The sequence below is a fragment of the Marmota flaviventris genome, chromosome 3, assembly GCF_047511675.1.
Source record: "Marmota flaviventris isolate mMarFla1 chromosome 3, mMarFla1.hap1, whole genome shotgun sequence".
NCBI classification, from domain to species: Eukaryota; Metazoa; Chordata; class Mammalia; order Rodentia; family Sciuridae; genus Marmota; species Marmota flaviventris.
In genome coordinates, this window is record NC_092500.1 from 94,646,115 (window position 1) to 94,790,293 (window position 144,179).

Here is a 144,179-nt window from a genome sequence, read left to right on the forward strand (position 1 = left end):
TGCAAGAAGAGAATTGGATTTATTTTTCCACTTAAAAACTTTGTTTAAAAAATAAAACATAGTTTTCATACTAAGTTTTTATTTTCTTTCTCTAGCAGTGCTAGAAAGTATGCTGTCACTAGAAACATTGTTAGAATTTACTTTATGGTACACATATGTATGCCTACAATAATGTGTCAGTGTATCCCAAGTTAATGTGTTCACTTACATATGTTATAGAGATCATCACATCTTGATCCATAGAACATGGGAGGATGCTTTTAGTCTATTTCAAAGATCTATGTATTTACATACTATTTCTGTAGGTTATTTTCAGAAATAAGATTTGATTCAATGGTAAGAGTGAGCACTTGGCTTGTAAATGAGTTAGAAAAGTTAGAAATAATTGTTAATTTTTAATATATACTTAGTGATGAGATTTCTTACCTGACATACGCACAAGTAAAAACAAAATTCAGGCCAGTATTATTAGCTAGTCTCAAAATTTCTGTTTATATTTTTATGCTCTAACATATCATTTACTTAAGGCCCAGTTAATATAAGAAGAATCTTCACAGTTTACATTTAAGGGATACCCAGGGATTGCTGCTATTCTATTTATTTCATTTAAAAGCTAGACAGATTTTACTTTGGAACTTCCTGGAAACTCTTAGGTGGTCCTTAGGCTAATAAAATCTTATCTTTTATAACTAAATTAATATTATTATTATGTTACATTAAGAATAATCATTTAAATACTTGGCATAATAAATGCCTAAAAGACATTTTATGTTATGAATCTATTTTTTGCTGTAACAGGGATGTTGTAATTCATACATTTGTATTAATGATATTTCTTAAAACAAGGGAACATATGTAACTGTAAACCAATCTAAAAATATTATAAAAATCTGTAAGTTCCATTATAGGTACTGTGAACTTTGTTGGAGTCTTAATCAGCAGATTGTTATAAGTGTATTTGTACTTTGTTAAAATATGTTTTGTTTTGTTGAGTCTTTGTGGAGTGGTAGCTTAGGAGGTGAACAATTTTATATTTATATAAACTCTATTGTTCACAAAGCAAAAAAAAAAAGGAATTATAAACCTATAGAAAGTTTTTCTCCGCTTCAATATCATAGAAAGGGATCCTCTTCGAAATCATGAACCATTGGGGGGTTTATTGGAGACTGCATATTTATAAAGAGGGGACTTTAAAAGCAGAATATGACATTTACATTCTGTCCACACCACTATTGGTTTTGTGAGTCTCACCATCAGAAAAACATTTTTAAATTTAAAAAGACTTGAAGTTAAAATCAAATTAAAAGAAGCCCTATAAGTCTGTGATTAAAGTTATTAGAGCTGTAAATGCAAAATTTATAGAAACACACAGCTAAAGGATAAAGAATATGATGAGAATCTTTATCCATCACAGTCCACTAGAGAAAACTAGAAAGCATGCTAATTATTTTAACACAGGGATTTATTCTACATTAATTATAATCAATATTAAAGTCTTGGCTAAATATGTGTTAGAGGGCTGAAAATACAAAAGGGGAACATTGAGGTAATAAAGAGATAACGTCCAGAAGCAGTTTCTACCCCTAGGGAAAGTAGAATAAAGGGAGGGAATTTGGGGAAGCCAGATCCAGATCCGACTAGACCATGAGCAGAGGTCTCTGCCTGGCTGCCACTGAAGCCTCTGCAGACAGTGGTAGGGGGAAGGCAGAAAGAAGCAGGATGATCCTGTGGAAACCAGAACCCACTAACTGCCACTGCCAGGAGGGGGAAATTGTTGCTGGGGCTGCTGCTGCCAAGGACAGGAATATCCCCGACTGTCTTAGGTGCTCAGGCAGCTTCCAGTGCCCGCTCTTCAAAAGAATCCAAGGGGAACCCAAACCATACTTATGGGTGTCCCTGCGGCAGAGTCCCATAAGGAGGTGTGCAAAGGAGACTTGGAGTAGAGGACCAAAGTTATATAACTCAGCACAGTATCTTCTTAGCAGGTCCTTCTGTCAACTAAAGTAGACAAAAAATCACAGCAGGTGATTCAACTGGCAACTGCAGTTTATAAACAAATAACAGCATTTCTGTAACCAGGGAGACCTCAGCTTGCACCATATTTATCTTGGCAACTATTCATGCAAGCAAATAATGGTCTCATTTATTTGTTCATGTATTTATTACCCAAGAAATATTCATCCGGTTCCCATTTCCAGGTATCTTTCTAGGTGCTGGGATGGTTATGACAATGAACAAAGGCAAATTCCCTGTCCTCTTGGAGCTTATGTTCTAACAGGGTGGACAGACAACATGCGAGTAATGCATGGCAGTACTGCGAAGTTTAGGACAGGTCTGTGGCAACAAAGGAGTATCCAATTTACTTCCTGTTCCTAATGTGACAAGCACATATAAATTGTTAGTAAAAAACTACTAATTATTCCAGTTCATCTGGGATAACATTCTACATTAACATTCTGTCATTCATAAGCCATCATTTCAACTGTCACCTTTCATATTAAACTGTCCTACTAACATCATGTCTTCTAAAATGATGAGACCCTTACACTCACTACTTTTGGGAAGAGCCAAAGTACACCCTTGTCTGTGAAAACCTCATGCACTGAGGTGGGTGGGTGTTTGGACACTCTTCCAGAATGTTCTTTTGTTCCATTGGTATCTGAAATGACCCCTCCCAAAGAGTTTTAGAGATGAACTATACATCAACAGATTTTCGCAAGAAATTAAAAACCAGAGGAGATGTTTCAGAGACTAGTTCTTTTGAAAACTCAGTGACAAATCACTTACTTGTAGCTTCAGGTACAGTTAGTTGCCTAGAAAAAATAATATTGCACAAGGGCTATTCTAACTCTGATGTACTTTTACTTGAGACAAAATGAATATTGCAGATGCCTTGACTCCAACTTGTTTTGCTTCTTCTCAGTGCCATGACTACTGAAATTGGGAAGATATTAATCTCATCCCTGTGTGTATTTCTTGTGGCCTATAGTAGATAAATTGAGAATCCAATGTGCATTTATTGATCATGAACTAATTTAAATGCATCTGAAGATTACATATACTCATCTTTTGTAATGCTATGGATACATTTTTTTTAAATTAAAAACTCTTCTCACCATATTCCTTCTCATAATTAATATTAAAATTCATGTTTTATTCCTCTTCTGATAATCTAACAATATGGGGTTTAAATTCCCAGTTGCCACTGCACAGAGATGCCCTGAAAAGTGAAGCCTGTGCTCTTCAGCACAGTGCCACATCTAGTCCCACTCAGCCAGCCACACCTAGTTCCGCCACCTAATGGCCTCTAGAAGCAGTTAAGATTTGCAGACCCTGCATTTACCGAACAGCTTGGGGTCTGAAGCACAATATGCTTCCTCTTTCTCCCTCTCAACTGCAGGCTGATTTAGGCATTATCCCTTTGTGCCAGTCTTTCTACCTCCACCAGAAGGTCCCAGAGGGAGTGGAGATGTCTTAGGTACTTAACATAGTGCATGATGCCTGGCTTAGAGCAAGGATTTATATATATAGAATGGATATGTGTATAAATGTTAATTAATAAATTATCTTGGGAAATGGGGAAATCTGGAAGATTAGGAATTTATTGGCTCTAAATATGCTGTTGATTTATGGGATAATGGGACAGAAATTCATGATTGGCTACCTGAAAGATATTCCAACCCTCTCTTTTTGGTTTCTTTGTATAGCAAATAGTGCATGTTATATTCCAGAACACCTAGAGGTCCTCAGTTCTCAGCTAACCCACAATTTATTGATTGCAAAGAGCAAGAAACTATCTCCAAGTTCCCTTATAAACCCCTACTCTAAAGTGTAGGTGTGTAATAATTAGCATGTCATGAAGTCAATATCATTTTTGGAAGATGAAGAAAAGAGTACTTTAGTGAGAATCAGAAAACCACACAAGCACCAATGAAACAGAACATTTTAACATCAAAGAAAATCTACCAAATTGTTCAAGATGCTGGATTTGGTACACACATTTATATCCTGTTCCTCTCAGAACACACTGAAACACTTCAAAAGTCACCAAAGGGGAAAAAAATCAGGAAATCAGAGATAACCAATAGACAACAGATTTCAATAAATCTCCAGAAAGCAGAACACAGATGGGAGTATAGTGATAAACTATGGAAGAGGAAGTTATTCCCTGGGATATTCCATCATGAGGTTGAGTGGGGGCTGGGGATGCCATAATGTGCCAACTAGAATCCTAGTATGCTTCTGGGCTCAGATGGAGGGATTGGTCTGGAGCCTGAAAACAGGAGAATTTATTGAATATATAAACCGACAAGAGGTGTGCCAATTACATTCCCCTCTCCACTTCCCTCATTGCTGACGTTTGCAAGCCATCTCTAATGAATGTTAACACACCCCAGAGTAAAGTCACTCATTCTGACTTTTGGGGGCCCCACCCAACAGCCAATTCCACATCTTCACATTTAAAAGTTTTGTATGCTTGCTGTTCCACAAGCTTAAGTGCATAAACAGAACTCCCGATCAGAATTTCCATTCAGTGGAACAACCAATTGGAAACCAATACTGGATCCAATATAGCTGGGCCAGGACTCTACTACATCCCCACCCTTCATTCTTAAATTTGAGAAGAAAAACCCTAAAATGACCAAATATATGAGATAAACTACCATCCTAAATAAAAAGAAAGGAAAAAAGAAAAAAAATACTGCAGTGGGAGGAAAAAGTAAGAATTCAAGTATCCAAGAGAATTATGTGTCCACGACCAGGATCTTAAGAAAAAAAAGCATGCCGGAAAAAGTAAAGAGATTAAGAGTAGAACAGGAAAAACTCAATAGAATGATAGGCAAATAGTCACAGAAACACCCCAAAATATAAGCAAAATGATAAAGAGGAATCTGAGAGAAAATATAAGAGAACTAGAAAAGATTTAGAAACTCAGAGACAATAGAATGGAAGAGAGAGGATATCTCAAAGAAACAGCAGAGGTGGGTGATCCCTAACAAGTACAAGTTTTCAGCAGAAAAAGCTTCACTGACTGCTGAGTAGGATAAATTTTTTAAAACTTTGTAAATTTTAAGGCACACAGGATAAAAAGATAATTAATTGTAAACATTTCAAGAAAAAAACCACACATATGTAATCCAAGAAAACATTGTGTCTAGGAAGACACAGCTCTGCCAAACACCTGGACAACAATCAGTCACTAGGACAGAGATTCTGGTGATGTCTCCCCAGTATTGGTGCAAGATCAGGTAATTGCAATGCTAGATGAACTTGAGACCATGACAAAGTCATGTTATTATATTGCAAAAGAAAAAAAAAAGAAAAAATGAAAAATCAAGTGAGAAATAAACAAACAAAACACAAACTTTGCAAAACCAAGTAACTGATGAAGTGCAACGAGAGGGAGTGAAAGAGAGAGTCCATTTGAACACGAAGCTAGAAAGAAGTTCCACTGAGCACACCAGAAATGTAGATAGATGTTGAATGGAGAAGAAAATATTTTCTAAACATACTACTTGACTTTGCTTGGAAAACAAAAATGTATATAAATGTAATACTTTAACTGCTGGTTGTTAGTTTTTCTTTTAGAATCTACATATGGGAAATCCATAGGTTTATATATGGCAGGTGAATAGAATGTTAATGTAGACAAACCAGAGAACACAGAAGAAAAATTGTGGCTGACTGACTGAGAGAGGAAGGAAAAGTAGTGAGCAGGATAAGGACACTCATCCTAAATAAGCAGAGATTCAAAAAAAAAAAAAAAAAAAAAACAACTAAAGATGATAGAACTATGTTATTGAAATTACAAAGATGATCAATGAGAGATCTAAAAATAAAATAGATAATTCAAGGAATGAAAATATATAGGGAAAGTAGCCTAATGTGTAATTTACAGCCTCATCTTTTGTAATAAGAAGGTAATAAATAGTGTTTAAATAAAAGCATAAGCCTATTATTTAAATTTATAGTAGTAACAATGAGAGAGTTAGAAACAGATAAAGAGTTGCCTCTTGGAAGCAGAGAGAACAGAAAGGGAACACCAACTTTAAAATGCTAATTTTGTAATAAATACAAAGAACCATTTTTTTAGCCTCATCCCAGTTCTGAGTCTCATCCTATCTTTACTTTCACTCCAAGTCTCAGGGTCTGTCCAATCTGTGTCTTATTCCTTTACTGGGCTTTGAAGGAGCACAGTGATGTATCAAAATGGTGCATCAGATTGGCCAAATGAAAATACCGTGGTGACCAGTCATTTTTCCCCTCTCAACTTCAAGTGTTTTCTTTTGTAAAATTAGGTCATGTGGTGAATAATCTAAAGTCTCTTCCAGTTTCAATATTTTTAAGAATGCATGTGTAGCTGCTGGTGGGAATAGAAATTATTATAGAAATAATTAAATATTATAAATATTTAAATAATTTTAAAAATAATTTTTAATAATTATTTAAATATTATAAATATTTAAATAATTAAATATATAAATATTATATAAATAATTAAATAGAAATTGTATAGCCATTATGGAAGGCAGTGGAGGGTCCTCAGAAAATTAAAAATATAACGGTCATAATGACCCAACAGTCTCACTACTGGGTATATATCCAAAAGAAATGAATTCAGTATGTCAAGGGGACATCTCACTTCAGTGTTTATTGTAAGATTATTTACTATAATCAAGATATGGAATTAATTTAATTGTTCATCAACAAATAAAGAAAATGTGAAAAATACATATGATGGAGTATTATTCAGTCTGAAAAGAAGGAAATTTTGTCGTTTGTGACTGTGGATGTACCTGAAGAACATAGTGTTAAGTGAAATAAGTCAGGCAAAAAATGGTAAATATCACATATTCTCACTTATATGTGGGGTATAAATCGTATCAAACTCACAGAAACAGAAAGTAGAACAGTGGTTACCAGAAGCCAGTGTCGGGGGTTAGAGAGATGGTGGTCAAAGAACACAAAATTTGTTGTTTTACAGGAGGAATAAATTCAATAAATCTATTGTAAATTATACTGCAAAAGTTAAAAACAGTATACTATGTATTTGAAAATTGCGAGTAGATTTTAAGTGTTTTTCCTACAAAAATAAATGATAAGCATGTGGGGTAATACGTATATTAAGTAGCTTGATTTATCTGTTGCAAAAGGCTTATATATCAAAGCATTATATTGTACACCATAAATATGTAAAATTTCATTGTCAATTTGCAAAAAGATATTTATGTGTACTTTTATGTACAGTGTTTTTGCTGGCACTAGATGATGAGGCTAAATATCCACAAGATGGCAGTCTAAGTCCAATTCAATAAAGATTCTGAGTTTTGCTTTTCAATTTTCCTTGTCTAGATGATAGAAGTCACCAGCAGAAAGAACTAAGAGAAATATTTCTAGAAAAAGTGTAGTACAGCCATAAGTAGCAACTAGAGCCTAGGCTCACCTCTACCCTTCCCACCGCCAAGCATCTGCTAAACCCATGAAGCATGCATTCAGCCACAGGGGTAGCACCCTGAATGCTAACACACTTTCAAAATAACAGCCACAAACTTGTATTTCTCTGATTTGAATCTGCATCCACTGTGGGAAATTCAGTGTTCTGCTTACCTCTTGACCCCCAGCTATTCCAGAGACCACTGGCAGGTGCTTCATCAACCTGACTCTTGCCTTCATTTCTGTGTCTCTTTTGCATTATAATTCTTAATACACATATATACCACAATTTTTCACATCTCTGTTTGTATATAAGGTATGTTGACACGCAATTCAAGTCTTCATACATGTACTTTGTATAATGATGACCATCATATTCTACCATCCTTGCTAATCCCCTGCCCCCTCCCTTTCCCTTCTACCCTCTTCCCTATCTAGAATTAATCTAATCCTCCCATGCTCTCCCTCCCTACCCCATTATGAGTCACCCCCTTTATATCAGAAAAAACATTCTGCATTTTTTTTGATTGGCTAACTTCACTTAGCATTATCTTCTCCAATGCCATCCATTTACCTGCAAATGCCATGATTTTGTTCTTTTTTAATGCTGAGTAAAATTCCATTGTGTATATATACCACATTTTTTTTTTTGTATCCATTCATCCACTGAAAGATATCTAGTTTGGCTCCACAGTTTAGCTATTGTGAATGTGCTGCTATAAACATTGATGTGGCTGTGTCCCTGGAGTATGCTGTTTTTAAGTCCTTTGGGTATAGACTGAGGAGAGGAATAGCTGGGTCAAATGGTGGTTCCAATCCCAGATTTCCAAGGATTCTCCATATTGCTTTCCAAAAGGGCTGCACCAATTTGCAGTCCCACCAGCAATGTATGAGTGTACCTTTTCCCCCACATCCTTGTCAAAACTTGTTGTTGTTTGACTTCATAATGGCTGCCATTCTGACTAAAGTGAGATGATATCTTAGAGTAGTTTTGATTTGCATTTCTCTGGTTGCTAGAGATGCGGAGCATTTTTTCCATATATTTGTTGATTGATTGTGTATCCTCTTCTGAGAAGTGTCTGTTCAGGTCTTTGGCCCATTTGTCAAGTGGATTATTTGTTTTTGTTTGTTTGTTTTTGGTGTTTAGCTTTTTGAGTTCTTTATATACCCTAGAGATTAGAACTCTGATGTGTGAGGGGTAAAAATTTGCTCCCAGGATGTGGGCTCTCTGTTCACCTCACAGATTGTTTCTTTTGCTGAGAAAAAACTTTTAGTTTGAATCCATCCCATTTATTGATTCTTGGTTTTAATTCTTGTGCTATAGGAGTCGTATTAAGGAAGTTGGGTTCTATTCCCACATGATGGAGATTAGGGCCTACTTTTTCTTCTATTAGATGCAGAGTCTCTGGTTTAATTCCTAGGTCCTTGATCCATTTTGAGTTAAGTTTTGTGCATGGTGAGAGATAGGGGTTTAATTTCATTTTGTTGCATATGGATTAAGAGGTAGAATTCTTCAGGGAAGCCTCAGCTCTGCTCTTAAGGCCTTTCACCTGATTGGATCAGGCCCACCTAGATTATCAACAATTATCTTTTTTATTTGAAGTCAAATGATTATGGATGTTACTCCTGTCTACAAAATTCTGTCTAGTCAACTTAACGCATCAAACAAACCATCACAATTTCCTTTGCCATTTTCAAGCTTTTGGGGCAATGGGTGTTGCTTAGTTGCAGTGCTTCTACTGCATATTACTAAAGCTGCAGTCACCCAGGTTTTCAGTGTGGTCATGCTTCCAGATTTCAGCAACAAAGACTAACTGTAGCGTCTCTTCCCCAGGTGTCAGGATCCAGAATGATCTGGACATATCAGGACATACTCATGCAGAAAAACCCACCATTAGCCACCATCTGTTCCCTTGGAACAAAGCTCGTATCCCTTGCTTTTCTCGTCCGTTCTCTTAGAATGGACAAATAAAGGTCAAATTCTTGGCGTGGCCTATGCAGCACACTTGGCCCCTCTGTCTCCCTGTGTCATCCTGCACTGTGTTCCCTCTGCCTCCCACACTTGGGTTTTTGTTCCTCCAACATACCAGATTCATTCCTACCTCGGGCCTTTGTATGTGCTCTTTTTCTGCCTCGGGTATTCCCTCTCACACCACACCTTCCCTACCCCTCATTTAGATAAGTACATTTTTCCTTCAGAGCTCACTTCAATTGCTGTTTCTTCAGGGATGTCTGTCTGGGCCTTCTTCCTTGATTGTTTTCCCATTATATACACTTAAAGCCTCACACACCAAAATAATGGCAAACCCTACATAGAAGTCAGTTCATACTTTTATGACATTCTCGTTTAATATTTCTCCCCATCTAGAAGGGAAGTGCATGGAGGCAGAGACCATATCTGGTTTTGTTTCTTACCTCTCTAACACTTAGCAAGAGTATCTGGAATAAACTGGTACTCAAAAAAATTTTGCAAATGAATAATTATACTTTGTATCCCTTCTGGGGCTTAACATAGTATATTTGTTTCCTAAAGTTGCCATACAATATACCATAAGGTGGATGGTGTAAATCCACAGGAAAAGCCGGGTGCTGAGGCACACACTATAATCCCAGCTCCTCAGGAGGCTGAGGCAGGAGGATTGCCACTTCAAAGCCAGCCTCAGCAACAATGAAGTGCTAAGCAATTCAGTGAGACTCTGTCTCTAAATAAAATACAAAATAGGGCTGGGGATGAGCTCAGTGGTTGAGTGCTCCTGAGTTCAATCCCTGGTACAAAAAAACAACAACAACAACAAAAAAAAAAAAAAAAAACAGGAATTTCTTTTTTCACAGTCTTGCAGGTTAGAGCCTGAAATCAAAGTGTGGGCCAGCCCAAGCCCCCTCCAACCCTCCAAGGTAGGATGATTCCTTGTTCTTCCAGCTTCTGGCAGAACTAGGTACTCCTGGGTTGTGACATCATAGTTCCCATCTCATGTGGGATCGCAGGCATCTGCCACCATGCATGCCCAGCTAACAGGACTAAGCATTAAGCCAGGAGTTAGTTGTCCCCCAGGTTCTCATTCATGGCCTAACAGCTTGTTCTGTGATTCCAGAGGATTCTCTCTCTCTCTCTCTCTCTCTCTCTCTCTCTCTCTCTCTTTCTCTCTCTCTCTCAGCAATATCTGTGCAATGACATTGCCCTATGTTGTAATACCACATGATTACAAGTGAAAATGATTACAACATCAAGGTGACAGGCCATACCAGATTCCTTGGTATGAGACAAAATGTGCTTACCTAAGTATGTTCAAGGGTATGGATAGAAATATTGAATAATAGAAGAGGGGAAGATGGCGGCGAGGGGAGTGCATTGCCCCCGTGTGCCGCATCACAGTGTGGGAGAATGACGAGTCAGGACGGCTAAAGGCTATCGTGTTAGGAATTTCCAGCAATAGTGGGGTGTTCCGGAACCTGGAGGAAGGATTTCCATCGCACGAGGATCAGCTACGGGGGCTCAAACACGAGAGATTTGTCCGCACGGAGGGTCACACTGCTTATTCAGCAAATCGCCCCATGGCTAGAGTCTGCGGCGCGTGCTGGGAAACGAGGAGATAGCGACGCAGGGATACAGCACTGCAGTTTCTGCGGGCTTCTGCCAGCTGTGCAATTACCGTACTAAGTGTTGAATTCTGGGTTTGAGACGGGGAAGGAAGCGGTCCAATTCAGTTCTCCACACCGGTCAGACCACAGAGGAGGCCAGCGGCCACCATCTTGGAGACCTGCCGTCACCATCCCTGTTTTCGTCTGATCGTAGCTCATTCAGCCATAGAACAGGTAATTTCAGGCTGCCATTCGCCTGCGGCTTGCAGAAAAATTACTCAGGCTCAGTGCTAAATAACCCGCGGAAACTGCTTCTTGGAGCCTGCTCTTATCAGAGCATACACCGAGCACGGAGCGGCTGAGTTCTGGCTCCCGGTACTGCTCTGGCCCAGGGCTAAGGAGCCCGCAGAAACTGCTTCTCGGTCTGGGTCCTGCTGAGTACTGTGGAGGTAAATACCAACCGAGCCTTCGTGGGCAGTGGCAACAGGGCTGAGATGGGGCCTGTGAGGGCCGGTCAGGATTCACCCGTTGCTTTGGTCACCCGGCAAAGGGAACGAAATGCTGCCATTCGCATAGGATACCAACATGGCAGAGATCTGATGTCATCAGAAAGCGGTGGAGGAGAGAACTTCATCAATACCAGCGGCGACAGAAACAGTTGGTCTCCTGGTAGGGAGGGTGAGTCACAGACACCCGAGTCTCTCTCGCTTTGTCGTCGAGCCAGAGGGGAGGAGCCGGGCCGCTGCCCGCGCCCGGAGCAGGCCCAGCGGCTCGCCAGCGTGGTGGTCGCGTGACCCCAAATGGAGAGGGGGCGGAGCGGAGCCGCCACCCGCGCCCGCAAGGTGGGCAGACCTGCGACCAACCTGCAGATCAGGCCCAGCAGTCCACGGGGGTGGTAGGAGGGGCAGGGCAGAGCCGCCGCCCGCGCCTGTAAGGTAGGCAGACCTGCGACAGACTGGCGGATCAGGCCCAGCGGCCTGCCAGCGTGGTACACACGTCACCCCAACTGGAGTAGGGGCAGAGCAGAGCCTTCGCCCGCGCCTGGATCAGGCCCAGCGGCCCGCCTGTGTGGTGGTCACATGACCCCAATTGGAGTGGGGGCGGAGCGGAACTGCCACCCGTGCCCGCAGGGTGGGCAGACCTGCGACCAACCTGCAGATCAGGCCCAGTGTTCCGCGGGCGTGGTAGGAGGGGCAGCACAGAGCCGCCACCCGCGCCTGAAAGGTAGGCAGACCTGTGACAGACCGGCGGATCAGGCCCAGCGGCCTGCCGGCGTGGTACACACGTCACCCCAATTGGAGTAGGGGCAGAGCAGAGCCGCCGCCCGCGCCAAAAACAGGCCCAGCGACCTGCCGGCGTGGTAGTCACGACACCCCAATTGGAGTAGGGGCAGAGGAGAGCCACCACCCGTGCCCGAAAGGTGGGCAGACCTGCGACCGACCAGCGGGACAGGCCCAGTGGCCTGCCGGTGCGACAGACACGTCACCCCATTTGGAGTAGGAGCAAGGCAGAGCCTTCGCCCGCGCCCGGAACAGGCCCAGCAGTCTGCGGGTGTGGTAGACAAGTCACACCAATTGGAGGGGGGGCAGAGCAGAGCCGCCGCCCGCACCTGCAGGGTAGGCAGACCTGCGAACGACCGGCGGATCAGGCCAGGTGGCCTGCCAGCGAGATACACACGTCACCCCAATTGGAGTAGGGGCAGAGCAGAGCCGCTGCCCGCGCCCGGAACAGGCCCAGTGACCTGCCGGCGTGGTAGTCAGGACACCACAATTGGAGTAAGAGCAGAGCAGAGCTGCCGCCCACGCCTGCAAGGTAGGCAGACCTGCAACCGACCGGCAGAACAGGCCCAGGGGTCCGCGGGCGTGGTAGACACCTCACACCAATTGGAGGAGGGGCAGAGCAGAGCCGCCGCCCGCGCCTGCAAGGTAGGCAGACCGCCGCCCTACCCTGCAAGGGAGACTTTTCAACTATACAAGAGCAATACAAATATATAGGGGGAAAAAATTTCAAAAACACAACAGTTTCACCAAGCAGAAAGAAACGCAAGCAGGATGAAAAGACAAGGAAAGAAAGGACCACAAGCAATGCAGGTCAACTCAACTTTAGAAGAGGTAACAGCTGCAGCAGATGGAATGTCAGATAAAGAATTCAGGATATACATGCTTCAGATGATCTGGAGTATCAAGGAAGACATTAGACAGCAAAATCAGACAATGAAAGATTACTTCGACAACGAATTACACAAACAAATCCAGGAAGCAAAGGATCAACTATACAGGGAGATAGAGGTTATAAAAAACAAACAAACAGAAATCCTAGAAATGCAGGAAGCAATAAACCAACTTAAAAACTCAATTGAGAATACTACCAGCAGAGTAGAACACTTAGAAGATAGAACATCAGACAATGAAGACAAAGTATTTCAACTTGAAAAGAACATAGACAGCTCAGCAAGACTGTTAAGAAACCATGAGCAGAACATCCAAGAAATATGGGATAACATTAAGAGACCAAACTTAAGAGTCATTGGGATACAGGAAGGTATAGAACTCCAAACCAAAGGAATGAGCAATCTATTCAATGAAATAATATGAGAAAACTTCCCAGACTTGAAGAATGAGACAGAATCCCAAATCCTAGAAGCCTACAGGACGCCAAATGTGCAAAATCATAAGAGATCCACACCTAGACACATTATAATGAAGATGCCCAACATACAGAATAAGGAGAGAATTTTAAAAGCTACAAGAGAAAGGAAGCAGATTACATTTAGGGGTAAGCCAATCAGGATAACAGCTGATCTTTCAACACAGACTCTGAAAGCTAGAAGATCCTGGAATAACATATTTCAAACACTGAAAGAAAATGGGTTCCAACCAAGAATTGTGTATCCAGCGAAATTAAGCTTCAGGTTGGAGGATGAAATTAAAACCTTCCACGATAAACAAAAGTTTAAAGAATTCGCAGCTAGAAAACCATCTCTTCAAAACATCCTCGGCAAAACATTACAGGAAGAGGAAATGGAAAATAACAATGAAAACCAACAGTGGGAGGTAGGACAGTAAAGGGGGGGAAAATAATCAAAGAGGAAAACAAACCATGTTTAGTAACAGAAATAAACAAATATGGCTGCAACAACAACCCATATCTCAATAATAACCCTAAATGTTAATGGCTTAAACTCACCAATTAAGAGACACAGGCTAGTAGAATGGATCACAAAACAAGACCCAACAATATGCTGCCTACAAGAGACGCATTTGATAGGAAAAGACATACATAGGCTGAAGGTGAAAGGTTGGGAAAAATCATATCACTCATATGGACTTTGGAAACAAGCAGGAGTGTCCACACTCATATCAAATAAAATAGATTTCAAGCCAAAGTTAATCAAAAGGGATAAAGAGGGACACTACATACTGCTTAAGGGAACCATACACCAACAAGACATAACAATCATAAATATATATGCCCCAAACAATGGTGCAGCTATGTTCATCAAACAAACTCTTCACAAGTTCAAGAGTCTAATAGACCACCACACAATAATCATGGGAGACTTCAACACACCTCTCTCGCCACTGGACAGATCTTCCAAACAAAAGTTGAATAAGGAAACTATAGAACTCAATAACATAATTAATAACCTAGACTTAATTGACATATATAGAATATACCACCCAACATCAAGCAGTTACACTTTTTTCTCAGCAGCACATGGATCCTTCTCAAAAATAGATCATATATTATGTCACAGGGCAACTCTTAGACAATATAAAGGAGTAGAGATAATACCATGCATCTTATCTGATCATAATGGAATGAAACTGAAAATTAATGATAAAAGAAGGAAGGAAAAAGCATACATCACTTGGAGAATGAACAATAGGTTACTGAATGATCAATGGGTTATAGAAGACATCAAGAAGGAAATTAAAAAATTCTTAGAGATAAATGAAAACACAGACACAACATATCGGAATCTATGGGACACATTGAAAGCAGTTCTAAGAGGAAAATTCATTGCTTGGAGTCCATTCCTTAAAAAAAGAAAAAACCAACAAATAAATGATCTCATACTTCATCTCAAAATCCTACAAAAAGAAGAGCAAAACAACAGCAAAAGAAGTAGAAGGCAAGAAATAATTAAAATCAGAGCTGAAATTAATGAAATCGAAACAAAAGAAACAATTGAAAAAATTGACAAAACTAAAAGTTGGTTCTTTGAAAAAATAAACAAAATCGACAGACCCTTAGCCATGCTGGCGAAGAGAAGAAGAGAGAGAACTCAAATTACTAGCATACGGGATGAAAAAGGCAATATCACAACAGACACTTCAGAAATACAGAAGATAATCAAAAATCATTTTGAATCCTTATACTCCAATAAATTAGAAGATAGTGAAGGCATAGATAAATTTCTTAAGTCATATGATCTGCCCAGATTGAGTCAGGAGGATATAGACAACCTAAACAGACCAATATCAATTGAGGAAATAGAAGAAACCATCAAAAGACTATCAACTAAGAAAAGCCCAGTACCGGATGGGTATACAGTAGAGTTTTACAAAACCTTTAAAGAGGAAGTAATACCAATACTTTTCAAGCTACTTCAGGAAATAGAAAAAGAGGGAGAATTTCCAAATTCATTCTACGAGGCCAACATCACCCTGATACCTAAACCAGACAAAGACACTTCAAAGAAAGAAAACTACAGACCAATATCTCTAATGAACCTAGATGCAAAAATCCTCAATAAAATTCTGGCGAATCGGATACAAAAACATATCAAAAAAATTGTGCACCATGATCAAGTAGGATTCATCCCTGGGATGCAAGGCTGGTTCAATATATCAATAAATGTTATTCACCACATCAATAGACTTAAAAATAAGAACCATATGATCATCTCGATAGATGCGGAAAAAGCATTCGACAAAGTACAGCATCCCTTTATGTTCAAAACTCTAGAAAAACTAGGGATAACAGGAACATACCTCAATATTGTAAAAGCAATCTATGCTAAGCCTCAGGCTAGCATCATTCTGAATGGAGAAAAATGGAAGGCATTCCCTCTAAAATCTGGAACAAGACAGGGATGCCCTCTCTCACCACTTCTGTTCAACATAGTTCTCGAAACACTGGCCAGAGCAATTAGACAGATGAAAGAAATTAAAGGCATAAAAATAGGAAAAGAAGAACTTAAATTATCACTATTTGCAGGTGACATGATTCTATACCTAGCAGACCCAAAAGGATCTACAAAGAAACTATTAGAGCTAATAAATGAATTCAGCAAAGTGGCAGGATATAAAATCAACACGCATAAATCAAAGGCATTCCTGTATATCAGCGACAAATCCTCTGAAATGGAAATGAGGACAACCACTCCATTCACAATATCTTCAAAAAAAATAAAATACTTGGGAATCAACCTAACCAAAGAGGTGAAAGACTTGTACATTGAAAACTACAGAACCCTAAAGAGAGAAATAGAAGAAGATCTTAGAAGATGGAAAAATATACCCTGTTCATGGATAGGCAGAACTAACATCATCAAAATGGCGATATTACCAAAAGTTCTCTATAGGTTTAATGCAATGCCAATCAAAATCCCAATGGCATTTCTTGTAGAAATAGAGAAAGCAATCATGAAATTCATATGGAAAAATAAAAGACCCAGAATAGCAAAAACAATGCTAAGCAGGAAGTGTGAATCAGGCGGTATAGCGATACCAGACCTGAAATTATACTACAGAGCAATAGTAACAAAAACAGCATGGTACTGGTACCAAAACAGGCGGGTGGACCAATGGTACAGAATAGAGGACACAGAAACCAATCCACAAAACTACAACTATCTTATATTTGATAAAGGGGCTAAAAGCATGCAATGGAGGAAGGATAGCATCTTCAATAAATGGTGCTGGGAAAACTGGAAATCCATATGCAACAAAATGAAACTGAATCCTTTTCTCTCGCCATGCACAAAAGTTAATTCAAAGTGGATCAAGGAGCTTGATATCAAGTCAGAGACACGCCGTCTGATAGAAGAAAAAGTTGGCTACGATCTACATACTGTGGGGTCGGGCTCCAAATTCCTCAATAGGACACCCATAGCACAAAAGTTAATAACTAGAATCAACAAATGGGACTTACTCAAACTAAAAAGTTTTTTCTCAGCAAAAGAAACAATAAGAGAGGTAAATAGGTAGCCTACATCCTGGGAACAAATCTTTACTCCTCACACTTCAGATAGAGCCCTAATATCCAGAGTATACAAAGAACTCAAAAAATTAGACAATAAGATAACAAACAACCCAATCAACAAATGGGCCAAGGACCTGAACAGACACTTCTCAGAGGAGGACATATAATCAATCAACAAGTACATGAAAAAATGCTCACCATCTCTAGCAGTCAGAGAAATGCAAATCAAAACCACCCTAAGATACCATCTCACTCCAGTAAGATTGGCAGCCATTATGAAGTCAAACAACAACAAGTGCTGGCGAGGATGTGGGGAAAAGTGTACACTTATACATTGCTGGTGGGACTGCAAAATGGTGCAGCCAATTTGGAAAGCAGTATGGAGATTTCTTGGAAAGCTGGGAATGGAGCCACCATTTGACCCAGCTATTCCCCTTCTTGGTCTATTCCCTAAAGACCTAAAAAGAGCATGCTGTATACAGGGACACTGCTACATCGATGTTCATAGCAGCACAATTCACAGTAGCAAGACTGTGGAACCAACCTAGATGCCCTTCAATAGACGAATGGATAAAAAAAATGTGGCATTTATACACAATGAAGTATTACTCTGCATTAAAAAATGACAAAATCATAGAATTTGCAGGGAAATGGATGGCATTAGAGCAGATTATGCTAAGTGAAGCTAGCCAATCCCTAAAAAACAAATGCCAAATGTCTTCTTTGATATAAGGAGAGTAACTAAGAACAGAGTAGGGACAAAGAGCAGGAGAAGAAGATGAACATTAAACAGGGATGAGAGGTGGGAGGGAAAGGGAGAGAGAAGGGAAATTGCATGGAAATGGAAGGAGACCCTCAGGGTTATACAAAAGTACATACAAGAGGAAGTGAGGGGAAAGGGAAAAATAATACAAGGGGGAGAAATGAATGACAGTAGAGGGGGTAGAGAGAGAAGAGGGGAGGGGAGGGGAGGGGGGGGATAGTAGAGGATAGGAAAGGCAGCAGAACACAACAGACACTAGTATGGCAATATGTAAATCAATGGATGTGTAATTGATGTGATTCTGCAATCTGTATATGGGCTAAAAATGGGAGTTCATAACCCACTTGAATCAAAGTGTGAAATATGATATATCAAGAACTATGTAATGTTTTGAACAACCAACAATAAAAAATTTAAAAAAAAAGAAATATTGAATAATAATAACAAAAAGGACAAAACCAGAAACTTTATGAATTAATCCCACAATTAATTATTCCTAATGCCCTTCTCTCTTTCCCTAGACAATAAGCTAAAAACAGGAGCGAATATGCTCTAATTCCTTATAGTCTTGATTAGAAAATGATTCATTGGACTTATGGGAATTCTTAAAAACATGGAGTAATAGAATTCTGCTAACCCAGTTTTCAAAAATACAAGCAAAGTACTCGTAGATGTGTCTTTAATTGACATTTCTTATGAAATTTTATGATGTTCCGGTAGAGAATGTATTTGCAGAAATTTCAGCTAAACTTTGAAAGGCCACATTTGCCAATGTGTAGATCAGTGTAGTATTTCACCAATTTTATCAAGTGAGAGCTCAGGAAAATAGGAAAAATATGCAGGAGGGTGCTTTTGGCTAAGACAGGTATGGTAGGGCAAAGTCTTTAAATTAACCATTTATTCAATCACTGAACAAATACCTATTGAGTGTTCAGTATCTGCTGGACTCCATGCCAGATATTAGGTACACAGCCAAAACTGATACAACAACGAGGTCACTGTTTTCACAGTTTATGTTGTTATTGCTGGGAAGATGGACACAATGGCTAACCTGAAGAGTGAGTTAAAGGGTTAGGAGTGAGAACAGGGAGATTATGTGGAGGTATTGTGATAATTCACTCCTGAGATAATGAAATGTAGAGCAGTGGACAGATGTACCTACGTTATTACTCCTCCTGACTTTGTTGTTCACACCTGACTTTATTGCTCACATACACATACAACACCTACCATTACAGCTGTCCAGTTAGATGTCTCCCTTATGTGGAACTTCATAACAAATTGTACCCCTGTGCTAGACTGTCAGCATGGTGAAATCAAGAAATTCATAATGGCCACAATAAAAAAGAATAGCAATTATAATGTGATCATTGGGCATTTACAACTATCCAGGAAAGACACTCTTATTTTATATTTAAAAAAAAAAATACTTGCACTAAATAGATGCAAGTTTCTTGATTTTACAGTCAGAAAATGCACTTGGAGAGCTTCAACTTATGCATCTCTGTAGTTTCACTTGTTTATTTTTGTTTTTGTTGCCTGTGCTTTTGATATCATGTCCAGAAAGCCATTCATTGCCAGGCCACTGCCAAAGAGCTTTCCCCCTGTTTTCTTCTAGGAGTTTTATCAGTTCAGACCTTACTGAAGTCTTCAACTCACTTTGTTGTTTTTTGTATGTGGTATAAGATAATGTTCCAATTCCATTCATTATTTTGCATGTGCATAGCCAGTTTTCCTAACACCATTTATGGAAGAGTATTCTTTCCACATGGCAAATTCTTGCCTCCTTTGTTGAAGATTAGTTGACCAAAGATGTATAGTCATGAATCTCAAGGTGGTTATTTCACCCTTCTGCCCTCTCTATTCTGTTTCATTGTTCTTGTGTCTGTTTGTATACTAGTGCCATAGTGTTTTGATTATTGTAGATTTATATTTTTAACCCAGTGAATGTTCTGCCTTCAGCTTTGTTCTTTTTTCTCCAAGACTACTATAGATATTCAAGGTCCTCTGTGATTTCATGCAAATTTTAGAATGATTTTTTTCCACTTCTGCAAAAAATAACTTTGGAATTCTGATAGGGATTTTGTTGAATCTGGAGATCACTTTGGGTATGGATATTTTAAAAATATCTTAGTTAATAAAACTTAGTTTTATTAGTTGCTCTCATAGCAGCACAATGTCATCTACAAACAGACAGTTTTATCGCCTTTCCAATTTGAATGCCTTTTATTTTATTGATTTTATTTTTTTCTTGCTTAATTGCTCTAGCTAGAACTTACAGTAGCATTTTGGAAAGAAGTGATTATAGTGTCCATCACTTGTCTTGTTCCTGAACTTAGAGGAAAAGTTTTTAACTATTCACCATTAAGTGTGATGTTAACTATTGGCTTTTCATATACAGCCTTTATTATGTTGGCAAACATTCTTCTACAGCAAATTCATTGAGAATTCTTATCAGGAGGAGATGTTCAATTATTTCAAATGCTTCTTCTATATGAATTGACATAAGCAGGTGATTTTTATATACTCTGTTAATAGTGTATTACCTCTGTTGGTTTATACCAATCTTGCAATCATATAATTTATTCATCCATTTAACAAATATCTATCAAGTGCTTCCATATTTTATAGTTATGGTTTTTACCCATAATATGCCTCAGAAATATTACCTGAAAGGTTTATTGAATTAATGTGATAAAAGTGTACTATTTGCTTCTTTTGCCTATTCTTTTACCTCCCATGTCTGAATATCACACTTTCCATTATAATATCATTCAGGGCAAGGAAATGATCTCAATTTAGAGTATCAGAAAATAAAAAATACATAATTTTTTTCTTTTGGAAAATTACTGCTTATTTTGAAAGTGATGTATAAGAGTGTATCTGGAAACCCCCCATTAACAAATAAAAAATTATTTAAAATAATCTAAGAACTCATTAAATCAGCTGAGAGTGCAGCTAACCTATAAATTTTTATAACTTCAATATATGCAAATAGCAATCTATTACAAAATATACTGTTACATTTAATAGAAATTTACTAACTATATCAAAGAAGACATTTGGCATTTGTATTTTAGGGATTGGCTAGCTTCGCTTAGCAAAATCTGCTCTAGTGCCATCCATTTCCCTGCAAATGCCATGATTTTGTCATTTTTTAGTGCTGAGTAATACTCCATTGTGTATAAATGCCACATTTTTTTTTATCCATTCATCTATTGAAGGGCATCTAGGTTGGTTCCACAGTCTAGCTATTGTGAATTGTGCTGCTATGAGAGCAACTAAGAACAGAGAAGGGAGGAAAAGCATGAGAAAAAGATTAGCATTAAACAGGGACGAGAGGTGGGAGGAAAAGGGAGACAGAAGGGAAATTGCATGGAAATGGAAGGAGACCCTCATTGTTATACAAAATTACATATAAGAGGATGTGAGGGGAACAGAAAAAAAACAAGGGAGAGAAGTGAATTATAGTAGATGGGGTAGAGAGAGAAGATGGGAGGGGAAGGGAGGGGGATAGTAGAGGATAGGAAAGGTAGCAGAATACAACAGTCACTAGGATGGCACTATGTAAAAACGTGGATGTGTAACCGATGTGATTCTGCAATCTGTATACGGGGTAAAAATGGGAGTTCATAACCCACTTGAATCAAATGTATGAAATATGATATGTCAAGAGCTTTGTAATGTTTTGAACAACCAATAATAAAACAAGAAATTTACTAACTAGAAATATATAAATTCTGTATGATCATAACTTCAAAACACTACACGGTTCATTGGGTGGAAGTGAGACTTACTTTGTAGTACGTTCAATTTCATAGCCTCTTAATGTTTATCCTGTGTATAGAAGACCTTTCCATAGCCAATCAGTAGTACAACAGACTTAATTGGCTAATAAATGGGGACAAATTCAGAATTAGCTCTGAGGATTTAAAAGTTTTCTGATTGAAATGGTTAGCTTTCTAAGTGTTGAAGTACTCCTTCGTTACAGCAGGTGGCAGTACTGTACACAATTTTATTTTACCCTGGGTCTTGAAGAGATGTGAAAAAAACAATTAAACACTCATTCTGGAAGGATCTGGAAATTGAGGCTCTGTGTTTTAGGACTTCTGTCCATAAAGAGAACAGTGTGGTTGTATTTGAAATATATTTAGACTTATTACTTGTGTTTTAAAGTTTATGCTGAAAGGAACATTGGAGATCATTTAGTCCAAGATCTATTTTTATTCTCAAAATATTTCAGCCCAAAGAAGGGAAATTAATTATCTGATTATTTGCTAAGTACTTTGTAGTAGAGCCAGGCAGAATCCTGATCTCCTGATGGTTTTTGCCAAAAGAAAATGTGTACTGATGTTAACAATCAGCTTATGAATCTTGCTTTTAAATTTCTGTTTTCATCTAATCCAGCTATGCCCTCATAAGGTAAATGGTAGGGCAACAACTTATTTAGATCTGCAGGAAACACTTTGTTAGTTTATACACATACCCAGGTTTTATGTTCCATTTAAGCCTTTTAGCCTTTAATAAAACATAAAACCTTTTCTGTTTCTCCATTTAAGACAATTTCATGTCATATTTTCTTAGCTCTCATCGTGTTGGTTTTTCTTTTGTTTGGTCAAGTGCAATTGCCATTTTCTCTGGTATTAAATACTGTTTTTACTGATTATTCCTCTGGGCATGTGTATGTGGTGTGTGTGTGTGTGTGTGTGTGTGTGTGTGTGTGTGTGTTCCATTCACTCCTTTAGTTGTTAAGAAAATATCTCTCCCTTCTCTTGTCAGTTGATGGGAGTCTTCCTTCCCTCACAATAGAAGTCAACACACAGTGACCGTTATTTGAACCACTGTGTATATTTGCCTAGGGTGGAGTACTGAGAGGAACATTTCCTCCTTGCATAATTTTTTCTGTCTGACTTTAGCGCTGCTGGGTTCTAGAATGGGCAGAAGTGCCTAAATCATAAGCACCTTCATTCTCAACTTTTACCCAACTACAGCAACAAACAAGAAAGGTTTGGAGGATAAGGCAGGCCCCTGGCTCCGCCTGCCCAGACCAAAGCTCTCTCCCTCCCTGGTCTCTCCTACTCCAGTCAAAGAAAGCAGTTTAGAACAGGGCTTTGGAGGGAGGGTATCTGAGTGAGACAGCAGCAGGTAATTGGCAATAGTGGTGCACATTTGGCCCCATAGTTCTTGAAACTATCAATTCAATACTTATAGTCTAAACTCTCTGACAGTCTCTGCAAGAGGCATTTAACTGAGTTACCATGGAGTCGTGAGGTATTTCCATGTTATCAGTCAACAAAACAGTCTACGAGTTGGAATGCATGAAATGTTAGCCACTTTTCTCACATATTTTATTGGGAAGCAAATTGATTGACTAATAGAGGCAGCAACATAAGAATTATCTAATTTCTAATGTGCAAAATTGTAGGCTAGGACTTCCTTGTGTTTTCAAAATATAAGAATCACCTGGGACCCTTATTAATAATAGTTGATTTTAAGATCCCTCCCTTGGAGATTTTTATACGGAAAATCTTGAGTTGGACCCAAATTTTGTATGCTTTTCACAAGCAATCCTCAATGATTTGTATTATCAGGAAGGTGTCTGAAGATTTTTTAAAATTCTCCAAACTCTAAAATTTTGTGATGAATTAACTTCTGATATACTTACAAAATTGAAATGAACTCATACTGTTGGTATCAAAGCATCCACATCAGACAAAAGCATGGATATGTTCCTTTGGGTGCATGCTGTTTTGTCAACATTATTGTTTCACATTTAGAAAAACATTTTCAAAGTAATCAAAATGCAGATCAGACTCTCATCCAGCCACAGAAGAACCTAGACCTTCTAGACTAAGAGACAGCCTGGGTTGAACAAGTGGTGACTGAAGTCATTGGCTAAGAAACGCGGCTGACTTGAAGGGGTAGGGTCAGCTTTTGCAGGAGGGACAGAAAATAGGTGCCTGGGTGGAGGCAGGAGTTCCTGCTGAAGGAGGAAGCACACTTGCCACTATGCCTCTGCGCATGTCATTGTTCCACTTTTTAATTTATATCTTCCTTTTTATTTTGTACTTCTAATTTTCTGCTCAAAAAGTCCTTTGGTCAATTGTGTAAAATAAATAATATAAAATCAATAGCAAAAGTAATTCTCTGGACTACTGAGTCCCTCTAATTCTCTTGCTTAGATCCTGAGGCCCTAAAAAATCACAGAATTTATTGTTACCGTGAACCTCAGTTTATCAAATTCAAGCAAACTGGAGAGTCCAAAGGGTGGAGTCTTTGCCCAAAATTACAGTGCAACTTACTGGTAGATTCAGGACTAGAATCTCTCTATCTTCTCTTTCACCCTTCTTTTTTCAGTTAATTTACTCTTTTTTTTTAAACCACAGATTATGAAACTGAAATGAAGAAATCCATACTGTTAGTACCAAGGCATCCAAGTCAGACAGAGGCAGTATTCAAATTGCACAAGCGCCTTGAAAGTATTGGGAAAAGATAACTATGTGCACATTCCATTTGACACAACCTTAGAGGTGAAGCAAATCTTCATTTTATTTGGAGGGTTCAACTATCTGTACTTTGCGTCTATAGCACATAAAGCTTTTAAACGAATGGTTTAAAAGTGATTTATTATAAATGTACAGAAATCCAGCCGATGAATATACAAATAAGCTGTGACTCTCACCTTAAGCCATTGGACAGAATAATTCCACCAAAGGGAGGCTACAAATAGGAACTTTCCCGAAACAGAGCACTAAAAAGTAGACTCATGTTGTCAGAGTTGTGAGTTTAAGTGTCCAGTCTTCAACTATCGTAGAATTATACAATTCACAGCTACATGGGACCTCAGGATAGCCTAATTCAATAAAATATAGACCAAGAAAGTGAAATTGACAAAGCAGAACTATGACTTGAATCTTAATCTTGTGCTCTTTCACAAGCACCATGTACCTATTTCCACATGACTGTGCCTTCTTTGTTTAATTGGTTCTCAGAACAGGTCATCAAGTATTTGTATGCAGTATTTAGTACAATTTCACCATAAGATTCAAGGTAAATGTCTCCTTTCTTAAATAAGAAGGGGCGAAGAATGACATGCTATCTTAAAATTCTACTACTAATTACAATGAATGCCAAGCAAATTAGATTTGAGAAACTTACACATAAAACAAAATGTACAGAAGTATTGATGACTTCTAATCAGTTGATAGAAAGGGTGGTAAGTTTAAAATGACCCAACAAAAGTAGGTTTTCAATCACACTCCTAGCTGAGCTATGGGCTGCAAGAGAGATTCTGACACCAAGAGAACTCTTGGTAACTGATGGAAAATGACCACAGAAGCCCAAGAAACTCCTTCTAAATACTGAATTTTAAGCCTCTGTCAGAACAATAGAGCAAAAGCAGTCAATTTTACAGCAGATATTGTTGAGCGTTGGCAGAACCTCTGGTGCTTTAGATAATCCCGAACTGGGCAAGCTCATGCAGTTCTAGGTGGCTGAACGCCTCCCAAGGACAAATCACCGTGATATCTGCGAGAGATGAAAGAAGAATATGTAAGCCAACCTCATCCACTGTGTGTGTGTGTGTGTGTGTGTGTGTAAGAGAGCCTCTTCCTCGCAAGGAAGGAGAGCCTCTTCCACGCAAAGGATACCCTTCAGGCAGAGACACCTCTCTCCTCCCTCCGCCCCCTGGCAACTGGGAAGCTATCCAGACTGGCCCTATAGCCCAGGAAGAATCCCATCAATTGCACAATTATTGTCCCCACCTCTGCTGTCCCCACTGCCCTGGTATCTCTGTTGGTTTCATTCTGTATCCTCTTTGGGAAGGTGACAATGGCTTGACTGGAGTACACTGTGGGGTATGGCTCACTGAGTCTCCCTAAACTTCAACTACCATGGAGAAAGCAGAAGTGGAATTATAGTCAGGTCAAAGATTAAAAAGGGAATTGGGAGCACTGTAAATCCCCGGGGTCTGAGAATCAGTGGTCTTACTCCTACCCAAATGGGTTCCTTGTGTTTCTCTGACTCACTCTTCAGTTCCTCTACATTTTGAAACGTCTATATCAAATCACATACTGACAGGCAATCTCAAGGCATCATCTAATTCAGCTGCTTGTTTCAGATATTACTATCCCCCATTACAAAGAAGCTGGCTTATACCCAGAGTAAACAATTAGAAATCAATCAATCAATGAATAAAACCAGTTATATATATGGGACTAGAACCAGGTCAAAGACCTCAGATCTTCCTTCAGAATAAATCTGTTTACATTGTTCCAAATGTGTCAGAAGTTTAAGCCTGTCTTCTAGAGCTCAAAGCAAATATGCTGATCTGGCCAAAATACAGAAGCAACTGACCTAGAACAACAAATGACCATTATAAAGTGACTAGAAAATCTATTTGTGATCCCAGGAGTGCCACTGAATATAGAATGCAAACACACTGAGTATCTCCTGGTAAGAACACTGATTTCTATGAGTGTCACCAGTTATCAACCATGTTGAATGAGTTCAAAACATATATTCACACAAAAACCTGCACACAAATATAAATATATGTGTGTGTGTGTGTACGCGCGCACGCGCACATAGACAATGGCTTGACTTGTGTACACTTGGAAAAAATCAAGTCCGTCAATAGGCTAAATAAACTGTGGTATGTTCATACAATGGAATATTATTCAACAATAAAAAGAAATGAGCTGTCAAGCCACATAAAGCCATGGATGAACCTTAAGCGAATATTGATAAGTGAAAGAAGCCAGTGTGTAAAAACTTTATACTGTAAGATTCTAACTATATGACATCCTGGAAAAGGCAAAAGTAAGATAAAAATATTTGTGGTTGTCAGGAGTTTGGGAGGAAGGAGAGAGAGATGAGCAGTTGGAACACAGGGGTTGTTTAGGGCAGTGAAACTATGGTACAATAATGGTGGGTACACAACTATTATGTATTAATTAAAACACTTAAAATCATACAAGGAATTAGCCCAAAGCTATGTAAGCCCCAGACTCTGATTAATATGATAATAATGTATCAGTATTGGCTCATCAACTATAACACTCGTGTCACACTGCAAGATGCTAACAATAGGGGAACTATGCATGAGGGGAAAGAGGAAAGTGGAATAGAAGAAGTCTCTGGACTTTCAACTTGATTTTTCTCTAAATCTAAAATTTCTATAAGAAATAAAATCTATTAATTTTTTAAAATAGGATGGCATACACTTCCTGGGGTACATTAGTTACGATCATTATCCAGAGAGTGAAAATATTCTAGCCAATTTAAAAAGTTGTATTGGATGCCTCCTGCATGCAGGGTCCTGTTCTTGGTGCTAGAGGATGTGCAAGAAGAGGAAGTTGCTAAGGAGTGGTTTGCCTGGTTGAGTGGAAAGTTTGTCTTATTTCCAATACCTCACTCTGTGGCCCCACATTGTCACTCAATTCCTCTGTCTCAGATTTCTCTCCTGAAAAGTAAAGTTGGGCTAGACAAACTCTGAGAATCTTTCTACCATGAAAATCTACAATTGCCCATTATATACCTTCAAAGGTTCTTTAATAAAACAAGGGGATTCATTAAACTTTGGGTCTCCTTGATTTCTTTTAGGATTTTTGTGTCTGGTCACATATGTATTTACTTAGGGGGGTAAATGAAATTCCCACATTTCTATGTCCTCGAAGGTTCTGCTGCCTTAGGTATTCCTTGTAACTCTCAACTGCCCCTTGAGGCCTGAAGTGTGTAAAGAGGAGAAACTCTAAGTGCAAGGTTCTCACTTAGACATGTGAGTGGCTCACCTGTTCCTAGTCCCTCCATGCCTGGAATGTCATCTCCAAACCTAAGTGGAAAGAATAAAAGAAACATTTAGCTGAGTTCAATTAAAAGGATCCTGGAGTCATGCACATGGACAATTTCTTGACTCAAGGGAGAAGAAGAAGCAGCTTAAGGGTTGTATTTGAGAAATTTCTTTCATTCGCATTGAACTGGAGCAAAGTGAATGTCACTCCAGTAGGACTTAGTGCATCTCTGGAGGGAGATTTTTTATCTTCTCTAGAAACTAAGAGGACAACTTACTTAAGCTTCACTTTGTAAAATAGAAACTGAAATTAGAGAGCACTACTTACAAAAGACCCTTAGATTCAATTCATCTGCCTGTTCACATTCACAAGCATTAACTTAGCATCTGCTATGTGCCCAACATCATGTTAGTCACAGAAAGTTAAGGAAAACAATAAACAAATTTCCTCTGAGGGATTTTAGCCTTGGGGAACAGATGTAAATTAATAAATGCTATACCAAAAAAAAATAAGAAAGAAAAGTCAAATTATGATAGCTAAATACTAATCATAGAGCAAACATGAAAGTAAGGATAAAGTTTCAGAGTTCAAAAGCAATATGAATAGAGTATTGAATTGAGCTGTGTGTTGACAGGATTTTTTCAAGGAGAGGGAGAGAAAAGAAAGAACTGAAGACATCAAAGTGTAAAACATAAAAATAAATCGTGTTTTTTGGAAACGACCAGTGGTTCAGTATTCCAGTATTAAAGCACAAGGAATGTCAACAAAGGGTGGTCAAGAAAATCCTGGAAGGTCGAATCCAAGGTTATTTTGAGAGGCTCCATTTCACATGATAAGTTTGGCCATGGACCTGCGAACTGGGAGGGGAAGAGTTACAAAACTAAAGACATGACTCAGCAAAGCCTGAGTTAGACAGGAAAACAGAGGGTGGGGTGGAAATTTGTGTAAGTCTGTTCAATATTAGGAGCATTAGTTTCTCAAAACCAGAGTAGTCTTGTGGGAGCAGTAGGCTTTCTTTTTCCTTTTGGTCTTACCCTTTCACACCCTTTTTAGGAGGTTTGCTCTTGAATTGGCGAGTCTGTCTCTGCTTGAACTTGGGAGGCCCTTTGCGTGGGGTGGCAGGAGCTTGGCTTGCCGCTGGAGGAGCCAAAGTAGTATTGTCACTCATTTTGACTGCCCCTGGTCGACTGATGTTTCCCCTGTGGGGCTCTCTGGACAATGAGAGAGAAAAAAAGAAGACTGTTTAAGTAACAAGAATGGTTGTTATTAGATATTCAGTCTAAACCAGGAAAGACAAGCACTTTGAAAAAGAAGTTCAGTATTCTAAATTAACACAAAGGGGGAGAAATGATTATAGTTTAAAGAGATTTTAAAGAAAATATGGTACAACTCAGTGGAGGCATTCAATGTGTAAACTGACAACCAAGAGACTTACAATCACGAAAATGTAGGTATATGCTGTTCCGAGAGATGAACTGCCCAAGTTCTATGTGAATTCATCGTAATGGTGAACTTGCCCTCCACTACCACCAGTCCCTTCATTTGTCGAGGGAGGGAAATGGACTATGTACCATATTGCAGCCTATTACAGCTTTCACGGGCTCCAAACTTTATGAATTCTTCCTGCCAGCTATAAAATAACCTGATTCTAAATGTCTATATTTAATGAGCTCTCTTCCTTTAAATAATTTTTAAAATTTTTTTAGTTATAGTTGGACACAATACCTTTATTTTATTTAATTTTATATGGTGCTGCGGATCTAACTCAGTGCCTCGCACCTGCTAGGTGAGTGCTCTACTACTGAGCCACAACCCCAGCCCCTGTTCCTGTATATCTTTATTTTATCTAATCCTCATGTGACCCAGAAACTTTTCTCTTAGTTCTGGGAGGTGACAGTGTAGCCATCTGGATAGGAGAAACTAATAGACATGGGCATAAATAGTGAACTTAATGCAGGCGATTAAGTAATAAGCTTGCATTTTAACTCCATACCCAGACATTAGGTACTTCAGCCATGATTCTCAGATATCTTCAACATTTTCTCCTATCCATATCATAGACCTGTCCAGTATGGTGTTCCCAGGTTAATTTGGTTACAGACATGGACACTGTCCTTTAAATATAAATCACAGAAAAGTATCCATAAAGACAAATTTTTTAAAAAAAGGTGCTAAGCTTTAGAATGACATTTTTTTTTTCTTTCTCTATTTCTTTCACAATAATCAACAAAACTTATCCTGAGAAGAAAGATTCTGGAAAGCTCTAAAGAACTTCCAAATAGCCTTAACTTCTTACCCTGAGCCAACCCCTTCCCTAATCTAGTGCTTGGGGACTTTGTTTGCATGGGATCCCTTACTGTGCCTGCCACAGATTTATGCTAACATTCTTAGCTCAGCTCTCCCTTACAGTCTTCGGCTCCAGCCAATCATCGCTATTTACCCTACTTACGACTTTGAAAATCAGGTTTAAATTATTATCCTTGCCTCCAAGACATTTTGTCCTTGTTTTCTTTTTTCAATTTCTGTTGTCATTTTCTCAATTTGTTGTCACCCTCAATTTGTTTAATAGAAATGCATTGACTAATCTGTGAGCTGGTGCCAGGATGGTGAATTCGGTCAAGGACCTAAATCACTTGCTCATGCTATGAATCTCGTCTTTATCTCCTGCTGAAGTAGGCCTCATAAGGCTGCTTTTCAATTTGAGAACATTTTTGTCATCTCAGAACCTATGACAGAGCCAGATGCACCGCAGTGTGCCATATACATTGTATTGGTCAAGTGAGTGAATCAATTAATAAAGAAGTAGACCTTGGGTGTTCGCATCCTGACCTGAGACTTTTCCATTGGACCACAGGGAAGGCACTAGATGGACTTCACCTCACAAAGCCCTCAGTGGCTTTAGGACATGCACTGCCAGCTCCTCTGATCACCAAGTCTCACTCTTGTGCTGTGGGTCCTCTCTAGCCCTGTCAACAGGCAAGGTTTGTGCCTCTCCCAAGTGTGGTTGGGACCATGGGATTCGGTGGTGGGTGGCCAAGGACAGCATTATGTTCAGAGTACCACCAGCAATTGACACATCCTGACTCTGCCAAAGCCACAGGGAAAACTAGAAAACTTCTCCTGACTCAAGATTTTTAGACTCTTCAGTTCTTTCAAAGTAGTAAGAAACCATATGTTTTCCTTCTTTCATCTGGAGAACCTATTAGGATTAGGATGCCCAGGTTTTACAGATAAAAATATAAGGCACCCAAGTTAAATCTGAATTTCAGGCAAATAACAAATTAGTTTTTAATGAAAGTGTATCCCATGTATTTCAATGTTCATAATTATACTAAGAAAATAATTTGTTATTTATCTGGAATTCAGATTTAACTGGGAATTACATTGTTTTCTGGTGACCCTAATTAGAATCCTCTTACTTGAGAGCCAGAGTTTGATAATAGGAAGACTTAAGGTGACCTTGATCTGTCAAATTACCCTTTGGGATAATACAGTGTGAAGACTGTGCCCTTTAAAATCAAACAGATTCAGTTTTAATTCCTTCTTTAAAAAAAAAAAAAAACTGGTTATGTGACCTTGACAAGTTGCATATCCCTCTCTGGACCTCATTCCATTTATAAAATGAATCAAATAACACCTTCCCTTTCAGGTCATGGGGAACATTAAGGGAGATAATGTAAGTAGGTATTAAATACTGATATTAGATTTGGGATTACTAATACTTAGATCTTCCCTTGAAATGTCTAAGGGAATCCTGGAGCTGAATAATCTCAAAACTAACAACAGTCTCGACTCTTGCTAAACGAGGAGGTTTCATGTTTTTGACCTCCAAAAGTGTCAAGCACATCATTCCTTTGTGAGGCAGAATACTTCCCTGTTTTTACTTCAATATTAGCTCTTCTCCTTTTGAACATTATAAACACGTTCTACAGAAAGAAGTGGATACAAGAGCTCGCTTAGAAGAGAGCTGGGGTTGGGGTCCTTTAGACCCAACACAGCAAAGCTCAGCTGTTTAAAGGTATAGATGATGATCCTCCACAAATTCCAGTGAAAGAAAAGCAATTTCAGAAGGTTCTTGAGACAGACCCTCTGATGCTGCTTTATCATCCCAATTCCCAGTTCCCTTTTCTCAGCAGAGATGTAGGCAGAGAGACAACTCCATTGTTAATAGACTACAGAAGAGTGTAGAGGGAGGCACAAGGGACAATACTATTTACTCCACTGCAGGGTTTGGGCTTTTGATATCACCCAGGATCCTGCTGAGGCAGGAAAAAAAGCAAATAATTTGGAGGACCAAATAAGACCCAAACAAAAGATATTAAAAAAAAATCTAGCAAGTACTTTGCTTCAGAATGGAGCAAACAAGCACTTTAGCCTTAAAGGAAGAAGGCTAAGCCACTGCTGCAACCACGGTCAACCTTGGTGCCCACTCTGCTCACTATTTCCTTATCCTCACACTCTCACAGGGGCCTCTTGGTGCCTGGGCCGAGTTGGCCAGCACACCCTGGGAGTAAAGCACTGTTTGCTCTGTGGTCTTTTAATGGCCTAGATCCCTCCTTTCCCAGAAAACTGTTTGCTGTGAAGCCTCAAAAAGAGGAGGGTCCATTTTGGTTTCCTTCCAAATGAATTCAGTAATCAAGGTTTGCAGTGACCTGTAAGTTTCACCCATTAGCTTGTCACATAGCAGTACAAGGAGGTTTCAGTGTATTTCCTTCATGTTCTCTCCCATTTTCAGCCCCAGCCCAGGTAGAGATTCACAGGTCCAGAATGTTCTCTTCTTCCATTTTTTGTTTGTTTGTTTTAGATTCAGATCAACCCTCCATTGCCCTTCAGTTAAATCCTCCTCAAACTCCCCAGAAGTTGAGAAATACTCACAGAGCTGCACGTTGCTCCTATAGTCCAGTTGTCTTCCTCACGATAGACAAAAGAATCTTTGCATCCTGATTTCTCTCTCCGTAATACCCTCGTGCTACCTAATCCCACCGTCATAAGCTCAGAACACCAACCCAAGGGCAAAGAAGTTGCAAGATGATGGGGTGAGACTGGGACAGGCTTAGGAGTTTTCAGATAATGAGATGGTCTTTAAACAACTGACAGTGCTCTCCCTCCTATTGGTAGGTAGATATTGAATGCACAAACACACACAAAGTATTGATAACCAGGGTAGATATTAAGTTTTTAATTCTATTATCTTTTGTTCTTTTCCATACCCACATTTAGTCCTACCCTATTACTCCTCTCTCTACCCCTCCCTCCCTCCCTCTCTTTCTCCCTCCCTCCCTCTCTCTCTCTCTTTCTCTCTCTCACACACACACACACAAACACACACAGACAGACACACACACAGACACACACGCCTAATTCTTATGGAATGCTAGATAACTGCAGAGAAGAGAGTGAACCTCAGTAACTTCCTGCAGCAAAAGGGTTTTGATCATGTAAATAGTGCCATTGAAAAACATGTGATATCTGTTCCTTAGTGGAATTACATGTACTTCCCCTGGGAGGTGGAAACTTCAAGTTGGGAGTGATATCAAATTCAGTGACATTTAACAGAGAAGAGGCTCAAGAAATAGCTAGGAGTTGTGAGCCAATGAAATTTGTTTGAAAATTGATTGCTTGGTTGTCCATAACCAGAGATTTCAGGGTGCAGGGCCCAGGCTATGATCTATTTCACTGGGACACTTGGCTTCATCCTCCAATTGCATTTAGTCACTAGTATTAATTTATATGTTACTTCACATGATTTTAAACAGAACTTAGCTTATATGCTAGTAATCTTACTTGATAAATTCATCATAGAAACACCAGATGATTTATTCAAGACTGCTTATAAAGTTAACAGTGGATCTAAGAGCAAGGACCAAGCTTGGGAACACCTTGCATTCTTCTACTCTACCAACAACAAAACAGACACAACCAAGATGTACATGGGCTGGTCACTTGTAGGCTTTGCTTGTGAATTTTAGTGTGCCTTTCCTAAATTGCTACACATTAGAGAATTGAACTTCATAAGATTTTAAAGAACATCAATTTATCCTTCCTAGGCAGGGAAATATTAATTGGTAGCCTCAAACAGATGACATGAGTAGATAAATAGCTTACGAATTTCTTATATGTGGTCTTTACCAAAATTAGAGCAGTTGTGAAAGCAGCAAACAGCCTGCCAAGCTGCAAAGTGTTTGTAGTCTGTGTGGGTCCCTCCCTCTCTCCTCTGCGTCTCCATTACCATTCACATCTTCCTCTGCTCCTACGTACCAGGCACATAGATATTTTGATGCTTGTTTAACAAACTGTCAAATTGTGTTCTCCATTTCCTTCATGAAGAACAGCAATTAATTCTTAAGGGCATTGGGAAGAGCTGTAGGCTGAGTTGTCCAGAATGTTGTCACTTAAAGTGGAACAACATCAGTATCTCCTGCCAGGATTTCTAAAATCCTAGAAAATGCAGGATTTTAGGCCCTACTCCAGATTTATTGAATCTGCATTTCTTGATGCATTTTTACATTCATGAAAGTACCAGGCTAGATCTACATTCAGGTTTGGATTTACCATTTCTCTGCTGTGTGAGAAGATTGCCACTTCTTTGAATCTCAGTTTCCTTATCTGTAAAATGAATGATTTAGAGTGCCAGGATCTTCGTTGTCTCCTATGCCAATACTCTTGAAAGAGATAACCCACAATCATCAGTAATAGCATTTTTAATCCTATTATTATTAATGGAGCAGGTTTGGGGTAGTGGGGGAGTGTCACAATCCTTCTCCCAGAGACCTGTCAAACTAAAAGACCAAACATTTATGTCATAAGCAGAAGGAAACATAGTTCAAGACAATGTGGAGTTCTAAGGAACTGGTCTCTATTTTCTGTCTCCATGGAACATAGCCATTCATTGTTCCCTGTTCTAAGTGGCTGCTTTCTGGTTCTGTCTCTACTACTCCTGGCTGGTACGGAGTCGCAAGGGATTTGAGTAGACTTGCCTATCACTGCCTCTGTTGGGCAGAGGTCTTCTACCAGGTAACTTCACTGGTCACTGACTAGTTTAGTAATGGTTAACTCTTAATCATTTTATCTCTGATCTTAGCAGCCTGATAATGGGACCACATGACTTTAAGCAAGGTAACCAATCACTATGGAATTCCTCTAAAAGTACTTTGGTGGACTAGACATGAAATAAATAAAGCTAATAGGAACTTCACTGAGCAAGGAAAAAGAAGGAGGAGGAGGAGGAGGAGGAGGAGGAGAAAGTGGGGGAGGAAGAAGAAGAAAAAGAAAAGGGAACTAGGTACAATGGAAGATGAATCATAAAAACATTTCACTAAGTAAAAAATATCCACCACCAAAAGGATCTATATTATTTGATTTTATTTATGACACTCTGGAAAGGCAAACTGTAGAGCACTAGAGAACAGATTGGGGTTGCCAAAGGTTGTAGTTGAAGGAGTAATTGACTTCAAAGGCAGAACACAGGAATTTTTTGAGGGATGATGGACTACTGGGTATCTTGATCACAGTGGTAGATGAACAAATCCATGCATTTGTTGGAGCTCATGAGTACACACCACAGAGTAAGTTTTATTACGTGAAAATTTCAAAACTAAATGTAATAAAATATTTTTTAAAAAGCCTAAGCTCGATATCTTTATAATCATTGGTTCTTGATCCCTCTGACAGATGGGAAACTACTACTCATTATATATAGGAAAGTAATTACCGGCAGGTACTAAGTAATTAAAAAGTTAGCTGTCCTGTAAGCTGTGTACACAAGTGCTAATCTCTAAGCTTTCTTAGTGCTTCTTAAAATACCAGTGAGTAGGAAAACACATATTAAAGTCACATTTCCTCCACATTTGGAATCTCCTAGCCTGAGCTACCCATTCCAACTTATGCACAGTGAAGACCAGAGAGGAATATTCTAAATGTGGAAGAGGAATGTGCAAGTTAGGTCCTTCTTTCCTTTAATATCCTATATCTTGATCCTCCAGAACAGCATTATTACTCTTGAAAAAATAATATATTTGATTAAAAATATAATACTCTCTTCCAGAAAATAGAGCAAAAGTTACACTTTCCAACTCATTTTATAAGGCCCATTTTACCTTGATACTAAACCCAAAGTATGAGAGAGAGAGAGAGAGAGAGAGAGAGAGAGAGAGAGAGAGAATGCAATGTATCTCTGAACTTAGATGTAAAAATTCTGAACAAAATATTAACAAATCAAATATATCAATGTGTAAAAAGAATGATCCACCACAACCATGTGATATTTATTCCAGCTTTACAAGGCTTAGTAGCTATTCAAAAATCAAGCAACATAACTGACCAGGCTAAAGAAGAAAAATCTGTCAATTAATGAAGAAAAACCATTTGGCAAAACCCCAAACCTATTCATGATAAAAACTCTTAGCAAACTAGGAATGGGAGACCTTATAAGGAGCAAATATAAAAATCTACAGAAGCACAGTAGAGAACTCAGATATAGATTCACACAAATAGATAGGCCCAGTTAATCCTTGACAAAAGCAATTCAATGCAGGAAGACAGCCTGTTCAACAAATGAGCATGGACATTATGGCCATAGATAGCCACAGACCAGAACTAATAAGAAGAAGAACCTTAACCTAAGCTTCACACTTTCTGCACCCAAAACTTCACACCCACACCTCCTACTTTGTACAAAATTTAGTTCCAAATGGGCTACAGGTTTAAATGTAAAACTACAAAACCTTTATAAACATTTAGGAACTTGGATTTGGTGAAGAGGATTTAGACTTGTCAGTGAAAGCATAATCAGCAACAGGGAAAAAATAATCAATTTTGACCTCATAAAAATTAAAAATGTTTGCTGTGTAAAAATCCTGATAGGAGGACTAAAGGACAATTATACTGAGAGACAGTATATGCAATTCATATACCCAACAAGGGACATGTATCTAGAAAATAGAAAGTACTCCTAAAACTCCATATGAAAGAGGGGAACAATCCAATTAGAAAATGAACAAAAACATGAATAGACAAAACACAGAAGAGGATGTGTGGATATAGATGACAAATAAGCACTTAAAATGTTTACCATAATTATTCACTGGGGAAATGCAAAAATGTGATGGATATTATTATCCCAAGTACATGTATAAAAACATGAATTGGTGTCAATATACTTTGTATACAACCAGAGATATGAAAATTGTGCTCTATATGTGTAATAAGAATTGTAATGCATTCTGCTGTCATATATAAATTTTTAAAAACTTAAAAAAAAAACACAATGAGATGTGACCATGTACTTGTAAAAATTAATATAAAAAGAGTCTACTTATTACACTAAATGATGGCAAAGATACAGGGAACTGGGTCATTTATGCATTACAAGTGGAAATATAAAATGGTACAGCCACTGTGGAAAACAGTTTGGCAGGTTTTTCTAAAGCTAAACATGCATTTGCTATACAACCTAGTAAGGCACTCTTAGGTATTTATCCAGGGAAGTGAAAAATTAGTTTTACTCAGAAACTGGTACATAAATGCTCGTAACAGCTTTATTCATTCTCCCAAACTAGAGAGTTTCCAAATCTCCTACAATATGTGAATAAACAAACCATGGTACTTTTGTACTATGGAATACTGCCCAGCCATAAAAAGAAACCAAGTACCAATACATGTAACAATTTGGATGCAACTCAGGGGAATTATTCTAAATGGAAAAAAAAAGCCAATTTCAAAAGTATGTATGATTCCATTTATATAAGAAAAAATTATAGAGATGGAGAACTGGTTAGGGCTGGGTGTGGTGGGCGGTGTACATGACTACAAAAAGTAAAAGAAGAGAGTCTTGTGGTTATGGTAGAATTATGTATCTTGATCATGGACACACACACACACACACACACACACAAACACACACACATACGAAATCTGAATAAACCCTGAGAATTGGGCCGATGTCAGTTTTCGAAGTTAATACTGTACACCATTAAGCAAGACTTAGTAAAAGAGAAGTCTCCCTGTATATCTCTTGACAACTTCCTGTGAACCTATCATTATTTCATAATATAGGGTTTAAAAGTTTATTATTCTAGTGCTTAGCTTTTTTTGAGTTCTTTATATACCCTAGAGATTAGTGCTCTATCTGATGTGTGAGGGGTAAAAATTTGCTCCCAGGCTATAGGCTCTCTGTTCACCTCACAGGTTGTTTTCTTTGCTGAGAAGAAACTTTTTAGTTTGATTCCATCCCATTTATTGATTCTTGGTTATAATTCTTGTGCTATAGGAGTCTTATTAAGGAAGTTGGGGCCTAATCCAACATGATGAAGATTAGAGCCTACTTTTTCTTCTATTAGACAAGAGTCTCTGGTTTAATTCCTACATCCTTGATCCACTTTGAGTTGAGTTTTGTGCATGGTGAGAGATAGGGGTTTAATTTTATTTTGTTGCATATGGATTTCCAGTTTTCCAAGCACCATTTGAAGAGGCTATCTTTTCTCAAAAAAACAAATAACCCAATCAATAAATGGGCCAAGGACCTGAACAGATACTTCTCAGAAGAGGATATACAATCAATCAACAAAAAATGTTCATCATCTCTAGTAATTAGAGAAATGCAAATCAAAACTACTCTAAGATATCATCCAGTCAGAATGGCAGCTATTATGAAGACAAATAACAGTAAGTGTTGGCAAGGATGTAGGGGAAAAGGTACACTCATACATTGCTGGTGGGACTGAAAATTGGTGCCACCAATATGGAAAGCAGTATGGAGATTCCTTGGAAATCTGGAAATGGAACCACCATTTGACCCAGCTATCCCTTTCCTCCGTCTATACCCAAAGGACTTAAAATCAGCATACTTCAGGGACACAGCCACATCAGTGTTTATAGCAGCACAATTCACAATATCTAAACTATGGAACCAACCTAGATGCCTTCAGTAGATGAATGGATTAAAAAATGTGGCATACATACACAATGGAATTTTACTCAGCAATAAAAGAGAATAAAATCATGACATTTGGTAAATGGATGGCATTGGAGAAAATAATGCTAAGTGAAATTAGCCAATCCCCAAAAAAAACAAATGCTGAATGTTTTCTCTGATATAAGGAGGTTGATTCATAGTGGGGTAGGGAAGGGGAGCATGGGAGGAATAGACAAACTCTAGATAGGGCAGAGGGATGGGAGGGAAAGGAAGGGGGCAGGGGGTTAGCAAGGATAGTGGAATGTGATAGACATCATTATCCAAAGTACATGTATGAAGATACAAATTGGTGTCAACATACTTTATATACAACCAGAGATATGAAAAATTGTGCTGTATGTGTGTAATATGAATTGTAATGCACTCCACTGTCATTTATTTTTTAAAAAATTAATTTTAAAAAAGTTTGTTATTCTTAAATCTATAAGAAGAAGCCTGTTACAGTTTAGACATGAGGTGTCTCCCAAAAGCTCATGTGTGAGAAAATGCAAGAGATTTCAGAGGTGCACTGATTGTGCTATGAGAACCTTAAGTTAATCAGTGCATTAACTCACTTGAATGGATTAACTGGGTGGAACTGGTAAAGAGTGGCTGGAGGAGATGGGTTCCTGGGGGCAAGACTTTGAGGTATATATTTTGTCTTTGCTGAGCAGAGCTTCCTCTCTCCCCCCACCCCGCTTCCTGGTGCCATGTCCTGAGCTTATTTCTTCCCCGACATTCTACTACAATCATGTTCTGCCTCACCTTGAGCCTAGAGCATATATATAATTGGCTATCTATGGGAAGGAGACCTCTGAAATCATGTGCCACAAATAAATTTTTCCTCCTTTACAATGTTCTTTTGGGCCTTTTGGTCACAGCAACACATGGCTAACTAAAATAGAAGCACAGCAACTTAAACATAGTAGCAATCAAGTCAATATCTGTGGGAAGCTCTCATTCTCCATCTACTTCCCTAAAGCCATTCTTCCACCTCAAGCCACTCCTCTGCTTCCTCTGTGGGCATCTCTCGCTTTTTTCCTAAATGCTGAGGTTTCCTAGCACATTTTCCTTTTCCGTTCATTTTTACAGAGACTTGTTGACAGTCTACTATGTAAGAAGCCAATGTTCCAGTCCCTGGGACAACAGGGAACATAACAAGGTCTCTGCCCTCACAGAGATCACATTCCTGTGGAGAAATGGATAATAAACAGAAAAAAAATACATAAAATATATAGAAATGTTATATACTGTAAATAAAAATAAGTCTGATGATCAGATCAAGGCACTATTTTAGGTAGAATGGCTAGAGAAGATCTCTCAGAGGGACTGGCACTTGATCACTATGATTATCTGTGGTGAAAGAATTCCTGTAGAGAGTAACTCCTAAAGTAGGAGCCTGTTTCTCATGAAAGGATTGGCAAGGGAGCAGGATACTAGAATGAAGAGGACAATGGCTAAGTATAGGAAATGAGTTTACAGTTTTGCCACGGGCCAGATCATAAGTATATCAGTTATCAGATGCTGCACAGAGTACCCCAAAATTTATCAGTTTCTAACACACTTGTTATTTCACAGGTTTTTGTTATCATTTTTTTCCTGATACTTGAGATTGAACCCAGGGGTGCTGTACCACTGTGCTACATCCCCAGTACAGTATTTTTATTTTGGGACAGGGTCTTGCTAAGTTGCTGAGCTTGGCCTGGAACTTACCATCCTCCTGCTTCAATCTCTTGAGTCACTGGAATTAGATGTGCATCACAATATCTAAGGCTCAATCCAGGAGCAGCTTAGTTGTCTGGTTCCTGCTCAGGATCTCTCATGAAATTGCTGCCAAGCTATCAGCTGGGGCTGTCATCATGTGGAGCTAGAAGATTCACTTCTGGGATGGCTCACTCTTGTGGCTTTGGCAGAAAACCTAGGTTCCTCACCATGCAGACCACTCCATACAGGGTTTGAGTGTCACTGCGAGATGGTTCCCAGCTTCCCACAGTACAAGTGAGCTAAAGGAGCTCAAGAGAGGAGATACAATGCCTTTTTGTAACAGCCTCAGAAGCCACACACAATCTCTTCTTCCATATTCTATTGGTCACACAGACCCACCCTGATACCATGTGATCAGGGCTGAATAACAGGATCAGTGGGGCTGTCTTGGGGGGCAGTTACCACAGTGTGGCAACCATGGGACTTCCAATTATTACAAATGGATGGAAGGTCCCTAGATGTTTGAAAGCCATGTGATGGTGAGTGTGCTTCTTACTCTGACTGCTATGAGAACAGTCTGTTAGAGAGGGCTATTGTGGAAATGGAAATAAGGAGGTTGTTGTAAAGATCCAGCAGAGGCACGATGAAGGGAGGACCAGGGTACTAGCAAAAGAGGAAATGAGTCATCAGCAGGTAACACATTGAAAGTAGAGCTAACAGGATTTCCTCAAGCTGTCTAACTGCTCCTTCCAGACTCTCTGAGTGAACAAGCCCATTTATATGGCTTAAACTAGTGTTTCAGCTTACCTGCAGAGCTTTCCAAAGCATAGATTCTTGGCCCAACTCCAGAGGTTCTGATACAGTACGTTGGAGTTGGACCTGGGACTTTGCATTTCTGACAAGTTCCTTAGGGATGCTGATCTGCTAGTACATAGACCATACTGGTTTATATGTCGTATGAGGTCTAAATCATTAGCCTAGTGTTGAAATCCTGCCTTACATATCTTACTGTGTGTCAGAAATCACTTCCTAGACATGTCATCTTTCAAACTGAACATGTCCAAGCTCAAGACATTATTTTCCTCATTGTATCTGTTCCTTCTTTTGTAAGTTCTATCTCAGTAGGTGGTACCACCAAGGACCCTAACAAGAGAGCCAGAAGTCATCTGCAACTCCTGATTCTTTCTCACCTTCATCTGTCATACCACATCACTCACCAAATCTTGGCAACTTCACTTACATATTTCTCAAATCTGACCACCTCTGTAAATCTCTATTCTGATTGTAATAGTTCAAGCTTAAAAGTCTCCTAAAGGGTTTTATACACATCAACTTCTTCTATAGTATTTTACCAGAGTGAATTACATAAAACATAAAACTAATCATGTCCTTCCTTTATTTTCAGTGGTTCTCCATCACTGATGGAAATCAAGGCAAAGTTCCTTATTAATACAGCATAAGAAGCCTGCTGTGCTCTGAACCCTGACCCTGCCCCACTCCAGGAACATTTCTCATCCTTTCGTTACATGCACTTTGTACTCCAGCAATCTTTGCTCCTCCCTTATAATTTCCTGCAGGTGTCACACTTGTTAGTCAACTTTGCATTTCTGTGACCAATAAACCATACAAGAACAGCTTAGAGAAGGAAAGGTTTATTTGGGCTCATGGTTTCAGGGGTCAGTCCCTAGATGGCTGACTCCATTGCTCTGGGTCTGAGAGAAGGGAGAACATCATGGCAGATGAATGTGGCAGAGGAAAGGTACTCAGCTCATGACAGCCAGGAAGCAAAGAGAGCTTGAGTGCAAGGAGCCAAGGGTAATATAACACCCAAGAGCATGTTACCAGTGACCTACTTTCTCCAGCCACACCCCACCTGCCTACGGTTATGGCTCATTAATTAAATTATTAATCCACCAAATGGATTGTTCTGCTGATTAGGTTATACTCTCACAATCTAACTGTTTTGCCTCTGAATGGCCCTGCATTGTCTCATTTACAAGCTTTTGGGGCACACCTCATCCCCACCATAACACACCATACTAGGATGTGATACCATTGCCTCTGCTGCTTCTTTATGAAAGATAACTTCTCTCCCACTTGCAAACTTCCCCACATCAAACGCCCAACACCTACTATCCTTCAGGACTGAGCACCGTGGCCACTTCCTTACTTATGCCCTCACAATACTCATGTACGTTTTCTTTCCCTGTGCTCACAACAAATTTGTCTCTGTCTTCCCTTATTAAGTTGTTAGTAACTGGAGGTCTAGGATTATGTTTTGTTTATCTTTTTTGTCTTTACCTTTAGGCAGGTTCTGACATCTAATTGGGAATTATTGTTTGTTAAATTTGAAATGAGTCCTTATAGCTGGGCCCGGTGTCTCATGCCTGTAATCCCAGCACTCTGGGGCTGAAGCAGGAGGATGGCAACTTCTAGACCAGCATCGCAGCTCAGTAAAACCGTGTCTCAAAAAATATAAAGGGCTGAGGATGTAGATCAGTGGTATAGTGCTGCTGTGTTCAAGCCCCAGTACAAAAAAAAAAAAGAAGAAGAAGAGTCTTTATGCCAAAATTATGAAATACAGCCATTGTAGTTCAGGTATGTCATATGTAATCATGTGCCTCATAACAACATTTTTGTCAATGATGAACCACATAGATGGTCCCATAATATTATAGTGGAGCTAAAATATTCAATCACTTAGTGACACTGTAGCCATAGTAATATAGCAGCACAACAGTTACATATTTGTGGTGATGCTGGAATAAACAACATACTGCACTGCAGTTTGTGTAAAAGCATAACATACTGTTTTTTATGTGTGGTACCTAATACTTGATAATATAGTTGAGTTATGTATTGACTATAGTATACTTTTAATTACATTATTTTGTTATTCATAATTATTTAAAAAAAAGATAATGATAAAACAGCTTTGGGAAGATCCTTCAGGAAAGTTCCAGAAGAAGCTGTTACCTTAGGAAATGATGGCTCCAGGCATGTTTCTACCCCTGGAGACCTGCCAGTGACATAAGACATGGAAGAAAGTGACAGTGATCATCCTGACCCTGCATAGACCTAGGCCTATGTGTGTGTTTGTGTCTTAGTTTTTAACAAAGAAGTTTAAAAAGTTAAAAAAATAGAAATAGAAAAAAGCTTATTCAATAAGGATATAAAGAAAAATATTATGTACATTTGCATAATGCATTTTCATTTGAAGCTATTACAAAAGAGTTAGTTTAAATTTTTTTTTAAGTTTATAAGGTAAAAATTTATAGTAAGCTAAGGTTAATTATTATTGAATAAAAGTACTTTTATAAATGCAGTGTAGCCTCGGTGTGCAGTGTTTGTAAAGTCTACGGTTGTGGACAGCAGTGTCCTAGGCCTTCACGTTCACTCCCCAGTCACTCACTGACTCATCCAGAATAATTCCTCGTCTTCTACACTCAATTCATGGTAGGTACCCTACACACAATTTTTTAATTTTTAAAAAATCTGTTATGCCATATTTTTACTCCACCTTTTCTATGTTTTGATATGTTTAGATATATAGATACCATTGCCATTGTTTTGCAATTGCCTACAGTTTTAGTGCAGTAACCTGCTGCACAGGTTTATACCCTAAGGGTAATGGGCTATCCCATGTAGCCTATGTGCATAGTAAGACTAGGCCATCTAGGTTTGTGTAAAGTGCACTCTGTGATATTTGTGCAACAAAATTACTTCATGACATTTCTCAGAATACATCTGTCATTAAGTGACACATGACAGCATACACAGAAAAGAAGAAAGTAAAAGTCTCAGTTACCCTCTTGGCACATGACCATATTCACATTCATCCCTCCCCAAGGCCATAGTCTCCTGGAAGAACAAGGGGTGGAGTAGGGGAAGAATGCAGGCATAGCTGTTCTATTTAGACACATATTTCTACTGAATAATTTTACACAAATTATTACACAATTCAGTTAAGTATTATTCTGGGCATTCCAAGGAATATGAGGTATGTAAGATGTAATCCTTTCTTCAACCATTTTATTTATTTATTTATTTATTTTTTTGTTTGTTTGTTTATTATATATGACAGCAGAATGTATTACAATTCTTATTACATAATAGAGCACAATTTTTCATATCTCTGGTTGTATACACAGTATATGCACATCAATTTGCATCTTCATACATGCACTTTGGATAATAATCATCATCAAATTCCACCATCATTAATTACCCCATGCCCCCTCCCTTCCCCTCCAATCCCTCTCCCCTATCTAGAGTTCATCTATTCCTCCCATGCTTCCCCTCTCTACCCCACTATGAGTCAGCCTCCTTATATCAAAGAAAACATTCGGCATTTGGTTTTTTGGGATTGGCTAACTTCATTTAGCATTATCTTCTCTAACTCCATCCATTTACCTGCAAATGCCATGATTTTATTCTCTTTTATTGCTGAGTAATATTCCATTGTGTATATATGCCACATTTTTTAATCCATTCATCTATTGAAATTTTTACCCCTCACACATCAGATAGAGCATTAATCACTATGGTATATAAAGAACTCAAAAGCTAATCACCAAAAAAATCAAATAACCCAATCAATAAATGGCAAGGACCTGAAGAGACACTCCTTCAAGCATTTTATATTTAGCTGGAAATATAAGTTCAATATTCACAAAATAATTGCTTAACAATACAAAACAGTGCTTACTAGAGTTCTAAAGTATACTGCATAATTACACACTTTAGAATTTCAGAAAAACACACAACGTACAGTGTAGTTCAATATGCCATATATATTACATATTATAAAATTGTACATTCTAGAAATTTTGGGAAAAAAATAATTCATTTGCTCTGTATCGTGGATGCAAAGCTTCAAAGAAGGAGGAGGTAATATTTGAGATTTACGTGGAGTGGTCATGAGCAGTTAGATTCAGTTATTCTAATATTTGCTAAACAGCCAAAAGGATAAAAATGATAATGATGGAAATGATGCTTTTTTAGCCCAGGTCTTTTATTAAGCATGTACTGTGAAGTAAAAACTGCTAGATATCACACATCATTTCCAACCCTTCAAGCAATTTTGAAGATCAGTATCATCCCTCTTTGATAGATGAAAAAATTAAGGCTCAGAGAAATAAAACCATTTAGCCCAAGGCCATGTTGACAGGAGGAGTTGGCACTGGGATGCCTGCCTGAAACTCAGCTCTTCCCTCAGCAGGGCTCCTGTGGATGCCACATGGACTCTTTTCAGAATGAACAGCCTTAGGGCAGAATGCCTTCTGAGTGTTTTGTAGCCTCTAAGAAATATCTGTGCCCAAAAAAGGTCAGGTTCATGGCAAAGGCCTTGCCCCATGGAAGAGTTGCCAAGAATTTACCTCTCAGCTGTATCCTTGCAATGGCTGGAAAATACTTTAAAAGTTTTAATGATTTCTCTAAAAACTCTAAAGCAGGTTTCCAAGATCTGTTGATTTCATTAGGCATTGCAGTGTTTACGGGCTGTTACCATGACAGGCCCCTTCTTGTACCAGTATATTAGATGTGGAAGAGGGAGTCTCGGTATATAACCCACCTTCATCAGCATGGACTGGAAGTGGAGTGTCTGCCATTTTAACTCTCTTAAAGGAACCTCTTCAGTTTTCCCATCTGATAACACATGTGAACAATGACCTGCAACAGAACACAAGAAGAGGTCATTTGAGGTAGACCACTGCCCTGATCATGATGCTAAAATATATTTTAGGAGACCCTAATAGTTTCCCTTGAACTTACTGAAAGTTCATAGTTTAAAATTATTATTTAAAATTTAAAATGATGTCTAAATTAATAATTTCTAATTTTTTTAAAGAGAGAGAAGAGAGAGAGAATTTTTTAATATTTATTTTTCAGTTTTTGGTGGACACAACATCTTTATTTTATTTTTATGTGGTGCTGAGGATCGAACCCAGCACCCCGCACATGCCAGGTGAGCGCGTTACTGCTTGAGCCACATCCCCAGCCCCAATAATTTCTAATTTTCTTGAGGTCAGGGCCTACTTTGAAAATTTGATGAAATTATGAATGCTCTCCCCCTCCCCCAACAGTAGCACATAGGTTACACATACACACACTGCTTCTATAATATTTGGGAGCTTGAATACCTCCAACATCTTTGCTTATAGCCCTGCATTAAGAAAAATTGTGAGGGCATGCCAGGTTCAGCTCAGCAGGAACAAAATGTCATGCCAGGCTAATAATATCTTCCCTGAGATTGTGAGAAATGGGAAGCAGCAGGTAGACCAGGAATTTATAATTTTTAAATCATTGTTTCAATTAATGTATTCTGCATATGTTATTTTTTAATTGTTCCTTTATTAGAACATAAACTCCATAGCACCGCAGAGAGTTTGTCTGTCTACTGTGTATACCAGTGCCTGGAACAGTACCTGGAAGAAAAGAAGTCATCACAGATATATCAAATGAATAAATGTGCCCCCTCCAGAAGGCCAGAAGCTAGGAAAATCTACTACCTTCTATGTATATTAGTATATGTTTCTGTTTATAATAAAATTATGTACTTCATTTCAAGGGCCATATTCTATCTATATATTGTTGAAATTAATGATCATTTCTTAAACAGATTTGCTTGAATAGTTAGTTCTAAACATGTTGATATAAATACAAATACTGAAATATTAGTACAAATAAGCATTTATTATTGACAATATCATAGAATGAGTATGACTTAGGCACTTAAAAACTTTTTTCCTCACGTGATTTAAATATGGTCTTGGCAACTTGTTCCCATTTAATTGTCTCATAAATCATTTCCTCAGATATGGTATAAAACCAAATTTAGCACTTGTGAAATTGTCCCAGATTCTGAGTTATAACACTATGAATTAATGAAGTCACATTTTATTTTGTAATCTGCATCCCTAGTTTTGATCAAAGGGAGTGCTTCAGCTTTTGTTTAATTTGAAGGAAAAATTAGGAAAAAAAAAAACCCTAAAATAAACAACACTTTATTGTTTGTGGTGCAATATGAAGCTACATCTTGAAATTATAACCTATAAAACTCCAATAATTTGTTTGAGGACAAATTTTTAAATTTAGCACCAAGTATATGCACTTAACATTCATAATTTCCACTCTGCGTTCACTGCCAGCACACTTTCAACATGGCTGGCTGATGAAGAAGCTGGCAGGCACCTAGGAGGAACAGAAGTTGGTGAAACAAAGTAAAGCTATTTGAATTCATTACTGCTGGCTTTAGACTGCTTGCCTCACTAAGCTTAAGCACTGGAGTGACTTGATTTTTAGACATATCTGCACAATTATTCATAATTCTCGTTGCTATAGGCTCCATCCCCTTGCATGTACATTCATGCATATCAGGTCACATGGGCTCCCACATGTGCCATTAATTGGCAAGAATGCTGCTCAGAGTTGGCTGATCAAGAGATAGGCAGTGCAAAGGAACAGGATTTGAGACAGCCCAGGGTTTCCTCTTCAAGTAGGTTTAAAACACTTTTTTTTTTTCTCACTAACTTCCTTCCTGTTTTAACTGCCAGTACTCAGAAGTCAGAGTTGAGAGACAGAGGCACCCCGGACAGAGACGTGAAGCACTGAATGTGAGTTGAAATGCCTTGGGGTGGGGAGGCTACAGGTGGGTGCAGAGCAATATAGGAAGTCACTGAGTTAAGCCACTGCCCTCCACAGTTAGATTTTGGGAGGGCTTGGGGGTGGCGTTCTTTTTTAACACAAACTTTATGATAAGAAAGCGCTAAAGAAGCTGCTGGAACAGTTCTGCAGAGAAGAGGAAGTCAGAGCAGGAGTGGTAAGGATGACTCAGGGGAGACAGTTGTAGAGGGAGGGGAGATGCAATCCTGAATGTTCTGGAGAAGGGCCATGAAGATACCTGCAGGGGAGTGCCTGCAGGAGTCTCCTGCAAGGCAGGAGCAGGCATTTGGCCAAGCTCAGAAACCGAAAGCCTGTAGATACAAACTGATATGGACTATTGGTGGAAGGTGGGTTGCGCTGGGGTGGAGATGTGTGGTTTCCTGTTTTTAAGCAGACAGTGTAAAGAAACTGGTTGAAAAGAGAAAGAAAAAAAAAATGATTCAGAGCTGTCAAACACTAAACTGTTTTCCATTAAAAATCTGACTGGTGGTATGAGAGAAATGCACAATGAAGTCCTCCCTTAGAGTACAAGGGGAAGTGCCGTAGAACACACTTACTTACTCATCTGTCACACAGTGATAGAATTTCTACCAGTAACAAAAACTGTGGGTTAAATTCCTGTAGAGGGATGGGCAGAAAGATGTTTACTGTTATTGCCAAAAATAAAATAGCCCCTTACTTTGGAGAGAACTCAAAGCAAACATGGAAGATGCCAAGCAATTTATTAAAGAAACAGGTTCTAAAAGAATTCAAGTGGGCCTGGCTACGACAGTGGACCTTGGGTCTTCAAACTGTGAAGGTCTCAAGTTTGGCTGCCATTAGAACTGCTAGACATGACCTCAAGTACTTTCTTCCCAACTTTTCAGGTGGCATATTCTATAAATACAGTCCATGATGGAACTCTAGACTCAGGGTAATTTGTTGCAGGTATCAGATAAACCCTGAGCAGTTCTTCATTCAGGGTGAGGGAAGTAGACCCTTACTTGGTGGTCTTCACATGGACACCAAGAGCCATTGCAAGGAGGTCTTTCATCCTGAGTCTTCATTGCAGGGATGATCAAGCAAGGGAAATCAAGGGTTTTATGGTGACCTGTTGGGTGGAGGTCCTGTCACCAAAGATGTCATTAACCTTGCCTTTTCTTTTTGTTCAATTTATAAGAAAATGTCCTTCCTAATACCAAATATAGCACAGATTTAGTAACAAGATCAATTTATTATTTTGTGAGATGTGTGTACTTCAGAGAACAGAACAATTCATTGTCCTTCTATGCTGGGCAGATCAAACCCATGAGGAATAACCGTGTATTAGCCAACAAATCTCTGGCCGACATCTTTCAGGAACTGGAATTTAGTCCTTCCTTGTTTTGGAGAACATGAGTGTTTGTCCCTAGGGAAATTTGCACTGAGCAACATTAAGATTCTGTCTTCCCTGGGAGCTCAGAACAGCAAAGTTATTCTGAGAGAAGTTTATGGGAACACAATATATTAGAAACTTTAACAGGAAGAGAGAAGCCCTGGGAATAAAAATGAAGCAGATAGAAAAGAGAACCAATGCTTGTTCAGTACCTTTTATGTGCCAGGCCTAGTATTAGGTATATTCAAATTATTATCCTGAGAGGACAGGGGAAGAATATTAAGGCTCAGACATGCTCAGACATGGCTTCACTAAAGTCACATAATGGTACCAAAAAGAAAAGAAAACAAAAATCAATAGCTACAATACCTCAGAACAGCATTTAGAAATATCCAGTGGAATAGTTTTCTCTAATTCCATGTTCTGAGTGTCCCTGTTCCTAGATAATGTTACCGTTGCCTAGGATGTTGGAGACCTACAGAGGCAGGCCCTGGGTTTTATTGCTTCTGAAACATCTTCAACATCCATCTTTCCATAAGCACTTACTAAGTCTGGTTCCCACAGCCAGACCTGGTAAAATTCATTTGGGTTTCCTCCAAGGGTCTGGTACTCTCAGTACACAAGGTCATAAAAAATTGTTTTTGAATAGTAACATTTCATGCTTAATTTAAAACTTCCATGAATATATTGAGTCATTGAAGTAGACAAACTTTTGCCTAGTAGTGGCTTCCTTAATGCATCATTTTTTAAAGGATTATTTAAAATAAAACTCATGAAAGAGTGACTTCACATGGTGGGAATTCAGAAATGCTTAATGGTTCTATTAGTTCTCACACCTTCTGCAAAAAAAGAAAAGAAAGGCCAGGTTAAAAGAAGAGCATATTATGAACACTCAGAAAGAAATAATCTACTGTTTCTCTCACGAAGAAGAATGTTAATTCTACTTCTATAAACTTGTAGCCTCATCTGGATTAATTATAAAGTTTATTGCATCTAACAAGGTGTGCTCCTCTCAGGTGCTGCTGTGCTTCTTCTTATCCGGTTTTGAAGGTTTGGCTGTTCATGGGGCTGAGCTAATGAGAGCACAGAGAACAGAGGGAGTCCCCCCATATCGCTGGAAACCCTGAGAGGCCAGGGCGGACTCCAGAACCCAGCACCTTCTGGTGTCCTTAGTAATAACAGATTTGAAACTCCCAAATGCACCAAATTGCCAGGCAGGCAGCAGAGCAGTCAAATCCTGGACCAGCTCTGAAATGGTGACACTCTTTCCGAGATGGTCCAGCTCTCCATGACCTGCTTGCTCTAGACCTGTAGTCCCAGATTTGGGGGAAGACATAACCTAGCCAACACAGAGTGGAGACACCATGTTAACGAGCATGCTGAGACTTATGTAGAAACTTCTCTGATGGAAATCCCCTACTTTTGGTACTTCCACATCTCTCTCCTCTCTGGCCACTTCACTTCTCTCTCTCTCTTTCCCTCTCCTTCCTACCCTTCCTCTCCCTTCCTCATCTCTCTCTCACTCTGCCTCTTCCCTCTCTATGTCTCTTATCTTTTCCTTTTCCACCTCATATTTTAAAACTCTGGTCTAGCTGGGCAGGGTGGCACATGCCTGTAATTCCAGCAGCTCAGGAGGCTGAGGCAGGAGGATTCCATGTCCAAACCCAGCCTCAGCAACAACTAGGTGCTAAGCAAATCAGTGAGACCCTGTCTCTAAATAAAATACAAAATAGGTCTGAGGATGTGACTCAGTGGCAAAGTGCCCGAGTTCAATCCCTTGTACAAAAAAAAAAAAAAAAACACCACCTCTGATATATGTGTCTAGATGCATAATCTAGCATAGCACACTCCAACAGATCCAGCTTTGGGAGGACTTGAGCTAAGTGTTGCTCCAGTGCCATAAGGAATTGTTTCCATTGGCTTGTGCTGAAGTCCACTGACGTTTCTCATCATTCAGAGTGACTTCTGGCTTCAATTAGGCAAGGGAACAATAAATTAAATCTAAAATTAAATTATGTGGAAGTTTTCAAAAGAAAAAAGAGTAGTTATAGTCCAATTTTAAGTTTGCTTCTGTTTATAAACAGTCCTTGCAATGCCCATAACTTCTTGCCTCTTCCCTACTGCTCAAAGAAGCAGAATCTGGTTTTGAGGAGGAAGGTATGGACCTGGTCAGCTTCTGTCTGGGGTAAAAGCCTTTGGTACCCAGGCCATCAGTTCCCAGCATCACTGAAGCTATGCCACAAAACAGCATCGGGGCAGGGGAAGAGAGAAGAAAGGGGAATTAATGTTTGTTGAGCATCTACCATTGACCAGTACAGTCCTAAAATTTTCTTGTTTTCTCCAACCCTTCAAATGACAAGGAAGGATTATTATTCCTACTTTGCTGGTGAGGGTAAAACTGAAGCTTACTGTGGTTAATAACTTGCTTAAGTCCTGTAATAAGTCAGAGCCAGGATTTGGATCCATGGCCACCTGACTCTAAGTCTGTGTTCCATCGCATATGAAGGTCATGCTTCTCTAAGTTACCCAGGTGATTTGTTTCATGTGAACCCAGGAGTTTACCTCAACTCACCTGGAGCTGTGTTAATAGACCAGACAAGCATGCTTCATCCTAAGATCAGGTATATGCTCAAGTGTGCTTCGCTTCCACTGTCTTCACATTTTCACTGTATCTGCAAGCAAAAACATCAGTTTTTATTATGTTATATGCATGCCATGAGCATCCTGATTCAATTTAGCATTTTAATGGAGCCTGAAAAGATTAAATCCCCAACTCAGCACATCTAAAACTTGATATTGCTTTGCTGAATGGCAGGCATGAGGGGGGCAGGGAGAGGATGCCACTGTGAAAATCCACCTGTGTCAGCCTGTGTGGAATAGAGATGTCTGGTGACAGAGAGCCATGTGTGCTTTGGGGCCTGACAGAGTCCACATCAGCCTCATTAAACATATATTTGACTAATTCTCCATTTCACTTTTTGTGGGTAAAGAACCAAAGTACAAAAACAAACACACTAAAACCAACCCCACTTTGTGGAGTAGTGGGTGAGGAAAGTAAGAAAAGCCCAACCAGAATCAGAATATTCTATACCGATGGGCTGGGTTCTCCACAACCTCTTCACTTCCGCTTTTCTTTTCTAATTTCACATTGTTCTTTAAACTAGGGAGCTTGAGGGCCATTGAATTAAGAAGGGGTCTCCGGATCTTCTAATGCAACAATTTAATTTTGCAGAGCACAAAACTGGGGACCCAGGGAGGTTAAGAAACTTGCAGTAGGCAATGCAGGAATATAGTTGCACTGAAACCATCCCAATATTGACACTTCCCTGCTTTGTTAAAGCTGTCCCTGCAAAGTTTGCAAAGAAATATTTACCACTGCTTGTGCACCCCCAGGTAGATTCCCAAGAAGACTAACAAGCTCTAATTTTACCATGACTTCTTAGTCAAGACAATTGAAGCAGCAAACCATAGTGCCTACAAGTCAGACAACCTGGTCTCAGACATTAATTCTGTCCCTTATATGACCTATCTTCTTGGGCAGTGATTTAACCTGAATTTTAGTTTCCTGATCTGTAAGAGAACGAAGGTGCACAGAGAATTGTCATGAGAACTAAATGAGATAATACTTAAGAAAGCACTTATTAATATCAATAATAAAATTGGTTGTTCTTTAGATGATAGGATTGGAAATCAACCTGTTGAATTTGCATAAAACTCCTAATCTTACTTCAGCAAATACCTGTAAAATGAGAGGCTAAAAAGGGAAAATCTTTGTTTGTCATTAAATATATAGACATATTGTTTGGGAAATCATTGTTAAACCAAATACTTTGGGAGAATTAAGGTTACCCAGAGATAATGATATTGTACTATGCTTTTCTACTCTATTCATAATGTTTGCTAAAAGAATACATTTTAGGTTCTCCTATGATCAAAGGCGGTGGTGGGGGATAGCCATGTGACGTGGATATTAATTTGCCTGACTCTTAATGTTTTCCCTATCTGTGTTTATTTCAAAACATTATGCTATAAAGCACCTTAAATATACAAAATGAAATTTTAAATTAGTTTTTAGAAAGTATTTATGTATTCCAGATATTAATCTCTTGTTAAATATATTTATTACAAATATTTCATCCTGACAGCTTAAACCATTACTCTTTTTACTACTTATTACTACTTATGAATAGAAATTTAAAATTTTTATGTAGTTGAAATATTCAATATTTTTTTCTGTCCCAGATTCTAATTTTGTACAGTCTACCTTGCAACACGGTGATGCTATAATGAAATAATGCATGTAAAGCACTCACCACTAAATTGTTAAGTTAGGAGCTCATCATAAGAGTTAACTATCTACTGTTATTATATTGTATCCTTTATTATGCAAAGGGATGTTGGATGAAATAAAAGAAGGTATACATCTGTGAAAAAATTAAATTTTTGAATGTAGCCTCTTTGTGGAAATTGCATAAATGTTGAAAAATAAAACAGAATAGATATTCTCTTATTTACATGAGTAAGACAATATAATTAAGTTTCTGGTAACTTAGCTGACACATGACTGCAGGTCAAGAAAAATCAGCATAAACAGGTTTAGAAAAGAAAGCATATATATGTGATATAATTCCCTGAGTCCCAAGCTGAGAATAAAATCCATAATGGTTGGATATTTGCTCAAGGATTTACTACTAGAGATCCAGAACCAAACTTGTGCAATAATAAGGCCAATTTAATGAGGAGAAAAATCATCCAAAATAAATAGGTTGACCACAGTATTCTTCTAATGGGCTCTCCCTGGGCACCTGTGCTTTTTGCCTGGTGTGATGGCTACACTCCCTGAGACCCAGTTGTCACCATATCTTCTACACATTCAACATTTTGGATGGATGGACATGATCATGAGTTTGAGGCTGTATGTGCCAATGATCTAGCTGGCTGGACCTCCTGGGGAAGGAAACTTCCCTGCAAACACTCAACTGTCTGTTTCATTTTTCCAGGGGGCTACAATTTCAAGGTCATGCTCCTAATCTAGAGAACTTGGACTCCTGTAAAGTCTATGAAGGATTTTGGAGTCCATGACCCCTGGATCATTTGCACAATTTCATGAGTTTGTTCTTTTTTTTCCCTTGAGATAAGGACCATAATGTTTATCAGATTTTTAGAGATCTATAATACCCAAAAAGATTAAGAACCATCAATCAAACCAAGAGGGCCTTTTCAGTATGGTTGGATAGCTCAGCTTTCAGCTCCTCCATTCCAGCAAGTATCATAAACATCAGTATGTGCTAAAGTGCAATGTCTTGGAAACAAGAGGTGCTTACCAACTAGTTGTGATCTCAATTTTGTTTCAAAAGGCTTTCTCCAAGAACTGCTTTTCCAGTTTTTTTATTTGTTGTATTAATACATTTTCATGTTTTTCTAATCAGCTTTCCACAGTAAGCTAGTTTTGGATTACATGGCCTCATATTTCTTTTTCTTATGCTATAATTAGACCAAATTATTTTAAAATGTGGTCCCAAATTTCCTCCTCTTGACAGTACCAAGTTCATACAGTAACCCCTCATTACCCTTCATTCTTCAATGTCTTTGAAAAAAATTATTTCTCATCTTTATGAAACAATTATGTTTGCAATGAATCAGGAAAGTGCAGAACTGACAAAATATTAGATTTAATAAGATAATAGATACATTGACTTGCCAGTGGTCACACGGTTAGCAAATATTCTACTAGACCAAATCTATCACACTAGACCAGATCTATTTCTATCTCTGTCTCTCCCTACTACCCCTCATTCATACTGCCTTCAAAACTGAGATCTGAGGCTGCAGAATTTCAATTCCCTGCAGGTTAGTGAAGTCACCTTGAGCTACTGGCTGAGTGTAATGTCACCATCTGATACCCAGGCTTCAAGCAGTGACTTGTTAGAAGTAAGCAATATATTCCAGAAAGGCCTGTCCATGGCAGCTGAGGTGCCCTCTTTACTGTAAATAGCCTTCCTGATGCCCTGTCAGCAGACTTATCCTGTGGCCTCCACTGGGTTAGCTGTTAGTCTCCTAGGCCCCCAGAAGTGAATCTGTCTCATCTGAATAGTCTTATCCAGTTTGTTCTTCATCTGCCCCTTAATGATCGATTATCCTTAAACTACCCACAACCACAACATCCACGCACTGCATTCTTCTCCTCCTCCTCCTCCTCCTTCTCCTTCTCCTCCTCTTCCTCTTCCTCCTCCTCCTCCTCCTCCTTTTTCCAACCCTGAGTGTAGCTTGGAATATGAGTTGGATTAGTCACTAAGTTTTTCTGTTGGTCTCTGGAGACTCAGGTTTGAGTGATGCTTGCTCTTCAGTTGAGACTGGAGTTGCCATGGGAACAGGCCTACACGTTTCCTTCCTACAGGAAGTGGACCTGGCATTGTAATGCTCCTTTCAGAACTGATCTAGGCTCCCAGTATTTGGCTTCTCTTCCTTCCTTCCTTCCTTCTTCCCTTCCTTCCTTCCTTCATTCCTTCCTCTTTCTTTTTGTTCTGTTGAAATTGATTTTGTTGGCCTCACTTCCAAATTATCTTTCTTCCCATTGCCAATGACAGTGACATTGAAATTCAAAACCACAACTGAGTTTGGACGAAAATATTTTCACTTTCAATAACTTTACAAAGAGATTTGCAGTGTCTCTCAGGTAAGATGTGATGGATACAATCTTAAAGTGTGTTCCTTAAGAGGAATTAAGGCTATACCCACAGGCTGGAAGTGAGTTTCCCTCCAGATAACTGAAGGAAGCCAGATTTCCTTGCCCAGCTATCTCCCTGACACCAGGTATCTTGCCACCACTCAGAGGCCCTTAAGTTCTTCCAGTAGGAATTTTTCCTCTTATTGAGGACATGGCAGCTCACATCCAGCTATGTGAACTCAGGCAATTCTCTTAACTTCTGGATCTCAATTTTTTTTTAATGATAGGATAGAATAGATCACCTCTAAGATTCATGTCAGCTCTGAAAATCTGTGACTACGTATGCTCTCAGGCATTAACACCCACACATAGATTTAGTAGGTATTCTTTAAGTGTTTTAACACAAAACAAGTCAATGTAAGAAATGATAAAGGAAGAAACATTCCAGGGTCTACCCAGATGGGGTCTTAGAGAAAATCACTGGAAACTTGGGGAGGCTAGGGAGGGACTTAAGGGTAAGTAGGTCGGGAAAGGGGAGGCAAATGGATAGGTACTAAAAGCAAACTTACACTTAAAATTTTGTCCAGGGGAATTCAAGACTCCTTTGCTATTTTGTGGCAAGTAAAAAGAGCAGAAAGCCTTTAGATCTAAAACCTGATGAGTCAATCAGTGAAAATGTATATAATGCCTGAACTGTCCAAACATTGGAGATTTAAGAAAAACATAGAACCTGGTGCCCATTCTCAAGACTTATTAACAATGCTGGGGGGCGGGGAACTATCCACACACTTCAAGCAGGTATTATAAAGGTCCACAGTTCCTCATGAGTCACCTTTGAGTGTTGCAGGCTTTAGGAAAGAGTTAGTTAATGGGAAGAAGCCAACCATTTCTTTGGTGGGTACTCTGCCTATCTCTTTAAATCACTGTAACTGCAGGTGTGCATACAGGGAGCTTTGACACTAGAAAGTCCATCTGGATTGGAAAGACTGGTCATTCCTGTAACTATTTGAATCAGGCTATTTATTATTATTAGGGGAACATTTGTGCTCTGTTTTCTTCAGTTGTATTAGATTGTTCACAGATCATTTATTTCTTTCTTGACAGTTGTATTCAATGAATAGGAGAAACTCTTTGCAGTAAAGAAAAATCAGGAGGGTCAGAGAAATGACTAGAATACAATCTCTTCTTATTTATGAAACATAATGAGATTGAGTTAGGAACAAATCTGGAAAATCGCTGCTAATTGCAGAGGTCCACTAGGACAAGGAAGGTGCTAGCAGCAGTTTCTCAAACATCTTCCATATCCAGTGGCTTTGGCTAAAGGACTTTCATCTTCTCTCTTCTAGATCAAGATGACTGAAAAGGACCCAGAGCCACAGCTGGATGATGGTGACGATGAGCTAGACAGCAAGCTCAATTATAAGCCTCCACCTCAGAAATCCCTGAAGGAGCTTCAGGAGATGGATAAAGATGATGAAAGTCTAACTAAGTACAAGAAAACGCTGCTGGGAGACGGTCCTGTGATAGCAGGTGTGTGTGCACAGGGAGGGGGCAGGTGGATGGCCCCAGGTGGGACATGCATTGCAGCCACTAAAGAGCAGAGGCAAAGGAAAGAGGACCAACTTCCTGCAGGGTTGGGTGGGTGAGGCACAATTTATACATGCTCAATAAAGCTATGGGCTGTAGAATTAAGTCTTCATAGGAGATAGGATGTAAATCAGCAATGAGATCAGTAAAAATCACATATAGAGAGGATTTAGAAAGAATTCCAGACTCCCACTTAGAATTGCATTCCCCCTCTCTCCATTGTCTCTCACATTTTCTCTCTTTCCCTTGCTCAGTCCTTTCCTGACCATTCATCTCCTCCACATACACAATGGCAGGATTTGACAGGGCCCAAAGACATGAACGTGCAATGCCCAATGGGCAGAACAGCTGACCTACAGCCACTCGTGAAATGCACGATGTTGTTCTTTAAGATGAGCCTGCAATGCCTGCTGGAGCAGAACTAGCATCACTGCAATTTATAAGGCCATCGAGACCAAGCATGGTGAATCTGTCACTTCTACTTGTCCAGATAGAGAACCATTTTTTCTTTATATTTGGTTTCTTCTGTTTGAAATGCACACACACTATACACATATCTCTTCTCTGTGCTTATCTTGTTTTTTTTATCTTGCAGACCCAACAGTCCCCAATGTCACTGTTACCCGACTTACCCTGGTTTGTGATAGTGCACCAGGACCAATCACTATGGATCTTACCGGTAAGTGGACACATATATCTGTACTGTTCAGAAGGACCTAAAATATCACAGGGAAAATCTGGTCTTTGTTCCCTGTCCTCATTACAGAAGATCCTAGTGAGGTGACTCCCAGAGATATACATGCTAGGGACCAGTTCATAGATAAATACTGGTAGAATACCCAATATTTACCATGTTTGATTTTTTTTTTTTTTTTTAAGCATAATTTATACTTTATTTTAAAAAGTTTGGCATCACACATATTCAAGTGTGTTACACCATGTTCATTCCTCAGAAGTGGCATTTTAAAGTGTTAAGCATTGTTAAATATCAAAAAATACAACTCTGTTTTACAATGTAGTACTGGCATAATTCAAAGTACTGTGCCAATTATAAATAGTATAATCAAGTTTCAAACATCTTTTCAAACATTTAAAGGAAAGCATATAGACACACATTTATATGCACACAATTTATTATATTCATGTAATCAAAGATATTTATAAAAGCAAAGAGTTTTATCCCTCAATCACTTTGTATACTTACGCAGATTTTAATACCTGTTCAAAGATTTTCAGTTCCTGGGTATACAGATTTTCAGGAGAAGGAATAAAGATAAAACTTAATTTTACAAGAACACACATTAACTTCATCCTCCTTCACAAAATAATCCATAGTCATTCCAGGGTGATGAGAACTAGTCTTTATGAAAGCAACTGTTAGCTAAAGACTACAGAGTAAGTACTGCAGTCCAGGTTTCTTATTAAAATTCAGTCAGCTGCTGCTCATTGCAGAAAAAGCCTACACAGTGCTTCTACCAAAAATAATCTTCAGTATCCGAGGCCTATAAAGGCAGACGATCTTATCTTCTGCTGAGACTTAAAGTGCAGCTACAAGTGGAGAAGTGCTAGATTCTCAGTCACTTCAGAAATACTTGTTGAAGCCTGTTTCTCATGTGTAAATATGCCGAAAATGTCCTTTACCATGTTTGATGAAAAAAAAAAAAACAAACTTTAACTCAGTTTAACTGAAGGAGTTGGAGGTAGACAGAGACCCTTGATGTAATTCCTTGTATGATATTTACTTCAGATGTTTATTTCCACATGATAACAGGAAAATTACTATTCATTTAAGAAAGACTACAGATGAAAATATTAAGAAGCAAGCTGTATGCTTCTGTAGTTGTAATGTTTATACACTCTAAACACCAAAGAAAGTATTAATGTTACATCAGCAATAAAACTTACCTGAAGGTGAGGACCTCACCAAGGCCTCCTGAACAGAGCTAGAAATCCCACTATTAAAGTATTAAATACTTAATACTCAAGCTTAGGGCTTTCGTTCTTGTTATATCAGCAGCTTTCCTGCAAAATATGTACAAATAAAGAGGTGACTTTCTTTCACCAGCTGTGACTAAGGGTCCAGTCCTTTTCTGAGTCTGAGGTCTTGAGGAGATGGGGAGAGATTGGCAAGCTGGGTGTTAAGAGGGAAAAGGGCACCTGGGGGGCGATGAGCAAAGGTCCCAGAACCAGACACTGGAGGCATTAAAGGCAGATCTTGGATGAAAAAGAAATTACTGCCATATTCAAAATTTGGACTCTGGTGAGGCAAAGCAAAGCAAGACTCTGGAACAGTGGGCTTGGCAGCGAGGAACTTCCCTCTGACAGGACAGATCGACTCTTTACCTTATATGGACTGTTTTGTCAGAAGGAGGAAATCAGAGGCTGAGAAGACACTTCCTGTTCAACTGAAACCATTAGAGCAGACACACAGGCACACATTCAATGACCTCCAGGCTACAGCATCTCTCCCCGAGAAACTTGCTGTCTCTCACCAGGACTCAGACCTCTTCCTGTACAAAATTATGCAATGTTACCAGGTATAACGGTCACTTTGCAAGATAAAGTCTGAGCTAGCACTAAGGGAAGCTGATCAAGAGGGCCTGATGATATTGCAGAGAAAGTTTGGTCTCTGTCCCCTTTTCCTGCAGAGAAGACCCAAATTTGGTTTCCTATCATGAGGAAGATACTGATCTGCATGGCAGAGGCATTATACTTTTCATAATGAAGTACACACACAGAGCTATACAACACACACACACACACACACACACACACACCCTGAATGTCAAATTATACCTCAGGAAAAGAACACAGCACAATTACCTCCTTAACCAGAGTACAGGTATTAGGGACAGATTCCAGTTATTTGAAGCTTGAAACATTTACAACTGAAGTGCTCTTCCTTAAAGAAAAATGAGATTATAAAAGCAAATAAAAAAGCAATATCCAAAGTGAATATCTATTTAGAATGATAAAAAAGAATCAAAAGAAGCAGTTTTTAAAAGCTAGAAAATGCCACACACATTACCAAATCTATAAAAACACATAACTTACATGAACATATTTTTCTTATAGCTTTATTTGAGGGGTAGGAGCAAATCTTTTAATCATCTCTAGGTCAGGTTACATATATGTTTATCAACTTTCAATAGAGTAAAAGATGACTCAGATTTTCCTCTGTGATGGTTTAAACATTTTATTGTTGAAAATTAGAAAGGATTTACCTTCATCAGTTGAAGTCAAAATATTTGGGAAAAATTATCTTTATAACTCATTACTGATAACATTATATATACTTAGCATCGTCATTAAACTCAGAGGGAAAGTCTTCACCAAGATTCTTTTGTAACTGAACTGTAAGATTTTGCACAGGAACAGATCTCAAATGCTTTTTGAAACTCAGGTCCCTGTGGATCATGTTGCTCCAACAGGCCCCACAAATGGCTCTGATGCTTAGATTCATTCATCTCTTTCTGCAGCTGCTTTTGAGGAGACTAAATTCTTTCTAAATCTGTTTTTCACAGGGGATCTTGAAGCCCTCAAAAAAGAAACCTTTGTGCTAAAGGAAGGTATTGAATACAGAGTCAAAATCAACTTCAAAGTAAGTATCTTTGCCTGTGTATTTCTACGGGGTTTTAATCATGCCTATAATCAATTACTAAATTCCTTGCATTATCACATTGGCACACTTTTTGTTTGTCTCCCACTCTATCTCCTGACCTGGGTCTGGAAAGTTCTCTTCTCAGCTCTGAGCCCTACCTGAATAGACCTACCCTAGCTTCATGCCTTTTTGTAGCCAGGATGCTTCAAAGCCAAAGGGTCCCTCACTCTGTGAACTCCTAACATACCCATGAGCTGCATGCTGCTACACACTGTACTATTTATGACATTTCTTCCTTGTGCAACCTAAGCTCCTCGAGGCAGGGTGAAACTGTATACCCTTTTTTCCCAATATTTCACACAAAGCTCTCTAAATGGTATCTATAATGAGAAAAAAGACAAATAAGTGGATCAACAAATAGGAAAATGGAATAGATAAAGCCTTAGCTCTAATAGCTCAATAATGAGACAAATCTAGGGAGTGTTTTCTTTGCTAAATATTTGAAAATTGCCATTGCAGTTGCAGAGCACGTGACCAAGTATGAGCAAAACTAAATAAGGGATGAACTGACACCTAATGAACAGGGCATAAATTCCAACGAGGAACCACAAACACCAGAAAAATAGCCTTGACTCTGAAAACAAATAAGTCAGAAATGCACTGTTTGGCTTCATAGTCTGTGTTTGCCTTGGCTGCCCCTTATTCACCGCTCAGTCATATTCTCCAGGGACTAGGCTCCACCAAGACTTCATCTGCTCTCTCTACTTGCATTCTGAGCCTTTCTTTCCCCTAGGTACAGGATACTATTCAGGGTGGATGAAGATTACTCTCCACCAATACAAATATGCCTGAGAATTATTTCATTTGGGAAATATTTTTCTTGACCTGTACTCTGTAATTGGCACTGAACTGTGATTTCTGTTTCCTGTCATATTATTTATTACTAGAGCACCTGGAGGTTTGATAAAGCATTGTATTCAAAACACCTAAAATGAGTTACACATCAGTGCAATTTTTAATCATTTATGCTATTGCATTGTCAATTTAGTAAGCCAGTTTTCAGCAAATGAAAATATGGCAGGTAAAGATTACCCTTGTCCCTAATAGGAGAAAAACTACTCTCTGGTCAGATTCTACCATTAAAAATTTTTTTTAATTAAAAAAAAAAAAAGGCTCTGTGTGACCCACACAAAACCTGCCTGTGGTCTGTCCCAGCATGAAGCTACAGTTACAGGAAATACCAGATCAAATTTGAAAACAATTGAAAAGCAATTTAGATCTTTACTGAAGTCTCTTGAAAGATTTCCAAGGAAATCTGCGTGTATAATACCACTAACACATCCTAAAATCCTCTTTCATTCTGTCAGTTGCTCTCAAGGTTCTTCTATTTTTTATTTATTTATTTATTTATTTTTTGCCTGAACTTTATAACACTCTAAAAACGTGGCCTACTGTGGTTCTAGTGGTGAAAGGATAGTAGCCAACACGTAGAGGGAGCCATAATTATTGCTGGGGAAAAATTATTTGACGAGATCTTAATTCTTCAAGTCACTTGTTACCCAAGCCCTCCGGCTAATGACTCAATGTCCACTTTGATTTGTTTGTATAGACATGACCACTGTATGAAATTAACAGACAACCCAGTTCAGTCCCAGGTAAAATGAGTCATGGAAAAACAAAGTGCTGGGCTGTCTCTATTTTCATTCTGCTTTAGGGAATTTTCTTTGAAAGTCTTGGGGAAAGCGGCAGTATCTCAGACAACACCTGACAAGGAAGGACACCCCAAATGCTTGCCTGATGCAAGTGGACTTCCCCCATTACTTACAGGAAAGGATGAGTCCATGTAGCCCATCATCTCACTCCCACTCCAGACTCAGTTAAATGGTGATCATGACCATCTCCCAGACCTGGTTTTCCATTACCACTTTTCTCCTTGTCATTTGTTTTTCATATGCTAAGTGGGTCACTCTGAGGTGATGGTTTTAAGATATTTACAAAATATTTCCCATTGGTATTTTCATAACCTTTCCTGAGACAAGGACGGTCTTTTGGCTGCAGTATTGAGGAAGGGGAGCTCAAGACTATTAGACCATTGAGGAAGGAGGAATATGATGAAGAATAATGGAACGATGTTTTAATTAACCACCCCTCTCCTCCAAAACAATAAAAGTGACAGTATTTAATGCTTAAAATTGGATTGGCAACTTTGAATCTTGCGATCTCTTCTCTCCAATTTCTGCCTTGCAATCACACTAAGTAATTATAGGAATACTCATTCTGATTAAATCTTTAGTTTTTTCATCCTCAGAGAAGATAGCTAGGCAGGATCAGTAGGAAAGAGGAGGATAAGTGAAAGCCTGTTTTTAATATGAATTAAAGAATGGAATTGTGGATCCTACCCACTAACAGGTGAACAAGGATATTGTGTCAGGCCTGAAGTATGTCCAGCACACCTATCGGACTGGGCTTAAAGGTAAGGAATCCAGACTTTATACTATCTCAATCTGCTTCTCTCTGATTATTAACAAATTTTAGTAATAGACTGTTATAAGAATCTGAGAAAAGCTGTGGAGGCCCGCCCTATGAAAAGGCACACAATACCTCTGACCTAGGCATTATTGGCAAGGTCAACATTTGGGATATCGAGTTTAGATAGGGTCAGCCATTGACCTTCAACACTCAGCCTCTGGAATTCAGCTCCATTATTCATATGGGAAAAGTAACCAAACTATGTTTGCATGAGATAAAGGACATAAAAATACTCACAAAAGTAAAATAGAAAATCCTAGATGAAAAACTCACGTGTCAGAGAAATGCAAGACAGGAAAGGCCTATATGTGTTGGGAACAGGATCGTGGAAGGCAGTGTTCAATTTTCTAACAAAGAAAAAGGAAAAAAGAAACCTTTCTAGGGTTGAGAAAAGCTATCTAAGTGAAAAAAATAGTATAACCATGTTATTTATTCTGTTGTTATTCTTGACATGCATCAGGAACTCGCCTTCAGTTTTCTTTGATTAATATGGGTTCAGAGGAAAAGATGGGAAGGTGACAGAAGCACTTTCACAGTTCCTTTCTGCTCCAGACTCTCTTCCCCACAGGGGGGAAACAGTACTGCACAGGCTAATCCCACAAATTAACAAACAATGGAGCAGGAAGACATGGATAAATTCACTTGACAGCAGAACCGATCAATTACTCAAATCCCAGAGAAAACTGTTGACCAGTAAGAGACTAATTGGACTTTCAACTCCTGATTTCATGAATGAATAGTTCAATTTCCTATTCCCTTTGAGCATAGAAACCAAGTTGATTCACTTTGGCAAGAGGAAGGTTATGTGTCTGTAGCTGTTCCTGCAAATATATTAATGCTTAAAGGGCCAGTTATATACTACCTGTCAAGCTCCTTACCTTTATTTATACTTTCTAATCCAGTTATTCACCTGTAAATAAATTTGTTTAGCTATTTTCATCATTTGCCACAATGCTTCATTTTTTACCAACTTGCCGATTTTTCCCTTCCATCCAATTATTGCATCCATGAATTCTGCCTATTCTGATCACCACCTGTTGTAATATATCCTCCAGTTAATATGTTCATAGAATGATAGCTTGTAGATAACAGTCCTTAAAGTTTGTTATATAGAGAAATAGAGGCCCAAAACATTAATATGACTTAGGTAGTTGCAATGCTGAGACCAGACCTGAGGTCTCAACTTGTTAAAGTTTTTCAAATGGTATAATCTGCTACATAAAAAGAGCCTGGATTCCCAAAGACTTAAGACACTGGTTCCCCAAATTTCCTGATAATCAGAATGAGCCATGATGCTTTTATCAAACACTGATTCTTGGGACCCACAGCAGGTTACTGAACCACAGTCTTTGGGAGAGAGACAAAGGAAACTGTTATTGAAAGTCCCTTTAATAAAAAAGTAATGTGAAGAAAAACAAGATGCTCCAGGTAAGACTGACATTCAGCCAGGCTTGGAAACTATTGTTCTTGGCTTCCTCTAATAGAGGCTGTGCACCAAATTCCCTAATTTTCAGTGTGTTTTTCCTCTAACAGACTCTTACCCTCATGAACTTTTCTTTCTTCCTAGTGGATAAAGCAACATTTATGGTTGGCAGCTATGGGCCTCGGCCAGAGGAGTATGAATTCCTCACCCCGACTGAGGAGGCTCCCAAGGGCATGCTGGCCAGGGGCACATACCACAACAAGTCCTTCTTCACCGATGATGACAAGCAAGACCACCTCACCTGGGAGTGGAACCTGTCCATTAAGAAGGATTGGACAGAATGAGTGCATCTGCCCATCCCTCAACCTCCCCTTGCCACCCAGAATCATCCTAGTCACAAGGGCACCCTGTCCCTCCTCCCTCCTGTTCACAGCTAGATTCCTTCTCGAAGACCGCCCACTTTTCCATATTGATGAACCTCATCCCACCCTTGCCCTTGAGGCTTAATACTCAGGCTTTAACCCTGCCTGCTTCCTCTGACTCGGTCCCAGTCAGAGCCAGTTCTTTCAAGTTCTCCATCTCCTTTAATGTTTCCCTCTCTTCTTCCTGTCTGAGCAACTAGAGGCCAGGAAATTGGCAAACTACCACGAACAGTCCTTTTGTCTTAGGTTTAGTAGCTCATTCCAATTCCTGGATTCTTTGGTGGTTGCTGCTGGCTCAATGCCCTGTCACATGCCCTGCCAGTTGGGGTTCTTCTTTTGTGGGAGATACTGTAAACAACATAAGAGAGTAAGAATAAAACAACTACTTTTTGTTCTGAGACCCTCATTTCCCTGATTTCTTCTATCAAACAAATATGGTAACCAAAGGGTTCACATTCCAGTTTTCCTGAGGAATGGGGTTGGGGTCCACAGTTCTGGGAGTATTTACATCCTTGGGAATGCATTACTATAGTACTTTGGGGTAATGAGCGTTCAGAATACAGATGGTGAAAACTCTGAATTTGATTTCTTTCATAATATTTACTTATGGGAGTTTCTCCTAAGCTTGAGACCTATATATCACAAGGCCCGTGGAAATTTTATCTTGGATTTCCCATAGGCACTTGTGGGCCAAACCAAACATAGTTTCTCTCATGCTTAGGACTTTTCAGTAGGTTCCCGTCACCTACAAAATGAAGCCAATACTCGGATGCTTTGCTTATCATAGAAAGAACTATTGCAAGCATGTCCCAGCATGCCTTTCTGCCCACAATTATTTTTCCCTTCTTCCTGAAATTCTCAATGACTAATCATTCTCTTGTGTTGCTGGTAAAATCTTATTTATCCAGGGTACTTTATGGATTTTTCTATTTTTTATCACTTTCTATTTTATATTTAAATGATCTCTTTATGTGTCCATCTCTCCCATGAACAACCTAAGCTGGGAAGGCTTGGGTGGGTCCATAGTTATCTTTGTGTTCTTAGTGCTTAGGTCAATACCTGGTATAGAGTACATAACTTTTTTATTCAAATGAACCTGTCAGACTCTGATTGGTTATATTCTGAGGCCCTGTCACTAAACATGGTCATTTATCTCAGAAGTTGAAGGTTCCCCTAGAGCCAGCTGCAAAGTTCCCAGAGCACAGCGAGTTAAACATAGAGTGGGCTGCCCTGAATTGGCATCCCCAAATACAGAGTCCAGGGTTGGAGCAGGAGAAGAACAATGAAAGCCAGCTGCTCCAGGTACCTGTTACTCTTATTTCTCCTCACATGTGAACTGGCCCCAGAAGTTGCTGGAGAAGTTGAAGAGTCCTCAGGTAAAATGGAAAGCACTTGCATGACCATAAGGGAAAAATTTTAGAAGGGAGGGGAATGTGATAGTTCTCTGGGTACTTTCCTTCTAAACCTGGAAAATTTTCCAAAAATATGCTGGATAAAGATGATAAAGATGTATGTTGCCTTGCAAAGAGAAGTTTAACAGAATCCTTCAGAGAGTGACCATAAGGGGAGGTCACTTCCATATGTTAGATTTTTTTTAAAAGCCTTGGAACGGTAACAGCTTTCCAAGAAATTCCAATCTCCTTGGCCTTATATGAGTTGCTTATAGAGCTGCTTCTTTACCTCACAATCCAGACATCTTTTACTTCTCTCTCTAGATGGTCCTGGTACTGCCCAGGGACCTATGTGGCTCACAGATGTCCCAGCTGCCGAGGAATTCATCTCTGCTGCTGAGGTGGCCATCATAGGCTTCTTCCAGGTTTGTCCACATATTGCACTTGCTGTGTCCCCATGAGCCAGGCAACTTTTTCCTCCAGGGAGCCATGGTGGTGGCCTCTTGTCCAGATGACAATGCCTTAGAAGTAGTGGGGCTCAGAGTCGGCTTATCAATTCAGACTTTTTAATTTTACAGAATTCCCAGTCTCCACATTAGGTCTCTCTCATACTTGCTTCAAGAGTTCTGAGTCTGTTGGTTGGATCTCCTTGTCCCCAGATACTTGGAAACTAAGTTAGTATCTGCAGGAAGAAAACCTGAAGCAAACCGTGCTCTTGTTCTAAATGCCCTTGTCTATTCTCTCATATAAACAGGCAGAAGCAAGCATAAACGTTTTATAATACAGGCAAGACTTTATATGTGTGTGCCAAAGCTCCAAAGGGTTAGCTACCTCTGTCTAAAATCTTTCCCTAGGTAGACCCTCATTCTTCCTTGCCTCTGCCTTCTCTGAAATATTGAAAAATGATGACTTTGATATATTGAAGGTATTAACCTCTATCTTCCAGATTGGCTGCTTGACCAACCAAAGCAGCCATAAATGAGAGGGCATCTTTCCAGCATTCTCCTTTATCTCTGGTGGTGGCATCTGGCAATTCCCACAGCTGATCCCGCCCCTACTCTCCTCACTACAGACCTTCTTGCCTATTTCCACTCGTTGATCCCAACTCAGGGTTACCCTGTCAGTGGTGTACACAGCCGGAAGCAGCTGTGAGGAGATGCATTGTGGAAGGAAGACAAGGAGCAGTTTCCAGTAGTGAGAGAGATGTAGACAAAAACAGCCACCCTCAGAAGGATAGGAAAGGGCAAGCGTGAACTGGAAGAGTGTGCAATGACTTAAACAGCCACCAGAGGCCATCATTGGATCCTTGAGCAATTCCATCTGAAAGAGCAGATCACAAAAGAGGAAGAAGCCTGGGTGAACAAATGTTCAAAGCCTCTACCAAACTGTACTTGGCCTTTCAGAAAAGCAAGCTACCAACTCCCTGTACTTGAACCCAAATGCTGTTAGCCATCCTCTTTCTCCTTGCATATCACCTTCAGCCAAGGGAGATGCAGGGTAGAACACACATCTGTTCATCACCTGGAGGTGCTATGGGCAAACATTGTGTGGCAGCAGGGAAATGATGCCCATTTCAACACTCAGAAGTGACCTCCCTGCTCCCTGACCTCTGGGTTGCAGAGCTGGACATGTGAAAACTATCTTCATGCACAAAGCTCAGGAAAGCACACAGCTTCATGCTCAGGAAAGAGGTTTGAAAAGAGGGAGCTATTGTCCCATATCCTACACAAACCATTCTTAATGAAATTTCTAACTTTCCATTCTCTTTTTTTTTTCTTTTTACTCATTCTTTTTTGGCCCCTTTGATAGCACCTATTTCTTATTTTTGCATTTCCTCTTTCCTCCACAAATAGTCCCCAAAACATTTGTCCCCTCAAGTAATCAATGTCAGTATAGCCCAATTCCACAGGCCTCTAATTTTGAAGCCTCTTGACTACTAATAAACTTCAGCTCTATGATAAGGCCAGACAAAAATCCCAGGCTTAGCCACAGTTTTAGTAGTAACCTATTAATTGCCATATCCTGGAAAACTCAAAATGCCACTGAAAATTTAGCCTATGTTCTAGAGGATAATTTTTTTCACTAGACACTAAATTTTTTCACTCTGGTTTGAGTGAGCATATTACTTCTCTATTCTTTTTCTCTCTCCTTCCAAAATAATCCCTATGCATTATTTTTCCTCTTGTTTTTAGGATCTAGAAATACCAGTAGTGTCTGTATTCCATAGCATGGTGCAAAAATTCCAAGATGTGTCATTTGGAATCAGCAATAACTCTGAGGTCCTGGCGCACTACAACATCACCAGGAACTCCATTTCCCTCTTTCGTCTGGTAAGTTGCGTGGACAACCTGAGCCTCCTCCCAAGTTTTGTTCAGGTTGTGGACTCATAAACTTGTGGGACTGGAAAGAACTCTATGTCTTTAACACTAATGCTGGTGCCAAATTCAGGGACATTGTTGACAAGGATGGTGACTCAACCAAGAGTTGCCAAACAGGTGCTGTGATGAAGTAGAAAGAAGACTCATGTGAGAATCGGGAAACAGGATGCTGAAGAGCTGCCTGGTGGCTCACCGGCCACCAGATGCTGGGCAACTCACTTAGCACTTTTTAGCTTCAATTCATTTCATCTATAAATTAAAAGGAGAAAGATCTTTGTTTTCATAGATCTGAAAGTATAGATTATAAGCAATAGTCAAGTATCCAATGTAAATAGTGTGACTATAAAGTGTTACACGCTTCAAGGGACAAAAACTGTGAATTCTGGGAAAAAAATATGAAGAAGAGCACTGGACTGGGATGTCAAGGAGAGCTAAAAACCCATATGGCCAAGGGGGAAATAATCGAATTCAATTATAAATCAATGACCAGGCCAATTTGACTGGATTCCAGGGTACATGTTAGGCAGAAAGTAATACAAAATAGAGAAGACTGTTTAAACACATACTGTGGAGAAATTAGAACACCATTTAATTTGGTTATACTAAATTTGGTTGGCACCTTAAAGCCCCAAAACGTTTAGATCATAGGAGTAACATGAATAGGAATGTATTTTAGCAATATTGTTATAGAAATGATGGGTGGGGTAAATTAGTAGGCATAAAAAGAGAGAGATTTTGGTAGGTATTAAGGGTCTGGAGAGAGGTCAAAATTAAAGAAAAGCAGATTGATGACTAGATAATTAGATTAAGTAAATGATCAGCAAATAACAGACATCAAAATTATGGAAAGAGGGTAAAGTTTAAAGCCAGGGTTTCCAGGAATAGTGAGAGCATATGCAGAAATAGGGATTATTACTGCTTTAGTTGGTTGTTGACTTTTAATACCTGGTGAAATGTCAAAGTAAAGATGTCAAGAGTGTGCTGAAAATGAGAACAAGAGCCCAGGATAGAGCTTTCAAGATTTCTGGACCAAATGCCCTTCTCTCCCTGTGGCTGCCATCTTTTCTTTCTCATGGTCACTTCTCATTCAAACTTCCTTTAAGAGTATGTTATACTCAGTATCTCAGACTTCCTTTCAGCTGGGCACTGTTATGTAGTATATGCCCCATGGCTCCATGAAAGCTATATTCACTCAGGTCAGCACAGCCTCTGTGTGGCCAAGCAAAAATGCCTTTTCAGTCTTATTTTGCTCAACATTTCTGCCACATAGTTAGTGTCGGTTGATATTGTCTTCAGTGTTCTCTCCTTTCTTGACTCCTCGGAGCCCATTTCTCTTAGTCTTCCTGAGCCCTCTCTTCCTCTACCTATACTACTTCTTGACCCAATGCTCTTCTCAGTCTAGGTTATGGAATCTGTGCTCAGTGAAGGCAAGAGATGGTCTGTTCATTTCTGAATCCACAGAGCCTAAAATAGTGTCTGCCATGTGGCAGCACTGGGAGCAGGTGTTCGTGAGATATTTGTAGAGAATGAGCGTATGAGTGAATCAATTAATGAATGTCTATGTTCTCCTTAAGCAAACTAATTCATATTTGACCATGATGTGTTTGCGGAGGATTTGGGATATTTTACCTACGACATGGACTTCTCTCATGATTCAAATGCTCGTTGGAGATAACCATTTTATACCATCCTAAGCACTATACTCTTGACATGCTCAAAATTGAATTTATTGTCTGCACCTGCTAAACCATTTTCCCCCATCTAATACACTATTTTATTGAATGATTATGTCATTCACTCTCTTTTGCCAATTGCACCTCCTATCTTGAATCTATATTACTCCACTCTTCCTACTTCATTCCCATTTAGGCTCCAAGCATCATTTTCATTGTGATTGTAATTGCTTCTTAACTGATCTCCTTTTACTGCTTCATATCCATTTTCAAGACTGGTACCACTATGGCATATTTAAGATGGAAATTTGACCAAGGCATTCCTCTCTTAAAACTTCTTCAACATTTCCCACTGTTTGCAAGATATTCAATGTTACCTATGGTCTCTTGTGCTTTTCTAGTCCCTTTTCTAGCAGTTTTCCACCCTGGCATTTATTTTCTCAGTCCCCAACTATACACATGATGATTATCCAGTCCCCTCTGCCCAGAATGTTTCTAGCTCAAGGACTCCCTTTCCCCGGGCCTCACCCTGCTGACTCCTCCTCATACTTCAGGTTAATCAGTTCAGGCATCTTGTCCTTCAGAGAGCCTCTCTGGAATCCCCAAATCAGCCTAAGCATTCCTCTATATACCCATATCTCTATTTCCATTTACACTCTATGTCTCATCTTTGTATTCCACGTCCACAGGTCCATAACACCTAAAAGGTACCAAGAAGCATTTGAGAAACCAAACTCACCTCCCAAAGTATGTCTGAGGCTACAAGAGCACCTTTGAGCCACCCTTTCCCACTTGCACGATAGTTGATAGTCTATATTTTCACTATGGAGAAACAGAACGAAACCCAGCCTTTTTGTGAAAAGTGTTGTTAAGGCAGACATGGACGGTGAGGCAGATGTCTTTCCCATTGCCATCGAACCATTGAGAGTCATCCTTCAATGCAAAAGTCCTCATCAGCTTCAGTTCCACAGGCTCACCTTCCCCAGTTTTTTGTTTGTAGATCTTAAGAAGGCCTGAATTAAGGGCCTTCACAAGATACACCCACTGGGAAGAAAAACACAGGTGTTTCTTCCAACTGCTCTCCAGGCTTCACACTCTTTAACAGGAACATGAGCTCTGTTTACAGCTTAGTCTTTGTAAAACCCCTTGATGACTTCTCAGAGGTTTTCACTCCTCCCTAGCATCTGTTTTTTGTTTACCACTAGTGATGGACCCACTCTAAATGAACTCCTGAGACCTCTGTGGACCCAATTATTTATGTGCCATACCAAAAACCAACACAGTGGTTCCTGCGCACTTCACTGGCCAGGCTGGGAGAGGCTTGACTTATGTGGTGCCAGCTTTTAGATAAACACTTCTTTCTCAGTTTATTCTTTCAAAAGTTTAGTACACATTTTAAAAGGATTATTGTTCAGGAATTTAGAATAACTTTTTTTAAAGGGGTGGTGATGGCACCACCCCTTAAAATTTTAGGATTTGGGAAATATAAACCTATCACAAATTTTCTGGTACTTTTATTCATCTTAGATCCACAGTTTGTTATGTTTTAGTTGTTTGCTAGTTTTGTGTGTGTGTGTGTGTGTGTGTGTGTGTGTCTAATCTATGATTGGTTCTGTTACAATTCTCACAAGCATTTGAGGAAGATTGTTATCCCTACATTTACAGTAAGAAAAATAGAGCTCTGAAATCAATTCAATTATCTGAAGTTTCAAAACTAGAAAGTAACAGATGTCTGATTCCAAACCCAGCACTGTTGATCTCAAATCATACCATTTCTATTATGCTATCAAGGCTTTCTAAAAGCACTTAACCCTAAAGAAAACCCTCATTTTCACACTAGATTCTGTCTACTATAATGTCCCTTGTTCTATAACACATACCTTTCTTTTTAACTACTTTCTCCTAAACCATTCTCCTATTCCTGTGTCACTAATCAATCGAAAGCCAGGATTATATCTCAAGATTTAATCTAGGTTTTATATATTTTGGTAAATAAATTTCAAAATTTAGACTTACAGCATTTACGATTAGAAGAACATATTTAAAGATAAGCTGAATTCATGATTAAGTGAAAAACTAATGATATTATGGATGATTAAGATATAGGAGAAATAAAAGGCCAGAATAAGCTGTATTTATGGAACATATCATTCTCCAAAAAGGGCTGACTTAGATGAATGTTTTAGTTTCAGTAAAATTCAGGGAACAATATTGAGCCATATATTATGACAGGGCTGTTGGGGGCCACAGTCTGCCTTTTGTGTGACAACAGAGAGACCTCTACATTCTCCCAAAGGATTCTGTTTCCTGAACACAGATGAAATCCCTGGGGTGAATGAATCTGTCCTAAAATGGAACTTTGGATATTATTTGAATGCTTCCCCTGCTTTGGGTCTTCTCAGTCACTTCTATTTTTAAAAATGTAATTAGCCTAACTTTGACCCATTAGGATAGTAAAAGAAGCACAGTAAGTCATTCTCTATTCCTTTTGCAGTTATTTATTGGGTGCCTATTATAAGAAATGTAACTTACCAGGCAAAGAGAATCAGAAGGAACCAGTGCATAAAAATAAACTGATAAGAAATGCATGAAGCAATATATGTCAAGTTATTAAAACATTTTTTCTAAAATATGCACTAGCAGTAAGATGAGCAGCTTAGGGAAACAAACCCGGAGCATGAGGGCAACTGTTTAACAAATGATTTTTCACTGCCACCCAAAGTATTTAATACCTTGGTATTTAACTGAGTGTAAACTAAGATGATTTTTAATACATTTTCTGAAAAGCTGTGTTGTCAGAGAAATCCAAAGGAATTCAAACAAATGTTACTGAAATAGTAAAAAACAGGAAAGGAACAATTGATGATATAATATGTAAAACAAAACAAAAACATCTCCTTCAGATAATCCAGGGGGATGCTTAGGTAGAAACCGTCCCATTTTACTGCTCTGCTTTTATTTTGTATCCCTTTTCTTGTGAAGAAAAAAATAATAGGATATCTTAAGTAAAATTCTTTCCAAACACTGGATAAGTATATTTTTTTTAAATGTTCTTGGTTCCAGGGTCAGATTTTCTTTCCAGTGCATTATGCAAATTATTATCTTCACAGAAGGCAGATTTTCTGCTCAAATGTTGTTTCCAGTAACCCTACACATAAATGTTCCAGAGTTTATTAGTTTAAAAAACAATGCAGTAATTGGACACGATTTGTTAAAAGAGGTACGACAAACCCAAGAGACTGCGGGAGGGTGGCTTTTATTAAACCTCCTTCTCTGCTTAGGGAATGTTATCATCAGTTCACCTCCTCTGCCTCCCAGTACTGCATTCCTTAGGTCCAGAAACACCTGGAGTAACCAGGGCTTCCTGTTCTCCCTGTTCTGGGAAATGAGAAGTACTGCCTGGAAAAGGGAGTGGGAGGAGACTCCTGGCCCACCCCACAGCTAGGTCAGCTGGGGCTCAGGCGCCAGGCCTAAGATTTCCTAGAAAAATAATCAGGAAGCATTTAGACATATTTGATATTAAAAGGGCCCTGATTGTTTTTGTAATAATGATGATTTTGGTGGTTGCAATAGCAAAGTCTTAAGTATGAAGGAGACAGGCCAGCTGGCAATCCGGGCTTCAGCAGCTTAAAGATCCAGAAGAGCCTCCAATGTCCAGTGTTTTCTGCATGTTCATTTTATTTCTTCACTCATTCTTAATAATTCAGGGTAGGGATGGGGGTAGAAATTTGGGTAAGGTCTCCACCTCAGACTTTTTCTCTTGCTTTTTTCTTTCTTTCCCAAGTAATCTACTTAGAACTTTGTGAATTTTAAAACAGTTATGTATACAGAGACTTCACATTTTAAAATATTCTGTGGTTTGGATGACTTTTTTTCAAAATCTTTTTCAGAAATAAGAACGTTTTCTGTAGTATTTATTTCATAAACTTAAATTGCACAAAGGTCTTAAAATAAAGAGCACTTAATTGGTCTTCTAAGTGAATGGCGGCAATCTGAGCCTGCATGCCAAACGTATAGCAGGTGCTCAATGAATAATTCTAGAACAAATGGGTTATAAGAGAATGACTACATTATATCCAGGACTAATAAAATTAGCCCTATAGGTAATTTTAACCTGAGCATTGAGCTTCTCAGAAGTTTATATTGCCTTTAATTAGCCCAATAGAGAATCATCTTAAATAAAAGAAATGAAAAATAGAAAATAAGGGTCATCACCAGTATGACAATAAGGATCAATCTTGGATTCTTACTATGTAGGGACTTAAATTTCCCTTTCCCTGAATTCTCTCCTACATAAACTAAAGTGAGATTTGTCTCTGATTTTGTTGGGTAGACTGAGAAAAAGTATCATAGGGATAAAAGGGTGATTTTCAACTAAGGCAAGATCGGATTGGGTAGAGATCATATAAAATAACAGATGAAGGGGAAAGGGGTAAAGAGGTGCCCAGGGATCTCCAAAGCAACCCAAGCTATTTTAGGAGATGCACAAAATTGTTCAGGGGCTGACACTGGTGATTTTATCTATAGGTATAGTTGCTATGGGCAATGGAAGCATTATCTTATGTTGTTATGGGCAGAAGTAGACTGAGGGAAGATAATGAAAATTCTGGAAACAAGAACTAGAATTATGAAGTTCTATCTTTTAATGTACCTGTGTTGGTCAGCTTTCTGTCACTGCAACAAAATGCCTAAGATAGTCAACTTAATAAGGGTAAAGGTTTGTGATTGCAGATGTTTCAGTTCATGATCAATTAACCTGCTGTTTTGGGGCCTGTGGCAAGGCAGCACATCATAGCAGGGAGCATGTGATGGAGCAGAGATGGTGGCTGGAAGCAGAGAGAAGCAGAAAGGGGCCAGGGGGAAATATTCTATTCAAGGCCATGCCCCCAGTGACCTAGCTTTCTTATACTAGGCCTCAACTTCTAAAGGTTCAACTACCTCCCGATAGCACCACAGGCTGACAATCAAGCTCTCGATATAGGGACCTTCGGGGACATTCCAAATCCAAACTATGGCACTGAGGATAGACGAACACTAAAATACAAAGCTGAGAAAATGGACCAGGTAGCTAGATAATTTTTTACAACTAGGTTATCATAAAAGAAGGGAAAATGTCTAGACCAAGGTCTAGAAGATGGAAACTAAGAACATTGGGTACAGCTTTTCATCTTGGGGGCGTTTTCTAGTTCTAGGGGAAAAAAAAACAGTCTAAAGGATGAGACATTTATCAACATTTTTGAGAGATTCTCAAAGGGACAACAGAATAAATGTTGGTGTGGAGGCCCCACAGGGGAAATTGGAAGTAAATCTAGTAAAACATCCTTAGTATCTCCTTTGGATCCCCCAAACTGTACCTAATTTCAGGATAAATCATAAGCACATCAGCCCTCACATGGACTTCAGTAGAGCACCGACACAAATCATCCCTATCCTTGAAACTGGACTATGATGATCATGAAAAATGCACACAAACACTTATACACATACAACTGTATACACATGAAATGTGTATGATCCACCCTTAGCCATGCCCTAGTATAATATTCAAATCTCAAAAGAAAAGAAAATCTTAAACTAGAGAAAAAAGATTACCCTCAAAGTAATCTCGACAGGACAGAAATAGGTCACAGCTGATTTTTCACTAGAAATAATATAACACAAAATACTGAGCATTACATTGTTTCAAACACAAAGGGAAATAACTGTCAACTTGGAATTCTACCACCAGCAAAAAAAGACTTCAAAAACAAACTTGAAATAAATCATATGTTAAACAACCAAACTGAGAGAATTTGTCCCCCAAGAGTTAATTGATACTAAAGAAAATACTAAAAGGTTTTCTCTAGGCAGAGGGGTGGAAACATTCCATGTAGAAGCTCAAAAATGCAAGAATGAATGATGAAACACTAAAATGTAAATATGTGCATAAATTTAAGTGTAAACTACATAATAATAATGATGATGTCTTGTGAGATTTATAATTCAAACACAAAACAAGCATCTCTAAGTCCAACCGTGGGGTCAGGAAAGGAAGTCAGAAGATAAACCATATTATGAGAATGTTCTAAAGTCAAGATAAGGATGGAATAGCCAATTAATATTAGATTCTAATATGTAAAAATTCATGCTGTATAATGCATGCCAGTAATCCCTAAAGGAATAATTAAAACTTGTGTGGCTTCTAAACCAAAAAAAAAAAAAAAAATGTGGGGGGATAATATAAATTCAGTCAATTCAAAACTGAGCCAGAAATGAAGAAAAGTAGAATTTGGAACAGGCAGAACCAATGGAAAATTCATAATTAAATATATCAGTAATTGCATTACATAAAAATAATCTTTAAAAAACAAACATGTCGCTCAAGGGCAGAAAACCCTCCTGACTCACTTTTCTGTCTGTCTTTGAAGCTTTACTGGAGGCTTGTTTCATAGTGGTCTAAGAGTATTTAGCAATTATTGGGAAAAAAAAAAAGATATAATGGTGACAACCGGATCCTTCTTTGTGCTTCCCAGGTGGATAATGAACAGTTGAAGTTAGAGGGTGAAGAGGTTGAAAACATGGAAGCTGCCAAATTAAGCCTTTTCATTGAGACCAACAGCCTGCGCTTGGTGACAGAATACAACCCTATGGTAAACGACGTCCCTGGGGCCAGGCCCCTAAACTCTCGTGTCAGGGAGGGCACTTGTCTTCATTGCAGAGACCCTTTCCTCCCAGAGCTCTGCTTTTTTAACCAGGAATGTGAAGTAACCATCCTTAATTGAAAGCCTAGTATGTTGTTTATATTAACATTCATACTGTGACCTCGCAGGACTAATGGACTTTTACCTATTTAACAAAGAGAAACAGAGACAGAAAAGTCGAATGTTTTATCACACAACTAATAAGAAAGAGAGCCAAAATGCAAAGTTAAGGTGACTGATTCAAAAACCTTCTGAGTTTTGCTGCCACCATGCCCTGATCAACGCTGTAGATCACATTTCTTGAGTTAGATTCCAATTCATACAGAAAGTCGATTTTTTTTGCCCCTAAAGCACTGGTGACCCATATTTTTATAAAATAAAATAAAAGTAAGTTAGTAGACAAATGCACTTTAAAAAATAAGGCCGATTAGTTGGGCATGGTGTTGCACATTTGTAATCCCACCTGCTCAGTAGGCTGAGGCAGGGAGGATCTCAAGTTTGAGGCTAGCCCAGGTAGGTTGGCCAAACCAAGTCTCAAAAAAGAAAAATAAACAAATAAACCCACTGATCACATATTCGCATGCCAGAACAACATAAAATTTTCAAACATCTATTCCTATTTTCTGTGGGTACCTCTTTATGGACACTAACATTTCCTGGTCTGGCACCACATGCTAACTGCATTTTGACTAGCATTGTCTAAATCTTCAGGGGCCTCATCATCCAGGTTTGTTCTCCTCTGATGTCACATGCTGCAAGCAATATGAGGAAAAGTGTCAACCGACCCTCCAGATCATCCTCTGGCCTTCTCACACTCTACAGCTTATCCAATTATCTTACATGTCCTGCCTTTCATTTTCTAGTGACCTACATCAACTTAGAAGTGCTAGGCGTACTCTAGAAACAACACCTAATGCACAAGTTATGTTTTTTCAGAACTTATAAAAAGCCCTTTCATACTCATTTTCTCATTTAATCCTCCCTTAATTCTTATTTAATCATTTAATTGATTGTTTAAGGTGAAAGGGAGGAAATTATTACGCTCATTTTGTAGAGGACAACATTCAAGACCCAAGTGACATTACCAAATGTCACACAATGAGTAAATTAAAAAGACATAATTTAAGGCAGAACATTAGCTCATCTTGTCTATTTCCATTTTATAATACAGGAAGTGGGAGTTCAGAGAAGCTAAGTAACCTCCTAGAGCCATTAGCTTAGTAACTTGAACTTCAGAGACAGCCTCTGCACTTACCCTGTTTTTCGTGCTGGGTCTGTTTGAGTGCATTCTGTGGTTTTTCTACTGCTCCACACAGGAGGAAACACCCCTTTTCCTGTTGACTAAAATCACATCCACTTCTCACACCATCTTTAGAGAGTGTTGACTCCATTTCCACTTTGGCCAAGATTCCAAACACACACACACACACACACACACACACACACACACACCACAGTGTCAGCAGCAATAATGAAGAACACATTCTTAGCCTGGGTCATTCTGATTGTGTGTCTATTCAGCTAAAAGGGGTGCACAGAGGCCCAGAAAAGTGATCTTTCACTTCCAAGGTAAATGGCTCCAGCCTGCTGGAATCCTGCCCAGCCAGGGCAGGGCAAGGATTGGCCTGCCTGAGCTCTCAGCCTGGTCCAGCTCTCACCTTGCATAGTAATAATGTATCTTTTTAAAGTTCCCTATTACTGGAGGCTAATCATCTCAAGAAGAAATCAGGAAAGAATTTCTTTACAGAAACAAGTTCAATTTTTATTGTGACTTTTTTCTCAAAAAAAATTTCTTTTTCTCATTTGGAAAGCTACCCATTCTTCTACAGCTATTTCTCTTCTACTGATAATGCAGAAGTTTGCACCAGTAACCAAGGGCAGAAAATCACAGCCATGCCTTTGGCCTGCCATGCACTTTTAATAACATGTGGATGGCTTCAAGGTGAAAAACCAGGCTGTGCCACTAATCACAGATTCCACTAATCACTTCTGTTGTCCAATCCCTTCTGCTAAGACAGGATTGACTCCACTTTTTTTCTTGACTCTTTCCAAAAATTATCCTCCATCTCTGCTTTAGGAAGTTGGATACACACGCATTTAAAACAAGAGTCAATTATTGATCATCTGTTCTCCCAAATGTAAAATCTTGTGTCAGCAGCAATAATGAAGAACACATTTTCTTTCTAAAATGCCAAGGAGAAGTATTTAGGATAAAAACTCCATAGGCCTTCCTTGTCCACCTATTGGCCCCCTGAGGCCAATCTCTTATCATGCACATGTTGATTTTTATAGCAGTGATTTCTGTATTTAGGAGAGGTAGAAAGCAATGGGGTTTGTTTAAAATAGATCTGCAACACAGGTTTGGGAAAGTGAAATGAATGGTGTCAATAGCACAGTTTCACCCTTCCTCTCCCCTTCTTATCCAGCTAGTGGCTATCCCAGTCCCCTATGTCATTGACAACTTCATGCCGAATGGCCGATCAGCAAATAAGGTCAATGCTTCCCGTTTCCTGCAGAGCTCACCTTCATGTTGACCTGAGGTGGACTGGATCCACCACACTTGGGGTTAAATTGATTTGCATGGGGTTTTTCCAGGTGATCCTGATCCAGCCAGTTTGGACTCTAGCACCAGATTGCCTAATGTGAATCCCAAGCCATCATTTATGTAAATTTTACAACTATTTAATCTATCTCTGCCTCAGTCTTCTCACTTGAAAAACCAGGATCTTAGGGATTCAATTAGTTATTATAAGAATAAAAGCTGAAGACAGTTCCTTGCACATAATAAATATTCAATAAGTATGCTTGAATAATTTGTAGTCAAGAATCATATTTTAAGTGTTCCTTTTGCAACATGAAAAGGAGTTGAAAAAAAGCGACTGATATGTTTCATGGCATATTTGTTGTCTAGTTCATGTAACAGGTTACTCTAAAATTTTAGCTTGAGACAGTGAATGTTGATTATCTCATGCTAATTCTGTAGGTCAACCATCTGGGAGTGTCTTGGCTAGGTGCTTCTGCTCTAGCATCTCTGGTGAGTTTGCAGCCAATGACCAGGTCTGCAGTCATTGGAAGGCTTGAGTAGAGCTGGAAGAATTTCTTTCAAGAGGGCTCACTCATGTGGCTGGCAAGTTGGTCCCCACTGTTGCCATGTGAATCTGTCCATAGGGCTGCTTCAGAGTGAGGGATATTGGGAAGAACACAGCAGAATTCATGATGACTTTTATGACCTCAAAGTCACACTCCATCATTTCTACAATATCCTCTTGGTTTCTCCATCCAACCTATGCAGTGTGGGAAAGAGGGATCTACACTGATGCATGGAAAAAAAAAAAACAGATGGGGAGATTTTGAGAACTCTCTTGGAGGCCAATTGCATTTGTGTTACCATTCACTGGATTGACACTAATGTCTCCCCCCTTTCTCTCTTTCTACTATAATATACTTGCCAGACTGGGTTTGGCCTATTTAACACCATGATTGAGATTCATCTTCTCCTGGTGATAAGCAAAGCATCTCCAGAGTATGCCGAGAATATGAACAGATACCGGAAGGCAGCTAGGCTCTTCCAGGGAAAGGTAAGTTGGGAATGGGACATGACATTTGAATAAATAGCACCAGAAGAAAGATGGGGCTAGGAAGGAGAGATAAATAAGGAAAGACAGTATGTTTCAGAAATCAAGAAAGAGTGGGACATAAAAAATAGCATCATTTGAAATCAAACATGTTATGTTTGGTAACATTAAAGGCTTATATAATCATGTTTTCCCACAGTGGTTAAGGATAGTTTTCTGCATTGATAGGTGGAGATAAAATAGAGACATAAAGATACAGAAAATAAAATCACCTACTAGTCACCATTTGTTAACCCCCCCACCATACTCTCGTCGAGTTTGGGACAGACCTTAGAGTTTACCCCGCATATACACCTGTCAAGCCCTGCTTCCAATTAGATAGCCAAGAAGTATTTTATCTTCCCCTTTCCTCCTTCATGAGGTTCTGCTTGATATCGCCGAAACAATAAAACTTAACTACTTCAAGGCTGTTCAGCTAGAGACCTTTCTAATCATGACAACCAGCCGATAATAAAGTAATAAATTAGTTATTTTAAGAATAAAAGCTGAAGACTGGAAGCATTCAGTGCAACTGAATGGAGATGATCTTCAACTGCATTATAAAGATTTCTACTTTGGATACAAGGTTTGACCAAACAATATACAGTAGCCCCCTTTTCCATAGTTTCACTATGGTCAGTCATGATCGGAAAATATTGAATGGACATTTCCAGAAATAAACAATAAGTTTGAAATAACTTTCACTATAACATATTGTTAGAATTGTTCTAATTAGCTATTACATTGCTTATAATTAGCTATTATATCATAAGTATGTATGTATAGAAAGAAATGTAGTATCTAAATTTCAGTACTATCCGAGGTTTCAGGCACCCACAAGGGATTTTGGAATGTGATTGCAAAATAGTTAATATTTATTAAGCACTTATTATCTGTCAAATGCTATACTAAAAATATTAAATGCATCACCTCATTTACTCTCCACACTGCCCCCAACAAAAGCTATTCTGCCAACAAAAAAAACTGAGTCCCAGAGAGGCTGTGTTATAAGCCAAAAGCCACACAACTAAATATACCAGAGGTAAAATTTAAAATTTGTTCTTTGCTCTTAACCTGTAGGCTACACTTCCTCCCTTATAAAATCAATAAAATCTCTTCCAATTTTATGTGCTCAAAATTAAATAAATCTGACCAAAGGAATAAAATACTAAAGCAATACAAAATAATGAACGATTTATTTTAACTCAATTGAGATTTAACTTATGTGACACCATAAGTTTAATCAGTGTAAACGACAACAATTACAAAGAATCTGTTTATCCCCAGGACCTCTGATAGAGCTTTTTCTTTCAAACTTCTTCAACTGCAGATTCTCTTTGTCCTGGTGGACAGTGGTATGAAGGAAAATGAAAAGGTGATATCATTTTTCAAACTAAAGAAGTCTCAGCTGCCAGCTTTGGCAATTTACCGAACGATTGACGATCAGTGGGATACACTGCCTATAACTGAAGTTACAGTAGAGCATGTGAAAAGCTTTTGTGATGGATTTCTAGAAGGGAAATTGTTGGTAAGTATGAGGGTACAGGTAAAGCAATTTTCATTTTCTCCTTCTGTCCCTTTTATTGCTTGTTGAATAAGATTTCTGGGCTCTACTGGATCTGATCAACAGCGAATGAATTTGAGGGTGTGTGCTGGTCAGAATCAGGATGCTCATGGGAATAGTTATGGGAATAGAACTAGTTATGGGAATAGAACTAACAAAGTATTTTTGGAAAAGTATTGCATATTCAAAGGAGCTGAATTTGGAATTTTGCCATTTTGCTTAAGGTATCAATGGGAAATGAATCAAAATCCATATAAAAGAGCTCATGAGATAAAATTGAAAATGATTTAGCACTTCCTGAAGTAATCAAAATGGCCTAGTTTTCTAAGCCTAAAGCAAGAATTAACTCCAAATCTAAATTTCAGTGTTATGATGTTTTACAGAGAGAAAATCGTACATCAGAAGAAAAGACTCCAAAAGTGGAACTTTGACTTCTCCTTGGTATTTCCACTTATTACCACATACCTACATTATGCTGAACAAAAACAGGCCATTCAAACCTGAGAGATACCAAACAACACATTCACCAGGACTTTAAACCACACATGTACAGAGAGAGAGAGAGAGAGAGAGAGAGAGAATTTATTCCATTTTGTTCCTTAAAAATCTCATTGACTTTTCTTCTTTCTTTTAAATTCCCTGTACTCTTTGGCTCCCTATCTAATTTGCTATTGAACATTCATGCTGTGTAGGCCCACCTATGGTGGACGGCTTTAGAAATCCTATGACACTTGTATGAAGGAGAGCCATTCCTAGAGAGAAATTGTTCCAATGTATCATTAGTACTGAGCTTGCCTACTTCACATGATCCACACAACAAAGTTCCCGCTGTTTAGAGGTTGTCTAAGGATTGAAACTCGACCTTCCTTCATAAGAGCCCTTCTCTCTCTGACTCAGGGCCAAGAACAAAAAGATGGTTTTTAAGCACTCTTCTGTGTTTTTGTCAGATGTTAAATGATGTCCCCAAGTTTCTGAATTTAGCATAAACAGACCATGTGAAAACTCTATGCTTGTTTAGCATCCCCAATTCCCCATGTAAATCAACAATCCATATAATAAATAAAGGCAATGATATTATAGGAGAAGACTGGCATCTCTTTGCAGGCCGAACCTCTTGTAAACACACAGCTGCCCAGCTGAGCCGTGTGTCCCTCACCCTTCAGTGCTCACAGTTTAGCAGCAGGCCATAAGCCACATGCGTGTTACTGTTCACTCTGTGTGTGGGATGGGTGGTGGGTAGAGACTATCCTGGTAAGAACTGGTACAAATGTGGCAGAGGAGCTAGGAAGTCAATTAGGGAGAGAAGGGGGGCACTTGGTGCTGGGCAGGCTGGGGCTCACTGCAGGTGAGGGGTACAGTCCAGCTCCTGGAGCGGAGGGAGAGTTTGGCTGAGTGTCTCTGGCCCACAGGTCATTACTGTCAACACACAGATGCTCCACTGTTCCCAGAAGGCCCTTGGCTCTGCAGAAAAGTGCCTAAGTGCTGAAGAACTGAAAAACCACAGATGTACACCTACAGCCCCGTCCAAGTGAGGAACCCAGGAGTGAAAGGCTTGGTTGTTCCTTTCTGTGGGGAAAACTCCGCAGCCCCTGGGTGGGGAGTCAGCAGCTGGCCGTGGCCTGTGAGTGCAGCCGAGGATGGCATGCCTCAGCAACATGAGAGCCAAGGGCTCTGAGGGGTCATCTGTCCATCCCAGGGCTGCATGAAATCGCCCCAACAGCCTCTTGCTGGAAGCTGAAAAACAGTCCTAGGATAGGCGAATCCCAGAAGGCTGCCTTCATCCTGTGAGCCAGAGTCTTGACATTTACAGTCAGAAATTCTTCCTGATAGCCCAGCCGAGGTCCTCCGCCAGGCAAGCTGTTTCTTCTTACCATCTCCATGGAAATTCCTAATGGCTGCCCAGTCCTATCCCCAAAAGACACTTTCAATGACTTGCTGCTTGCTCCTAAGCCCTCTAATCCAGCCTCCTTTTGTCTGGTACTCATAAGCCAATTGTTTTATCATTTTTTTAACATTTCCAAGTTATTTGATTCAATAAATTGTTTTTCTCTCCTCTTTCTTTCCAACTTTTCCTCTTTCTTGCTTAAATTTCTCAGACCCCAAACTTCAGTAGGACCCATGAATTATATTTTGCTTGATAGTCAGTTACGTTTTCAATTATTTTGCTAGAAAGGCCCCCATGCCTGTGGTCAACCCTGGCCATATAGATTTTTAACATCTCTACAGTATATTTTGCTACTTGATGGCATTCAACAGCAATTTTATTATATATTATTTTATTACATATGTGTATTTGCATGTTTAAAGTATTTAATTGACTTATTCCTTCTCAGCTTGTAGTTGTCCAAAATTGCCAGTTATTTTCTCCTATCTCCATTACCAGTACAGTTCTTTGGAGAAGAACTGGGGACTTGTGCCCAATGAATGGAACTTCTTTAAATATAAGGGATTTCTATAGGTTCTCCTCCATTCACTAAGGATCTGACATAGTGTTATAAACTTCTACAATTTCTAGCCCTGTCTCTGGGCAACTTCTTCCAGAGACTATATTAATTCACCCCAGGGTATATTGTTCTTGGAAAATCTGGACACAGCTACTTTTTATCATGGAATCACTTTCACTGTCAAGCTGCCGCACCTTTGCTTTAAAGTATGAAGGAAGCAGTGATGTTATGCAATAAAACTTGCAAAAAGACTTTAAAAGATTTGGAAGACTATGATAGAAGGAAGGCATGCAAGTAGGGAAGGTCTCAGAGCAATGACAGGAAAGTTTGTGTTTGAATTTCACATCTTCTGTGACTTTGGGAACTTCAGTTCAAATATAATACAATAATTCATCAGATTTTATGAGAGCTCAAGGTGATGACACATATAAAGTTTGGTTATTAATCTTTTAATAACTGAATTAATTAAAAAATTAAACTTTATTGCCTCTCCTGTTTGTCATTTCTCCAATTGTCAGACCTTATGGAAAAGGAGAGGCCTCCTTCTGGATTTTTCTTAAATGGATTAGCTCATGGGCAGGATGTTTAAAAGGAGAGAACAAGTTTTAAATTTTACCTGTGCTATTTTTAGCTGTGTGGCTTTTGGCTTATTACACAGCCTCTCTGAGACTCAAGTCTTCTTGTTGGCAAAATGGCTTTTTGTTGTGGGGGGCAGAGATGGAGAGTAAATAAGGTGATGCATTTAATATTTTTAGTATAGCACTTGGCAGACAGTAAGTGCTTAATAAATGTTCACTAATTTGCATTCCATGACTTTCAGTGGATGCCTGAAACCATGGATAGCACTGAAATCTAAATATGCTACATTTCTTCCTATATGTATATACTTATGATAATAATAGCTAATTATAAAATAGAACAACTCTTAACAATATGCTATAGTGCAAGTTATTTCAAACTTATTGCTTATTTCTGGAAATTCCCAATCAATATTTTCTGACCATGATTGACCAATGTCAATCTAAAACTGCAGAAAGTAAAACTATGAAAAAGGTTAGGTGAAAGGTTACTATATATGGTTAGGTGAAACCTTCTACCCAAAGTAGAAATCTTTATAATGTAGTAGAGAATTATCTCCATTCAGTTACAGTGGAGACTGAATGCTTCCAGTATTGGGGAACACAGCTGGACTGGAAAAGTATTCGAAATAACTGTTTAAAAATGTAGCTTTTACTCAGGTATAATGAGGCCTACGCATCAGGAAACAATTACCACTGAAAAGATCACTTGTTATCCACAGTTCCCAAGGAAGGAGCATGTTATATAATGGGCATGAGAAGCACCAGGGTGGGTCAGGAGGTAGAAGGTGCAAGGGGGAAACACAGGCAAAAGCTCCTTGTGGTTTCCAGGGAAAGCAGTGGGCTGAGGACTGGCAGGTTTGAATAGCTTCCCCAAGCTCTCAGACACAGGAGCTGTCCTTGGTTGCCTGGAACAGATTCATGGGTGATTAGGTAGATAGTGAGTGGTGCCTAGTGTGAAAGCCCTGAGAGTCCTTTAAGGAGGTGGTCAAGGTAAGGACTCTAGATCGGTTGGTTTGTATATAAAAGATGTGCTAACAAATAAGTTGTTAACTCTAGGAAGGGACCGTCTCTCCAGGGTCAGCAAGGCCCCAAATGTGAAAGCATCAAGAAACACATGGTTAATATAATTAACACCCATTTGTCAGAAGGTTCCTCTCCCAATGTGCCTAGTTGGGTCATGCTACAAAAGAAGGCTGTCTTCATCAGACCTTAGTTAATACACATGCCCTTGGGTGGATAGTAGGTAGGACTGGGTGTTGAGTGGTATGTTATGAGAAAGAATTCACTGATTCATATTCTCATCCATCCATTTAAACATTTATTAACCAATTAGGGATGTGCCAGGCAATGGTGCCTCCTAGGGGCAGAGTAAACTTGGCCTTGGGTGATGAGCTGTAGAACAGAGAACTTTCTATCACAGGGAAACATAGAAGCCCCTAGACTGGGCCATGGTCAGGGAGCAGCAGAACAGAGAAATCTGGATAAAGGAGAAGAGTTTCCTGTGGAGAGGAGTATGCAAGACACTGGCAATGGGCTGCCGAGGTCCCCAGAGCTGGGGGAGGAGAAGCCACATGGAAAGTCCACCGCAAAAAGAAGAGGCTCATCATGGACAAACATTGTTTCACAATTGAACTTAGAACCAGCACTATTTATTTCACCTTTCTAAAAATATCTTGTTTTCTAAGCAAAGAAAAATAAAACAGGAAGTGGCATGAATCTGACCCATGGCTCCTAATTGCAGAACCTTTAACATGGAGAGACCTGGAGAATAGAAAAAGGGGGGAGTTAAACAACATCATTTGAGTTTTGAACCTTTGGAGAAAAGGTCCTCTAGAAACAAAGAAACAAGTGAATCACAAAATGATATCCCTGAGCATTTGAAACAAATTTGCCCTTATTCAAATCATTTATAAGATAGGTCACATTTTTCTTTTCATTCTGAAACCATAGGTCCTTGTTATTGTGGGTTAACAATGAAAAAGCTGAATCATCAGGAGAGTGTGGGTGAGGGGGATAAGCTGCTTCTATGGGTTATAAAAAGTTGTGTGGAATTTAGACCTTAGTGTTTAACTGTCCAAATAATTATACCAAGTCTTAATAGCAGGATTCAATTCCTACATTACACCCCACTGGTCTTAATATGGTAACATAAAGTTAACCTAGGTTTAAGAAAGAAAATCTAGAACATATTTGACATAATTCAAGCTGTGGTGAAGTAAGAATTTTTAAAATAATCAGCATGTTGTCATAGGCCGTGTTTCTCAGGAAAAAGAATATGGGACTAAAGTCCTTTGTAGGAAGTCTATGGAGGGGTGCTCTATAGAGGGGACCTCCGGGGAAATGAAGGTGGAATCAGACAGAAGGAAAAATTGGATTTTTGCCAGCATCACAATAAGGATGGGGCTGAGATCACTGCATCAATGGTACCCTAAAGAATGAGGAAAGGATGAAGTTGTATGAGTATGTGTGTGTGTAAGTAATAGGTAGCACCCTCACTGGGTTGGAGTTAGAGGAGAAGTCTGTTGTTCTCACAAACACAATTGGAGCAAACTTCCCACAGCAGTACAGGAGCATTCACTCTCACACTCACTCATCCCTTCATCAAGCACTTATTGTACCTTTATTACTATAGATAAAGATGCATCAGGGAACAGAACAAGTCCCAGGTAGTCTAATGTTGACTCCACTCCTTTTCTGCTCCAGGCCTCTGATTCCCCAGTACAGGACAAATATGAAACTCACCGGAAATCTGAAGAATGGTCTGAATTTCTAATGTACTTAGTCAATATTCAAATATATCCGTGATGGTAACATTCACTTAATAAAGAGAAGGCAAAGACTTGACTAGTAAATAGTGAGTTAGCAAAAACTGATGGTAGGTTTACCTCTAAATTGTGACCATAATGCTCATTTATACAAACGAAAATCTTGGAGCCTATCACATTTGTTGTTAAATATCTCTTCCCTGTATGTCTACAGTCACCAGAGTCCTACCTTCCTGTTCCACTTCTGCCTCCTCAGCCCATCTGGTAGGTCCTTCTCCTTGCTAATCGCTACCCATTCTCTTGTCCATCCTTAGCTGCGTTCCTACAAACTCGTGACTTCTGTCTCTACTTCTTCCTTTACCTCCAGCTCTTCCTAGGATGTTGCTCCATGTAGTAACATGTTTCAGACAAGTTCAGTGATAATATCAGGGCTGATCACCAAAAAGGAATGGTCAGGGAAGGAAATATTGGAGGGAAATGGATACACATCAAAAACATTGGCAGTTCTGCCTTGTCTTGTAATCTCTACCACTCACAACATGACCATCGGAATCATACTGGTCCCAAAGAGTACTCCTTTGTGATTCACATAACTTTCACTCTAACACACTTTGGAAAACATGTCACAAAGTAAAAATGAGAAACAATCACTTGTGATCTAATTCCTCTCTTGGATTGACTCATTCTCCTCACTCCACAATCTCTTTTCCCTCTAACAGCACTAATGATATACCAGAGATGGAGAGGAAAGAGTCTAAGTCAACAAGTAGAAATGTTCAGTGTTCATGGAAGAGCAGGGTGGTTTGTGGTAAGGTATTTTCATGATTGTGAAATGCAAGAATGGTGGTGGTCAATAAGGTGATATTGATTTGTAAGGTAAGAGTTCAAGGGCCAGAGAATCATTGCTCTGTTGAGTCCAGCTGGCATTTGAGAAAGAATGGCAGCCCATAAGTCTGGATGGGATGATGGAAGCCAGACCAAGTGTTAAAATGGCAATTTACTAAAGCTATAGTTTGAGAACTGTCAACAGCTTATAACCTCTAGTTTTTCCACCATCTCATTTCCCTACTTGCCAAATTACAGAATATTCAAGTTCCTCTGGGATGGCTTCCTTGAAAAGAAATTCGCCATCTCCCAAACTGTGTGATTCTAATTACAACTTAGTATCTTAGCATTAGCCATTTCCAGAAAGCTCAGGTCACACAACACAATTTCCACATGGTTCTCAAAATGTCCAGCTTTAAGAACAATGTCTCCAACTTCTAAGTACTTTGTCTCCAGATAACTAATGAATGAATGAGGAAATCTGTGATAACCATCAAGCAGAATTTCAAAAGGGACATATTTGGAAGAGGCCATATATTAGTTACAGTTCTTAGTCACCAAAACCAGAATAGGACCCAAACCACAGCAAAGGCTGCTTTGTTTGTGGAGCTGATATTCAATTCCCAGGCCCTTCTACAAATTCCTGACCATGTTTCTATCAGGGACACACCCCTTACATCAACAGATATGCAGAAATTCTTCAAGATAAAAAGGGGGTTTTTTGTTTGTTTTTCTTCTATAGAGAGATTAAGATTCTAAGATAGGAGCAAAATGATCACAGTTGTATGAAAAGGAAGAGAGTTCAAGTGAATGGAGAAATTTCCTGAGAATGAAGTCACCTCTCTAAGCAGCTATTGCTCCCGTCAGAGTTATTTATCTGTTCAGTTCTTAGAGGACTACCATAGGTTTTGCTTATTTAAGACATTTAGATTTTTCATAACCCACCACAGGAAAACAAGTGTGCTTTAGAAGTCAGAGGTGGCTGGGCACAGTGGCACAGCTCCGGAGGCTGAGACAGGAGGATGGCGCATTCAAAGGCAGCCTCAGCAAAAGCAAGGTGCTAAGCAACTCAGTGAGACCCTGTCTCTAAATAAAATACAAAATAGGGCTGGCGGTGTGGCTTAGTGGCCAAGTGCCCCCAGTAACCCCCTAAAATAAATAAATAAATAAATAGAAGTCAGAGGTGGAATAATTTTTTATTGACACAATAATTGTACATATGTATGAATTACAAGGTGAGGTTTTGATGAATGTATATACTGTATAATGTTCAAATTCATGTAATCAACATATTTATCACCTTAAACCTAGATTATTTATTGATGGTAAATACATTCACAATCCTATATGTTAGCTATTAAGAAATACACAACATATTATTGTTAACTATATTCATCATACTGTGCCAAAGAACACCAGAACTCCTTGCTCCTCTCTAACTGCAGATTGTAGCCCCTAACCAGCCTCTCCCCATCCTGCTCCCTCTCCTCTCCTCAGTCTCTGGTGGCCACTATCCCACTTTCAATGAATGAGTCAGGAAATCTGTCATAACAATCAAGCACTCTCCCTTGATAATAATTTGAATTTGCCTGTCTGTGAGATCAACATTTTCAGATTCTAGAGCTTATTTCACTTGACTTAATGTCCTCCAGTCTGTCACAAATGACAGGATTTTACCTTTTATGGCTAAATAGTATTCCACTATATAAGAACATGTATATATACCACATGTTCTTTATCTGTTCATCAACTAATGGACATTTAGGCTGTTCTGTATCCCAGTTATTATGAATAATGCTGAGTGATACAGAGGGAAGGATCTTTTTGACAGGCTGATTTCATTTCCTTTAAGTATACACCCAGCAGTGGGAATGCTGGATTGTCCAGTAGTTCTGTTTTAGTTTTTTAAGGAACCTCTATACATTTGCTTGTGCTTTTGATAACAGCTACTCTAACCAGGGTTTAGATTTGCATTTCCCTGATGGTTAGAGATACTGAGCATTGGAGATATATATATATATATATATATATATATATATATATATATATATATAGAGAGAGAGAGAGAGAGAGAGAGAGAGAGAGAGAGAGTTTTTAATTTTTTCCCCAGTCGAGTTACTTAAATTTCTTATAAATTCTGGATATTAATCCCTTGGCAAATGTATTACTTTCCAAATATTTTTGTCCCGTTCTGTCTGTTATCTTTTGATTCTGTTGTTTCCTTTGCTGTACAGAAGCATTTTAGTTTGATGTAATTTCATTTGTAAATTTTTGCTTTTGTTGTTTATGCTTTTAGGATCGCATACAAAAAAAGAAGGAGGAGGAGGAGGAGGAGGAAGAGGAAGAGGAGGAGGAGGAGGAGGAGGAGGAGGAGGAGGAGATCATCTTTGCCCAGACCAATGTTCTGAAGCATTTTCCCAAATGTTTCCTTCTCAAATGTTTCAGTTCTTACCTTTCAATCTTTAATTCATTTATAGTTGATATCTGTCCGGTAATAGATAGGTATCTAATTTCATGTTTCAACATGTAGATAAGGAATGGCATACATTTCATCACACAAAAGCCCAGGAAAGGATTTGTCTCTTAAGGCACAAATAGTAAAATTTAAAAACATCGGAGTCCAGAATAGACCTGGCTGTTATGTTCCAAGTGTTATATATTTCTTCCAAACTGACTCCAATGTTGGAGCAAATAAACTAGGAACATGTTTTGAAAAAATTGAATGTAGAAGCAGATATAACCTTTCTGTATCCATTTATTGTACAAATTCTGTAATTCATATTAATGGAGGGGATTGGTGGGAGGGCCTGGCCTACAGTAAAGAAGGAGAAATGAGATGTTTGAATTCTAATCCCAACTTTCCCTTTAAACCCAGTATGTCATCTTGTGAACATTACTGTGTCTCATTTTTACAACATGTAAAATAAAGTTAAAATTAACCTTATCTTTCTTCACATGCATATAGTAGGGATAAAATATTCTGAAGAGTGTAAAACATTCTGAAATGTGAAAATACACATTGACTTTGGCCTAGGCTCAGAAACTCCTTTAAACAAGGTCTCCATAGACACACCACCCACTTGTGTTTCAATGCTGGAGACTCAAAAAAGCACCCTAAAGTGGCTAAGGAAAGAGGAAAGACAAGAAATAATCCCAAAACATAGCCTACCAATGACTAGAGAGGTGGCTCCCTGAAGCTGCGTTCCAGTGTGCGCTTATGGATTTGTTCCAGCACTTACTTTCCCCGGCAGCAGAGTCAAAACCGAATCTACCCCATTCCTGGGTACTGTCTAGTAACTTAGCGATGTATTGCTCTGATCCCATGCTATAAGTGGGGAGTGAAGGTCATCTAACTTCTCTGAGACTATTTCCTCCACCTAAAATAGGGTGATGGAGAAATGACTGGAAAGGTTTTTTCTAATGTAACATTTGGGGTTTTGAAAATCAAAAAAAAAAAAAAAACAAGGAGGGCAGAATTGATGAACTGAACAGTGCATGCCCAAGCACTAGCCCAGACATTTTGCCGCTCTATTGTCTAGTTACAATGAAAATAACCTTGGTTCAGTTAAGGCCAATGCAGCTTTAATCTACTGCTGGTTTGTAAATCAGTCACTAGTCTCAACTCAAAAGCAGTTGAGCCTATTTCAGGCTGACTTTCTGTGCCAAAACTCAACCCCCAGTTTGTTTGGTTTTATTAAATTTGTTCTGTTGTTGCGGACATTGTGTAAAATGGAAAAAAAAAAAAGTCTAGACTGGTTTTTGGTCAGGAAGTTAGGGCAGGGTCTCTTTATTAAAAATAAACATCCTCCTTCTTACTTCCTTTTCACACAAATCTGTTCCAAAAGCCCTTGGAATCTGGGGCTCCAACATGTGATTATTGCTCCAGACCCATGTACAACAGCTGACCCCTTTGTGAATAATAATGCCAAAAATACAAGAAAATTCTTAAAGGCAGATAACAGTATTATAAGCTGAATGTGTCAAAAATGATTACTTGAAACTTGGTAGGATCCTTAATCTTCCTTCTATAAAAGTTGGCACACAAATCCCAGGGAACAAGACATATTTCTGTCTTGAGTCCTGCATTCTGTGGTTCTTGGCACTCACTGTCCTGATTTTAATTAACAGTGGCCTTATCACTTCGTGTCCCAAGAGGGTCTCCAGTACTGTAACTAAATTCAGAATCAAGTTTGCTTGATTCCTAATCCTTCCACCTTTCAGGATTTTCCTTTCCTTTTGGGGTCTGCCTTTTCCTTTTCTCCTTAGGGGATTTTGTGAAGCGCTATTAAAGCATAGAAGTTTCTGCTTAGGGAAGTATACAAGTGACCTCCATAAATACGTATGTCAATAACTGACTCTTGTTCACCAACAAGCCCGTGGAAGAGTGTGTAGAAAGCAACATGACATGATAGTTAGGCACGGGGGCTCTGAGTTCAGACAAACCGATTCTTGTACTCACTAAATGCAAATTTTCACAAATTTCCTAATTTCAATGTGCCTCAGTTTTTACATTGTAAAATGGGAACAATAACAGAATTAACCCATAGTTTATTGTGAGGTTTTAATAAAATAGCCCAGGTTAAGCATTTGGCATGGAGTGAACATCAATTATTATACTTGGGGAATATCCCAGAGTTGTCAAAGGGCACACACTGCACAAGATTTCTGTGTTTCTTTCTTTCTTTTTTTTTTTTCTGGTGTGTGCTAAGGTACAAACAGTTCATTCTGTCTAGAATATCCTCCCTGCCTTCCCTAGCTGGCAGCCACTCATCAGCCATCAAGGGTCCCACAAATGAGTCTCTCTGGAGTTTCCCTCAAGCCTCTGAGCTCCCAAACACATGATAATATACCTGGATAATACAGCACTCATCACACCTTACTACTACTATTAATTTATGCATTTATCTATTTTTTTAAAAAGCATGTGACATATATTGGGAACGTGCATGGGCTTTTTAAGCCTAAAATGATAATGACGTCACCCACACCTGGAAGAATTTCTACCAAAATTGTGACTAGAAAGGCGAAATATCTGGAATATAATAAGCACTGGATAAATAACAACTATTATTATTACTAGTCTTATGAAAATTTGATCCCTGACTCAAGGAAGACCATACAAATCAGCTCCCTCCAGACAGATTAACATTTTGGAATTTAGCTAGTTATCTAAAGAATCTTCAGAAAAGTTTTAAGCATAGGTTTAACGGAGAATTTACTGATGGAAAATTATATCAGAGAGGTAAGAGGAAGGATTGAAGTATAATACAAGAAAATAAATTTTTATAGACCAGATTTATGAATGAGGAAATGGAAACAGATAAAAAGAAAAATGAAGAAAGAAACTAGAGCTTTCTTCCCTTGTGAAATAGGAGACACAAAGTGTTTGCCTTTTGGGGAAATGTGCTCTCTTTCTCTCCCTTCCTCCTCCCTCCCTCCCCACCCCCCTCTCTCTGGCTCTGTGTTCTAGAGATGATCACAGAAGCTCTAGGAGATAAAGGCTATAAACTATGTGACCAACACAATTCAGATTAATGAAATCAATGACTTTAAGGTAGCCTGGAGTAGGGAAAGGGCTCGGATCTGAGTTCTGATTGCCATCCGAGCATTTATTAGCTCTATCTCTGAACAAACTCAGCTTTTTATGCCTAAAATGGCAACAGCACCCACACCTGAAAGAGTTTCTATGAAAATCAGGACTAGATAAGTGAAGTGTCTGTAATATAATAAGCGCTCGAAAGTAGTAACTATTATTATTACTAGCTTTATGAAGCTATTTAAGTTATGATCCCTGACCTCAGGGAGGTTCACAATAAATGAACATGTAATACATTTAATTTAAAAATATAGCTAAATCATCTTACGTAATTATTTTCTAAAAAACAAGAAGGAATTTTTCAAAAGCAAGTTTTTTAAAAATTCTCTAAAATTACTGGGAAAGACCCATAAAAGTTTATAAAAGTTGCCTCCAAAAACAAACTAAAACGACTTGGCATTTTTATTAGGAAGCATATTTTTACCCAAATTGCTCTGAGGACAATCAAATACTTCATCTGAGCTGGTTCACAGAAAACAGAAAGATTCAGATGGACAAAGGAAACAGAAAGCATTTCAAAAGAATGAAGTGATATGAAGCACAGCTACCTAGTGCCTGAAATGATCCTGAATCCTTAAACACCACCTGCCACCTTCCAACAGCTCTGGAAGAAACTCCAGACATGCTTGTGCACTGAGATAACTTCTGAACTTTTTCCACTTTCTGATATCCTTGCTCTGGGTTCAGACTGATTGCTCCATCAATTCTTGACTTCCCATCTACAGCCTCATACTCCACCCTCAGACTCGGGACACAGTATCGTCCTGGTTTTCTCCTTCTATTCCCTTCCTTGATAAGAATTTGAACTTGCCTCTTAAATCATGTCTATTTCTGGTTCCTCCACATAACTCCTTATCCCATGAGACTATTATGGCTGAGGTTCATGCCAAGCCCTTGGTCCCTAGAGAGGGAATGGAAAAAGACGTGGAAAATACAAGATATTCATAAATCAATTTGCCTGAAACAAAGTATTTGGGAAGGTGAGTGGTTAAAAGCATTGGCAAAATTGAAAAATTACTGAGTTCTTTCCACATCGCTCTCTCCTAAAACACTTTGTGTTTGCCAAATTCTATTAGCTGAGAAAGCCCATGGCCCACCAAAGGCTGAGTGACAGACTGTAACTTTGCCAGGTCACTAAATTGCTTATGTAGACAAAGCCAGCCCCCAGGATGGGTAGGGTTTTCTCTTGTCTTCTTAGAGGGGGAGCACAGAACTATTTATGGTCACAGTGTGTTTCTTAAAACAAACCCAAGCATAAGCTCTCATTAAGAAAGTGATTTAGCAATACTTTCAGTGTTACTTTGTGAAACAAGTAATGTGGATTGATTGCTTAGTCTAGGTAAATCACCCATGGACTCATGCAGTTTAAATTCTCTATATTTAACATAATTTTGTTGAAATTGCGAAATATGTTTTTGGTCTTATTATTACTCATGAAGAAGTTCTTTAAAAAGTAAGTAAAAAGGAAATGACAGTCACTTATTCCTAAGGATTCATGCTTTTAATCTATTCCTGAATAAAAACAGTTTGTTCTATGGAGGAAGACAGGTGGAACCCATTTAGGGATAGGGATGTTTCCATTTATGTTGAAAAATAAATGTATTTTATTGCACAGCTGATAATTTCCAAATTTGTATTTCCAGTTCAGATTCTATATCTCCACCTAGCTGAAACAAAAACACCTCAACTCTTTGCCATTTTCATTTCTCCCCACAAACTGCGGGACTACTCTAGGTGAGCACCAATTGGTCCTGACACCACACCTTCATCCCTATCTTCATTGATTCACCATTATCTCCTGAATAAATGGCACATGCCTCTCTCTCTTGCTCCCTCTTAAGCAACATCTTGTTGAAGGTACACTGCCTGCCCCTATACTATCATACTTCTGCCCCTAGCTGATCTCACTGCATTAGCACTTGCCCCTTTCTAATCCATTCCCCATAGAGCTGCAGACTCGTTGATTAAAAACTACAATAGGATTATGTCTCTCTTTTCCTTCTTAATTTTCTTCAATGTTTTCCAGTTTCCTTTAAGAAGTATTTTTAAATCAGGTCATTTGCACTTTTACATGGTCCAGCCCAGTTCTCCAGCCTCATCTTGTGTCTTTCAATACCCCAAGCCCATTCTACCTACAACCTGAACAGTTACTGTCCTTAGGTCTTCAAAACTCTTCCTGTACTTCTCACCCACTTCATCCATTTAACACCTACATATACTTCAAATCTCAGACCAAATATTCTTCTTTAAGAAATTGTTTTCTAAGCTCCTGAACTAAGTCAGGATCCTCTGTCATGTACTTTCCTAACTGTATTTTTTCTTCATCAATTTTATCAAAGTTTATAATCATGCATTTTCATAATTATCTCATTCCACAAAAGTTTGTGTTCCACCAAGGCAGAGATCTACCAATCTTTCTCATTAGCCTAGCACAGCACAGTGATGACTATCGGATGGATAGGGGGAGATGGGGTGAACTAATCCAAAGAACATCCAAATATGAAAAAGTAAATTGAAGGTCATGTGGAACAGGTGCAGACCCTCTCAGTCATTCTTCTAACCATTCTGTTTCCTCTTAGCATTTACCACCACATCATATAAAATGACTGAGTTTTATTTGGTTAGTATTTGTCTCCTATTCTAGAACGGATCCCTGAAAGCAGAGGTTTTGCCCACTTTGCTCAGTGCTGTATTCTTGGTGCCTAGACCAGCGCCTATACATAAGAGGGGCTTAATAAATAGATGGTTTGAAAAATGAATGTTAGTGAATATCACATTAAATTGAAAAAAAATATTAATGAACCAACTTAAGAGAAATGCTTCCTATGCTGAAAATGAATGTGTGCCCCAGGAAAGAAGCAAACGATGTCTGTAATTAGAAATCAGTATAAATGGGTGAGGTTAGTCCATGTCTCAATAATACATGTGACTGGAAAGTGGAGATGGATAGCTGAAAAGGTAGCTATAGAAACACTTGGACACAGGAAGTAGCTGTGAGATGCTGGTTATATTATTACAGTTGAATGCATCCTTGTAAGTCTCTTTCATTACTCTTAATACAGATGGATAAAACTAGTAGCCATAAAGAAAGGTACTGATCAGCATGTCTTGTTGTATTTACCCAAATAACCATTTCTGGTGAAGAGTAAACCTCTAATATTTGTTCCACTCTTTTTTCATATTCTAAGCAGCCTAAATTGAAACTGCATCATGGCAGACCTCTGACGTAGGTGGAAGGTCATTAGTCCAGGTTAGATTGAGCTGAGGAACTTTACAAAACCTAGAGAAATGAACAGCACAGACAGACCATGCCAATTTTTCATTCCTTCCAGGTTGAAAAGTTAAAAACATACAAACAAAACTCTCTGGCTCAGGATTTTGAAGAAGGAAGTACAGTCTGCAGGCCCTGGTACAGACTGAGCCCAATAACTAATTCTTAAGGAGGTTCTACACCTCCTCGAGAAACAGATACCTCTATGTGCTTGCTACTGTGATATCTAAGTATCCAACTGAGCTTTTATGCACACTGAGATTCTTGAGATCTGTGCCAAACACATCTTGGTATTGAAAGAGCTAGATCTAGCACATTGTGTACAAGATTAATATGCAGTAAATATTGTTGCACAAATGAGATAATAAATGACCAGAAAAAAGTTCATCTACCAAAACAAAGATTGCTTGGATGCTTGTTGGTATCTGGAAGGGAAAACAATATCACATGAGAACCAAATGAATCTGCAGATGAGACTGGGTTCTAAAGGTATACTGTCTTTGTGTTCAAAATTTCCAACTTGATAAATTAACATGAAATTCTACCCACTTGGGCACTTAATAACAGCACAAATAAGATATATTCATTATCTAAAGTTATAAAACATATGAGAAAAATAACCACCAGAAGCATGAATTAGGAGATATAATAAACAAGAAGGGTAAATTAGAGAATGGGAGGAAAGATTTTAGCAAACTACTTAGAATTCAGCCAGGAGATAAAGAAATGGACCCATGGAGAACACAGTGAGCATGAGAAGATCCAACAAAAAGTAGTAAAAGTTGAAGGAGGCACTTAAGATGGTGTAACAGAGGTGATATTTGAAGATATAAAGCCTTAAGTAAGATATGCCTGAATTGAAGAAAGACATAAATATTAGATCAGAGAAGTGCACTCATCAGCCATGTAGATAAAATGCAGCCACATATACCCACATCATAGTGAAATGTAATCCTAAAGAATTAGAGAATAATCTAAAAGTCATTGATGAGAAGAGCCATCAGACTGACCTCAGATTTTACAACAGCATCAAAAGGAGCCAGAAAAATGATGAAAAGAAACATCCTCAAAGTATGAGAGAAAGCAGCTTTCAAATTAAAATTTTATTCCTCCATAAACTATCTTTTCAGAGGAAAGACAAAAAATACACATTTTTGAGAACTACTATAATTGCTCACTATTCACAAATACTTGTTGAAAGAAGATTTACTTCAGAAAATTGTTCAAAGACAGGAAAAATGAATGCAAAGAGACTGGTAAAGATACATGTTAACAAAACAATGACCATATATAAAGCATTAATTATAATAGTGACTAATTATGGGAACACTTCAATAAGCATTGAAATCTTTTAATAACCTTGTGTTGTTCAAGAGATATGTAGAACTATTGGTTAATTTTGGATTATGCTACGTAAATATAAATATTAGTAATTCAGGGAAACACTTGTAAAGATTAGATATAATATGCAAGATTTAAAGTTAATAAAGGGATAAAATGGAATAAATAAGTCCCACATAGGCCAATGGATGCATTAAAGAAAAGTTGTAAAATAAGTATTAAAGATTTATCAAATAAAATCTTAGAAATAAATTTAAATATTTTAGTAATGACAGTAAATGGGAATTAAATTGATTTTTTAAAATCTCTCAATGCGCATTAACAAGACAGTTAAACAGGATATAAGGATTTATAAAAGTATAAAGAAATAAAAAATGGAAGAAGTCATACCAACTGAATACTTAGATAAGGAAAACTATTATAGCTAAATTAAATTAATATAAGTTATCAGAAACTTTAAAGGGGAAAGTATTGTTATAGGCAAAGAGAGATAATGATATCAGTAATGATAATTTGAAGAAAAATTCACAGATAGAAACTATAAAAATTCTGAATTTATTCATAGTACCTAAAAATACATCTTCAAAACACATAAAACAAAAATTGCAAAAACTGAAAGATTTGAGAAATCTGCAATTAGAACTGGAGTTTTAATCCTTAATGGGTTAATCAAGAAGAAAAATAACTTGATTTGGCCAAAATAGGCATTGAATAATTTAATTAATAAATAATTCAATAATATGCTTGCTAAAATTAGTAAAAATGCAGCTTCAACAATTAAATTATTCTTCAACAATTAAAGAATAATTTTTAGACAAATACGTAACATTTATAAAAATTGATCACAAACTAAGCCTAGACAGAAAATCTTAAAAATACCTAAAAATAAATATCATAGAGACCACATTCCCTGAACAATATGCAATAAAATTAAAAACCAATATCAAAATATTTTTAAACCAAGCCAGGCACGGTGACTCATGCCTGTAATCCTAGCTGCTCTGGAGGCTGAAACAGGAGGATCAGGAGTTCAAAGCCAGCCTCAGCAATGGTGCAGCATTAAGCAACTCAGTGAGACCCTGTCTCTAAATAAAATGCAAAATAGGGCTGGGGATGTGGCTCAGTGGTTGAGTGCACCTGAGTTCAAACCACAGTTATCACCCCCACCCCAAAAAAGATTTTTAAACCAATATGTTCAGCAAACTCTTAACACTGCTACAATAATTCACAAGTCAAAATAGAAACAATATTTGAAATGTTTTTATAATTTAAAAAATTCCTATTTTATATAAACTATAACAGAAAACTAAAAGAAAAAGAATCTCCACAACTCATTCTATAAGGCCAGGGTAACAGGCCAAGAGTGTATTAAAGGAAAGTCAGAGGCCTATTTCTCTTGTCAAGTCAAACGCAAAAATCTCAAATAAAATTCTAACAAAATCTTAATAAAAATTTTTTTAAAATTATTAGTATAAATTAATGGATCATGAACAAGTAAGATATTCTAATCACACACAGATGGCTTAATGTTAGAAAATTGGTCATAATAACTCATTGTATTGAGATATGAGTGGAGAGAGAATGATATCTCAATAAAGAAGAAAGTATTGGATATAATTCAACACCACTTGATTTTAAAAAGTAATAACTCAACAAATTAAGATGATCCTCCTGTTAATGGGTATCCATAAAAAAAAAAAAAACCTAAAAACATATCACATTATCATCAGGTTGGTCTTAGAAGCATTTTCTTTCAATGCAAGGATAAACACCGTCTAACATATTCCTACCAGGGCAACAAAACAAGAAAGATAAATTTAAGATATATTACTTTAAAAGAAATATACTGTCAACATTTATAGATTGGACAATTGCCTATGTAGAAAATCCAAAGAATCTACAGGCAAAGTTTTAAAATTAATATGAGAGCTCAATGAAATTATCAGATTATATAAACAGCATATTTTTTAATCCAGCGTTCCTAAATACACTAACAGAAATTATATCTAAGCATAATTTTTTTAAATGCCATTCACAAAAACAATAAAATTCACAATAAATTAAAAGAAAGGCATAAAAGATCTTCATGGGAAAAGTTGTAAATTTTTATGAAAAATATAGAATAACTAAAGGAATGTTAAAATGCATGATGACTATAAATGAATAGATTAAGTATTCTAAAGATGTCATTTCTTCCAAAGTTCATCAATAAAGCCAAGTAAAATTTCAAATTTTAAAGTAAAATTTCAAATCCCAGTAATATTTTAAATAAAATTTGTCAAATTAATCAAAAATTATATGACAAGTTAAAAGATCAAGAATAGCCAAACTAATTTTAAGAACAAAAGGGGGAGAACTTGTCTCAGTCCGTTTTCTGTTATCATAACAAAATACTTGAGGCTTAGTAATTTGTAAAGAAAAAGAGGCTTATTTAGCTCACACTTCTAGAAGTTTAAGAGCATAGTACCCCAGCATCTTTTGGCTTCTAGTAAGGACATTATGGTGGAAAAGCAAGCCCGTGCATTCAGAAAAGGTCACAAGGTAAGAAAACAGGCAAAAAAAGTGAGCTGAGGAAGCCAAATTAGCTTATAAAAACCCATTTTGATGGAAACTAACCCACTCTTACACGAACTCTATTAATCCTTCCATGATAGTAGAGGGCCCATGACCAAAGTGCCTTTGAAGTTCTTGCCACCTCTTGATATTGTTACATTGGGGACTAAATTTCTAGAACATGAAACTTGAGGGACAAACAATATCCAAACCGTGTACTTCCTCTTCTAGATAGCTTTGAAATTTTTTGGAAAATTAGAAGATACATTTTGGGGACAAGGACAACATAATTAAACACTTAAACTAGATGTAGATTCTCTTTTATGGGAGCTTGAAGACATTGCAAATCAATGGGGAGAGAATGGAATATTACATCAAAAGGGCTCCGAAAATTAGCCATTCATATGGAAAAAGACAAAATTAGACCCTACTTTACACCATATGAAAATATTACCAGATGGATTGAAGACCCACATGTGAAAAATTAAATGAAAAACTTTTGAGATTATCTTTATGAAATCTCAAAGTTTCTAATTGACTGCTTTGAGCTTATAGATTAAATTCAGGAAAAACTGATATTTTTATAACAGAAAATCATTCTACCTGTGGGTATAAAATATGTATCCATCAATTTAGATTACCTTCCATCACTATTGTTACTTTCAGAGTTTTCTTCATAGAGATTCCATGTATTCTTTGTTCAATTAACTTAAGTAGATTTCAAAATTTTTGTGGATATTGTGACATGTATACCATTCTTTTGTTTTCTAGTTACTGTTGCTACAGATAAATGTAGATATTAATGTCAGTTGCTCTTGTATAGGCAAGGTGGCAAAACTCACTACTTTTAATAATTTGTTGATTTAACAATTAATTTTTAGGTTATTTGATAATATTGTCTCCAAAAACTGTTTATTATTCTCTTTCACAATTTTATGTCTTTTCTGTCTATATAACATGGTTTGGGTCTTCCAATCTGATGAAAAATTATAGTGATAACAGGAGGTTTCTTTTCTTATCCTTAGTTCTAATTAAAATGCATCTCTACTTTGTGCATTAGGAGGAATGTTTTCTGTAAATTTTTATTATATAACCTTTACCAATTTAAAGAATTTCTCATCTATCTATAACTTAATAATATTTTTATATATCATACATATATTCTTCTAGCTAGTAGCATATTTCATATATATATCAAAAAGATACACATCATTAGATGTTTTCTCTTCATCAATTGAGATGCTATATGATTTTTTTCTTATTATCTAGTATGTGGTGAATATCATTGATAGACTTTTTTTAGTGTTTTAAAAAAAATTCAGTTCCTGGGATAAGCCCACCTGACCAGTATATATAATTTCTAATTTTTAATTCAATTTTTTGGATTTTGTTAGCTAACGCTTTATTTAGTAATCTAGTATGAACAGCTTCCATATTGCTGCCTGTAAATGTGTTTTCTTCAGTAGTGTTTTTATCTAGTCTTAAAATCAAGAGCTCACTAGTTTCCCAAAATGAGTTAAACATCCTTAACTTTTTGTTTTAATTCTGTGAACAACTTTTATATAATAGATACTATTTTTCAAAAATAGTATCATAGGTCTACGTATTCATATTCATAGGTCTACACTTTACAGGCCATCGGGGCCTGGGAGATTTGGGGGAGAGGTATTTGGCTGACATTTTAGTTTCTTTGACATTTATTGATTTGTTCAAAATTCCTAATTTTTCTCAGGACACTTTTGGGTTTACTACATTTGTATTTGCAGAGATGTCTCTCTTATTTGTCATGTAAACAATGAATTTATAATTTTATTTATTACATTTTGTTCTCCTTTTCACAGATTTTCTTATTGCAGCCTTGTTATTTCTTTCCTCCTTTCCTTGGGTTGCTCTGTTCTTTTTCCAACTTCTTGGATTGCATTCTTAGCTCACTTATTTTCAACCTCATTTGCTTTCCAGTTAATGTATGTAATACAATAATGCTATACATTTCCCTTCAATTGGTTCTCACAAATTTGGATATGTAGTAGTCTCATTATTATTCAGATCTAAGTGTTACTTTCTTTTTTCCTTTATCTTATTTTATCCTAGGGATTATTCAGTAATATGCTATTTAATTTCAAAATGCTTGGGAGTTTTTGAGCTAATCTTTTGATATTGAATTCGAATTTTATTGCATCATGATCAGAAAATGCAGCTTATATGATATTGATGCTTTGGAATTATCAAAGCTTCCTTTATGTCATGATGTAGGTTATTTTTTTAAATGTGTTAGAAAAACAATGGGTATTGTTTCTTTGATATGCAGCTTCTGAATTTCTAGGAAAGGTACGTTAAAATACCCAGGTTTAGAATCTATTTACCTGATAACTTGTGTAACTTCTTCTTTGATCTATTTCAAGGTGCAAGATGAGGTACACACATGTCAAATGTGAGATGCATTCATGTTTATCTTGGTTATATTTTCATGTTTTGTCTGTTTATAATGACTTTTACACAATCAATCAAAAATTTTCTCAGAGTATTGTAATTAGTTGTTTACATGTCTTCCTGTCTTACTCAATAAAATGTAATTTTCTTCTGGAAAGATATCAACTCTAAAACAGTATGGAGTATAGAGTATGTAGATCATAATTGTTTTGTGAATAAATGAACAAATTATTAAAATATCATTATTATGCATAGATGTTGCCCTTTCATCAATGTATTAACTTGTATTTGTCAATTCAATTTAGCAAAGAATTATTAAATGCTTACTGTTTGCTAAGCAATGTAACATGTTATATGGTTATACAGATATGAGTTGAACTTAATTTTTACTCTTCAGATATTAATAATCTAATATGAATGATATGCAATCTACAGCAAATGATATACACAAAATAAATATGCACACTAAGAACTATTTTAAGTCAGGTAAGGCTCAAGGCATGAAAGCTTCTGGTCAGATTCAACTGACAACTCTGAGCCTTTGTTTCCCCATAAGTACTTTATAAAAATAAATTACATTATCTATATCAAGATAACATTTTAAATTATATTTTATATCCATATAAGTATGGTTTGGATATGAGGTATCTCCCGGAAGAGGCGGGTCACTAGTGGTATGCTCTGGAAGGGTACATCTTCCCTGTGATCCCTTTCTCTCTCTCTCTCTCTCTCTCTCTCTCTCTCTCTCTCTCTCTCTCTCTCTCTCTCCTTCATAGCTACCATGTCCTAAGCAGCTTCCCACCACACCCTTCCACAATGATGCTCTGCCCACCTTGGACCCAAAGCAATGGACTCCAATGACCATGAACTAAACCCCTGAACCATGAGCCAAAATAAACTTTCTGTTGCCTAAGATGTTCTTGTTGGGTATTTGGGTCACAGCAACGCAAAGCTAACTAACACAATATGCATATTGAATTTTAGAGCTCTAGAAATATCTGACCTTTAAGAGGCCAAAATTACAGATTTGTTCAGCTGTTTGCATACCTTTAATTCCTGGACCTCATCAAAAGTGCTTATATTTGATGTAAAGGTAATAAAAAATTGCCCCCTTTATGCATACATTTTATTTTTAAAACATTGGTGCATACTGTCAGTGGCAATTTTTTCCTTAAAGCATCATTTAAAAAGACCTGGATAGTTTAAAGAATAGGATATGTGCCAAGGTCTGTATGATTCTATACAGAGAATCATTGATATGCCTTAATATCTCTTCTCTCTTGACCTTTCTTTCAGGACACACAAAATACCTCAGGATTCTTTAACTGCCCTGTGTTTGAGCAACTAATCTTACACCATATGGAAACCATTCCTGCAAGTCAATCTTGCCAATCTCTCCACAGCAGCCTAAGTTGTTGCTTTATTTTAATGCAACACAAAGACACACTGGCAGATGAGAAGTGAGTCAGGGTTTTCATTTATCTTTGAGGCTGCACAGGAAAATTTCTAGTCAGATGAACTGTGCTTGGCCTTAGAAGGGGTGAGTCCAAGTACAAGGCATAATACAAAGATCAAACATGGGGTCTGAGAAATCCAAGTGCAGTTGCCAGATTAGCTAAGGTCAAAACTGACCTTCAGTTGTTCCAGGAACATTTTTATTTTTGAATCCATTGTCCATTTGATTAATTTCTGGCAACAGAATATTAAACTAAGCATTTAAACAGCTTTTTTCCAGAGTCCATGGTATAGAGAAGAGCCAATATCTGTGTCTGAGTTCCTATTTATTCCCAAAACCTTTGGCTTCAAAACATGTATCCCCAGAAATCCTCCAGCTCTGGCTGCTGACCTTGTGAGAGAGTTTATATGGTATCATCATCCAAGGATGAGGAAGAAGTACCGAAATTCATTCCAACAAATACAGCACAACTTCTTGGAAAAGAGAAAGTGAGACAAAATTTTCTTCACTTCAGCTATTCACTATGGATGAGAAGGGAGAAACTTCAGGAGAGACATATTCTTTTTCAGGAATTAACTTATAGATACTACATTCATTTTTTTTTTCCTTTTTACCCCAAAAGTTGTGTTTTGCTTTTAACTACCTGGCATAGATGCGAGGCTTGTTTTGATGGGCCAGAAAAAAAAAGTGAGAAAAGAAAGAATTGAAACACTTCTTGATAAATATTAATTATTCATATCAAGGCCATGAAAAAGTAGCTAATTAAATTAATTGATTCTACAACTTTGGCAATCTTCATAGCTTCTTATTTTCTTTCCATTGAACTTCTTATATCCAGAACCTGCAGACATTTGGTACTGCTACACACAGTCAGCTTCTGTATGCAACCTCATGTGGCAGGCACAGGTTCACTCCAGTAACTGAGATGTGAAAAGCCCAATGGAAACCAACTTAAAAACTCAATTGAGAATACTACCAGCAGAGTAGAACACTTAGAAGATAGAACATCAGACAATGAAGACAAAGTATTTCAACTTGAAAAGAACATAGACAGCTCAGCAAGACTGTTAAGAAACCATGAGCAGAACATCCAAGAAATATGGGATAACATTAAGAGACCAAACTTAAGAGTCATTGGGATACAGGAAGGTATAGAACTCCATACCAAAGGAATGAGCAATTTATTCAATGAAATAATACGAGAAAACTTCCCAGACTTGAAGAATGAGACAGAATCCCAAATTCTAGAAGCCTACAGGACGCCGAATGTGCAAAATTATAAGAGATCCACACCTAGACACATTATAATGAAGATGCCCAACATACAGAATAAGGAGAGAATCTTAAAAGCCTTACAAGAGAAAGGAAGCAGATTACATTTAGGGGCAAGCCAATCAGGATAACAGCTGATCTTTCAACACAGACTCTGAAAGCTAGAAGATCCTGGAATAACATATTTCAAACACTGAAAGAAAATGGGTTCCAACCAAGAATTGTGTATCCAGCGAAATTAAGCTTCAGGATGGAAGATGAAATTAAAACCTTCCACGACAAACAAAAGCTAAAAGAATATGCAGCTAGAAAACCATCTCTTCAAAACATCCTCGGCAAAACATTACAGGAAGAGGAAATGGAAAATAGCAATGAAAACCAACAGTGGGAGGTAGGACAGTAAAGGGGGGGGGGGGGAATAATCATAGAGGAAAACAAACCATGTTTAGTAACATAAATAAACATATATGGCTGGAACAACAACCCATATCTCAATAATAACCCTAAATGTTAATGGCTTAAACTCACCAATTAAGAGACACAGGCTAGTAGAATGGATCACAAAACAAGACCCAACAATATGCTGCCTACAGGAGACGCATTTGATAGGAAAAGACATACATAGGCTGAAGGTGAAAGGTTGGGAAAAATCATATCACTCATATGGACTTCGGAAACAAGCAGGAGTGTCCATACTCATATCAAATAAAATAGATTTCAAGCCAAAGTTAATCAAAAGGGATAAAGAGGGACACTACATACTGCTTAAGGGAACCATACACCAACAAGACATAACAATCATAAATATATATGCCCCAAACAATGGTGCAGCTATGTTCATCAAACAAACTCTTCACAAGTTCAAGAGTCTAATAGACCACCATACAATAATCATGGGAGACTTCAACACACCTCTCTCGCCACTGGACAGATCTTCCAAACAAAAGTTGAATAAGGAAACTATAGAACACAATAACACAATTAATAACCTAGACTTAATTGACATATATAGAATATACCACCCAACATCAAGCAGTTACACTTTTTTCTCAGCAGCACATGGATCCTTCTCAAAAATAGATCATATATTATGTCACAGGGCAACTCTTAGACAATATAAAGGAGTAGAGATAATACCATGCATCCTATCTGATCATAATGGAATGGAACTGAAAATCAACGATAAAAGAAGGAAGGAGAAAGCATACATCACTTGGAGAATGAACAATAGGTTACTGAATGATCAATGGGTTATAGAAGACATCAAGGAGGAAATTAAAAAATTCTTAGAGATTAATGAAAACACAGACACAACATATCGGAATCTATGGGACACATTGAAAGCAGTTCTAAGAGGAAAATTCATTGCTTGGAGTTCATTCCTTAAAAAAAGAAAAAACCAACAAATAAATGATCTCATACTTCATCTCAAAATCCTAGAAAAAGAAGAGCAAAACAACATCAAAAGAAGTAGAAGGCAAGAAATCATTAAAATCAGAGCTGAAATTAATGAAATCGAAACAAAAGAAACAATTGAAAAAATTGACAAAACTAAAAGTTGGTTCTTTGAAAAAATAAACAAAATCGACAGACCCTTAGCCATGCTAGCGAAGAGAAGAAGAGAGAGAACTCAAATTACTAGCATACGGGATGAAAAAGGCAATATCACAACAGACACTTCAGAAATACAGAAGATAATCAAAAATTATTTTGAATCCTTATACTCCAATAAATTAGAAGATAGTGAAGGCATCAATAAATTTCTTAAGTCATATGATCTGCCCAGATTGAGTCAGGAGGATATAGACAACCTAAACAGACCAATATCAATCGAGGAAATAGAAGAAACCATCAAAAGACTACCAACTAAGAAAAGCCCAGGACCGGATGGGTATACAGCAGAATTTTACAAAACCTTTAAAGAGGAACTAATACCAATACTTTTCAAGCTACTTCAGGAAATAGAAAAAGAGGGAGAACTTCCAAATTCATTCTCTGAGGCCAACATCACCCTGATACCTAAACCAGACAAAGACACTTCAAAGAAAGAAAACTTCAGACCAATATCTCTAATGAACATAGATGCAAAAATCCTCAATAAAATTCTGGCGAATCGGATACAAAAACATATCAAAAAAAATTGTGCACCATGATCAAGTAGGATTCATCCCTGGGATCCAAGGCTGGTTCAATATACGGAAATCAATAAATGTTATTCACCACATCAATAGACTTAAAAATAAGAACCATATGATCATCTCGATAGATGCGGAAAAAGCATTCGACAAAGAACAGCATCCCTTTATGTTCAAAACTCTAGAAAAACTAGGGATAACAGGAACATACCTCAATATTGTAAAAGCAATCTATGCTAAGCCTCAGGCTAGCATCATTCTGAATGGAGAAAAATGGAAGGCATTCCCTCTAAAATCTGGAACAAGACAGGGATGCCCTCTTTCACCACTTCTGTTCAACATAGTTCTCGAAACGCTGGCCAGAGCAATTAGACAGACGAAAGAAATTAAAGGCATAAAAATAGGAAAAGAAGAACTTAAATTATCACTATTTGCAGATGACATGATTCTATACCTAGCAGACCCAAAAGGGTCTACAAAGAAACTATTAGAGCTAATAAATGAATTCAGCAAAGTGGCAGGATATAAAATCAACATGCATAAATCAAAGGCATTCCTGTATATCAGCGACAAATCCTCTGAAATGGAAATGAGGACAACCACTCCATTCACAATATCTTCAAAAAAAATAAAATACTTGGGAATCAACCTAACAAAAGAGGTGAAAGACTTATACAATGAAAACTACAGAACCCTAAAGAGAGAAATAGAAGAAGATCTTAGAAGATGGAAAAATATACCCTGTTCATGGATAGGCAGAACTAACATCATCAAAATGGCGATATTACCAAAAGTTCTCTATAGGTTTAATGCAATGCCAATCAAAATCCCAACGGCATTTCTTGTAGAAATAGAGAAAGCAATCATGAAATTCATATGGAAAAATAAAAGACCCAGAATAGCAAAAACAATGCTAAGCAGGAAGTGTGAATCAGGCGGTATAGCGATACCAGACTTCAAACTATACTACAGAGCAATAGTAACAAAAACAGCATGGTACTGGTACCAAAACAGGCGGGTGGACCAATGGTACAGAATAGAGGACACAGAAACCAATCCACAAAACTACAACTACCTTATATTTGATAAAGGGGCTAAAAGCATGCAATGGAGGAAGGATAGCATCTTCAACAAATGGTGCTGGGAAAACTGGAAATCCATATGCAACAAAATGAAACTGAATCCCTTTCTCTCGCCATGCACAAAAGTTAATTCAAAATGGATCAAGGAGCTTGATATCAAATCAGAGACATGCCGTCTGATAGAAGAAAAAGTTGGCTACGTTCTACATACTTTGGGGTCGGGCTCCAAATTCCTCAATAGGACACCCATAGCACAAAAGTTAATAACTAGAATCAACAAATGGGACTTACTCAAACTAAAAAGTTTTTTCTCAGCTAAAGAAACAATAAGAGAGGTAAATAGAGAGCCTACATCCTGGGAACAAATCTTTACTCCTCACACTTCAGATAGAGCCCTAATATCCAGAGTATACAAAGAACTCCAAAAATTAGACAATAAGAGAACAAACAACCCAATCAACAAATGGGCCAAGGACCTGAACAGACACTTCTCAGAGGAGGACATACAATCAATCAACAAGTACATGAAAAAATGCTCACCATCTCTAGCAGTCAGAGAAATGCAAATCAAAACCACCCTAAGATACCATCTCACTCCAGTAAGATTGGCAGCCATTATGAAGTCAAACAACAACAAGTGCTGGCGAGGATGTGGGGAAAAGGGTACACTTGTACATTGCTGGTGGGACTGCAAATTGGTGCAGCCAATCTGGAAAGCAGTATGGAGATTTCTTGGAAAGCTGGGAATGGAGCCACCATTTGACCCAGCTATTCCCCTTCTTGGTCTATTCCCTAAAGACCTAAAAAGAGCATGCTACAGGGACACTGCTACATCGATGTTCATAGCAGCTCAATTCACAATTGCAAGACTGTGGAACCAACCCACATGCCCTTCAATAGACGAATGGATTAAAAAAATGTGGCATTTATACACAATGGAGTATTACTCTGCATTAAAAAATGACAAAATCATAGAATTTGCAGGGAAATGGATGGCACTAGAGCAGATTATGCTAAGTGAAGCTAGCCAATACCTAAAAAACAAATGCCAAATGTCTTCTTTGATATAAGGAGAGTAACTAAGAACAGAGTAGGGACGAAGAGCATGAGAAGAAGATTAACATTAAACAGAGATGAGAGGTGGGAGGGAAAGGGAGAGAAAAGGGAAATTGCATGGAAATGGAAGGAGACCCTCAGGGTTAGACAAAAGAACATACAAGAGGAAATGAGGGGAAAGGGAAAAATAATACAAGGGGGAGAAATGAAGGTCAGTAGAGGGGGTAGAGAGAGAAGAGGGGAGGGGAGGGGAGGGGAGGGGGGATAGTAGAGGATAGGAAAGGTAGCAGAACACGACAGTCACTAGTATGGCAATATGTAAATCAATGGATGTGTAATTGATGTGATTCTGCAATCTGTATATGGGCTAAAAATGGGAGTTCATAACCCACTTGAAGCAAAGTGTGAAAGATGATATATCAAGAACTATGTAATGTTTTGAACAACCAACAATACAAAAAAAAAAAAAAAAAAAGCCCAATGGAAAGAAAAACACATGGAGGGGAATCTACATCCCAAACACAATATGAAAACTTTTTTTTTTTTACTTTTACTTTTCTGGAGGAATTCTTGCTTTTCAAAAGGTTTCACTGAGATTTTCCTTCAAGACAAATTATATTATAATTTATTTTTGCAATGTTATTTTTAGAAATGTTGTTATCTTATAAAAGGATATTCATTTTAATGTAATAGTTGGATTGCTAAACAAGCCAAAAGTAGAAAAAAAAAATCAGAGTGAAACAGCATTTGCCCCCTTGAGTGTACTCTATAATTATTTAGTATTTCCATTACAGTCATTTCCTACCTTCACAAAAAATTGAATTTATTCTACAATTGAAAGGCAAGGATATTTTCAGTTAAAGTTTTGAGACTATTGTAGTAGATTGCTAAGAGCAAATATATTGAGCCTTTCTGGTGTTCGAGTGCTATACTAGGTTTGCAGACAAGCTCAGTTCAAGAAACACAAATGAGCACTTACTGTGTGCTTGAGGAAGTGTAAGGGACGAGGGCTACAAAAATGAATAAAACACAACCCTGACTTCCTTTGAAGAGCTTAAAATCCAAAGCTGAATGCAATCATGTAAGCAGACAACTTCAGTATTCTGCAAGGAAATTACATAAAACTGCAAATCAGTACAACCACTATGAAAAGCAATGTGGAGTCTCTCAAAAAACTAGGAATGGAACCACATGACCCAGCAGTCCCACTCTCCCTACTTATCCAAAAGAACTAAAATTGGCATACTGTAGCCATATAATAACTTCAATGTTCATAGCAACCCAATTCACAATAGCCAAGTAATGGAACAAGCCCAGATGCCTATGGATAGATGAATGGATCAAGAAAATGTGGTACATACACATAATTGAGTTTTACTCAGCTATAAAGAAGAGTGAAATTATGGCATTTGAATGGAAGTGGAGAAGATTATGTCAAGTAAAATAAACCAGACTCAAAAAAAATCAAGTGTCAAATGTCTTCTCTAGTATGTAGAAGCTAGAGCAAAATAAGGGAAAGAAGGTGGCAGGGGAAGAGATTGGATATCACAAAGATACAGGGAAGATCTGAAATAGAAGGAGAATGAGAGGGAGGGAGGAAAGAGGGACAGGGGTAAAAATAGAAATAAATTTAGCAATATCATGTTATATACATTTATAAATGTACCAAAAAGATTTCACCTGTATGCATATGTAGAAAATAGCAATCAAGGGCTCACGTTGTGGCTCGGCGGTAGAGCACTCACCTAGAATGTGCAAGGGCCTGGGTTCGATCCTCAGCACCACATTAAAAATAAATAAAATAAAGATATTGTGTCCAACTACAACTAAAAAAATATAATTTTTTTTAAAAAAAGAAAATGACAATCAAGAAAAATTAAATAAAGAGTGAAAGGCAGGTCAATAAAGGAGAGGAGAGAGAAAAGGGGGAAGGAGGAAGGAAGGGAAAGGGGGCATTGGGGATTGAAATAAAATTCCTTGCATGTATGATTTTGTCACAATGAACCCAAATACTATGTGTAATTATAATGCTATAATAAAAAAAAGCTCCACAAAAAAGTATCATACAATTAGTATCAAAATACACTAAAGGCCTTTAACTCAATATGAAAATTCAGTACGATAATTCTTTCTTCTTTAAGCAAGAACACATTCATATTGAGCCCTCTTTACTCCAGAGCCCTGGCTCTGTTCCACTCTTTCAATATGCCTTGAGGAAATTGGCATAATTCAGTATGTAATGAGAAGCTGTTATGAACTTTAAAGATCAATTAGATCCAGAGGCCAGCCTTAGAGAGCTCATAGCCTGGTGAAGAAACGAGGTCAGCAAGTGCCCAGGTCGGACCCTCATCCTCACTCATCCCACACCCAGATCCATCTCATCTGTCCTTCTATTGCTTACTCAGAAAAGGGACAAGAAATCCCGTTACATCTAGTTCCCATCGGTTTACCTTCCCTTCCTTTTGGTCCTATTCATATTCTCCCTCATGTAGGACTGAAAAAGATTTTGGTAAAAAGTTTCCTTTCATTCTCTCAACAGAATAGAAGTTTCAAAATTCCATAATTGCAGGAAATAAATAATGTAGGAATGTGAGAAAACAGGAAGCACAGAGAATGATAAATTAGAAGAACTGGAGTCAGAAGTGAGGCCACCAAGATCTAAACGAATGCTGATTCCAGGACCTCTTAAAGCAATGCCAGAGGGCAGGGCTAAAATAAATTTCCACGGGTCAGCCTAGCTGCATCTCATGGCCTTTTCTCCATCACAATTCTTTCAGGGAGAAATCAAATGTGGACAGCATCTTGTTTCAAGGTCAATTCACTGCTTTGCTAAATCAGCAAAAACATGCTCTACACCGTACTCCCCCTATTATTACCCTGGAAATGTTTCCTCTGTGTCCTCTTTAAACTTGCTTTTCTGAATTTCATTTCACCTCTTAGTTTGCAACAACTAGATGATGAATCGAGGAGAGGAATTGCAGAGTTTCAGATCTCTTCCATGGCAAGGAGATTTTTCTCTCAGCAAACCCAGGTTGCAAAGATTGCTTTTCTTGTCCCAAGGATTCTAAAGCACATCAACGTCTATTTCAAATAAATGAAGTTATTTGACTATGATTGAGAAATCCCAGAGAATAGGGCATTGGCAGGCACAGATCTGAATGCAACTTTTGGAACATATCTTCTTAGTGGTTTTCAGACCTCGGTGCAGGCATCCAAACACCAGTCAGCTCTGGAAGAACCACTTGAAAAATTGCATTATGAACATAATGTTCCTTCAAACACTGTCTTACATAATGACTTCTCTATCTCGTTTATCCATTTCATGGATACAGTAATTTAGAAGCACAAAACTATAAAGGTCTATTCCAATGCTTCTGTTTAAAAACATAAACAATTTACTTGCCCAACAGTCACACAGCCATTTGAGTGGCAGCGTCAGAACCAAACTGAGCTTTCCAAATTTGACTTTTGTTCTCAGAGGACAAGAATGATTGAATCCCACTGATTCGTCTCTCCCACTTTTTTCATTTCCTCTGCTTTGGTTATCACAAGCAATCTATTCCCCCAAGTTCAGGATGGTGGAGGGAGGCAGAAGTAACACTAAGCCGATGAGGTTGAACCAATAGTTTTTGAAATAACATGTAATTGTGTGTGTGTGTGTGTGTGTGTGTGTGTGTGTGTGTGTGGTGTACCCCATGGTATGACATGCCAGCCATTAAGCTGGGAGCTCTTTGTGTACTCTCATTTAATCCATCCAACAGTGTTCCAAGTTGGGTTTTATAATCCCTAATTGGATCACTGAGAAATATGAGGCTCAGAAGTTTAAATAACTTGTGAAATGTCACACAAAAGTAGGTGGCAGAGCCAGAATCCAAATCAAGGCTTTCTTATTCCAAAGCCCACATCCCTTAGCCAGAGGGGTATTTCCCTTCCACAGAGCCTTTCCTCAGAATCCCAGCCAGCCTACACGATGACTGTCCCAGGAGGTAGAAGGGTGTGCAGAGAACACCACCGTGGAGTGGAGTTGCAGGATGCTCACTTTCCTAATTTTTATTGTTGTTTTGGTTTGGTTTGGTTCAAGAGGGCAATTGAAGAATAAGTGAAATGCCTCAAGTTGGAGCACAGGAGGAATTTGGTAGATCTGATTCATGCAGCTACCAGATTTCCTTCTAGTTAATTTATTACCTGAAGTTCAAGTCACCTTAAGAAAGATTTAAATTTTCAGTTAAAAAGTACCCTTGGATGAGACATAAGGTCCTTTTAGATATGTACTTGTGGCTAAAGTATTTCAAGAATATTTTCTTATTTCAATGTTAAAAGTGACCTTTTTTACCTTCTTTTAACAATTTTTTTCATTATAATATTTACTTAAATTTTCTTCAATTACTTGCTGTTGTTCAGAGTGTCATTTCTGTCATCCTTAAAATGACTTCTTTTAACTTACAACTGTGCTCTCAAGCTTTTGTGTACCATGATCTGGTAGCAAAGCTGTCATCCTCTTCCATTCCTTCATGTCTTTAGAAAAATGGCAAGCATGCTCTCACTCTGCCTCCAGCTCACTCATGGATATGTCACACCATGCTTCTCACATCCCACCTCCTCACCAATCCTACTCTTAAGATACCTATCTCTAGCCCTCACCAGTATCTCCCTCAATTCCTACATGTTACTTGGCTCCATTTTTTGGTATTGCATATTTTTTAATAAAGGAAGAACAATTTTGATCTTAGTGAATTCGAATAGTAAAAGCAGACTACAAAGATGTGGCAGAGTGTGAAACGAAGGTAAAACAGATATAAAAGGATTCCTTCCTCTCCTACTAAAACAATGGTATTATGGGAGAAATTACCCAGACTCCAACTTCAATGCATCTCATCCAGAAAAAGCAGCCAGAATCTGATGAATAAATAGCCAGGCTTTCCAAGCCAAGACTGGAGACACAGAACTTGCTCTCTGTTTTGCTTTGAGTTGAAGGAGCATTTTGTAAAGTGAGCCTAGATTTCCAATGTTTCTTGAGATATAAGTAACTTCAGAAGTTGGCTTTATAGACACGAGGAGATGGCATTTTCTATACCAATACAGAATTAGTGTCAGATGACAGTTAGACTTGGTGATTCCAAGTAAGCTGAAAGTTTTTTGAAAAGTAACTTATTTCGGGCAGACACTTCAGTATGCAGAGAATGGGATAGAGATAGGGGCTGTAGGATCCAATACTAAACTCATCTCTGTCTCTGTTTTTATATGTCATTTAACTTTCTGGGCTTCAGTGGCAATAAGTAAGTCTTTAATTCCTATTGTCCTGTTTTAAAGGACATTGAAGAAATTATCACTTCAAATATGCATATCTCTTTATAACTTTTATCTTTTTTTTTTGGTACCGGAACTGAACCCAGGGGTGCTTAACCATGAGCCACATCCCCAGCCCATTTTAATATTTTACTTATAGACAGGGTCTCACTGAGTTGCTCACTGAATTGCTGAGGCTGGCTTTGAACTTACAATCCTACCTCAGTCTCCCAAGCCACTGAGATTACAGGTGTATGCCACCATGCCTGGCTGTATAATTTTATATTTAACTCTGAAACTGGGGACTCAAGGAAACCTATAGACATAATCACAAAATAACTCACACAGGTGTCAGACCTTGAGAAATATTTCATGGTTATATCAATGACTAAAAGCATATTCTTTGGCATCAATCAGCCCTCTGTGTTTGAACTGCCTTTGCCATTTAGTTTCTATGTGTACTACTGAACCTCTTTGAGCCTCTATTTCCTTATATAGAAGACGTGAGTAATTATGATCAGTTTATAGGATTATTATGAGAAATAAATAATACAATGAGTATAAAAAGCTATTATCAGAGTAATTAGTATACAGCAAACACTTAGTGTGTGATAACAGTACTTGAATAGTTGTATAATTCTGATTTGATATTTAACATCTGTATTAGCTACCCATCACTATAACAAAATGAATGAGATAACAAATTTATAAAGAGAAAAGGTTTATTTTGATTCACAGTAGGTTCTAATCCATGATCAGTTGGCCCTTTTGCTTTGGGCCTATGGGAAGACAGCACATCACAGCAGAAATATGTGGTGGAACAAAACTATTCACATCACAAGCCAGGGAGTAAAGAGGTGGGGGGGGGGGTGTCCCACCATCCTCTCCAAGGACATGCTCCCAGTGACCTAAGGCCTCCTACTAGGCCCCTCCTCTTAGAGGTTCCACCACCTCCCAATAATGCTACTCTGAGAATCAAGCTTTTTGAAAATGGGTCTTACTATAACACTATCCAAATATAGCACTATCTTTTTAAAAACTTGTGACTTTTAATAAAAATGTTGGAAAAGGATGATGAAATAATCTACATAAAAAGAAAAATCACAGCTGTCCCCACCAAGAACTCCATTAATTTAACCTTTCCCTAGAAGTTTCTGTCTGTGATTCTCCAGATATCCCATCCATGCCTGAGTTGAACAAACGTTTATTTTCACCTAGTTTATTTAATACAAATTAAGAAAAGGAATGAGGGATTTTAGATGTCTGGGAAACTATGTCAATTAAGAAATTGGAGACAGAACCCATTCAAGGAGCTTCCCTTAAAAGAATAGACTGGAAAGGTCATCACTGTCCCATGAAGCTGGCCAGATTTCTCTCTTTCCATTCATTGTCCTGTGGTATCCTAGACAGTGGTTTCTGTTTTTATCTTCAGGGAGGCTGCTTCCTAACGCTTCTCTTATTTGCCTTTTTCCTTTATTGGCAAGGGTAAAAATTTAGGGTTTTTAGGTTATAAAAATAAATAAATAAATAAATATGAACTCATAAAACCAACATTCTGTAAATAAAGTTGAATCTCATGAAACATGGTGGGGCGAGGGTAAAGAAAAGAAAAAACAAACAAACAAACAAAAACGTCTGGCGGGAACCAGGAAAATTCCTCAAAGAGACAAAATGCTCAGCCACCTGAAAAAGAGTTGTTTAGAAAAAGGATAAGCAAGGACAGAGAGAAGAGGTAGAATTGGAAGGAAATTACATTACCCTTATTATACCTGTGCCATTATTTTAGGCACAGAAATCTTGTAGAAATGGGATGACTCTTTTGGTTGACCCTCCAACAAATGCATTTTTCTGAGAAGTTTGACCTCACAGTCATTCCTGGCAGCTCACCAACTTTTCTTCTCTTCCATTCTCTCCCTGAATTCATTATTATCTCAGCTTGTCATACGTGTCTTTCTGAATGGCCTGGAAACAGGGGTGCTCCTGAATCCCCCTGGGCAAGGTTAGCCCAATAAAAAAGCATATCCCTTGATCTTCTCTAAGGCCAGCTGTTTGCCTAAACAAAATTTTAAATAAGAGGAGCCACCAATTCAATCTGTATCCTAAAAGCAAACTAAATGCATGGGGTAGGACCCATATTTATGGTTTTTTTCACTGTATTTCCAGCCTAGAATTGGCTCACAGTAAGTGCTCAATATATTGAATGGATAGAGGCATGGACAGGTGGATGGTTGGATGATTAAAACCATGGGCTACTTCTGGTCTTGGCAAACATGGCTATGCTCCTCTTTTCCTCCTGAGAGCAAATGGGATAGGAGATCCTGAATTGTTCTGTAACTTCTATTGCCTAGGTTTCTGCATTGCCAATCTACTTGAGTAGACTCCTGTAAAATTTGTGAAACTGACAATCATATAACTGTGTCATATCTTTGCTCTCACTTCTAGAAGGGTCTTCAATTATCCTCTCAGCTAATTAATACTTTACTAAGGGAAAATGTTATAGAAATGTTTTAATTATCTAAAATCCAAACGTAAGTAAGAGTTTCATGTGGTCTACTCTTTATAAGACACTCCCATTAAGAAAATGAAAATTATAAATAAAAATTTATTTTTAAGATTCTAATATTTCCTGATAATTTTCAGTGTTTTATAATCTTAGATAATCCTTTCACAACCAATGTAGTTCTTAATTGTCTTTTCCTGTGTCTCATTTTAAATATCTTTCACATTCTAAAACTTTCTCAACTTTTTCCTCTTTATAACTCGAACTCTACCTAAAACTCATCCAGTAAACTAAATCTGCAAGGCTCTTCTCGTTTTTCACCTTTTACTTTTATTCTATGTCCATTCTTTTCTTCTTTGTTCATCCAAATGAATCTGTCTTGGCCACTTCCATTGGAAAGTGCCATCCCTGATTCATTTAGTAGTCCCAGCCCTCTTGATAAAAACATACGGCCAACTTGACTGGGAATGTAGATCCCCAGTGGTAGAGCACTTGTCTAACACATATGAAGTCCTGGATTCAATTCTCAGCACCACTACAAAAAAAAAAAAAAGGCATATGAATGAAGTCAGCATCTACAACATTGTCTTTGAGATAGGGAGTGACATGAGGAAGAGAAAAGAAGGGCACTGAATTCTTCTATAAATTAATAATTTTTATAAGTCATATATAAATGGGATTGCCCATAAAAAGAGCTCAGGTACAGATGGAGAACAGTGAAAAGCAAAGACAGGAACTGGTGAGAGGCAGTTCCCAAAAGAAAATGTGAGTCTTACAAAAACCAAGATGGTAAAGAGAAATGTTTATAAACCCAGGAATACAGTGGAAGCAGTAATAAAACAACTGTGATAAAAGATGAAAATCTTAGTTGGGAAAAGAAGTGTAAGATTTTCAGGTTTGGTTCAGAGAGTGTAAAAATAGTCATGATGTCAGAAAACTGAAAGATCACAGTTGCATTTGAACTTGAGAATGGAGGAAACATCTGGAAACTGGCTGGAATGACTGAGCTAATGTGCATGCAGTGAAGGATATACCAATTATCCTGATGTGATCATTATACATTTGTTTATATGTATTGAAATATCACACTATATTTGTATTGATTAAAATTTTACTTTATTAAGTTGGGCACAGTGGCTCAGGAGGTTGAGGCAAGAGGATCGCAAGTTCAAGGCCAGACTTAGCAACTTAGCAAGCCCTAAGCAGCCTAGACCAAAAAACTTTTTTTAAAAACTTTTTTTTAAAATCACTTGTTTATAGCTGGGAAAAGGAAAGAATTCTCCTTAATTCTAGAAATAGGATTAGGTCATGAAAAACTTTCTATATTAAGGATGAAACATTGGACCTGTACTTGTGTAATATTATGTTAACTGAGCTGATTTTATATACAATGCTTATCCATGCAATGTGGGAAAATGGCTCCTGCACTTTAAATTATTTGTTGATAACATAGTTATTTGAGTGGTTCATATTGGAAAAGGGACCCAGGAGCAACCCTGAAAGAGAGTTTGTGATTTAAAGAGAGAAATGACCACAATCTTGTTAGTGGACATTGTGATGGTTGAATTTGTCAGGGATAGACATACATTGTCTTCCTTTGAGATCATCTTGAAGATTTTATCACAAAGAATTTGTTTTAATGTGAAAAAAAAAATTGGGAGGAAAACCTGAATTTTATTAGTCCCTCAGAACTCACTAATCTTCCAGATTACAATTAAGCTATTTTGCTTTAACAGGGAACCCTTTAATATTTTTAAAAGCGCTTCACAAGGTGGGAGACTCTGTTCAGTGGTCCATCACTGCTCCTTGAAATAAATCTGTTCTGATTTATTTCAAGGCAGCTCAGTCCTTTTGCCGTTCCACTTAAGAGTTAGAGATTCCCCAGCTGCTCTGAGACTCAGGTCTGTTTGTCTGCAAAGAAAACTCCTGGGTTACCAAGGGACAGAGGTACATCAGGTAGAAAAGAAGGAAAGAGAAAGAAAAATCTACAAGATACCCACAGGCACCAAGTGGAAATCCTCCTTAAGAAAAGTCATAGCACCCCAGGACCCTCAGTGTATGGTAAAAGTGAAGACTTGTGTGTGAAGATACACTATAGCCAAAGAGCAAAGCCTATAGTGTGGAGCTACTACTTACTAAGGGGTGTGTCTTGTTTGTAGCCCCCACACAGCATCTAACCAAGTACTTTGCACCTTCTCTGCCACTCACTAAAAGCCTCTTGAATTAATTAGCAATACATTGTTTTCAGAAAATGAGAACCCTCTTCTCCTTGTTGCACTTTCTCCATCAAGGATATCAGCCTAAGAGAACATTACCTCACAGGTTTGGACTAGCATCACAAAACTGGATAAGTTACAAGGGAGCTAATTTAACAAACAGAACTGATGAGATCTCTGGGATCTCTGGCTAGCCAGCTGAGCCCTTGGAAAAATGCAAAAGGTGCATAGGGTCTAGGATTGGTAATTCAGCCCTACTGTGAAGATGTCTAAGTTGTAGCCAGTTAGGAAGTGAGGTTCTTTTCCCCCCGGGGACCTGTCCTACTCCTCCATCTAGGGAACAAACAGAACACTGTGGCTCTGTCTGTGAATCAAGCCCCAAAGGCCAGCAGTCAGGGCCAGGAGGGTAGATCAGAGAAGAAATTAGAAAAGCAAACATTTGTTTGTGGCAACTCCCCTCTTTGTGGATCTCTGCCCAGGCCTGGCCCCAAACATAGGGTGTCCACAACTTCTTCACCAGGGCAGCATCCTGCTGTAGCACAGCCAGGACCAGGAATGAGGGAAAACTGCCCACTCTGAGTAGATAATATCTGGAAGGAATGAATATTTGGGAAAAGTCCCAGTGTTAGTTTAGTGCCAACCCGCCTCCACATTTTCCAGCCCCCTCCCACTTGTTCCTCCCCTTTCAGCTGCTCCAATTCTTATAAAAACCCCTCAGGCTTTCCCTAACAGCCTGTAGGAGCCTCTGCCTACTGCTGCTGTGCAAGACAGAGACCCACCCACAGCACGCCCAAGAGACCATGAAGAGCCTGCTGCTTCTCACCATTGTGGCTGCCTTAGCGGTGGCAACTTTGTGTTATGGTGAGAAACCCTCCCTGCTGTCTCTCTTTTTCCTTTCCTGCCTCTGACTTCTGTTTACTTCCACTTTTCCTCTCCTTTTCTCTCTGAGTCTCAGGGGATACCAATCAGTTCCAACAAGTCTATTTTATATTGTAAAATATCCAGGCACTTATAAGAACTTAACAGTTAAATCCTTTCAGTGGTACACCTAGAAACTTAGATATTTTAGGAAGAAGATATCAAATTCCCAGCCCCTGTGCTCTCATTTTTAAGGCTATGGATTTAGACTTTGGGATTGATGGCTTAAAGATATTGGTTGAATTTTTTACCTTTAGGAAAACCAGTTTGCACAGGAAATACTAAGTACAACCCTTTCTGGGGACAGGACAATGTCATGAACTTGCTACATTTGTTCAGTGAATTAATTTTAAAGCAGTTTTACATTTAAAGAATTCCAGGGGGGTAAAAAATCTATTTTGTAACTTCTCTTGTCAAAAAATGAATAATTTTTTTTCTGGTTTCTATGTTGTTAAATATAACTGTGTTTATGCAAAAAGTATAGAAGGAAATTTCAAGTGAAACTGTTTACATAATTCTGCTTCAATTACCTGGATCTTTTAGCAGGTTTAAGCCTAAATTGCATTAACAACGCTAAGCATTCTGCTCCTCACCCTTGAAATTATTCACAAATTTTCTGCATAAGGAGATTTATTTTGTCATGCCCTTTTTAAATTTTCAAGAAAACTAATTTGCACATATATAGAGATGTATATATTTATGCCTTTTATTGTCAGATTTACCTGCTGTGCTCAGGAGAGCAGTAGAAAGAAGAATCTTCTGCTTTGACATCCTCTGCATTGGCATTGTGCCCCGTACAAGTTTTCTCTGGATCCAGTGGTTTCTGCAGCTGCCAATTTAACACACATTCCTATGAGGCTTACAGAACCTCTTAGAAACTTGTCCTGGTAAAGCCCAGCAGAGCAAGAGCTCTGGAGCTCTCCTGCCTGGAGAGGCCTGGCTGTTTTCTATATTCCCTGTAACTTCCTTGACCCAATTCTCAAACAGGCTCTGAATAAATCAGAAGAGAAAGCACTCTGGAGACTTCTGTTCAGCACCTAACATGTCTTATTTTACTTAAGACCTCATAGAACTTGGGAAATCTTAGCCAAGACAGGCTACTACCTCTTTCGACATCAGATAAACAAGGATAGAGATGTCCACAGCAAGGACAGAGCTAGGGAAACAGCTCATAAATCCTAGATTCCTGAAATTTGTATTAACCACATGGCTAAATATATTCTTCATATTTTTTGATTCTTTCCTCTCCATCTATCCTTAATTTAGACCATTGCAGTGTCTGAAAACTAATTATATAATGAAATCTTTTTTTTTTTAAATTCCAGAATCCCATGAAAGCATGGAATCCTATGAAATTAGTAAGTGAATACTTGACTTCCTAATTTTAAATTTCCTGCATTAAAGAATTTTCTCCCTGTTTTTAAATAAACGAACTGGTAAGACATAACAAGGAGGACAAAGAGGGCCTCCTTTGGAAAACTAAAGAAAATATAAAAATCCAATGACTGTAAAAACCACCAAATGAGCAATATTTAAAGCTTGGAATAGTATAATATGACATTTAAACTGCATTCAACATGCTTAGGAGCCATACGATCTCATTTGGAAATTTTAAGTTGGCACCACATCCACCACACAAATGGAAAACTAGGACAAATGACAAATGGTAAAGTACAGAGTGGAAGGCCAAGTCTGCTGACAGACTATGGTGTCAGCTTTAAGCTGAATGCTGTTGAATATCTGGACTTACAAAGACTGAGTGTGGTATTTGTTCATTATTTTTAGTGTTTAAACTGCTCAGTAATGGTAATCTAAGTTATGTTTTCTAAGTCCTGAGGACAGAGAAAATTTGTCCTCAAATAAATTAAAAACACAGAGAGTAGGATTTACCAAAAGCAAGAAAGGCAAAGTCATTGCCAAAGACGAACCAAAGAAAAATTCTGTGGCCTGTGTGACAAGTCTCTAAGACACTTAAATGAGTTATTTATTTGGCTCAGGCAGTTTATGGAATAGGCTTTATCCTCTGCTTTGATTTTGGCCTATCTATGATGACATAAAGTTCAATGAATTTATGAGAAATAAGAAGTTTATTGGGAGCATGGGAGGAATAGATGAACTCTAGATAGGGCAGAGGGGAAGGGAGGGGACATGGGGTTATTAATGATGGTGGAATGTGATGATCATTATTATCCAAAGTACAGTTATGAAGACATGAATTGGTGTGAATATACTGTGTATACAACCAGAGATATGGAAAATTGTGCTCTATATGTGTAATAAGAATTATAATGCATTCTGCTGTCATATATAAAGAAGAAAATACATATTAATAAAGAAATGTATTTCCTTTCAAATAAATTTGTATGGGATATTCATAAAAATATTTTCAGCTACTGTTTTCCTAAAGTTGTATTCATTTATTTTTCTGTTTTCAGATCCCTTCATTAACAGAAGGAATGCTAACACCTTTATGTCCCCACAGCAGAGATGGAGAGCTAAAGCCCAAGAAAGGTGGGTAACAGAACTTGTTGAGGGTCTCTACAAGTATGTTGTATATTTTACAGCGTAGCATCACCTGTCTGATTAGAGTGGAAAAAAGGGTTTTATCACAGAGTTCATCATAGATATTTAATTATGTCTTAAAATTCTTTGATTTCAAGCCAGTCTACAGAAAACAACTGAATAGCTAGAAGACTCTTATGAAAGATGAAGAGAGAGAAGGAGGAGGGAAAGGACAGAGAGAATAGTTCTGTTTTCATTTAAAATATGTAAATAAATAAAACTGTTCTGCCTTCCCTCCCTATTCTGCAAATGTCTCTTCACATTGGGGGAAATGGCTCTCTCCAATATTCCCCGTACTCTCTTTTTTTCACTTTTCCTCTTTCTTATTTCCTGGCTTTCTTTGTGCCTCTCAATTTGGGCCTCTTTCTGCTTTTCCAGGGTCCGAGAGCGCAGCAAGCCTGCCTATGAGATCAATCGGGAAGCCTGTGATGACTTCAGACTGTGCGAACGCTATGCCACGATGTACGGATACAATGCTGCCTACAATCGCTACTTTAGACAGCGTCGAGGGACCAAATGAGATGGGGAAAAAATGTCTCTTTTGTTCTGGAGTCTGAAGCCTGGTTTTATATCCCCCTGCAGTAGCATTACTGAAATACAAAGACACATACACAATGCTCATTTTCTATATAATCTCTTGTCTGGCTGCACCCCTCCTTCCTGTCCCCAGAGTTGTCAGTCATGAAAGTGCAGTGTGTTAAGATGTGTAGTTTTACATAATAAACTTCTGATTTGATAAGTTTCATTTTGTGAATCTGATTTCTTCTGGGAAAATGCTGAGATAGTTGAACCATGGTCCACCTAACCCAGAATAGGAGATTCTGTTAATCTTGCCTCTAGTGTTGGTTAGAAGCACAATTATATAGAAAATAAATAAATAAATAAAACCTAGAAGGCACTGACCCAACCACAATTTACTAGACCCTCTTTACATTGGGATTAGTGAACGACTGTTTCCTATTTTGTGTTTTACAGGATTTTCTAACTGTTCATGTGACAATTATAGGGTTCACTCCATTTGTTGTTTATCTTTTATACATCAAGGTAAAAAAAAAAAGTGCCCTCTGATTCAGTAAACTAGAAAGATGTAAAATGAAGAAAAATGATAAAATGGAAAACAAATGGCAAGATGATAGATTTAAACTTACTTTATCAATAATCATATCATATTTACATAGCTTAAATACCCCATTTTTTTTGCTTTGATATATGCTGTACATTTTATAATACATTTTTATAATCTTGCTTTAAACAGCCAATTATTTTTAAAACATTTAGATAAACAGAAAAATATCACATACATGTATCTGTGTAGTTTCTACTTCTAGTACACATTCAGATTTCTATCTGGGGCCATTTCCCTTCTGTCTGAAGAACTTCCTTTAACATATCTTGTGATGCAGTTCTGCTGAATTCTTTTGTTGTTGTTGTTGTGGTGGTTAGTTTGCCTTCATTTTTGAAAAATATTTTTCACTGTATATCAAATTCAAAGTTGCCAGCTTTTTCTTTCAGTTCTTTAAAATGTTATTCCACTGTTTTCTACTTTGCATTGTTTCTGATGTAAAATGTGTTGTCATTCATACCTTCGTTCCTCAATACTACCATGTTTTTTATCTCTGGCTGCTTTAAGATTTTTGTATTATTATTGGCTTTAATAAAATTGATCATGAGGCACTTTGGTGTGGTTTTACTTCTTTTTCTTGTTCTTGAGGCTTATTAGATTGTACTAAATTTAGAAACTTTTTAGCAATTATTTCTTCAAATGTTTCCCCTTTTTCTCCTTTGGAGGCTTCAGTGACTTGTATATTTGGCCATTTGAAGTAATCCCATAACTCCCTGATGCTATTTTTATTTTGTGATATTTTATTCTCCATTTCATTTTTGACACTTTCTATTAACATACTATGAGGTTCTTTAAACTTCTCTTTGGCAATATCTAATTTACTATTCTCCTCTAAGGTCTATTAATCTCAGACACTATTTTTCATCACTATAAGATTGACTTGAATATTTTTATATCTTCCATATTTCTACTTGTCTTTTTAAATATCTTTGATATAGTTATAATAACTATTTTAATGTCCTCATATGCTAATTCTAATATCTGTGTCAGTTCTGGACTGATTCTGATTGATTGTTCTACTTTCATGGATCACAATTTTCTACTTGTCTGAATTATTGGTCATCTTTTACTTGATGTTAGACATTGGTAAGTTTACATTTTTGTGTGCTGGATGTGCTTGTGTTCTTAAATTTTGCTCTAGGATTCGGTCAAATTGCTTAGGAAAAGCTTGATTCTTTTAAGTCTTGCTTTTAAATGAGACCAGATCAGTATTTAATATAGAGATAATTATTTCCCCACACTAAGGTAACACCCTCTCAGTATAGCACCCATGATTGGATGGTACGAACAGGCAATAATCCTAGACCTAAATTCATGCCAGCCCAACTTTCCCACTATTTAATAAAAGATGACACCAGGCCAGAACTTACTTTTGAATTTCTTATCTCACATAGGCTCATCCTTCATTGCTTGATGTCAGGGTCTTGAAAACTATTTTTCCATATGTACTTTCTGTTTTATCAGTTGTTCCTGGGGGAGGGTAAATTTCATCCCTGAGATCCTACCTTGGCTAAAAAGCCTATTAATTCAGGCAGGACTATTTTAAATGGTTATCCCAGTTACAGAGTTTCCCCATTAAAAAAAATGGATGAAACATTTATTACAATTACATCATAGTTCAAATGCCCACTCTACTCGGCCTACTTCTCAAACTCTCTTCTTATGTTGTTCTCCAATAAACCACCTGCACACAAATCTCTTAGAGTCTGTTTCTCAGGGAACCAAATCTATGATGGTCATTCAAGTAGTAAGCAGTGATACCAAGGTTTTCTACCTCCACATCTCTTATTTTTATCATCACACAGTGCTAGAGTTACAGTTTTTGAGTTGGAACATAGTTCAGAAATAGTCTAATTCAGCCTCCTCATTTTACAATTGAGGACTTAGAGGCAAACTGACCCTTCAAGGAGCATGTAATACTCTTAAGAAATTTGTATGGGCCTAATAAAATCTAATTCCTTAGATTTTTAATCCAACTTTTTAAAGGGATATGTACAAAGATCCCATATATTTTTACCAATCTCCCAGTGGCACACTTTCCAATCTTATGAAGCTTTACTTAATGCAGTTCCCACCTCAGTCAAAATTTTTCTGTCTATCTTGTCAGTACTGTGATTTTATTTTCTATATCCTGGTTTTTCAGAATGAAAACACATGAAATGATAAGTCATAAATCTTTTTTTCCTAATCCTTTCACCATCTTGGTAAAGCTTTTCCTGGAGTACTTCACCCTGAAAAACCATAGAGTGTTTAAACACAGTACTATACTACTATCCATAAAAGCAATTTAGCTTCTTAGGAAAGAATTTGAGAATAAAGCTTTTGGAGGTAGTTTTTACCCAAGATTTACTACTTAGAACTGTGTCAATTAGGACATGCTAATAAATTTCACTGGGCCTTAGTTTTCTTTTTTTTTAAATTTGTTTTACTTTATTATATATGACAGCAGAATGCATTTCAATTCATTGTACACAACTGAAGCACAACATTTCAATTCTCTGGTTGTACACAATGTAGAGTTGTACCATTTGTGCAATCATACATGTACCTAGGGTAATGATGCCAGTCTCATTCCACCATCTTTCCTGCCCTCTCCCTTCCCCATCCTCCCCTTTGCCCAATCCAAAGTTCCTCCATTCTTCCAATGCCCCCCCTCCTTCATTATGGATCAGCATCCACTAATAAGAGAAAACATTCAGCTTTTAGTTTTGGGGGATTAGCTTACTTCGCTTAACGTGATATTCTGCAACTCCATCCATTTATCTGCAAATGCCATAATTTTATTCTCTTTTAATGCTGAGTAATATTCCATTGTGTATATATACCACAGTTTCTTTGTCCATTCATCTATTGAAGGGCATCTAGATTGCTTCTATAGTTTAAAGCTATTGTGAATTGAGCTGCTATAGACATTGATGTGGCTGCATCACTATAGTATAACTGATTTTAAGTCCTTTGGGTAAAGACTGAAGAGTGGGATAGCTTGATAAAATAGTGGTTCCATCCCAAGTTTTCTAAAGAACCTCCATACTGCTTTCTAGATTGGTTGTACCAATTTGAGGTGCCACTAGCAATGTATGAGTGTACCTTTTTCTCCATATGCTCACCAACACTTATTATTGCTTGTATTCTTGATAACTGCCATTCTGACTGGAGTAAGATTAAATCTTAGAGTAGTTTGATTTGAAATTCTCTAATTACTAAAGGTGTTGAACACTTTTTCAAATATTTGTTGATCACTTATATATCTTCTTCTGAGAAGTGTCTATTCAGTTCCTTAGCCATTTATTGATTGGGTTTTTTTTTTTTTTTTGGAGTTAAATTTTTTGAGTTCTTTATATAACCTAGAGATTAGTGCTCTATCTGATGTGCATGTGGTAAAGATATTCTTCCACTATTCAGGCTCTTTTTTTCACATCACTGATTATTTCTTCTGCTTAGAAGAAGCTTTTTAGTTTGAATCCATCCCATTTATTGATTCTTGATTTTATTTCTTGCACTTTAAGAGTCTTGTTTAGGAAGTCAGGGCCTAATCTGACATGATGAAGATTTGGGCCTACTTTTCCTTCTATTATAGGCCTTAGTTTTCTTATGTTTTTTAATCTACAAAATAAGATTATTCTAGTACCTTATTCATAGTTGTTGCCAATATTAAATAAATTAATACATGCAAATGCATGAAACACTGCCTGGCACAGAGTAAGTGCTCAATAAATGTTAGCTATTTCTATTGTCACTTTCTATCATAATGTACCACTATTATATCTCTGAATATTTAGAAATACAAGAAATCTCTCTTTGGGGATTTCTAGTTATACCCTGAGCAATTATCATTGACTATGAAGAGCTGACAGCTAGACTTAGAGCCAACCAGAACCCACAGCATGGGCCAATTTGTACCCACTCTACTCTTCCTCTCTCCACTACTGAGCCATGTCTAACTATGCTGACCAAGTATCTGTTTTCATAAAAGACTGGGCCAGGAAAGTGTATTTTGGTTTAAGAAAATTCATGACTTAGTTTTATACTCAACTGGATTTGGAATTCTTGCAGCCAAAGTAATCCACATGAGAATGAAGCTTAACCTAAATTCTTATTTGGTAACAGTGGCAGTAGCATTCTTGAGCACCATTTCATCCTTACCCTTAACTGTTTAATGAATGGAAACTTTAAGTAATCTATTGCTTTATCTGATTTTTTTTTCTTTTTTCTTTTCCTTTCTTTTTTTTTTCTTGCTCAATAAGTTTATTTATTGTCTTTATCTGAAAAATCTTCACAGAAAAACCTGTTTGGTTTAGCTCACAGCAGCCCATTCCTGACCTCTGAGGAAGCTCACCTTCTTTTGGGCCACCTGATCTTTCTTCTATGGAAAGGACATTTGGGAATGTTTCCACCTCTTCTTATTAACTTCTCTTGGGTTTCTTCTCATAGACTGGATTCTCACATATAGTAGAAGGAGCTTTCTTGTAAATCTCCTTCATTGTGTCTGGAGTAACTTTGTTCTTTATGTACTGAGAGAATTGTTTCTTGTAAACATCTTCACCTTCTTCCATTAGATAATGCATATCATCTGCAACATTCTGACCCCTGATGTGTTTCTGATGTACTTCTGCACTGAACTCCTTGTTTTCAGAATCATACCCAGGGAATTGTTTGGTACTGTGAGGGATAGACTAGCCCCTTAGGGCCCCAAAAACTTTATTGCCCTAGTTCTTGGAAGGCCTGAATCCAAATAGCAGGTGAAGGCACCAGGTTGACCATCATTGCTTTCCACATTGTATTTGTCTCCAGTCACCTCCACGTGACCTTCATAGATCTTGTCCATGCCAAACCTATTGAGAAGCCTGCAGGCCAGCAACAGGCCAATACAATATCCTACAGCATAATCTATTAGGCCAACTTTCACACTATATTTTGGTAGTTCACGTGCATATGCTGTGCAGGCTATCATATCCCCTCCTATATGGTCATAAGTAATCTGACAAATGATATTTCTGTTAATTACAAGAACAGTCATCCTGTTTTTGAGCATGTACTTATTTTTCCCTGGATCACCAAGTGTCTGTAGCATAGTAATAAGTTTTTTCCTCTAATCTTCTTCTAAATTTCACTTGATATCTCTTTCAGTAGGCCTTATTCTTGACAACTTCAACAAACTCCATTCTGCAGAATAGGGACTCATGTCTGTGGCTCAATATAGACCTGCTGGCCCAGCACAGCTAAAAGGGAGAAAAGCTATTCTGACTTCTTGAGTGCCTTAATTACCAATCATTACTAGCCTTTCCTTCAATTCTTCAATTTTAATACTTCTATTCTAGGTTGCCGTAATACAGAACTTGTCATAATACAGAACTCTAATGAAAGCTAGAATATGTGGGTATGAGAACTAAGGTGTAGAAGCAGAAATTATTCACTTATCATCATTTTAATGCACATGAATAATCTATATTTTTATATCTCTGCAATCCTAATCTGTTGGTGTATATATACCAGTTCATATAGAAGAAACATATTCACCATGGGAAATAGGACAATTCTCCATTTAAGCCCTAGAAGCTTCCCAGTAACTTCAGGCCCGTCACACTAGGAAAACAGCAGATAAATAAAGGGGTCATCTTCCCAACAAGAGTAGTTGAGCATGTTCATCAGAAGAACACTTCTGTAGTACCATATAAGCATGGTAAATGCATTTGGAGCCGAGATAATCAACTGGAGCCTCTCTTGATACTTCTCAGCCCAATCATGAAAATAAATGAACAAGTCTGTCAGCCATGATCTAAAAAGGGCATAGTGACCAGGAACTCACAACAGTCAGAAATGGGACTCTATCTCTTTTACCAAGTTAGGCACCAGTGCCACCAGATGTGCTAAGAGGGAGGGAAGTGCAGAATAGGTAGGTTTCAGAATGAAACAACATATATTGGTAATGGTCCTGCAGCCAGAGGCAGCAGCAGGAGCTATAGTGGTCCCACTGACCTCCACAAGTGTTCTGGCTATCCCCTAGGCATGAAGTAGACCTCCAACTTGAGACTCTACCAAAGGTGAAGTTATACAACCTGGAAAGAGGAAATCATTTTTACACTAACACTGGAAAATACATTTCCATGAAACAACCACAATATCCAGAAAGTGTCTCTAGAATCTCTCCATTAGGAATTTTTTTCCAGAGCTGGGGATGTGGCTCAGTGATAACGTGCTTGCCTGGCATGCATGAGGCCCTAGGTTCAAATCCCCAAGCACACACACACACGCACACACACAAAAAAAGATTCCAGGAGAAGAGACCAACCAGAAACCCAGAGAACCTGTTTCTGGAACATTTTGAATAAAGGTAATCCAGTGTAGACTGTAATGGACATTGTGTCGCACTCCCCAGATCCCTGCTCCAAGGCTAATATGCTCCTTCCCTCAGAGGCCAAAAGCTGGTGGCTCTCCACTGCCTCAGTCCCTTTCCTTAAAGGGTCCTTAGCTAAAGGGAGTCACTTTGCTGCAGTCGCTTTCCTTTCCAGAAGCAGCCCATATCCTAACACTGGTCAACATGGGGGTATAAAGAACCTGATACTAGCATTTTCCAGTCTTGCAGTTGCCTCTTCTTTTCTCTGCTCACCTTGATAGCTTCACATTCCAAATTTTGTCAGAATATGTCATGGCTTAATTGTTCAATTTGTGACTCCATATATTTTGAGTAATAGAAAGCAGAAGTAAGATATGGGAACCTCGCTCTTTTTTTATTTTTTTAATTATTTATTTATTTGTATGTGGTGCTGAAACTTGAACCCAGTGCCTCTCACATGCTAGGCAAGCGCTCTACCACTGAGCCCCAGCCCCAGCCCCTGGGAACCTCTCTTGATAGGCTTCAAATTCATCCTAGGGCTGGAATTGAACTCAAAATCTCTGATTTGAAGATGGAGTCCCCTACCCCTCCTTAAGTACATTGACATATGCAGTGATTACATTACATGCTAATTTCTTTAAGTAAATGAACTGGTTGACCTGTTGGGGGATTTTTCCACCTCTCGTTTTTCTCAATTCAGTTATTGAAAGCTAACCAGCAAACAAGAAAGCCAGAAACCTGAGTCATCTGGGGTTGTTAAAACATGAGGTTAAGCTTTGAAAAATACTGTTCAAGAACTGTGCTCTTTTCTCATTTAGTTAATGCAGGAGATTTTTATGGTGTTTGCCTAGAAACCCTCTGATTCCTTTACTTTGGGTAGAGCAATACACAAAATTTGTCTCTACTCCTTTTATCTAAGGATAATGACAACTCCTTCTGACCACAAATAAAGTAGGAAAATAATCTGTATACATTTAGATAGATGTTTATAAACAGTCTTCGGGGGGAATTTTCCTCATTACAAGGAAGCTTGGAAAGGTTCCCAAAGGATAATGATTTGGGATTATAAAATTATTTGAAGAAAGTTCTGAGTGCTATGACTCACTCCTACAAGTGAATTAGACCTCAAGCATGAGAGTATACCAAGAAAAGAAATTATAGACCTGAGAAAGAGGAGATAATTTATTCATTATACTAGTAAATACACTTCTACAGAATGGCCACATTATCTAGGAAAACGGAACCAGAACTACACAGTTCAGTAGAAGCACACAGGCAATTTGCATTTATCTCTTTGAAAATATAAAAGAGAATTAGGAATTGGAAGAAAAGATAGAAAAATTTTAGGTCAGTGCTTCCCAAATAAGTATTCTAAGGAACAGTGGTCCAATCAGTGTTCTGCCAGAAGTTGTCCTGCCCTCAAATTCTATTGTCTGACTGTATCTCCTGGTGGAGGGGAGGGGAAGCAGAGAGGGCAAGGGAATGGGGAGGGGCAGACATAGATCTTGAACACTCTATGTGGTCCGTCAGTAAAGGAATCTGTCTGAGTCTTATTTACACAGGTTTGCCAGATAATTTGGCAATAGAATGTTCTTTTCAAAAGGTATCATCGATCAACATCTTGCAGAACACTATTTAAAACCACTAGCATTCCTAGCAGGTATGTAGCATTTAATAAATATTTAACTTATACCTCTTCTGTGCCATACAATGTGGCCAACATAGAAGATGGTCATTCAGTTTTTTTGTTACAAATTCTATGTTACAAATTCTATGTTCTGTCTGTAAATAATGTTTTTGTTTTCTTACATTGAATTGATTTAAACATTTTGAACTTAATTCTCTCTCAAAACAGAATGAGTCTATTCTACTGACTCATTTCTATTCTTTTCAATCCTCTACCGTTGCTGTGTTGCTTGGTCACCTTCCTACTCCCATGCCTCCTCTTCTGAATATCATCTGTTTATCAGTATCTATCCTACAGGACCCAATTTAAAGCACAACCCATTGTCTGATCATCTCAGAGTGCAACTAGCTGTGATTTTTCATGACCCAAATCTCATTGCGTCCATGGAGAGTCTAAGCTTGCATTTGGTTCTCTTGTGATTGTTCTCACCAGTGGTCTGTGAAAGCCTCCAGGCACTTTTAACATAAACTGCTAATAAGTCATATCTTCCTCCATTCTGACCCTGGAGCCACATTTCATAATATAAATACAAAGTATATTTTATCCCTTTCTAAATGTCAGCTTGTTGAATTCAATAGTCAAGATAATTTTATCGTTCATTTTATTAGCTGTCAGGGATATAAATCATTCCAAGTTTAATGAGAATGACTTCAGCTCTGCCTTTGAGTAAAATATGCTGACCAACATATATACAGATGTATGTATCAACAGATATATCAGGAAGACAGAGCCAAAAGAGGCAGAGTGAGGGAAGGCCTTGGAAGGCAAGGCCAAGGAGGAATTTTAATGCTTGACATCATTACCTTAGATTAGGTAGAGGGAAGTGATGGGAGGGGAGGGGAGGAAATGTGGGGATAGGAAAGATAGTAGAATAAAACAGACATTATTACTGTATGTATATATGTGAATACATGACCAATATGATTCTGCAACATGTATACTCAGAAAAATGAGAAATTATATCCCATCTATGTATGATATATCAAAGTGCATAAATGCATTCTACTGTCATGTATAACATGTTAATTAAAACAAATTTAAAAATAAAAAATAAAAAAATCCACTTCAAAGTTAACTGTATTCACTACTGTTGAGCATGCATCTTTATTAGTCTGTCATTCAGAGATCCCAGTGCAGAATTAGGAAGCCAATAAACTCATTGCTTGTGCATTCTGAGGTCAGTCACTTGGCTTTGCTCACTCTGTTCCCTTATCATTCAAATGCCTGAGTTACCAGGTGCTACAGAATTAGCTAATACATAATCCAGTACAAACCCAGCTAACTGAACCATGAAGACAGAAGGCAGAGGAAAGTTCATTAAAAGTTTATGATGAATCAGATATAGTCTCCTTTATGAAATGCTATTTGTAGAGCACACCATAGGCCAGGCCACACCCAGAGCTTTGAGTCCATGTTAGGCAGATATTCACAGTGTTTTGGTAGAAAAAAAAAAACAAGACCAAATCAATCTGATACAGAACGATGGCAGCAAAAGAAATCTTGTCTAAAGAATCCACAGCTTTACTTCTAGTTTCTCTGGGTCTCTTTACTCCCTGCCCAATATTGTCCCAAACAAGTTACTGAAGTCTTCCCAATGAGATGTTTTAATTTTTTAACTAAAAGTTGGAGAGGCCCATGTGGACAAAAAGATATTAGTCTTAAATAGTCACCATAAAGGCAGCAAAGCAAGCTTCTGAACAAGATATTCTGGGGCTCGGCTCCCCAAAACCCCTTTCAAATCCCATTATAAAGTAGGACGTGGGTTACCAATGTGGAAAAAAGCCTCTTCTTTGCCAGTTGACCAGTCTGCCAGGCTTCCCAAGGTGGGAACGAGTGGAGGGAAAAACAGACCCAGGCCAACCTGTTCTCTGAGGGATCTCTAGATGAGGAGAAGCTTGAAGTTGATCTGAACCCCTCAGAAGTACTCATTTCTGAGGCCCTTGCCATTATACAATATCAATAAGAAGTCAAAATTGGTTTTAGGGAAAAGCTTGGTAGACCCAGCCTCTAGAATGTCAGCTGCAGATGTGGAATAGAAATTGTGTGTGTGTGTGTGTGTGTGTGTGTGTGTGTGTGTATGTGATGATAAAAGAGGAGACCCAATCTCAGTGCAGTATGACCCTCCTATGACCCAGTTCGAGATCTCTCCACCCAATCTGCCCTTACTCCTGCCCTAGCAGCCCTAAATGTATGGTATTAATTTTCCATTTTTACAAATGTATCTATTGAAATTGCTGTCACATACATTATTTCCTCTCATTCTAACAACATCTATAGGGAATAAGAAAAACAAGTATTATTATGCATCGTCAAAAGATGTAGAAACAGAAAGTCAGGTAAGTCATGGCAAGATGAAAGCAAACCAGCTCTGAAACTAACTGAACACTCCCTTGCCCACTAGTGGGGAAAGCTTAGAGGGTTATTTTACAAAGGGAAGACTGAAAATGGACAGAGTACACACAGAGTAACCAGACTCTCAACAGAGTAGGAAAGAGAAGACACACTCTAATGCTAGAAAAGTTGTTGGGAGTGGAAACCCTCTGCAACCATCTTTCACTTCCTTGGGAATCACAGAGTTGAAATTAGTGTGAAGAGCATTTTCCAGTGATGGGGTATCAGTGTCTTGTCTAGAACAAACTATATCCTTTGGATAATATCAAAAAATTTTGCAAAAGGGAAAAATAAACCTGTTCTTCAAAAATATTTACAGTATTTTTTTCCTCTTTGCACTCGGTGACCTGGAATATGAAAAGACAGCCCTGAGCCAAACCAAAATATGTCCATGGTTTTCCACAAGCTGAACTGAGTTTGTAAATGCTGCAGTTAGAGAGCTTCAAAGTCATAATTCAGGGCTGTGCCTGCCTAGTGTACACACACTTATAATTTTGAACAATGGCTTGATTTATTTCCTTCATGTTAAAAGCAAACAGATATTACTTGTAGAGGCTAAGAGCTTGACAGGATAAACTAAGGTCTTTTAGATATTCAAGCACTAGATTTGGCCCCGTATATTCAACAAAATTGTTCCAGTATCCATATTCATAAGCCTCTAGGTTCCCAAAATCTTTTATGACACCCCACCCCACAGTGTTATCTATCAAAGAAGCTTTCCCAGTTCTGCTAATGCTAGTACCCATAAATCTGGCCTTTCAAAGAGAACTGGACAATGCCTTCTTTGTGGCCTCAATTGCAAAATGAACTGCAAAATAAGTTGGGATATGGGTGGATGCAATAAACTGAAGGCTTTTGGATGGTCCCCATTTGGTGACCACACTCTTTGCTTCATTTCCACAATTTATCACCGACTGATGTTTTAGGACATGCAGCTCTTTGGGATGGGTGTATTGGAAGGCTTTTATTCCTGAAAGGATATAAAAATGTAAATCATCTTCACTCCCACCTGGACTTCTCTAATCCTCATTGGGACTACATTATTATTTTAGTATCCCTTTTATTATTATTATTTTAATGTCCCTTTCCACATCATCTCCTTTTGCCTCAGTTTCTAGAACCAAAGAAGGGCAAAATTATATGCATAGACCTCTTCATTTGTTTGACCTTTCCTCAGGCTGTAACCTCATGTGACCTATGCTTCCCCTTCAGAAAGCTCAAGTTTTTGTATCCCTTAAGTTGAAATAATTGTTTATATCCTACTCATTTCATGATTCTACTTTATATTCATGAGATGGGCTCTAAAGATTAGGGCATTGTGTCTAGAGAACAGATACAAGAAGGAAAGGGACTTAAGACTAAGCTTGGTGACCTATGGTTGAAGAACTGAGTACTGCTTGACTGGTGCAGAGAAATCATGCACCGCATCTAGATAGGAACATGCCAAGGTCTAACATGTTGAAAGATTTTTAAAAAATGTTTCCTAAGAGTACAACTACCAAAAAAAGAGATTAAAAAAGACAGTAAGAGATATTAGAGATATTATTGACTCAATGAATGTGAAATCTAAACAAGAAGTTCAAATTTGAAAAGGTCTGTAGGAGTAAGCATCTCATCACAAGATAGGTTTCAACATGGAACAAGACAAACAAATGGAATTCTTGAATTGTCAAACCAGAAGAATCTTAAAATCCTATGATTCTTTTCTATGCTCAAAGGGAAGAAATAGATGGAGCCAATGCTTCCATTTATAAAGCCAGCTGTCAGCCCCCTTCCACTCAGAACAGGGAAAGAGTCACACAGTATATTAAGTCACAAAAATAAGGTGAAGAAAGTTAAATAATCAGGACAGACAGAATAGCCATGTGAGGGTGGGAAAATAAGGAGGTGATCGTTACTAAGCTCTAATTGTTTCTGAATTTTAGGCCCACAGTTTTATTCTTCTTTAGTGTGCATGGATGACATTATTTACTTATTTATAAAATAAAATAAAAGCGGCCCTGAACCCGGGTGCTTAACCACTGAGCCACATCCCAGACTGTTTTATTTTTTTACTTTTGAGATGGGGTCTCAATAAGTTGCTTGGGACCTCACTAAGATGCTAAGGCTGGCCTTGAGCTTGTGATCCTCCTGCCTCAGCCTCCCAAGCCACTGGGAATATAACCACGTGCCATTGTACCCAGTCACATATTCTTTTTAGATAACTGATATAACTCTTTAGTTCTCATTATAACCATAATCCTGGGCTGTAAATTAAATGTGACCAAAAGCTGGAGGCAACTGCTACATTTTGGAATCTTTAGTGTCCTCCAAAGGTCCATATGGTAAGGCTTTCTCCCCAGTGTGGTGATATTGGGAGGTGATGGGCTTTTAGGAGTCAGGGCTTCAGGTTGTAGGGTTCTTGAAAAGCATAGTAGGACTTCAGCCCTTTTTCTTTTTCTTTTCTTTTACTTACTGACCGGGAAGTGAGTAGTTCTTTATCCCCACTATGATGTGCTGCCTCACTACAGGCCCAAATGATCATGGACCAATAGAACCAACCAATCATGCACTGAAACATCCAAAATTGTGAGCCAAAATAAATCTTTTTCTATTTATAAGTTGATTGTCTCTAGTATTTGTTACAGTAATGGAAAGTTACCAATACAATAAACAAATATTTGATAAAGAAAGAAAAATTTTCTATTACTCTCTAAGTATCTCTGTGTTTAAACTAACATAGGCACATTTATGCATTTCATTTTGCTGTGATTTGTGTGATGTAGTAGAAATTAAACTGGACTTAAAGACTCTAGACGTAGATATAAATCTCATGCCTAGTCTTGACAAACTAGTTAACAAACTTGCTAAGTATTACTTAGCAAAATCACTTAGCCTGTCTATACTCAGTTTCCTTACCTGAAAAATAAGGATAATAACATCCATCCTAACTACCATATAAGTTATTATGAGGAGGGGGGGATAGGAAGGGCAGCACAATACAATAGACACTAGTATGGCCCTATGTATAAATGTGGCTGTATAACCAATGTGATCCTGCAATCTGTACACGTGAAAAAATAAGATTAAGATTACGTACCCCATTTGAATCAAATGTATGATATGTCAAGATCATTGTAATGTTTTGAGAAACTAATAAAAAAAATTTTTTAAAAGTTATTATGAGGATTAAATTGAATAATTAGAATATTTTAATTACTAAGTGCACGTTTAGTATGTGAGGGAGGTAAACATGCATAAAGAGTTCCTGAGCTAGGTTAGATATTTTTACAGACACTACTATATACTTCTTGAAATAGAACTTACAAAAATAAATACATGTCAACCATTTGTTAGCAAATCAAAAATCACTTCTTTTTTTATTTTGTTTTAACTTTTAGTACCAATCCTTAAAAATAGCAGCTTCCTATATGTTATATACAGATATGTGAAAATATATTAATCTATGTATCTCTGCATTTTTTATAAAGCCAACACTTTTGAACTAAATCTGATAGATTTCTTTATCAAATAAAAGACCAATTCAAGATAGAATAATAAAATTGCTTGGGTTTCTTCAGTGTCTCTCATTTCCCTTCCCTTGATCTTTCGCTGCTACTTTTTACCTCTAAGATAAATGCCACCCTATATCAGCCCCCTCAATTCAAACGCCTTTAAAAACCTACCTTTGGTAAATAATTGCAATCAGTTTCATGTACTCTGATACATGAAAATCAGTGTAATGCCTTTTCCATAGATAATTGCCTTTTAAGATTCATCTATCAATGTGGCCTGAAAGCTGAGTCTCTGTTTAATTTAAGGAAATTGAGGAAGGTTACAGTAAGCAAGTCGAGAAGATCATGCATATAGTTGCTCCCTCCTCTGTCCCTGTTGGCTCTAGAACTTCATAATCTGCACCACTGAGAGAATTATAGTAAGCTGTTCTACTAGGCCAATATATGAACAATGCTGAAGCTGAACTTTTTGGTGTGAGTAGCTGTTTTCCTGGCCATTAGTCACAAAATGTCAATGTTTATGTAACTACAGTCAAAATCCAGAGGCACCAGTTTGACCAAAACTTTCCTCTCTCAATATTACACTACAGTTTTGTACACAACTTACATGAATGTAGAACTGTGTGGTTACAGCACATTGGCTGGAAAATTATGTTTTCCTTGACAGCAATTAGGGTTTTACGCAAAGATGGCCCAGCCTGAAACAACATTTAAAGGCATATTTTTAAAATTAAGGAAAAAAATACTGCTAATGAAGCAAGGAAACCATATACCAGATCCAGAACACCTACACTACATTTCAGCCATCATTCTAACTCTTCTCTACATTTGCAAAATAATTAACACTTTTACAATTATACATATTAAACATGCATTGAATTCATAAATCCGCGGTTTGCAAAATGTTCAGAGTATCTTATAGGTATTTTTCTCTGTACGAAAAAACAATAGTCCTAAAACATCCATGATTACTTAAAAAAAAAAGAATTGGCAATAAAAAATATTGAGCAATCGCAGCCTTCAGGAATTATGTAATTTTAAATTGAAAAGAACCCTACCCATTCTGATATTAAATAACTTTTCCCTCTACTCTCCTCCCCAAGTTCTTTGTTAAGCAGTCATCAACTGAAAACAATGTCAAATGAAAAGTGAGGTCCATTTTTCAGGGAACTGAAGTGTAGATAGATGATTGTTATTAGTTTGAGCAAATAATTAGCCTATAGGGCTAAGACATTAAACGTATCAATTTGAGTCTAGTAAACCTCCTTCTAAGCAATAATAATCATAGTTCATAGTAATAAAAACAATAGTAATAATTGCCATTTACTGAACACTACCTATGTATTAGACACTGTTCTAAACCCTGTGGACAAACTTTGTCCATTCTGTCCTAATAATGACCATCTGGGATGAATAGTAATTATCTCTGTTTTCCAAAGTATGTGAGGTAAAGAAGTATGCTCAAGATCAACAGACTAGAAGAAATACAAACAGAATTGAAGCCCAGATCTGCCTGTCTCTTGCACAGTTGTGTCCTTTGGTCATGCAGGGACTTGAAAGAGGTATTGCCATGGAGAAATAAAGTCTAAAGGGTTGGCCAAAAGATGCTAAAACCGTGTCTGGAATTCATACAGACTGAAGTAGAAAATCATAAAACCTACATATGAGAGTTTGTAAGCTTGGAAAACCCTGTCAAATTCAAAGAAGTAGCAGAGCCATAAAGAAGCAACTAAGCATTACCATTTCAAATGGCCAAGAATTGAACATGGAGAAGATTGCTAAACGAGAAACAGGCCTGTGACAGCTATTCAGGAAAATATATTCAGAGTGCTAAAGGTCATAAACACAAGTCAGGGATGGGGACAAAGCCAAGGCCAAACATTGCTATTCTCCATATCCAGTGACAGGAGTGAAGAGCAAGCCATAGGAAAGGAAGCTGTAAGTGATTTTAGCTCATCAGTAACCCTGGAGCAGTGCTTATATTATTACCAAAAAAAAGTGGTGGGGAGAATGAAGGGACCCGAAACATGTACGCTAATTAGCATAATTATCTGACATACAGAAAATATTTGATATAGATTAGTTGCTATTTTAGTATTATTGTTTTAGAGGATCACTTACAGCTTTCGATTATAGTGTAGTCTAGTGCAAATAATCATTGACTGGGAGTCAGAACACCTGGTTTGAGTCTTTTGTTGACTTTGTACTGTGTTACCTGAGCAGAGTTGAGCAAGGAACCTTACCTGTCTGAGCTTCAATCTGTTTATATATAAAAATGATAATATAATATCCATTCACAAATTATTGGGAGGGTTAAGCAAGAATATGTGAGAAAATGATGAGGGCATTTTTCTCTGTAACCAAAATATATGACAAGAACAATTTAGGTGAGGGAAAGTTTATTTTCACTCACAGTTTTAGAGATTTAGTCCACAGCTGGCCAACTCCATCGTCCTGGACCCAACGTGAAGTGGAACAACATGGCAGAAGGACATGGCAGAGAAGGGGAAGGGGCCACAGAGAAGATGAACCCTTCCAGGGGATGCCCCCAGTGACGCACTTCCTCCAGCCAGACCCCACCTGTCTACAATCACCACCCAGTCGGCCACTCAACTAGGATGAACTGATTAGGGTTACAGCTCTCAGAATCCAATCATTTCACTTCCTGCTTTAGCACAGGAGGTTTTGGGGGGACACTTCATACCTAAACAATTACCATAGTATTTGACAGGCCTAGATTCACTCATCCACATGAAAAAATATTCAACAAAAATGTATTGAGAACCCAATTAGATGAAAAGCACTATTATAAGCACAGGTGATAGATGACAGAATAAAAGACATGGTTTCTAGCCTCACAAAGTTTACACTCTTGAGAATAATAATGATGTATTTGTTTGGTGTGCATTGCATATTGAATCAGAATAGTAATATTATTTTCTCAGGACCATAACCCACAAGCCTGAATGTATGAATAGAAACAAGTGGGTGAGGGCTGACTGAAAACGGAAGAAAGGGAATGAGGCAACAAGACCGTCCTTCACTGTTCAGGACAGAAAACAGCACAAGAGTTTTCCTGGTTCTCAGAATCACAAAGTGCACAACTTATCAATAGCTGGTGGATCTGCAAAATTATAATTTCAAACAAGAAAACACTAAAGAATAACAATAACAACAAAATAAACAGAAATCAATGGAAGTAACAACACCAAAACATACTACCCATTTCCTCCAGAGCACATGCACTTGAATAAAGATATAGTTAACTTCTAACACAATGAGCTGCTGAGTGTATGAAGAATGAGGAATCCTTTGAAATCACTGGGGGAGTTCAAATACCTCATCAAAAACGAAATTCTCGTGTCTTCTCAGCTTCACAGAACCTAAGTTTTAACAATAAAATGAGGTCAAGTTGTAGAACAAATGTATTAAAATGATGAAGCTCTAATTATTATATTTATGTAAGCAATACTAATAGCTCCAAGATGCCTAAGTAAAAGTAACAGAAATTGGAAAAAAAAATTATAGCAAAGTCTTATAGCCTAAAGAAGTTTCAGGAAGACCTAAGAGAAAATTAAGCAAACAATGTGGCATAAGAAGACAAAGAAGTGAAAACAGTGAGGTACATGTCCCTGTCTAATAGCTCCAATGTCTGGATCAGCTCTGAGGATGGTTCTGTAGGTTGCTTTCTCTCATGATGATGATGATAATGATGGTGATGATGATGATATGTGTGTATGAGAGAGAGAGAAAACTTCTGATTTACTGCTGGATGCTATTTGTAGAAAAACAGCAAAGACTGAGTGAGTGTGGCTCATGTGCTGAAATGAACACATGTCCTCTGGGGCAATCAGTGCAGGAGTTGAGTCCATCTGGCCGGCAGT

The 144,179-nt window shown here is 38.1% G+C and overlaps 4 protein-coding genes and 1 pseudogene across 5 annotated transcripts; 3 read left to right on the forward strand and 2 right to left on the reverse strand.

Annotated features, from left to right (window-relative positions):
• Positions 1–24,510: 24,510 nt before the first annotated feature.
• On the reverse strand, positions 24,511–28,955 carry Pde6h (phosphodiesterase 6H). The gene is made up of 3 exons (XM_027955993.1): positions 28,812–28,955; positions 27,778–27,818; positions 24,511–25,513 (listed from the first exon to the last, which is right to left on the reverse strand). Exons 1-3 carry the CDS (start codon positions 28,943–28,945, stop codon positions 25,437–25,439), a joined length of 252 nt encoding a protein of 83 aa, XP_027811794.1. The 5' UTR covers positions 28,946–28,955; the 3' UTR covers positions 24,511–25,436.
• An 18,982-nt stretch (positions 28,956–47,937) lies between these two features.
• Arhgdib (Rho GDP dissociation inhibitor beta) lies at positions 47,938–66,077 on the forward strand. Its single transcript, XM_027955926.2, has 6 exons — positions 47,938–48,045; positions 57,462–57,645; positions 58,298–58,381; positions 61,227–61,303; positions 63,713–63,776; positions 65,400–66,077. The coding sequence occupies exons 2-6, from the start codon at positions 57,468–57,470 to the stop codon at positions 65,597–65,599; spliced, it is 603 nt and encodes a 200-aa protein (XP_027811727.1). The 5' UTR covers positions 47,938–48,045; positions 57,462–57,467; the 3' UTR covers positions 65,600–66,077.
• Positions 66,078–66,173: 96 nt separating this feature from the next.
• On the forward strand, positions 66,174–84,056 carry Erp27 (endoplasmic reticulum protein 27). 2 transcript variants are annotated; one of them, XM_027955924.3, is made up of 7 exons: positions 66,174–67,053; positions 67,393–67,493; positions 69,261–69,398; positions 77,632–77,748; positions 81,252–81,377; positions 82,744–82,941; positions 83,361–84,056. In XM_027955924.3, exons 1-7 carry the CDS (start codon positions 66,960–66,962, stop codon positions 83,406–83,408), a joined length of 822 nt encoding a protein of 273 aa, XP_027811725.1. In that variant the 5' UTR covers positions 66,174–66,959; the 3' UTR covers positions 83,409–84,056. The 2 variants fall into 2 exon arrangements, with proteins under 2 accessions (XP_027811725.1, XP_071466222.1); XM_071610121.1 differs by lacking the exon at positions 77,632–77,748.
• A 38,474-nt stretch (positions 84,057–122,530) lies between these two features.
• Mgp (matrix Gla protein) lies at positions 122,531–126,652 on the forward strand. Its single transcript, XM_027955939.3, has 4 exons — positions 122,531–122,647; positions 124,030–124,062; positions 125,140–125,215; positions 125,645–126,652. Exons 1-4 carry the CDS (start codon positions 122,587–122,589, stop codon positions 125,784–125,786), a joined length of 312 nt encoding a protein of 103 aa, XP_027811740.1. The 5' UTR covers positions 122,531–122,586; the 3' UTR covers positions 125,787–126,652.
• Positions 126,653–130,683: 4,031 nt separating this feature from the next.
• LOC114108331 (large ribosomal subunit protein uL18 pseudogene) lies at positions 130,684–131,551 on the reverse strand (annotated as a pseudogene).
• Positions 131,552–144,179: the final 12,628 nt, after the last annotated feature.

Bases quoted from the DNA above. Each gene is read 5' to 3' on its own strand.
- Pde6h (XM_027955993.1), bottom strand. From the start codon at position 28,945: ATGAGTGACAATACTACTTTGGCTCCTCCAGCGGCAAGCCAAGCTCCT. The intron at 27,819-28,811 runs GTAAGACCAAAA...CTTTCCACTTAG, and splicing joins CCTAAAAAGGGTGTGAAAGG to GTTTGGAGATGACATTCCAG. The intron at 25,514-27,777 runs GTGAGCCACTCA...CATCTCTCGCAG, and splicing joins CATGGAGGGACTAGGAACAG to ATATCACGGTGATTTGTCCT.
- Arhgdib (XM_027955926.2), top strand. From the start codon at position 57,468: ATGACTGAAAAGGACCCAGAGCCACAGCTGGATGATGGTGACGATGAG. The intron at 57,646-58,297 runs GTGTGTGTGCAC...TTTATCTTGCAG, and splicing joins AGACGGTCCTGTGATAGCAG to ACCCAACAGTCCCCAATGTC. The intron at 61,304-63,712 runs GTAAGTATCTTT...ACCCACTAACAG, and splicing joins GAGTCAAAATCAACTTCAAA to GTGAACAAGGATATTGTGTC.
- Erp27 (XM_027955924.3), top strand. From the start codon at position 66,960: ATGAAAGCCAGCTGCTCCAGGTACCTGTTACTCTTATTTCTCCTCACA. The intron at 77,749-81,251 runs GTAAACGACGTC...TATACTTGCCAG, and splicing joins TGACAGAATACAACCCTATG to ACTGGGTTTGGCCTATTTAA. The intron at 81,378-82,743 runs GTAAGTTGGGAA...CTTCAACTGCAG, and splicing joins CTAGGCTCTTCCAGGGAAAG to ATTCTCTTTGTCCTGGTGGA.
- Mgp (XM_027955939.3), top strand. From the start codon at position 122,587: ATGAAGAGCCTGCTGCTTCTCACCATTGTGGCTGCCTTAGCGGTGGCA. The intron at 124,063-125,139 runs GTAAGTGAATAC...TTCTGTTTTCAG, and splicing joins CATGGAATCCTATGAAATTA to ATCCCTTCATTAACAGAAGG. The intron at 125,216-125,644 runs GTGGGTAACAGA...CTGCTTTTCCAG, and splicing joins AGAGCTAAAGCCCAAGAAAG to GGTCCGAGAGCGCAGCAAGC.